This window comes from Rhamphochromis longiceps, linkage group LG7 (genome assembly GCF_057381845.1).
Source record: "Rhamphochromis longiceps isolate RC_006_pf linkage group LG7, R_longiceps_female_GT1.1, whole genome shotgun sequence".
Lineage (NCBI taxonomy): Eukaryota > Metazoa > Chordata > Actinopteri > Cichliformes > Cichlidae > Rhamphochromis > Rhamphochromis longiceps.
Window position 1 is genome coordinate 34,693,559 of NC_140563.1, and position 129,102 is coordinate 34,822,660.

The 129,102-nt window shown below is 40.8% G+C and overlaps 3 protein-coding genes across 6 annotated transcripts; 2 read left to right on the top strand and 1 right to left on the bottom strand.

Annotated features, from left to right (window-relative positions):
• Positions 1 to 5,801: 5,801 nt before the first annotated feature.
• tjp2a (tight junction protein 2a (zona occludens 2)) lies at positions 5,802 to 54,936 on the top strand. Of its 4 annotated transcripts, none has more exons than XM_085413475.1 (25): positions 5,802 to 5,985; positions 19,652 to 19,781; positions 31,388 to 31,441; positions 36,635 to 36,759; positions 36,909 to 37,011; positions 37,519 to 38,281; positions 39,577 to 39,680; positions 41,765 to 41,918; positions 43,160 to 43,271; positions 44,422 to 44,552; positions 44,655 to 44,739; positions 44,894 to 45,044; positions 45,187 to 45,295; positions 45,576 to 45,795; positions 46,054 to 46,238; positions 46,340 to 46,435; positions 46,546 to 46,625; positions 47,431 to 47,641; positions 48,154 to 48,254; positions 48,349 to 48,570; positions 48,692 to 48,781; positions 49,428 to 49,649; positions 50,141 to 50,218; positions 51,379 to 51,464; positions 51,563 to 54,935. In XM_085413475.1, exons 2-25 carry the CDS (start codon positions 19,776 to 19,778, stop codon positions 51,717 to 51,719), a joined length of 3,645 nt encoding a protein of 1,214 aa, XP_085269601.1. In that variant the 5' UTR covers positions 5,802 to 5,985; positions 19,652 to 19,775; the 3' UTR covers positions 51,720 to 54,935. The 4 variants fall into 4 exon arrangements, with proteins under 4 accessions (XP_085269601.1, XP_085269599.1, XP_085269602.1 ...); XM_085413473.1 differs by lacking the exon at positions 5,802 to 5,985 and adding an exon at positions 11,360 to 11,898 and having other exon boundaries at positions 51,563 to 54,936; XM_085413476.1 differs by lacking the exons at positions 5,802 to 5,985; positions 19,652 to 19,781 and adding an exon at positions 22,702 to 22,808 and having other exon boundaries at positions 51,563 to 54,936.
• Positions 54,937 to 62,004: 7,068 nt separating this feature from the next.
• LOC146665734 (uncharacterized) lies at positions 62,005 to 87,984 on the bottom strand. Its single transcript, XM_085413477.1, has 13 exons — positions 87,609 to 87,984; positions 79,742 to 81,668; positions 77,258 to 77,629; positions 76,292 to 76,331; positions 75,997 to 76,142; positions 68,569 to 68,601; positions 68,198 to 68,284; positions 67,714 to 67,914; positions 66,359 to 66,538; positions 64,599 to 64,811; positions 64,363 to 64,482; positions 64,084 to 64,224; positions 62,005 to 62,504 (listed from the first exon to the last, which is right to left on the bottom strand). Exons 2-13 carry the CDS (start codon positions 81,590 to 81,592, stop codon positions 62,433 to 62,435), a joined length of 3,456 nt encoding a protein of 1,151 aa, XP_085269603.1. The 5' UTR covers positions 81,593 to 81,668; positions 87,609 to 87,984; the 3' UTR covers positions 62,005 to 62,432.
• Positions 87,985 to 99,144: 11,160 nt separating this feature from the next.
• Positions 99,145 to 128,641, top strand: LOC146665735 (MAM domain-containing protein 2-like). The gene is made up of 15 exons (XM_085413479.1): positions 99,145 to 99,397; positions 99,529 to 99,639; positions 105,526 to 105,815; positions 115,653 to 115,737; positions 115,931 to 116,068; positions 117,734 to 118,008; positions 119,653 to 119,746; positions 120,092 to 120,238; positions 121,851 to 121,970; positions 122,103 to 122,245; positions 124,648 to 124,744; positions 124,891 to 125,049; positions 125,127 to 125,380; positions 128,115 to 128,199; positions 128,295 to 128,641. Exons 1-15 carry the CDS (start codon positions 99,286 to 99,288, stop codon positions 128,339 to 128,341), a joined length of 2,157 nt encoding a protein of 718 aa, XP_085269605.1. The 5' UTR covers positions 99,145 to 99,285; the 3' UTR covers positions 128,342 to 128,641.
• Positions 128,642 to 129,102: the final 461 nt, after the last annotated feature.

Below are 129,102 nucleotides of genomic sequence, written 5' to 3' on the forward strand. Positions count from 1 at the left end.
CTGATTGTCAACAGCTTGTTCATTGTTTTTCTGTTTACATAGAGACTCTATTCAGGGCAGAGGGTCTGACCAGAGCAGGTTAAACCGGTCACACGAGTTTTATATCACCACACATTCACCGCACGAGTAGTAACAATAGGAGTGTGTACCGGTGGCAGCAACAGCCTGAATCACTAACAGATTTTACATCAGTGCTCACTGTGGCTCCATACTCGGAGGAAGACGGTGAAAGGTAAAGTGAAAAGTGATCCTTGGTAGTGGTAGTATCATGGTCAGGGCCTGTTTTGCTGCATCTGAAGCAGGGCAGTTACATTTCTTTAGTGTTTGATCACCAAAAATGAAACCTCATTTAAAATGTGACAAATGTAGACAGATGTATGTGTGTTTGGCTGCTGGCTAACACGTGATTTTAGGCATGTAGACATGATCAAGACGACTTGCTAAAGTTCAATGTGAGCATCAGAATGGAGAAGAGATTCATGTTACTTTAAACATCACATGTTAGTTAATGCCAGGCAGGCTCATCTGAGTATTTCATAAAATGCAGATCTAGTGGGATTTCCCACCACAACCATCTCTGGGGTTTATAGAGAGTTATCAGAAAAAGAGAAAATACCCAGTGAGCTGCAGTTGAATGCCAAATCCATCCCTTAGCTGGTTTCTTGGACATGACGAATCATGGTATCATGTCAATATGGACGAAACTCTCTGAGGACCTATCAAATGCTTCCAGCACCTTATTGTGTCATTGTGGTGTTTTAAAATGCTGTTTGAGCAGACTGGCTTCTGGGTCCAATAAAGCATAAACAAATTAAGGTATATGCATTTGAGTATGTTAAACTGTACTAGGGAAATGTGATAGATATAGTACCGTCTCACTGTCTTTAACAGCTGCTGACAGATAAACCATTCATAACCTCTTACTTCCTTCCTTCAGTTTTCTTTCACTCCTTCTCCTAACATTTCCCTCCTTATGGTAAATGGACTGGTTCATATATAGCACTTTGCTATTCTGAGTACCCATTTACACACATTCACACAAACACTTTTTTCTATGCTGTGATTTCTATCTAACATTCACACGTATGCTAACGTGGGGTCAGTATCTTGCCTATAAGGTTATTTGGCATGCTGACTGGAGCAGACTGGGATCAAAACACCAACCTTCTGGTTAGTAGGTGACCTGCTTTACCACCTGAGCACCCCTGTGTAGGCCTGCACAGTATATTTATTTATTATCCACCCCTGTCCAGACAGTCCGAAACATGAGAAATTTTGACTGGCTCTACAAGACACTTTTCTAAAATCTGCCTTTTATTCAATGCATATGAAGGGAATGCGTTTTTATTATAGTCAGAAGGAGAAGGTTGATCATATTCACCAGGAGAAATTACCAAGAATTACAAGATTTGCAGATTTTGGTGCCTATGATAGAAACTACCACAAAGAAAGTGAAGCAACAGTGAATACATACTGTTTTTAATGTCAAAACCTGTTACCAGACATAACAGCAGCTGAAATAACAGTGAAATAAAAGAATATAGGAGTATAGAAAGACTTTCACATGTGGCCACAAGAACAAACTTATGCTTCCATTTATCCTTATTATGTTTACTTAGCAAAAGAGCAGGAAATGTGATATATTAGTCCTGTAACATGCTCAGTTTAATCTATTCTTAAATTCTAAAATGGATATGAAAATGTAACACTACCACCTGGCATTGTCCCACACAGACACACTGATGCACTGCATATTAGCAGTCAACTAGATTAAACAAATTAGCTTGCTAAACCATGGTTTCATTTCAGTTACCCAACCGATTTATTCCAATTTCGTTATAACAATCCAACTTGTTTGAAATTTTAAAAAAATGCAAACAAAAACAAACTTTTCATTCCAAGCTTGCAACAGCCCCCTCCCATCACTCCCTAGTCACTCCCGCTTTCCCTCGGTACAACACCCCTGCACGTACTCACCCTCATTCCATAACCAGACAATCAAACGGGGACTTTTTCTTTTTTTAAGTAGGGCAACACAGGATGGACCAAGAACAAAGCAATTATAGTATTTAACAAGACAAATATACTGGCATAGTAGGCACAGTGTTCAGGCTCATTTGCAGCTCTGTAAATTAACACAGATGTATAATACTCTGAGTTTAACATTTGTTTTTTTATTGAATAACTGTTTTACAAAGTGGTGAAACCAGTATTCACACTTTACTTCAGTTACATTCATAATCCTAATTACAATAAGTAATAGTCCAAACATTTTAGTGTCACATTAGACCTGAACTGGCTAAAAGTGCTCATTACGCAGAATCATTTAAATGATGTCAGCCATTATGAGACCTAAAACTGCCACGTTTAAGGCCAAACCTCTCACCACAACACGGACTGTGCACAACTCTTAGATGAACAATATTGCCTTTGCATTCTTGTGTTTTCACTGATTTACTCTTTTATTACCATAACTAGCTTGTGCTATTTCTTTTAAAGTTCTAACTGAGTGGAGGACCCAGGGTAAACCGTGGGTGTGCTGGAGAGATTACATCCATCAGATGGCCTGGGAATGGCATGATACTTCCCTGGATAAGCTGGAGGAGGTGGCAAGAGGGAGGTATGGGCTTCCCTGCTTCGGCTGCTGCCCCGTGACCTGATTTCAGATAAGCGGAAGAAAATGGCTCGTTTTCGTACTTTCCACCACTGGTCTTACACAGGCTCTCATGGTGTAATGCATGTAAAATGAGTGGCACTATTGTCCAGTGGGACTGTTGGGTGGACACTGGGGAGGCCAATCATATTTCACAGGGAGGCAGTGCCACCCCATCCTCCCTATGTGGCAACAACCCTGCTGTCAATACATGAACTCAGGATGATCAGGATGATATGGGGTAAAAGTAAAAGAAGTAACATTTGATTAACATTGACAAGCCCTATTTATTCGTATAATTAATTAAATAATTTATTGATTACATCAAAAGATAAATTATGAAACTATGAACATCTATACATGTTTTCAAGCTTTTAGTAAGCTTGTTCCAGGCCTTAATAGCCATAAATAAAAAAAAGGATTCACTCAAAAGAACTTTGAGCAGCTGCCCTTGAAGCTCTACTTACCAGCTCTGAGCAAAGTTGTCTTTTCTGCAGTGCAGATTTAGCACTGAGAATTAAAACGAGACAAACATCTGAGTGCAAGATTAGATTCAAATAACTGAATATTTCGTGTTTACTAAAGTTATCACTGAGGATCAGAATGAGGGAAAAACTACATTTGAAACGGCTTTGAACGTGGCATGGTTCTTGGTGCCAGATGGGCTGGTCAGAGTATTTTAGGAACTGCTGATCTGCTGGGATTTTCCCCACACAACCATCTCTAGGGCTTACTGAGAATGGTCCAAAAAAAGAGACAATGAGCAGCAGCTCTCTGGACAAAACCTCACTGTTGATGTCAGCTAAGAACTGGGAACTGAAGCTACTGTTTGCACAGGCTCACTGAAATTGAACAACAGAACACTGGAAATGTTTTTGGCTCGATTTCTGCTGCAACACTGAAAAGGGTAGGTTCAGAATTTGGTGTGAACAACATGAAAGCATGGATTCATCCCACCTTGTACCAGTGGTTCAGGATGCTGGCGGTGTAATGATGTGGGGGATGTTTTCTTAACATACTTTGGACCCCTTAGTACCAGATGAACGTCGTATAAACATCACATCACCTACACGATTATTTTTGCTGATCATATCTATCCCTTTATGATCACTAGTGATGTGCGGATCGATCCTGAAATATCGATTCCTCCGATACCAATCATTTATGTTCTAGAATCGATTCTCACATTAAAATATCGATATTTTAGTAATTTAGAGTAAATTTGTAGTTTATCATTAACAGGAACACAGTGGAAAGAAACTATAACATTCGGATTGCCTACATTCAAAGGAACTACTTCCTCTTCCGCCTTTCATAGTCATGTGCGAAATACGGCTGTATAAATGTCTCGCAGCCCCTTGGCGTGCGCACTCACAACAATGGCTGAGCGTAATTGTGCGGATGTATTTTACCTCCACAAACAGCTGAGCCGTGGTTTGCAATAAATGTGGCAAAAAAAGTGAGGTGTTGTGGCCATACTTGCCAACCTTGAGACCTCAGAATTAGGGAGACATTCAAAAGGGCTGTTTGGGCGGATAAATATATTTTACAGGGTTTATTTATCGGATAAAATACGTTAAATGTCACCGTTATTATTGGCCGGCCCGGAAACAGCGGGGGTGTCCAAATTCAGAGGCTGCTTCCACCTGAGGACTGGCCTTCGCGGTCTAAAGAAAGCCGGGTAGTACGTCACGAGCTCCCTCGGTGGAGTGAAACTCTGCCGTCTGCTCCTTGCTGTCTAAAATATAACCGGACACTGACGTAAACTCTTCTGTTTAATCAGTTTTCTGTTTGACGTTTATTCAGCTGTGTGAAAACCCCGGAGGAACCCTCCCGAGGGAATAATAAAGTTTAATTTAATTTAATCTAATCTAATAACTTTAATCTCAGCCAAACCGATTTACTCACGAACAAATAAAACACTGAAAAAGCCAAACAAGAACATTTTTAAGTTATCAAAGTGACTTGTACATCATGTTTAACCCGAGTGGTGAAAGACCGCGGGGGTTTGAAGACGATGTGTCGGTCGGCTCAGATATTTGAAGTTTACACAGCTACATTCTCACCTGAAAATATGTTAAAAGTTTTTTTGCGACCCAGAAAGAGAAATAAGAGTGATATTAAAACTAAGTCGCTGCCGTCATTGTTGGAAACTGGAATTGGCTGGGCCGCGCTATGAATTCTGCGATATGGTTTTTCAACTTTGTTGTCCGGGTGGAAAATCTGGAGAAAGGTGGGATTCTCCCGGAAAAATCGGGAGGGTTGGCATGTATGGTTGTGGCAACATCACTAACCTTGTCAAACACCTCAGAGTAAATCATATCACAAAATATGACGAGCGTATGTTGAGGCTAACTGAAGAGGAGGAGAGGGACAGGTGCTGCTAGGGTGAGAGTCTCTCACGGAGTCCTTTAGTCCTCCAGGCAGGCAAGGTGTTCAAATAGCACACAACTTTAGTTTTTTTATTTCTATATGATGAACTCTGCATTATTAAGTGATAAGAAGAAGGTATTCTGATGTCCTGTAATCATTATGACGCTATAATTTGAGATACAATAAATAAAATCCGTTTTGTACAAAGTATCGGTATCGGATCAGTATCGTCGATACCACCCTGAATATTACTTGGTATCGGATCGGAAAGGAAATCAGTGGTATCGCACATCACTAATGATCACGTCCCCTGGTGGCTAGCAGCGGGATAACACGTCATTTCACAAAGGTCAAATCATCTCAAACTGTTTTGTTGAACCGCTGGTGTCTGTGAGTTCCCTGTACTCAAATGGCTTCCACTGTCACCAGATCTCGATGTAATAGAGCACCTTTGGGATGTGGTGGAGGGGGGAGATTTGCATCAACCAAATGTGCAGCAACTTTGTGATGTTATCATGTCAAAACAGACCAGAATCTCCGAGGACTGTTTCCTGCAACTTGTGGAATATGCCATGAAGAATTAAAGCCACGCTCTTGCTATCACTGGGTATGCTATCGCAACCAAGTAGAAGCAATAAAGCGCCTGATAAAGTAGCTGGTGAGTGTAGTTTCGGTATAAAAGTCCCTTTTATGACACCGGAAGAGTGACTCAGAAGAATGGCACCGCCCAAAAAGGTCATGGGTGAAACTGCAGTGGAGCTGCACACACAGCACACCTGCAGTTTCTAAGCTACGCCCACATACCTGAGAGAACCAGGAAGAAGGATTTTTCGAGGCTCGCCAAAACTTTGTTCCGTCAAAATCCTCTCCTTCCTCACCCTTCCTTTGTCCAGTTCAGCTTTTGGGATTACTCTGCTGCCTGCGGTCACATAAGGACAGGACACACGAAGTTTCACCTGGTAAGTAGGTCCGGCATTGTCCGCAGTGAGTATCGATTTGCTTTCACTGTGTTTGTGGCGCGCACTGCCATTTTACCCCATCTTTATCTGGTGCCTGTGTAAATTTAAGGTGGGGCTCCGACAGCTTAAGCAACTAATAACATTTTTTAGCTTGGTTCTTGAAGGCAGCAAGGTGTCATATTTTAATTTATTTGATAGTTTCTTCTTGTCAAAACGTCAGGTATGACCTACACTGTATTCGGGCCTGCGTGTAGCTGTCTCCTCTGCGTGTGTATTCATGCGCTTACTACTAGTTTCAGCGCACTAGAGGCACGCCTCAAGCCCCTTTAGGCAACTGTTGTTGTGATGTGGCGCAATCTAAATAAAATTGTGAAATTGAACAGGGGCTCGCACTGTGAGTGTTTCCTCGTGTTTAATGATTCTTATTTTTATTATTAGTTTATATCTTAACAGTTAACAAACATTCAAAAGCATCATTTCATTACATACATATAAAGCAGTATCATCTCAAATGATATACTTATAATAAAAAAGCAAGAGGAAAAAAACCTCTCGGATAAGTTTTTATTTACTGACATGCATTTCTGATAACTGTTGAGGTTCAAAGAACGAAGGGTGGAAGCTATAAACCATTTTAAACATGGGGTTGAATCATAGACTGTCGATAAAATATTGATATACCTAGAGTCGTATCACCCAGTGCCATTAGACTAGGAATGTGAGGTTTCGGTGTTACTGTTTTTAGCCACTGCTATGTGGAACCATGATCATATTTGGATGAGTTTGGAGTCCTAGCTTTGTTAACAGGCCGTCTCTATAAACTGTGCAAGTGAAACACGGAGATGTACACATGCTACTCCAAAGGACTTAATTTGTTAAAAGTTATAGTTAGCCGTGATTTTATTGTGGTAATTCCTTCAGAAATGTTCCAAAATGTACCACCAGCCTGAGGCTTATAATGCATCGCTTGCCTAAAACTGCCTGTTTGGGACACGTGCAAATAACAGGAGCCACACCGTATACGTTAAAACTGAAATAATAATATTAATAATAATCACCACACAGCTGTTATGAAAGTGCTAACTATTCATAGAGGTTCAGGATGTAAACATGCCGTTTACCCTGTAAAACTGTTAAATTTTAACAAGTGGCCGCTAGAAAAACAGCTGTTTTTGGCACTTCCACATTGGTTTCATTTTGTAGTTCTGAAGGCTGCTTCTTACCTTAAACTAACAGTTTAAGCTCTATGGATAAATTATTTTAGAATAAAACATAAAGATCGGGAATAGGGAGAATTAAAAAAAACAAAAAAAACATTAAACACTGTGTGTAAATGGTGATACAGCATGTGCACCCATAAAACAAATGGCATAGTTGCACTTTTATCATCTAGAAATCTTTGCATTTACATGTTTGTGGCCCTTATGTTGTGTAATGTTTTCAGACATAGTTCTTTTATTTTGCTTACAATTCAGTATCTAAAAGGAAGTAGCCATTAAATGATAGTGAATACAAATTTTCCATGTGGTGGTGTTTACCTGGAATTGTACACATACCTCCTGATACGTGTGTTCAAGTATAACGTTCAACCACTAAAATTACTTGTTCAGGATTGCAAGTAAATAACTGTAATTTGGCATCTTAATCAAAAAACGATCCTGTGTTTTATTTTTATTTTTCAGGGGTTTTTTTTGTAAAATGGTAAGTCTGAAAATTTGCAAATTACAATATTTGTATTATGCTGTTAAAAATATCATTTCAGTTAAAGAGTGTGCGCTTATCGGTGGATTAACCATTACTGAAACATAAACAATATTTTTGGTAATTACCAATACTGTTAATTTAGGACAGCTGTGGCATAAGCCTTACTTTGGGTGGTGTTCTCTCTAATATCTGTAGATCTGTGGTTTACAGTACTGTGCTTACTCACATTTCAACCTGTCTGTTGTGTCACATTAATTTTGTTCAAGCTAAATGTCTGAAAACCCAAAAGACTTTGTAAAAATAAAAGACCTGGACCAGTTTAATTTCACAGCTGGTACATCCCCAAAAGAGTTGAAATCTACATGGGACGTCTACAGTGTCATTTAGTTTCTTGGATCACGGTGCTCATGTCTCACTGCTATTGAACGGAAACACATCTAGCAGGGAGACCCAGCTTTTTATAGATAAACTGAAAAATGTTGTCTTTTTTCGCTCTCGTGTTGCTTTTTGACTCTTTAATTCATCTTCATGTCACTACATGCTTGCAGCTGATCCAGATTATACCTGTGGAGGGGATGTGCATACTGATTTTTTTTTTCCCCTTTCCCTTTCTGTCTGCACACTCTCATCCCAGATTTGTGAGTGGCATGTGTCCCTCCATCTGGCACTCACATGCATTGCATACGGACATTGCATAATGGCCCGGGCCTTAGTAATGCAGCACCCCAGCACTACTCGAGCATGTGAGGAAGTGACAAGGGGCAGAGAAACAAACTGCTTATGTAAAAGCATTAAGAAGACCAAGCAGCTCCAGCCGCATTTGTTCACCCTGTGGGAAGATGAGGGGGAAAAAACAGAACTCATTCTCATTAAAAAGTAGTAAAAAAAACATGCAGTTACAGAGGAATTAGCTGGAACCATGAATTACTCTCCCACTTTTTAAAAACTAAAGGGCGTGAGCTGCGTGTGTGGTGCAGTGTGCATTCTCAGGTTAATTCAGATGCGTTATAGATTGATAATATTTGACAGATAAAGAACTTGGTTTGAATTTTACTGCTGAAAAAATACATTTTGAAATAAATTTCAGTATATATTTCCTTTGTGGATATGGATACAGTTCCAAGGGATTATTTTAACTTGAACATCCATCCATGTTCTCATCCTGGTCTGAGTTGTGTGGGCATCAGTCTAAGCATGATCAGGCATTTCTTTCCCTAACACTACCCCCTTAGTCTTCCTTGAGGGTTACTGAGGAATTCCAAAGCCAGCTGAGAGATAATCTCTCCAGCCCGCCCTAGGTCTGCCTTCAGGGCTCCTCCAAATTAGACGTGCTTGAAATATCTTTCCCAGAATGCGTTCAGAGGCATCCTGGTGAGATGTCTGAACCACCTCAGCTGGCTTCTTTCCATGTGGAGGAGGAACAGCACTCCTCTGAACCCTAACCCTAACCCCCTAACCCTAGCCCCTGGAGCAGTTATTATCCCCTGCTCCAGGTCATAGCTGAGAACAGGAACGTATATGAACCAGGAAATGGACAGCTTCATCAAGGTCACAATGAATACATCCGATTAGAGTTTTCCACGTTTTCTATACAAATGCCAAACCCTAACTGACCAAATTCCCATATGTTTCAATTCAAAGCTTACAGGCTGTATATAAATACTTAGTGGTTTCTGGACTTCATATTTTAAAGTGACAGTATTAGTGTTTTGGCTGCTGCCATTTTGTTTTGTTGGAGCCCGAAGGACCGAGAGTGTGTGGGTGTCACTTTAAGTGATCAACCAAAGGCTAGCAGGCTTGGTTATTAGCCACAAATTAAACGGTTGTCACTCACACAAAATTCATATCTGCTCATTTTTGCAACTTCATTATGCTCCAAAAGGCACCAACAGCACAAACGCGGTGTAGACGCTCAATTTGGTGGAGGTGATGCTTGGCAGACAGCAGTTGGCTGTTATCCAGGCAGATGAGTTATTTAAAAAACAAACAAACACACACACACACACACACACACACACACACAAAAAAAACTGTCTTACCTGGCTGTAAAGTTGGACATTTTAACATGGGGGGTTGACTTGCTTTAAACAGCTGCTAGAGGAACTGGACTTTTTGGCACTTCCACCTTTTATTATCAGGTTACAGTTAGCACGGAGCTCCTCAAATCATCCATCATTTGTTTATTTAAACTGTTAAACTTTGATTTCACAGGCTTTATTTCACAAACTGTTACCTGCAGTATTTTCAGCACCATTGTGCTGGTAGGTATCTGGCCAAAAAATAGTTTGCTACATAACTCGCTTTCTAACCAGTCATCATTGTCCATGTGCCAGGTGTTCACAGGTGTGATTGCTTGTTTAGTTTTTTCACGTTTGCACATGTGTTAGTCATAAGTACGCACACACATTCTTCAGTGTGGATTGGATCAGTGTTCCCCGTGAGATTACTGTAAAGTGTTGGATTATGATAAAAACGACTGTCACTCTGCTCTGTAAATTTTGCCCTCGGTCCAGCCACTGCTCTTAATCTGTGGCTCATCAGACAAAAACAGACATACAGGGTGAACTCAAAGAAACCCCTCTCCTCATTTTTTTCCCCTCCTCTCCCCGCATGTTGCCGTTATCCAGTGTTTTTAAAAATAGTCTTGCTATTTCTGTGTCTCCCCTGCTGCGCTCCTGGCATTTTTTGCTCCCCCCTCTTGGAGTGCTGAGGGATTTTTCCTGCTCAGTGAAATCTGCAGCAGCTCTCATGGCAGGACCATCCAGAGCCGTAATCCAGACATACAAGCAGCTTGAATATAAATTCTGTCAAGAGTTTGCATTGGCTGGCAGCTCATCAAGAGGTCACAAAGATTTATTTATTTATTTCAAACCTCTCAGGACATGGCAGCCTGCTGTCATCTGGTGACTCGGGGATGGCAAGATACATTTAATCTGCGTGCGTGCCGAGGGTTTATATCAAAGTGGGAGGGAGGAGAGGGATGCATGCAGGGAAGAGTTGGGGATGGATTATTGAAGTTTACTAATGGGACTGAATGGTTGCAAAACCATTGTTAAACAATTATTAATCCACAAATTCAGAATACTGAGGATGAAATCACATTTTTGAGAAGTGAGTTGCAGACTGCAAGTCAAGGCATTATCTGACTCTCAGGTCCTGTCTTGCACCTTTCGCCTTGTGAAAGTCTGTCACTTTGGTTTGTGGAAACTTGTTGTGCAGCCAGCCAATCACAAAAGAAAAATCAACTGGGTCAGATGAAGGTGTGAATTTGGGCTTGAAAGAGACACACACACACACACACACACACACACACACACACACACAGAAGCCAGATACATTTGGCTTCTCCAGTGAAACATGGGTGTGAAAACGTGCTGTGGCATCACATCTGTTCTTGTGCAAATCTTGAACTGCAGACTGACTGCAGCTTAAAGTTGTCTGGTCATTGCTTTGTCATTAATAATCTTCGTCCATTAGAGGTTAGCTCTGGTATTGAGGGGTGTGTCATCATGTGATTTGTTTTTTTCTTTTTTTTTTCAAAGTAGATGGATCTGTCTGGGTGTAAATGGTGAGAAAACTAAGCCTGGATGGGGGGATTATAGGAGAAGGGGGCGGGGAGCATGCATGATCTGTCAAGGCTTAGTACCACAATTATCCCAGCGGCTGCAGCAGCAGTCACAGCAGCGGCGGCGGCGGTGGTGGCAGAAGCTGCATTTTCATTAGTGTAATGTCCAGAGAAGCTCGAGAATTATGTAAGAGTGACGTGTTGTTATCCCCTCTCGGCCAGCCCACCTCCTGGCAGGAACGTGGCTGTTTGTTTTCCTTTCATCCTCGTTCGCTTGGAAAAGCCAAAAGGACATCTGTGGGAGTCAGCGGTTGAGGACAGGACCCTTAGTGGTCACGCCGCGGGAACCGCGCAGCACTGGACGCTCAATCTGTGGCTCAGTCTCCTGGAGAAAGTGATGCACTGAGGCGCAAGAACAGACAAGTTTGATGATGCCAAAGGAGATGAGTAGACACTCATCACTTCAGGTTGGGATCAGGGAGTGTAGCAGCAGTTAGTGATGAGGTCCATGGGATGTTCATAAAGGAGAGTTAGAAGATGAAGTTTAAGAAGTTCATCACGATCATGCAGGCAGCGATGGGGATTGTACCCTTAAACAAACGGGAGCTGCTGCCACCAGGCAGGAAACTGTGGAGACCCCCAGGGTGAGTTTGATTACTGTACCGTACCGGTACTTGTATTGGATGTTTCCTTCTAGAAGATGGATTTTTATATCCTGCTGTTGCAGTTCAGTGGGGGAATCAAAAGATTTCTGAAGAAAAAACAGTTTGGTGGTCATGCAGATAATTCTATTGTTAGTAGTTTCCCAAGCAAGAAGGAAGGGGAAGGTATTTTATTTCATTCACACAGCACAGAAACTGTGTTTCAGTTACTCACCATAATCCTTAAAGGCAGAAATCTGTGAGGCAAATATATCAACATTGTGACCATCTGGGCCACTAGCTGCCACGAGGAAGGGGGAGGAATCAGACAGGTGGATTGTAAACACAATGCATGACACATTCTTCTCACTACAGAGAGACACAGTGATGTAATGTGGAAAGTAATTTTCTTTTAAAGAAAGACCCGTGTTTGTGTTGTGTCCTGCATTTGGCAGGAAATGTTTTCTTTTTAAAACTTTGTTTAAAATCATTGTTATGTAGTCTTTTTTTTTTAATTTTTCAATAATTACTTATGTACCAATCAACAAATTGCTTCAGTTTAGTATTTGCTTTATTTACCAGCCTCAGTAATTATTGCAATACACTATTCTTCCAAGTTAAACTCACACACCTCGACTCGAGCAGCGACCCATAACAAAGGGAGTCAGGAGTAACAATTGCACATTATCGCCCAACCCTAATGTGGAACCCCGCCCAGGCTACAACTATTGTAGCAGCATTTTCAGCCTCTTTCCTTTTACACTTCAAAGAATTTCTTATCGTTTGTATCGTGACAGCCAAATTGTCACCACTGTCTCCAAACAGTTTAAAGTTGATTAAAGTTTCAAAGTAGAAAGCTCCTCATCCTCTGTCTTTGTAGCTTTTTCTCCTGCATTTGTATTGATACATTTCAGTTTGTCATGCTGAGCGACTAACTTGCTTTATTACCTCATTGAGCCATGGCTAAACAGGATTTTGCTACCCCATTGGTTTGACCATTGGTTTGAAGTAGCAATTTTATTCAATAACTTTCCCGGGGATCTTGTAATACAACGAACTGACTTGAATGGTCATTGGTTGATTGCTGTAATGAGAGTTGAAAGTTTGTTTTTCATTTTAGTCAACGTTTATGGATATAACAATGAAAGTCAGAATAAAATTATGTTAGAAGATATAACTTCAAATATTTTTGAACTTAAAGGTCGATACCCTACAGAATACATTTTAATGGGTGGTGATTGGAATATGACTCCTGATGAATGGACTGATAGATGGCCCTCAAGGACAGGTAGACCACAAAAAATAACCTAATTATAGAATTTTTGATTAATAACAACTTGACAGATATTTGGAGAGTAAGAAATCCAGAAATTAAGAGCTTTTCCTGGTTTAAACCAAATGGAGCTTGTAAATCTAGAATAGACTATTGGCTAGGAAGTGACATCATTCTTAGCCACACTGTAAAAGTTGCAATGTCAAATGCACCTCTATCTGATCATTGCTTTATTGAACTGTGCTTAGAATCGGAAATTAGACAATCAAATAAAATAACTTATTGGAAGTTCAATGCCAAACTTTTACAAAATGAAGACTACTGCAACATAGTCAAAAAAATTATAAAAGATATTATGGCTGATCATCTAATTGTAGGATATATCAATAAATGGGAATTCATTAAATTCAAAATTAGAGAATTTAGTATTCAATTCAGTAAAAACATAAGTCAAAAGCAAAGAGAATATGAATGTAAATTATTCCAAGAAATTACTTATTGCTGTAGTAAAGATGATCTAAATACCCAAGAAAGGAGTAAACTTATGGAGTTGCAAACTAAATTAGATCAGCTCTACCTAAATAAAGCAGAAGGAGCTTTTGTGCGTTCACGGGCCAAGTGGATTGAGGAGGGGGAAAGAAATTCTTCATATTTTTTTAATTTAGAAAAGAGCAGACAGAAAAGAAATTTTATATCTTCTCTGTTAATTGATGGCATTGAATGTGACGACCCTAAAATTTTGGAGAATGAAACTTATACATTCTATTCCAATTTATACTCCTCACAGTTCTCCCAAGCAGATTGTGATGTCTTTTTTGATCAAATAGATAATCTGATCCCTAAAATTGATGAATCATTTAAGGAATTATGTGAATCTGACTTCAGAATTGAAGAATTAGATGCATCTGTTAAGAAAATGGCACTTAATAAATCCCCTGGTCCAGATGGGCTGACAGTTAATTTCTTCCAATTTTTTTGGGAAGACTTACGGGAAATTTTATTCAAAGCTATACTGGCCAGTATTGAAAAGGGAGAATTGATGTCTAGCATGAAACAAGGATTAATTACATTAATTCCTAAACCAAACAAAGATAAACGACAATTGGATAACTTAAGGCCCATAACTTTATTAAATACAGATTATAAAATTTTCTCTAGCTCAGTTGCAACAAGGCTCAAACAAGGGGTTTCAAGTATAATTAGTGAGACACAATCAGGGTTTTTGAAAGACAGGAACATTCATAATAATATCAGATTGGTTTTAGACTTACTGGACTACAATGATCTGATTAGTGATGACAGTTTTATTCTTTTCTTGGACTTTTATAAAGCTTTCGATTCAGTAGAACATCCTTTTATTTTAGAAACACTAACTCGATTTGGATTTGGGGATAAATTTAGGAAGATAATAGATATACTGTATAATGATATAAATAGCTCTGTGTCATTAGGCTATGGCACTGGTAAAAGATTTGGCGTCAAAAGAGGAATTAGGCAAGGGTGTGGAAGCTCTCCGTTCTTGTTCATAATGGTTGTGGAGATGCTCGCAATTCTAATTAAAAACAGCAGCGTTGCCGGAATTGAGATTATGGACAATTCTTTAATAATTAGTCAACTTGCGGATGACACTACTCTTTTCTTAAAAAATGAACATCAGATTCCCCTGGTAAAACAAATAATCACTACATTCTCAAAAGCTTCAGGCTTAAAGTTAAATTTAAATAAATGTGAATTATTGGCATTAAAGGAGTGTAATTCACAATTACTGTACGATATAAAGGTGAAGAGGGAGGTAAAATATTTGGGCATCACAATTTCAAAAGATCACAAAGTCTTAGAAAAAGTAAATATTTTAGATAATGTTGACAAATGTAAGACAATCCTAAATAAGTGGTTACAAAGAGACATCACAATTTTTGGAAGAATATTATTAACCAAAATGGATAGTTTATCTAGATTTATATATCCAGCTTACTCTCTATCAATATCGAATAAAGTTATTAAAACAATTAATAGCTTGAATTTTAATTTTATTTGGAGGAATAAGTGCCATTATATATCTAAAGATGATTTGGTTAAACCATACATTGAAGGCGGTGGAAACGCAATTGATTTTGACATAATGAATGGTGTTTTGAAACTTAAATGGTTAAAATCCTTCCTAAATAATCCACACTCCATTTGGTTTTTTATACCAAGTAAGGTCTTTAACACACTAGGGGGTATCGACTTTCTCCTAAAGTGTGACTTTGAAATTACTAAGCTACCTGCTAAACTCTCTGAATTCCATAAACAGGTCCTTCTTTATTGGAAAATGTTATTTAAACATAATTTCACTCCACATAATAGCCCAATTTGGAACAATAGATATATACTGATGAACAGAAAATCTATTTTTATTCAAGATTGGTTATCAAAAGGTGTTTGGGCAATTGCCCATTTTGTAGATGAGGAAGGACATGTTCTAGGACATCAAGATTTTTGCCAAAAGTTTAATATCCAATGTTCTAAAAGTAAATTTAATCGGGTTATAAAATCCATTCCATTGTCACTTAAAAACATAGTTGTAAATGATATAATATATTCTGACATCTCCCCCAAGTTAAGGCAATTATATATAGATGGTATTCAGTTTTGTGATGTTAAATGCAATAATAAGTTTCTTAGATCTTCATTAGGGAGTCTTTATTCTCCAAATTTACTTAGACGTAATTACATATTAAAAGATTTCCAAAGGGAAGAAATTGAAAAAATAAGAACTGATTATATCACCTTCCCTATCCCTCCTAAAGGGAAAGAAGTCCAATTTAAAATCTTGAATAAAATTTACCCGACAAATAGACTCCTTAGTGATAGATTCAAAATAGAAACGGGTAATTGTGTATTTTGTGAAACAGAAGAGGAGGATTTGGACCATCTATTCTTTTTGTGCAATTTTATACAAATATTTTGGTTGGATTTTCATACCTGGCTTTATTCCAGTGGGATTCAAATTACCCCATTTACCTTAAATATGATAATGTTTGGAGTGTTTTTGAAAGAAAAGAAAGCTAATTATGGTGTTAATGTGTTATTAATCTTGTGTAAGTATTTTATACATAAATGTCGCTTTTTTAAGATTAAACCAACACTGGCTCACTGGAAAAACGACCTAAACCTGTTGGTTAAATCTTTGACTTTAGTTAAAAAGAAAAAGGCTGATTTTTTTGTTTCCTTTGTAGAAGATTTTGATTTAGTGAGTTAATAATCTGTTAATTTATGTGACCCCATCTTTATATTTTATTTTCACTATATATGAAAGTTGCTAATATGTAAGAAATGTTTATTCTCTGAATCTGTAATATATGGTGCATTTTGTTTGTATGTTTATATTACTAATAAAAAAAAAAAAAAAACTACCATATCCCAGAATTCATAGCGCGGCCCAGCCAAACTCCAGTTTCCAGCAATGGCGGCCGCTACTAAGTTTTAAAATTACTCATACTAATCTTTCTGGGTCACAAAATAAACTTTTAACATATTTTCAGGCGAGAAAGTAGTTGTGTAAACATCAAATATCTGCTCGGTTTATCAAGATATCCCATATTTGCAAAAGTGCTTCGACGTTTTCAGAGGCGTCTGCTACCCACCAGCTCGACAGCTAGCCGGGAGCTCGAGGGTTACTGATGCGGCCGAGAACGGCACAACTCCCGGCACATCATTTTCAGATCACCGCGGAGTTTCGCTGCTCGGGTTAAACGTAATATATAAGTCACTTAGACAACCTAAAAATGTTATTGTTGGGCTTTTTTCAGTGTTTTGTTTGTTCGTGAGTAAATCGGTTTGGCTGAGATTAAAGTTATTAGATTAGATAAAATAAAACTTTATTAATCCCCCGGGTGGGTTCCTCCTTGGTTTTCACACAGCTGACTAAACGTCAAACAGAAAACTTATTAAACAGAAGTATGAGACAGTCGAGAATTTACACCAGTGTCTGGTTATATTTTAGATAGCAAGAAGCAGACGGCCGAGTTTATTAAACTCCACCGAGACAGCGGTGACGCTAATCAGAACTAGCCTTCTGATTAGCTAATCAGAAGGCTAGACCGTCCAATTTCACGCCTTTAAATTTTAAAGGCGTGTTTGTGTGTGTGTTTATACAATTGCTATTATGTTTGCACTTTATGTGTAATGTTACTGACTGCAGAGATCAGTAAGATGTGTGTATTTTTTATTTATTAGTTTTATTTATTTAATATTATTTTTTAATTGAATGACTGTCTAGTAGTTCACAGATGTCGAAAAACTGAGTGTGGTAAAGCCACTGATTTTTTTTTTATGTATATTTCTGCAATCTGCACATTGTACTGACTTTCATTTTAATGTTTACACCAGGGTTCCTTGTCAGCACTTTATGCTCAGATGTTTGTAAGCTAAAAATAAACTATTGTGTATGTTCAAATATACTGTTGTGATTGAAGAAGTTAAATAAAAATGTCAGTCATCAATTCATGCATCACCTCATGTCATCATAACAGAGGTCTGTCTTCCAGGAAAGAACAGTTTAAAATTAATGTAATATAGTATTGGCCATACTATATGATGTATTGCTTGTCTTTGTTTAATAATACAGAAGACAAAGACCTTAAAAAATAATCGCATATCGCATCGCAATCGCAATATTGGGGCAAAAAAATCGCAATTAGATTATTTTCCATAATCGTTCAGCCCTAGTCACAAGTGCTGCTGAAGTTTGCTTTGTTTCCTTTGTGTTTCCTTTGTGTGCTACGCAATAAAAGCCATGTTAGGTTTTACTGGTTGAAATCTTTAATATTAATATGCAGCAATTACTTGGAAGCAAGCCGGCAAGCAGTAATCATTTACAGGAACGAGTCACAAAGTCCCACACAGAAGACAAACCAAAAGGAAAACAAAAAACAGAAGAGGGCGGGCGATCAACAGAACAAATGCTTCCTTTTTTATCAGTTTTTGGAGCATGTGGAAGCAACATGAAAATGCATTATAAATTTGGATCATTACAGAATGCAAGTAAATGCAAACTGTTGATTGAGCTGTAATTTGAAAAGAAAAAACAAAACAAATTGAAGAGGTGACTTTGATTCTTTTCCCCAAATGAAATCATTCATGGAGAATGGAGGAGTTGTTTTGAATGGATATAGCAAATAGGATATGTTTTTGGAGCGTGGCTCATACTAGGGATTAAAATGGTTTGGCTTTCTGTTTTACATTACCCTCTGAGTATCCTGCTTTTAGTAGTAACATAATTATAAATGCCAGGATAAATATCCATGAGCTTGTAGGAAATGAGGTACTAAAATATCTAAATGCCCTTTTAATGTAGTCGCTCATAGAGTAATGAAGTCTGCGCAGAGCGGACTTCGGTAAGAAGTCAGTGGAGACACCACCAGTGTTTTTATCCCCAGGCACGCTTCAGGTCTTCCTGGAAATACTGAGCCCCTCCTTTTGCATTCACAGAGTGTGGTTTTTTTGGGTTTCTTTGAAAGTGTAACAGTTAAGGTTTGGTCACACAGAGGAAATCTGGTTTCTTCCCTCTCTGTACGTGATATCTGACTTTATCCACTCAGATCATCTCAGTGTGTTTGACACAATGCCATGAAGCTGGGGATGGGTGTTGACCATATGTTTGGACATGCTGCTTGTGATCAATGGCAGAGATGCTTAAAATGAGACTTGAGATGAGTTTGATAATAGTCTGTTATCTGTGTCAGTCTGGTCTTCTGGTGAGTCTGGTTTAACTGTGTCATGCACCAATGAGAAACATGTGGCTAATTCTATTAAAGTATCCATCATACTATATACTCTATATCATTTTGATTTGCTTTTGATTGCCCTTAAACATTTTTTAAGATAATTTTTAATCTTGCCATATTAGGATCTGCATAAAGCCCCACCCACCTGTTCTTCAAACGAGGGGCAGCCAATCAAAAGAAGGATGGCTTAACAGGAGAAGGAGAATGAGGGAGAAGGTGGATTACGTCCAAATGTCAGAAAAATATAGATTATTTTCAACTAAAGTCATGCAAAACTACGAGTCGAGCCCAAGAAGAGTTTTTCCTCCATAATTTGTTTTAAAGTCTCTTATTTAATGTTTCCTGCAAACTGTGTAAAATGCTATAAATGAACATGTCTAGGAAATGTGTAAAGCAATTACATAACTCAGGAATGTTTAGAGAGCCTTATTCTTTTTATGCTGTATAAAAATAGATCTCTCCGCCTGGTGCAAAGCATCTCTTGACACCTCACTTGGACAACATGATTTTCTGAGTCATGCCCATTTAAATATTTCAGACTATTCAACAAATTGCTATGTTTTAAGGTCAAAGCATCCTCTAAAGAAATAAATCTACTCCTCTTGCTGCCCTTTAGACAAAGTGCTATACAGTGAAAGTTTTAAATAATCCCTTTTCATTATGGTAACACTGCTGGTTATGATGTAATATTGTGTTTCTCTTATGTGCTCAGGGATCAGCCTGGCTCTGACCAGACCAGCACTGACCTCCTCAAGTGCAGCAGAAAGTTCTGCTGGTCCAGAGAAGCCCAGTACTTGTATCTTCGCCGCCTGTCTTCACGCAGTTTCTCGGCTATTATGATGGTACGTCTTTTACATAAACGTCCACACTGTATCTGATTTGGCCTCGAGTTATGTGATATTTTTTTGTTTTCCTTTCTTCACTAACACTACCTTGTGGATTGTGCCTTGTACCTGGTACTTTTTTGGTATCGAATGCAATAGATTGAGTCTTCAGTGAGCTAAGCCAAGAAAAAAAGGCGAGGACCGTCAGTCGGCCATCACGTGTGACAATCGTGGCGTACAACATTAAAACTAACATTTTTAAATGACTTTGCTAGGACTGGTTCAGATACTCGACTGTTTGAGCCTAAACTCTACCCAGTGTCCAGTCTCTTACTGAACTGAGTACACAGTTCTGAGCTTTATTTTGCTTTAGTTTCAGTTTGGTTTATTCACAAATCAATCAAAATATACATTCCAACATGATAGTCTATATGAGATGGTTATTTGTGAAATGGTGCTTCCTAAAAGCTAACCTCAACTTATAAATAGGGGCCAAAACATCAGATAATATACAGCAAATGCGTATAGAATTACCAATGTACTGTAACTAACCTAGTCACTAAAGTATCCTAAGGTAACCTTAAAGATCCTAACATATAACTAACACTGTTACACTAACCATCCATTAATACACTAACACACCAATACCTCTAGCTAGTTTCACATAAAAATAAGTGTGAATCTCAGGTAGAAAGCCAACCAGAGTTTAAAATCTTTCCCTTCAAATCTTGGTGTTTTTGTTTTCTCGTATTATATGTGTGAGAAGGATGAAATATTGGATAAGCTCACAAAGTCTTTTGTTAAATGTAAATACTACTCTATACATAGCACAGTCATTGTGAAATATGTTATATTCTTTTAAATTTAGAGGTTTGTAACCAAGAAAAAGGGGATCAGAAGGAGCATCCAGATTGGACCATAATATTTGAAGTCTTTTATTTGAAGTGTGTGTGTTATTTGATATGGGAAGGATAAGTATTGCACCATATAACAGTAACTTAAGTGAGGCTCTAATAACGATCGGTGTAAGTAGTTCGCTAATATCAACATAGGTAATTTTTTCATTAACTCATCAATATGCCTCTTAAAATTTAGAAGTTCATCAACATGAACCCCCCAGAATTTAGTAAGTATAACCCTTTCGATCATTAACATTTTTCTGATTTTTGTTTGAGTGAAATAATTTAATATCAACCGCTGCAAGACAAACTTGTTGTTGAAGTTAAAATTTGATATAGAGGTCCTCCCAGGCTTCAGACATCCCTCCCATTCACAACTGAAATCACCACACTGTAGTTTACTGTACTTTAAACATCTAGCAGTGAATCTAGTGGCTTTTCAATTAGCCGTTGTGCCGTCAGTGAGATCTCAGCCTCAGTTCTCTCTGCACCTACTCAATGTTAGTGACAGGAAAGAGCGAACAACAGCACTGATGACTAAGCCATTTGCATATGTGCGGTGTTGTTTGATGGTTTGTTTCCCAGGTGGTGTGTGTGTGTTTGTGTGTGTGTGGAAAAAGGAGCTTTTGCACTGAAAGCTCATTTTGCATGTTAGCATAAAAGAAATCACAGTACAATCATTGTCTTTAATTTTATGGAGATTTTAAAGATAATAAATCAGACGCTAGTTATTTTCCAACCATGTTAAATTCCCCACAAAAGCATCAAAGTAAAGCTGATACTGCTGTGTTCGTGTTCATTTTTGTGGTATTAAAAGCTTTGGGGAAAACAAAGATTCAGTCATTTGTTTGCAGAGCTTTCTACAATGACCACAGTCACCACCTCTTGTTTTCTTGTGAAGGCTGTGTGGTGCCCTGTGCGAGAAGGAGGCGAACACAACAGGCGGAAACCGAGTGAGGAGTTTGTTTTGTAGGGAGGGGTTCAGATTGGAGCTGCTGCTGTTTCTCAGCTCTGAGAATAGCCAGCTGAGGTTTGAGTCTGCACTGATGCTTACTAACCTTGCTCTGTGAAGGTGCAGTGCTTGTGTTGGGCTGCACGCACTTGTGAATGGTGGAAATCCATGTGTTTGTGTATGACTAGGAAAGATTTGACTGTAAATGTTATTGAAAAGCACATTGTAATGCATTATTCTTCCCTTTTTTTTGTATTGTCAGTCGGGCAACATGGACGCAGGTTTGTGACTGCAATAACTCGAGAAGAAAGTGATTTTCAAATTCATACCATAGTTGCATCTGCTTAAAAATCCCGAACATGTATGAATCTCAGTGACCTCAACCTTTAAGGTCAAGGTCAGAGGTCAAGTTTTCCAAGACTCTTTATCATTTCTGAAATGTACTACCGCATTTTTCAATTAGCGGTGGACATGATCTTTTACTTGATAGTGACATAAAATGCATCAAGATGATGTTAGAGGTTGTTTTTTTTTTCAGCATCAGAGGACCTCCCACAGCTTCCTGCTGTATTTCCCTCTAACAGTTTGTTAGGAGATCCCTGAAAACGATGTGTTTACCTGGTATGCTTGTCTATGGTGCTAGGCCAAAGTCATGTAGATCCAGTGCAGAGCAATGGAAGGCAATCAAGCAGCCCTCGTCCCGTGGCATACTATGAAGGCCACATGTTTGTTGTGTAGATGCAGCCTGTTGCCTTTGGGTGTTCACCTCTGGACCTTAATTAAGAGACCCTCCAGGAGCCACAAGGGTGACTCATCACAGAGTGAGGAGGTATGAAATTGAGCCTGTGTCTCTCAGGTGGCTTGTTAACGCCTTGACAGATCGCTGGAAGAGCTAGAGGTGATGGCATGTCAGAGGGAGGTCTTTGCAGCTCTGCTCAGGCTGCTGCCTCTGTGATCACGACCTGGATAAGGAGCATAAGTGAATTCGTGGATATCCTCTGTTGTTCCTGTGTTTGTAGTGTGATCACGTGGATGTTTCTTCAGTTCTGTGTGACATTGCTATCAGTGAGAGTCCAGCAAACTTTGAGGAGGTAGAGGGAAAACGCCAGCTACCAAAAACAAGCCAAGCTGAGATGAGACACATGAAAGTATGATTTTTACTTGAATTGGTTCAGTGGAAATGATGTAATTCAGGTAACTACAATTTTTTTTTTTCTTAGTAATGTTTTAATTAAATTCATGGTATTTGTAGAAGTGATTTTGCTTGTTAGCTGGAGCTTATCTAAGCTAAGAAAATGTGTCAAATCCTTGCATTTTAATGATTTCCTTGTGTTGAGTGTAATGCTTTCAGGGCTTGTCTGTGCACACATGGAGCGCACTGAGTGTCCTTTTTCTTGGCTGTTTGTTTTTGTCAAGCAAGGTTTGATGGGTTTTGTGGTTAACGTCACTCGGGTGATTGTGTGAAACTCTGCTGTTGAAAATTTAATGATTTTTCAGTCTTACGAAACTCTTGCGTAATCCCATCAGTGATCTGAAAAATGCAGGCATGTCCTTTTTTTTCCTCTATTTGTGCAAAAATGATTTGTAAGCTGTGACTGAGACTGCTTCTGCTCTGACACATTGACGACTTGAAGATAAAGTTCAGTGACTCAGTCTTTCCCAGGCTGCTTCCTCCCCGTTTCCTTATTTGAATATAACTACACTGTTGTGACCCCTCCTGAATCCAGAATGATGATTAACCAGGGAGACATGTCACGTCCCAGAAGCTTCATTGTTTTAATGACTTGCTCCCACAAATTATTCAGGGCAGTGAAGCTGTTTTGCATTTGGATGGCCTATTTTAAGATCAGTTTGGCATCTCTTAGTTGGAGTGGAATGTGTTGATTTATTTGGGTTGACCTTAATTTCTCTGAAATTGTATTGTCATTATTTAATTCACTGCCCTAAAAAAAGTGTGGATAAAGTGCTGTGTTCTTCAGAAGCAGAAATTTGTAAAAATGGTGGATATTAAAGGGATGGATCAGGTTGTATAAAGGATTTTGGACATTTTCAGAGTCAGCTGGCGTGTTCTTATCTGATTCTTCTGTGATAAAATACCAGATGAGGGCGGCTTCGTACACACAGTAAATTGTGCACACAGAGATGAAAGGGGGGGGAAAAACAAGGGGTCATTGTGGGACATCTGCATGTGGTCATCTTGACCTTTTGTATAAGCTTCTCATAATAGGAGCTTTGAGTTTTTCACATAGTATTATATGGGTGACAAATAAAGGAAAACCAACATTAAGAGTCATTTTAAGGTGTTGAGCCATCCAAGTGCCACCAAAATGGCTTCAGTGCCCCTTGGATTTGATTCTCCTAGACTCTGTAACTTCACTGTTGAAGCAGAGCACCGTCATTTTGTGTTTTTGATCATGGCGATGTCTGTCATATTTATTTAAGAAAAGGTGGTTTGATTAGATTGAGATCTGGTAGGCGTGTAGGCCATTCCAAGATATGAGCCTCTTGATTGTCACCCAGGAAGACGCTGCTCTCATTGGTTAAAAATATATTTGCCTGTTAGTAGATGAGTGGAATCAAACAATGCCAATTTCCACCGGTGGAAGCGCATCCAAAGCCAACTATTTCTTGCTGCGTGCATCATTTGAGAGAGGAAAATAGTCTGATCTCTTTATTCCATGACCTAAAAAAAAAAAAAGAAGTTATATTTCAGATGCAAGGACAGATCACAACTGTAGTGGAAGATCCTTTCCTATTACAACAATAGAAGGAATCAGAAGACCACTAACAGGAAGGTCAGTAGCTCAGTCCTCAGGTCTTCCGGTCCACATATTGAAGGATCCTTGGGCAAGCTACTGAAACCCAAGTAACTCCCAACACATCCGTCTGTATATGAGTGAGTGTGCTCTAGAGTACTACTGTATGAATTTGGGCATGTCAGCTTGTATTAAAAAGCCCTTTAAGTGGTCCATTTGACTAGAAAACCTCAATATAAATGTTTGTTCAGTTGAACAGACTAGGCAAGACAAAATATGTCAAATGTCCCGTTAAAGAATAAAGTTTTTTTTTTTAAGTTAAAAAATATGTGTTTGAAAAGTTCTGGGAAACATTTTTGAAGTTGTAGAGGTTGAATGTAATGTAAAGTCAATCTGTAATGTCGCAAATACACATTTAGATGTAGAGATGTAGATATTAAGTTAGGGGAAATTTGATATTAACAGACAGCAAACACCAATGTAAGGTAATACTCAACAAATGACTGCATTCTGCCTAAATGAACAAACTATACTTTTTCCTGTCAAACCTGTTAGTAGATATTTAGGAGCTTAAATATATGTGTCGTTTGGGGGAGGGGTGTTGGATTTACTCACAAGAGTTATTATTATTTACACACCCTGAATAAACGTTGTTGTTGTTGTTTTTTTTGCATTGAAAGCAGTTGGAATAAAATATTTCAGTTATCCTAAAATGGACGCGTCGACAGTTTGGTTAATGTCTATAATATTCCTCACTTAGTTTAATTAAGGCTGTTGTTGTGCTGTCTGGCTGGAAGCCTCACAGCAGGCTGCCTAAAAATCAATGGGAATTTTGGACGCGTCCATCTCAACGATCTAAGGGTGGTCGTAAGCCACCTTTATTTCTCTATCTGCTGTGTTATCAGCGGTTTGTAATTACACATATTATTGGAATATCAGTATTAGTTTCATTAAAGTTAAGTTTCTAAACTGTTGTTCGAGTTGGTCTTTATTTATCTAAATTAGTTTGGACCTAACCCCACCCCTCCCGGGGGGTCCTACTTGGTACAATCTGAACCAAGCTAGGAGCTGTCGGCGCTAATTTTTTACTCTGGATTCACGAAGTCTGTGTGTTTTGTGAGTGAAGTGGTTCACTTAGAGTGAAACATTCGGGACTTTTACTTTTTCAAGCTTCTAATTTTTTTTAAAATTCTTCACAACTTGTGGCAGATGTGCCACCGGAAACGCCTAACTAGTCGTAGTTTGGTTTGAATCCTCGGTACCACTCTCGGACAGTTCAAAGTGCGTGATGCCAGTAAACGGAGGGGGGCTGCTCTCTCTGAGCAGATACGCTACTCAGTATTTAACAGTAAGTCCTTTTGTACGCCTACAGTCAGTACTGACGAATACAAATGTAGTGTAATGTAGCATTATTAGATAACTTTAGCCATATGGATGTGCTGTGTGTGTGTTTGCGTGTGTCTCTCTCTGTGTATGTGTGTGAATATCCTTGAGGAAAAGTCGGGAGTTTCCATGAATCCCTGCTGAAGCCTGTTGCACCTGCTGTTACTGCTACCAGCTACACGAACGGCTTAGTTAGCTAACTTTTAACTTTAAACACATCTGTTGTCTTAAGATTAGTTTTGACTTCTGATCCAATCCGCAGTTTTTGTTTAGTCGACCGATTGGTACATTTTACAGCGGATTTAACGTTTTTGGACTTATTTATCTTGTGGTTATTTGAAAATCCACTTTCTCGGGAAACGGCAGTGTTGTGGTCCCCCTGCATTACAAACTAAAGCCTTCAAACTCAATGTAGTTGTTGTTTTTCTACACTAAATTAAATATACTTATGCAGGAGTTGTTTTTCTGGCACACGATGTAATGCAGGTATACGGCCAGGAGGGGGTAGACTTGCACTGCCTTTTCTTATCAGCAGCACATAAACACAGGAAGTGGCTGGGTCATTTTGTCATTTCCTGATAATGTTCCTTTGATTTCAAGGAAAGATGGGAAGTAATTGGGACAAGAGAAGCATGTTGCTCAAATGATGTGATTATACTCTAAACAAAGCTGTAAAACCTAAATAAAACTTTGGTTGATAGGCAGAAAAGTCTTTAACTTAACTGAACATTTTCTTGTAGCATGTTTCATGTCATGTTCCTACTTTATATAATTGTATTTATTTAGTTAGTTTTGGCCTGTAGGGAAGGCAAAGCAATGTAATTCAATGTTATAATTAAAATGCATCACTTTGTACCTTAATTTACATTTAACATTCAGATTAGTCCAAAAAAAAAAAACCCCAAACAAATGAAGTTATAATGAAAATGATAATATAGGTCTACCATCTATTAAACATGTTCCAGGTTATTTTTCTTTGGACAAACGTGATTGATATAAGAATAGATGGGTACTTAAATAATTCTGCAAGAGACGTTACAGTCTTACGGTAACAGTAAAAATGGTATGTGTTTCAGCTACACATTTATTTTGTATTTTCTTTGTGATAAGTGATGAGCTGTATCTCTAAATTTGTTTTCCAAGTCACATCCTGTGTGTATAACCCAGTATGTCATTTCCCCTCATTAGTGGAAATGTGTTTTGTTATGTAATCGCTTGCACTAGGGACTGTGACTTATCCAGTGGGCCTGCCTTAGGGCTGAACGATTATGGAAAATAATCTAATTGCGATTTTTTGCCCCAATATTGCGATTGCGATGCGATTATTTTTTAAGGTCTTTGTCTTCTGTATTATTAAACAAAGACAAGCAATACATCATATAGTATGGCCTAGAGCTGGGCGATATATCGAGTTTTTAAAACATATCGATATATTTTTATACGAGATATAAGATGTGACAATATCCTTTATATCGATATAGTCTATGTTACGTTATAATTATAGTTGTGGAGCCGCAAGTTTGCCTCTCTTTCGTCCACTTTTGTCTCTACGCAACGTTACTCCGCCTCGCCTTCACTGAAGACAACTCCCCCTCCTACCCCATCGCTTCACGTGCAGGCAGCGACAAGACGGACACGGCAAATCTCCGTTAACGAGTTACTGTGCATCGCCCCATGCGTGGGGCTGGACGGCGTCAACGTGCTAACGAGCTAAACATGCTAACGAGCTAACCGCGCTAACGAGCTAACCGCGCTAACCCTAAAATCCTTTCATTCTCTCAAAAGTTGATAGCGCGCCTTATGTATGAATTCTGGTTGTGCTTGGTGGCCGCGAACCGATTTTATGTGGTACACGGCGCTCAGCAATCTGTCAAAAATGTTTGAGTACGACTTTGGTAAGCTACGGAGCTGCACCGCTTGATAGATTGTCGGCGCATTACGGCTACCGAGGAGCTTCGCGGAGTGATACGTCAACGTAATATTACCGTATTGTGTGTGTATAAGGACCATAAATGGCACCTGTAAGAGACGTGGTTATGAAGCGGATTTCAAACTCCAGGCTATCAGTCACACAGTAAAACTTGGGAACAGAGCAGCTGTAAAATCTGTCTGTCTTTGTTATTACGCTCAGCGTCTTTTAGTTTACATTTTGACTGCACAATTGTGAGCTCTTTGTTTAGCACAAAAACAACCTTGTTTTCTTTTATTTATGGAGCATTATTATTTAATGAATGCTCATAATTTAATTTTGAGTAATTTTTCATGTACATCTGTGCTGTATGTTAATAAAAGTGCCTGTGTGACATCTGGGACACAGCTTTGACTAAGAACTCTTTTTGTTCTTACTTTATGGCTTAAAAAAAATATCGAGATATATATCTTATATCGCCATCCAGCTAAAAAATATCGAGATATGAATTTTGGGTCATATCGCCCAGCCCTAGTATGGCCAATACTATATTACATTAATTTTAAACTGTTCTTTCCTGGAAGACAGACCTCTGTTATGATGACATGAGGTGATGCATGAATTGATGACTGACATTTTTATTTAACTTCTTCAATCACAACAGTATATTTGAACATACACAATAGTTTATTTTTAGCTTACAAACATCTGAGCATAAAGTGCTGACAAGGAACCCTGGTGTAAACATTAAAATGAAAGTCAGTACAATGTGCAGATTGCAGAAATATACATAAAAAAAAAATCAGTGGCTTTACCACACTCAGTTTTTCGACATCTGTGAACTACTAGACAGTCATTCAATTAAAAAATAATATTAAATAAATAAAACTAATAAATAAAAAATACACACATCTTACTGATCTCTGCAGTCAGTAACATTACACATAAAGTGCAAACATAATAGCAATTGTATAAACACACACACAAACACGCCTTTAAAATTTAAAGGCGTGAAATTGGACGGTCTAGCCTTCTGAATCAGAAGGCTAGTTCTGATTAGCGTCACCGCTGTCTCGGTGGAGTTTATTAAACTCGGCCGTCTGCTTCTTGCTATCTAAAATATAACCAGACACTGGTGTAAATTCTCGACTGTCTCATACTTCTGTTTAATAAGTTTTCTGTTTGACGTTTAGTCAGCTGTGTGAAAACCAAGGAGGAACCCACCCGGGGGATTAATAAAGTTTTATTTTATCTAATCTAATAACTTTAATCTCAGCCAAACCGATTTACTCACGAACAAACAAAACACTGAAAAAAGCCCAACAATAACATTTTTAGGTTGTCTAAGTGACTTATATATTACGTTTAACCCGAGCAGCGAAACTCCGCGGTGATCTGAAAATGATGTGCCGGGAGTTGTGCCGTTCTCGGCCGCATCAGTAATCCTCGAGCTCCCGGCTAGCTGTCGAGCTGGTGGGTAGCAGACGCCTCTGAAAACGTCGAAGCACTTTTGCAAATATGGGATATCTTGATAAACCGAGCAGATATTTGATGTTTACACAACTACTTTCTCGCCTGAAAATATGTTAAAAGTTTATTTTGTGACCCAGAAAGATTAGTATGAGTAATTTTAAAACTTAGTAGCGGCCGCCATTGCTGGAAACTGGAGTTTGGCTGGGCCGCGCTATGAATTCTGGGATATGGTAGTAATTTGGACAGCCTTCGGCGCGTCGCTGTGACGTAATCGGTCTACAAATGCGGCCTCAGGAGGATGCAGCCCATGAATTTGGACATGTCCAGAGTATAATCGCAGCCTTTGCGGTTAGAAAATTGCACTTGATCATGTCGCGATATTATCGCAAATGCGATATATCGTTCAGCCCTAGCCTGCCTGCGAGGACCCATAACGTTCAAATCGCATAGTACAAAAAGACACTCTGACTTAAATTGGTTTGGCTTTGCCTGAAGCACGCTCATATTTCTAAGTCATTCATATGTCTCCCCTCTTCACACATGGCAGTCTGTTTGGCCCTTTGTGGTGCAAATGGATGTCAAGTGATATCCCCCCCCTCCAATATAAATGTTCCCCCTTTTTATTGAGGCTGGGCTCAGTATGTTTCCAATCCATTGCTCTCTACACACACGAGCCTGGTTTGCGAAAAACTGTTTAAGATAAAGTTCCAGATGGGCATTTCAAAGGTCATTTCCAGATCTAAAAAAAAAAAAACAAAACAAAAAAAATCTACCCCTCCAAGAGTTTGTTCCCCCCCACTGTGGGATCTCTCTGCTTCTGCCACTGGTCCTAAAGTATTCCTGTGCTGGCCAGAAGATCAAAAAAGTGGGTTATGATGGGTGTGCTGCCAGCTCGAGTCATGCCCCCATTTCACTAAGCCTGAGCCTGGAATGGCAGCAGCACAGAGATTTTTCACTTTCCACGATGTAAAATCCTAACCATTGTACTAACTCAGATTTGAACTCCTCAAACGTTCACTGTGGGTTTGTCTCTGTGAAGTGAGAATCGGCTCTGAAACTTTGGGAAGTGCCCGATATATCTCGATGTGCGAGCGCGTGGCGAAGCCGGAATACGTCGAGTGATCCGCTGTCGCGTTTGTGGATGAACTCTCAGGTTGTTGGGATCGCCGCGCGCTTGCACAGGAGCTGGTGTGCCTGTGTGTTTACACTTTCTGCAGACGGTGGGATTTGTGCTGAATGTAGGCCAGCAGAATCCCTCTTACGTCAAAGGTAGGCGGGCGGGCAGATGCAGGGAGAGAGCTGCTGGTGGTTGTGCAGCTGTGGCCATGGAGGAGGCTGTGGCGCACATCAGTCTGCCAGAGCACCGCTGGCGGTGAGCAGGGAGAGACACAGAAAGGAAAGAGACTGAGCACCAATGATGAAGACGGTCCTCAGCTTGCACAGGAAATGGGCCCACGCGGTGAAGACCATACGTATCCTGCAGGGGCTCGTGAGTGCTATTCTGATTGCAGCTTAAATTTGATCAGATGTCTGGCCAGCCAGCATGACCTGAGAGTTTCTTTAATGGTTTGGGTCGTGTTTTATTTTGAAATGAGGATGTCAGAAGTGCAGAAAAGTAGCACTAACGGGTGAAAAAATTCCGGGTAGTTTACGTGAACGGATATAAAGTAGTTTGCCTTTTCTCTCTCCATGTTTGTTGTGTAAAAAAATTGATGTGTCATTCGTGTTTTTATATTTTGAAATCGCCTTTGTCGTTGTTGAAAATAAGGGCATGTTTTTGACCAACTTTGCGATTTTCTTTGGACTGAATGAGTTTTTAGTCTCCTAACAGATATAAATAAAGTGGCAGCATCTATTTAAAAAGGAAACATCTTTTAAACAATTTCACTTTATTTCAGTTTTTTCCTCACTCTGTCAGTTTGAGTCTGTCTTTTAATTAGTATTTCTTAGTGTGACCTGTTGGTGGCTTCCTCATACAGCCTGTTTCATACAGTTTTTTGTTTTGTCTTATTTAAAGAGTGCAAACTGATGCTTAAGTGTTCCAAATCCATTTCTAATCAACAAAAGCCAGAAGTTACTTTTCACAGCTTGCACTAAACAGCCCAGTGGAGGGCTGTCATTGTTCTTGTGGTTGTGTAACAACAGGAAGCATGGGCTAATGAACTAGCTTTGTTGTTACATCACAAAATACATTATTAATCTGTCCGGTGAAATAAACCCATCCGTGGTAATCTTTTCTTCTCTCTCCTCAGAACCCGGTCATGGAGGAGACCGTGTGGGAGCAATACACCGTGACCTTGCATAGGGTGAGTCCATCTGCACCTAAAGACACTCCCAACCTCATCTCATTTACAGCGTGCACATGTTTTCCATAAGCCCGAGCTGTTGACCCCGGTGGATCACAGGAAATGCATTTAATTGATTGCTTTGATATTTTGAAGTGAACCGATAGTGAAGGGAAAATGATGTCAGTGACATTCCCCTGAACTCTGAATGACCAAATTCAAGCAGAGCTGTTATGTTTTAAACCATCAAGAACAGTTATGTTTATGTTTCTGCTTATGATACTTGACTCGGGGTTAAGTAACTTAGAGTAATGGATCATGGAGCTTTTAGCAGCTAGGGGGGAGTATAATTCAAACCCGTGTGTGTGTGTGTGTGTGTGTGTGTGTGTGTGTATTGTATGTATATAGAAGATGGATTTAGCTTTTACAACCAAGTCATAAGTGTATTTAATCTGCACTCTTTTTAATAGCCAGCAGATGGCGATCTGCTGGTGACCTGTGGTTGTAGAGAAGGCTACCTGGGAAAACACAGCTTGGCTGTTTTGCTCTGCGCCCTCAAAAAACAGTTTCCTGATTAGTTTAGGGGCTCAGCTCTTAGTTTCCAGTCTTACTGAATACAACATGAAGTCCAGTCTGTAAGTTTTCATTCTAAGAATCAGAAACAAGGATTATCACGTCAGACACCAAGATAGCGATGGCAATTGCAACTCAAGGCTTCTTAAAGACTGCTTTAACTGTCCTTGTCGATTTTGAAGATGACCATAATTTACAACTAAATATTTTATTCAGTGCTACTTGAGACTGACGACATCAAGAAATTGTTTAGAAAGGTAACAAAGTAAAGGAGCTGAGTTCTGGTTTTCCACAGAACTCATATAACATATAACACAAAGTCTTACTTGAAACCAAAGTTGTTGGCTTTGTGTGGCCATTGAAAAGACTGCAGGTGTAAAGCACATCCAAGTTACTTATATCTGAAAAGTAAAACTAACGTTCATCTTTTATACTGTCTATAGTCTACCTTAAAGAGGTGGTCAAGACATGGGAATCTGTGTCCTGAGATGATTTTGTTACATGGGGTGTTATCCTGCTGAAAGTAACAACAGACGATGGGTACACTGGTTATAAAGAGATGGACAGGTTCAGCAATAATACTCAGGCTATCGTGTTTAAACAATGCTCAGCTGGTACCAAGTGGCGGACCAGTCTCCTCTGGCATCAGTAAGGCATTTTTGCCCAGAGAATTGATGCTCACTGGATGTTTTCCCTTTTGTGGGCCCATTCTCTGGAAACCGTAGAGTTAACTGTGCAGGAAAATCCCAGTAAATAACCAGTTTCTGAAATACTCAAACCAGACCATTTGGCACCAACAACCATGCTGCGTTCAAAGTCAGTTAAATCACCTATTATCCCCATTCTGATGATCGGTTTTAACTTTAGCAGGTTGTCTTGACCACATCTACATTACTCCAATGCAGCAATGTGGGATTTGCAAATTGGCTGTTGCCAAATTTATTTTTTATTTTTTTCCCCTGGTTCTGTATGATGTCACTGAGAGTGAGTCCCACCTACCAGCTGTTCAAATGTTTTGTTGATGAGGGGCAGCCAATTAGAAGAAAGTTTATTTAAAAAGAGGTTGGTCTCAAAGGGGCATCTTGAATTTAGGGTTTGAGTCCAAGAATAAAAAAAATATGAAACAGAAATTGGCGTAATGGGTTCCTTTTAAAATAGATTTCAGTGTTTAACATGTGGTCATAGTTAGATTACTTTTCAACAATGTTCTGATCATTAATAACTTAAGTTTATTAGAAATACATTTACATAAATATACCAGGTTAAAATATTTATTTATTTATTTCTCAATTGAAAAATTTAGTCCAGGAATCCTAAACTGTATGATCCAGTGACTATTAAAAAATGAAGATATACTTCAGTTCCACTTTTTGATTTTTCCCAGCTATCACATCTTTAATCGTTTATTTGTTCAACTTGTTTAACCATCATCCAGTGACCAGGGTTCTGGCTGCTGTTATGTTAGTCACGTGTGTGACTGTGTAAGCGCAGGAAGTCATTTGAGCTTAGGTAATCATCATGATGAGCTCATTGTCGCGTGCTGTGGCTCACTTAGGCCAGAAAAGCAGATTTTGTGCAAAAAGGTCCTCTGCTGTAGGCGTGAGCCCCCCCCTCACAACCCCACCACAGCCAGCTGTCACACTCTGCTTTGTGCTTATACTTTTTGGTCCCTTCCACTATTTAACCGAATTTTCTCTCTTTAAATATTCAGAGTATTTCTAATGTCATTTAAGGAGCACAGAGTCTAAATATATGATATTTATTTGATTTTTGGTCTAAGGTAGAGCCCATACTTTGCTTGTAAGGGATTAAAACGGTATTTATTACAGTATGCAACATTCAGCCACATTTCCATTTTCAGGTAGGTTGCAGCTCGTAACTTGGTCGTCCACCCTTTTCTCCAAAAAGAAATGACTTCTGGAGTCTAGATCCACAGACATGTATATACAGCACAAAGTGCAAACTGAATACACAGTGTAGTACAATATCTGCCCAGTAGTTTATATCATTTGTCAGATTATGGCATTTAAAAAGCTCCAAAAAGAACAAACACAATCCAGAGGTTCAGTTCAGCAACTGGAATTGGTGGAGGTGATCCTGATCACACAGTTAATCTTTAGTTGCTTGCGTTGTTTTCCATCTCTGTAGCATGCACTTAATAATGAAAAAGCAGGATTCGCATGTGTTTCATATGAGTGGGATGTCGTCAAACATTCCCAAACTGAATTCTGGATTTATTGCTTTGTTTTTACTCATCTGCCAGCCAGTCAATATGCATTTATCAAATCCAATTTAAATAAATATCTGTAAACGTCTTCAGACGGAGGCAAGATTTACAAGATGGCAAAGAGGAAAAAGGGGAGATTCATGGTTATAATGAAGGAGGACATGCAGTGGGTTGGTGTGACAGGAGGATGTTAGAGGTGGAGATGGAGCTACACCTAAGAGGGAGCAGCTGGAAGAAGAAGAAAAGGCAGAACAGGCCACACACCGTTTATTAACTTGGTTTTGGGTAAAGATGGGTATAATATGGTTGATCTGATGCATCAGAAAATAAAGCATGTTCTGAGTATTTAAAGAGAGACAATTCACTTAAGAATACCCCCCCAAAAAGTTGTTACCAGCTCTACTTTCATCAACCTGATGGTGAAAAATAATCAGCCCATATCACATTGTAAATATTCCTTAATAATTATAAAATTGGTTTAAGATTTCTTATTTAGATTGGCATCTGCAGGAGCAGCTGGTGACTTTTTTTTTTTTTTTTTAATCAGGCTCCACAGATCTTCCCTCTTGCTTCAACCACTGGTGGAAACGATGCAAATCAGCAACAGGCTTTCTTCTTGTTTCAGTCAGGGGATTATTCCTGGTTTCATGTTACAAACTGCACGTGTTTTTGTTTTTTGAGTAGAAGAAATTCTGTGAGTTATGAAATCTGAGGAAAAATCAGACAATGTCGAGCGTTTTCATGTCAGGATGAAGGCAACCTTGAGAGAGTTGACATTTATGTGAGATCTGAAGGGTTGGGGTTAAAATTATTACATTATCATTTTTATATATGTAATAATTGTATTACACTTTATATTTTAACCTTTTCTTTTTCTTTTTTTAAGATATATTTTAGCCATAGTTTGTTGATGCAGCCCTCTATTCTCCCCCTCCACTGCTGCTCTTACTCTTACCCTTCCTCTATCTCGACAGCCATCTGCCAGAGAGTGTGTTGTTGGTTTTTTTTTTTTTTTTTTTTTTGTTATTCATTTATTTATTTATTTCGTATTTTAAGTACAGATGGAAGGGAGGGGATAAAGAGAGACAGGGTCAGCAAATCTCTGACCTAATCTCATCAGGGCAAGCTGGAGCAGTGGCAGGTAGAATCTGAGAAACCCAGAAACATGAAGAATTAAGCAGCCTTTAAAAACAGAGTATTTAAATTAAACTTTCTGTTAGTGCTCACATGTTAGATTGGCTTAAAATCTGACACTTGTTACTTATGAAACATCAATGTAGTATTTCAGAAAGCTACATAGTATTGAAGTACAGGTGCTCAGCCGCTGGATAGTCCTACATGCTCTCAGCAGGCAGAGCTGTAATCGCAGTCAGTCAAAATCCCTTTAATCACCATGTACAATACACATACAGCCATGATAATGCAGTGTGAGCTGAAACACACCGTTGGGACCTCACACACGCACGCAAAAGCTTAAAAACACAAGGGGACAATGAAGCGAGCCCTCATGATGTACCGTTGGAGGAAAAAAGTTTATGAATTCATTACCTGGATTTTTTCTTTTTTTATTCTTGAACTAAATCGCGAATAATGCCGCATAAAATCCAACTAAACTATTAATGTACAAATGGATACTTTTGATGTATTTATTGAGCATGCTGTCACACAGAGCAGGGGTTTAGGAATTCATAGAACCTCCTTTAGCAGAAACAAACTCCATCAGACATTTCCCTCAGCTGCTTATGAGATATAAACAACATCCAGGAAAAATTGTTGACCCTGCATCCAATAGAACATTTTCATTTCATCATACCACAGCATCTCAATTGGATTAAATTGGGTCTTTCCTAGTTTAAAACAGGCCTGTGGGGGTTGACTTTGGTCTTCATTTTATTAAGGCAGTAAGTCAGCGTTGCCTAATCTGTTTTTTTTTTAAATGGTATTTTCCTGTTATTTCTGGCCATTGGATAAACAAGTATATTTTGTGCTTCAGTAAACTGATGCATGACAGTAAAAGTCCTGCCCTTCTGTAATGTTAGTGCAGTATAAACTGTGTTTTCATGTTAAATTATGTGTTTAAAAAGTAATATGTTCGAAAATGAGAACATATTAACCTCTTAAGGTTAATTGTGGTGCAAAGGCATCAGAAGCAGAGCACTACCAAACCTACTTCAGCGCTACCCCTCTGAATGTAAATAAAATAAATGGTATTAAGTATGTCTGTGCTGAGTTTGAAATTCTAGTGTCATGACAACTTTACACAAACACAGTTTATGGTCACGTGTAGATATTTCTGCAGGTGTTTTACTGTTAGCCTTGCTTAGGATTGCACGCTGTGATTTTCGCACAATGTCCAGTTGTATAGAGAGTAGCTGGAGCGTTTTTGAGTTCACAAATCTTTCCTCTCTTTTCAGGATTCGAAGATGGGCTTTGGCATTGCTGTATCAGGAGGGCGGGATAACCCAAACGAGGACACTGGCGAGACGTCCATTGTCGTATCTGATGTCCTGCAGGGAGGGCCAGCTGATGGATTGTTGTTGTATGTACCATTTGTTATTTTATGGTTTTACTCCAAAGAAACAAACTCCAAAATAAATCTACTCACAAAACAGATGTAACAGCTTGATAAAATAAATAAAAATGTAATTGACTTCAGTTGGATTAACTTGTGTGTTTACTTTTGTTTAGTGAAAATGACAGAGTAGTGCAGGTGAACGCCATCCCCATGGATGGAGCCATCCACTCGTTCGCTGTCCAGACCCTCAGGAAGTGTGGCAAAGTAGCAAAAATTGTAAGTAAAGCACTGAGCAGCTCCTTCAGTGGGAGACTGCAGCACCCACGGTGTGGGACGGAGAGATTTCACAGGTCTTTCCTCCCCACTGCTGTCAGACTCCACAACAAAGACTCCAACTGATCAAACATACACATCCACACTGGTGCAATAACACTAAGTGCAATACTTTTCTGGCATCGTTGTATTTTTACTCAGTTGTATATAGCATTTGTATTCTATTTTTATCTTATTGTATATTTTATTCTATTTTATTCTACTGTATATAGTATTTTATTCTATTCTGTACAGTTGTGTACTGTATTTATTCTTATTGTATTCTAATTTTTGCTTCATAACTTTTGCACTGTCCACTTCCTGCTGTGACAAAACAAATTTCCCACGTGTGGGACTAATAAAGGTTATCTTATCTTATCAATCTCTCTTTTAAAAAAGAATCTACTCTTCACATTAGGAATTAGGATTTTTCTTAACTGGATCTGTTTGTGCTTTTATGGAAAAATTCAGACAGTCAAGAGGCCCAGAAAGGTTCCAGTCAATGTGCTCAATCGTCAGCCATCACCTGACGACAGAGTCTTCAACAATGACTACAATGATGACTACAACTATGATCAAGACCGACGTAGCGTGTACAGCGCTAGGAGTGGCGGAGGCCGGGACCAAAGCCTGGAGAGGGAGCGAGGCGGCTACATGGACTCCGGCTACCACACACGTGATCGTGACTATGACCGGCGGGAACGTGGCAGGAGCACAGAGAGAGACCTCAGCCCGGACCGCCAGTACCGGCGAGATGGCAGCAGAGGCCGCACTTTGGATAGAGAGTACAGCCCAGATCGCCGCTATAAGAGCGAGCATGCGCTTGACCGTGACTACAGCCCAGACAGAAGGTACCGCAGCGACCGCACATTAGACCGAGATTACAGTCCTGATCGGCGTTTCCGCAGCGATCGAGCCCTCGACCACAGCCCCGACCGACGCTACCGAAGCGACCGAGCCCTGGACCGCAACGAGAGCCCCAATCTGCGCTACAGGCGTGACAGTCCAGGACGAGGCCGCGGCCGCGATCAAAGCTACGATCGAGGACTTGACCGCATCGCAAATGAGCCGCGGAAATATGACGAGCCAATAAAGCGAAGTGCAAGCAGGGACCGCCTTGAACGCACACCGTCACCTGCTGCCGTGCCCCTCCCTCTGCCACGCCCTGCCCGGGATCTGGAGCCGCTGGAGAAACCTGTGAATGTGCTACTGCTGAAAAACCATCCCAACGAAGGTGAGACGCTAAAAGGCTGTCAGATAAACAAAACATGTGAATGGTTCTCTTCACCTTAAATGAAAAGGGTTACAGTCTCTGTGGGTGGCACGGAAAGCTAACCTTTACTAAAATTCAGGTTAAATCCTATTTTTATGTTAATGAATAAATAACAAAACAATCTATGTTGGAGGGTTGTGAACTTTTTCCCAATTCTGAACTAAGACGTAAGAAGAAGTTTGAGAATCACTCAGTTAGGTTCTTATCTGACATATAGAATGGTTTATTATTCAACATAGAAAGGTTAACCGCTTTCCTACCAGGTTATCTGGTGTCTTCCTCAGCTGATACCCTTCTACACAATCATTTGGCAAATCTCACAAAGGTAGCTGCCAATAGCACTTGTGCATCTGCAAGCCTATTGGAAACCTGACTCCTGCCCCAGCTCTTCCTTTTTCTGTTTCTATTTTAATTTCATATCTGTTGCCATTTATATCTGCTCTGTTCTGTAGTAGGGGGTTCCTTCATATGCACAGGGAAGGGCATGGTGATCCCAAAACAAGGGTTTAAGTGGTCCTGACTAGAGTTTTGTTACCCATTTCTAAGTATCTTTGATATCATAAAAAAGTGAATAAAACCTGTACAGCTATTTGGGAAAGAAACCCCCTCCTGCATTTAGCACAAAATAAGTGGTGTCTGCCACAAGAAAAACAATTGGCAACAAATTTGATAAATGTTAAGCAGAGGAAAGGATGCACTTTATTTGAAGGTTTTATTAAATGGATGCAAAATGGAAATGTCCTAATTGTACGTTTAATTGTTTACTCAAGCAATTCTAGCGAGAGAGAGAGAGTTAATGGAGGCACGGCCATGTCAGCATACATCACCACCAGCTGATTTCAGCATATCAGCAGATAAAATGGCTTGTACCATTCATCAGTTTGGCGCTTGCTGTTTACTGGCTTTATTTTTAAATTGAGGTGAATTTCTTCACTTGGCACAGAAATGCATAAAACAAAATGAACAGTTGGAAAAGTGATCACAGTGCTTATAGGTAAATTCTTATTTTAAACATCAGCCTAGTATATCAGTGCATCATTTATACAGATGTGTCCAGAGGCATTTTGGTCAGTGACCGTTAATAAACCCTTCAGAGGTCGAAAAGTGACCTGATTAATTTTTCCATTTGTTCGGTCATGCCAGGTTATCTAGACTGTGAATGTCAGATATAATTAAAGTGGAGTTGGGTAAAATAAGGTAAAATATTTGTTTGATTATTTATACATAAAATATATGTGTGATTTGTGTTTTTGCAGAATATGGCCTTCGTCTGGGCAGCCAGCTCTTCATCAAAGAGATGACCAGCACAGGACTTGCCAGCAAGGATGGAAACCTGCAGGAAGGGGACATTATTCTGAAGGTAGGGTGGTGTATATTCCTTATTTGTTATTTTTTGCTCATTAACCGTCCATTTCTGACAGTTCAAATGAATCCTTATTTATATTTTACTGGGCTTTCGCTCAGCATCATGGGTCACGCTTTGGATGAAACGATCCGGTCACACAGGGTTAAAGACACTGCGTAGCAACTACAGATCGCTAGGGGAAATGAGTATTTCCTGACCAGTTGTTGGCAGTCGATGTGAAATCGATGGCTACATCGCAGTCACGCAAGACTAATGACTAGTTTGTGACCCCATGGCCCAGCTGTCGCTTTGGAAAAATGAGTATTCCTCAGCTGGTTGCTAAAGCTTGCTGGTATTTCCTCAGTAAGATTGCAAAAAGCTGTATATACCTCTGCACTGAAACTTTCCAGTTGCCTTGTTCACTAGTAGGTTGCTGACAACACAGACACTCTGTAAAAGTTGTTGGTTTCAGTGATATGGTGCGAAATTTAGTTTGAAGGTGAGTATTCTCGATTTCTGGTTTGCATTACACTTTCTTAAGTTACAGCTCCGGAAGTAATCAAGAGCAGGCTGAGAAATAAATTATTTCCCTAGTGACCAGTGGTTGCCAGGAGTAGATGGGTCTCTGACCAAAGTCAGTGCTAGTATATTGTAACCTTGGTTTCTGCCGCTTCAGTTGCTTGGTTGTATTCCGTATCCAGGCACAGCTGACAAACAGCCTCTAATTTCTTTCTTTTATGTTAAAGTGCTGCAAAACCGTGCTGTAACACAGCTGTCATCTGTTTGCTTTCAGTCTCTTTTGTTTATGTCTTCCACTGAGAGAGAGTCAGAGCTGCAACATTGGGTAGCGGAAGTGTAACATCTTTTAGCAGAAAAGTACCATTGTGTAAAATAAGAAACATGCGTTTAACAGAGTAGTATTTCGTACTAGAAAGGGCAGCAGCGATTAAACATTTAGTCGACAAGTCGCCCACATTCCTATCAGTACCTGGGAGAAGCAGCTGCCACACAGAGGCAGGGCAGAGTGGTCACTTTTACATTTGTCTCATATTAAACAAGATGAACAAGATTTCTGAAAGTTTCAAATAACAAAGGCGGCGTGTGTAAAGGTAATCTCAGTGAACCAACGCTCAGGATTCACACTGCTTTAAAAGCTCAGTTTTAAACTTTTTTTTTCCCCCCTACTGTTTGCTCTGTATGATATCAGTGAGAGGGGGGTGTCCCAAGTGTGGTCATGTTTGGCACAGAAGCACCAACAACCTGCTGTTTTTAAATGGTATTTGTGTGAATGGCAGTCGTCTTAAAATGAGGGTGGAAGAAGCTAAAAGGATGAACTTAGGGACTGCATTTCCATTTAACTTCAGCATTTAGTAAGCCACCATTGAATTTGAGCTATTTTATTCCATGGGGTATTTCTGAATTGTGTTTTAATGTTTTCAAAAAAATTTATTTTGTTTTTGCTCTTTGATTTATTTATGTTTTTTATTTTAGCTTCTGTCATTTTTTTTTTATCTTTTATGTGGACTGTTGTAAATCAGTTTGATTTCTTTACCCTATTTAATTGAGCTCTTTTTTTTTTTTTTTTTTTTTTAAAACCTTATTGCTTTGTTCTACTTTAGCTAGCCATTTTTGTTGTTGTGTTTTTGTTACTTTTTGGCTGCTTTTGTCTCCTCTGCCTCTTTTGACTTGTATCTTTACAGTGTAAAATAAATAAGGATTATTTTAAGCTTTAACAAAAATCTGGAGCTGGACATATGCCGAATAGGTTCAGTTTAAAGATCACCCATCTCAATGACATCATACAGAGTCAAGAACAGAAAAAAAGTATCTGAAACTGACTGTTTAAAGCAACCTGAAGCATGAGTGAGCTTTTGGCTCACGGAGATTAGTTATGTGCTTACCTGATTAAACCTTTGACCATGTGTAATATCAACATTTGTAGTTGTAATAGTTGATGTTTGTATATAACTTTAGGAAAAGCATAATTCCTTTTTAAGTGTACAAAATATTTAAAAACTGTAAAACATTGCATGCTTTGTTTGTGTGATTCGTGAGTGAGAAGCGTCTGCACATCTCCTAATCCCCTCTGTCTCTGTCAGATTAATGGGACTGTGACAGAAAACCTGTCTCTCAGCGATGCCGGGAAGCTGATTGAGAAGTCCCGCGGGAAGCTACAGCTGGTGGTGCAGCGAGACAGGAAGAAGATCCTGGTCCGAATCCCGCCAATGGTCGACAGCGACTCGGAGCTCGACGGTGAGAGAAACTCGAAACTGAAAAGCAGCAGGTCCTATGCCGTGTAAAGGCACACCTGGCGAGTGGCCATCATCATCTCCATGATCATCATCATCTTCATCATTTTATATATATATATATATCTAGAAATATAAACCTCATTGCATTATGAACTTCTAATGAATCAATTGTGGAAACCTTAATGCCATTAATGTTTCTGTACCTGTCAATCAAATTTGTTCTTAATTCTTAAAATAAAGGCTTTACTTACATCAACTTTTAGTTTTATTTAAATATTATTTCACATACACATATTCCACAAAGCACTACGAGCTAACCATATTCAGCACATCATCACCATCCCCTCCACCCTCTTATTGCTCACCCCTTTATACCTGTTTTTATTGTCACATGACCAGATGGCATGCTGTTATTGGTCGGGAAGGATAGAGATAAGTGGTGTGAGTGGATTGTTCACTGACCAAATGTTTGCCGGGAGGAGGGGGGGATAGCACGAAGACTTGTGACCCAGTTTGACTGGTTTGGGGTGTGTGTGTGCGCGTGTGCATGTGTGAAAGTGCTCATTCGCCTCTAGCGGCGTGATCTAATCCCCTATCATAATTCTGCTACTGGATATGACAGAATTTCATTATGTTAAGGTTCGCACCGCTGCAGCCTTCTGGTTTCTACCATCCAGCACCCTTCTTTGTAATTCTGTTTGAGGACAATAGGGACCGACTGACTGAAAAAATTAGGATTTTGAGGTCTGACAGGTACAAATCACCTTAAGTGCACATGTGTAATTTTACTTTGTAATGGTATTACTGTGCTTATTCCTCCCTGCCCTGGAGTATAACATAGAAGTGCAGTCTAGCTTCCACACCCTGAATGCTAACATTGAAACATCCTGTTGAGTTTTAGTGCTCCTCATCATCATTGTAACCCCAGAAACTGGTATTTGCATATCTAATTGGTGTGGCTACTCATCTGGGAACAGTGCTCTGACCTTCATTTGTCTGAGAGCTGTGTTGCCCCCCCCCCCCCCGCTTTCATGACCCAGGGGCCATTTGAGCCGAGCAAAGGCCATGTTATGTAATTTACAAAACAAAGAAGCACCAAGGAGAGATGCAGCATTTTACTCTTTCTGATAAAGTTTATAGACTTTACTACCTGAACACAGAGGACCCCACCCCCATAGCTGCTTGACTCTTGTGTGGTTTCACAGGAGTTGTGATATTTTTCATCATCCTTGTGTGTTTCAGATATCTCTGAGATCGAGTCGTACCGCTCCTATTCTCCACAGGATGACAGACGGGCCCACCACTCTGACCTCTCCTCCCATTCCTCCAATGAGAGACTTCGAGACAAGCCCAGGTACACTATCATTAAAGGCCAATTCTGGTATATTTCAAGCTGTAAAAGCTTTTAATGAGCTTTTCCTCTCAGCCTCAGGGCTCAGAGACTACATCTGTACGATGCTCTGAACCAGATGGCATGTAGCTGAGGTGTTTTGGGCATGTCTTATCAGGAGGGAGGAGACCCCAGAGCAGACCCGGGACATGCTGAGACTGTCTCTTTGCTTGCTTGGGAACTCCTTTGCGTCTTCCAGGCTTGGGAGAGGGAGGTCTGGGAATCTGCTTTCCTGTGAAATCAGAAAATGTGATTTCAGTTTTATTTTTATAGGGGGAAAAATAGAAAAAGAATACAACAATCAGATAATACTCTATGAACAAGCACTGGGTGATCACGGGAAGGAAATTTAACAGGAAAAGATTTCCGGCAGCATCGGCTCAGGGAGGGGCAGCCATCACCAGGAATGTGCAATTAGGAACCTAACACAAACTGTACCTATTTATTTGGCCGTTTGACCTTTTCAAGGATATTGGTGTCTATGACACCAATCCTAGTATGAATCCTAGCCCCTCCTTTATTGTTTGACCCTTTTTATTTTTCATGAAGTCGAGCACAGTGTTCATTCGGTTCACCAAGTTCCAAATCAACTGGAATTTTATATAGGTCATTTCAAATGTTTCTGAGTCTGACAAAAAGCAAACACACAAAGTTTAATCCTTGAAGAGCTGGGTCTGTATTGTTTTGGCAACTGCTTGTGACCTTGTGTCTCATTTTCATTCATAGGAAAGAATTATAATTAACATTTCCTCACAACAAAAGATTTGTCTGCCTGCTCTACAAACAAACAAACAAAAACCACAATCATCTAAAAAATGATTTTAAGTGTTGCTTTGTTTTGTGCTTTTCTTAATTCTAGATAACACAAAAGCATTGAGCTCTGCTTTGGTCAGTCATTTATTACGAATGAATTAAATACACCAGAAACAAATCAGGATAATGTAGGATTATGCTGATTTTATGCTTCATGAAGCTCAGGCAGCCCGTCACATCAAATATCGGAAAAACCACCATGTTATTAAACCAAACCGGAAAAGGAGTCATAATTATATCAACCGAATTAAATGTGTAAAATGCTTCTTTTAAACTTTCCAAAAATTTGGGATATTACTAGAGAGGAACCGCCTAGCAGGCTGGCAAAAATGGGTGCCATGCCGACCCCATTCAGAGGTGCCGACAGAGACGTTGAAGATAAGGCTGCTTTGCACGCAGAGAGGGAGGAGCCACGCTCCGAGACACCACCAGGTAAACATGATTTCGCCCTGAATATACAAGACTGTAAAAAATAAATAAGTCAAATCAGACAGTTGAATTGAATACTGACTGTAAATGATTTTGTTTCTGCAGTACCAGCTGCCAGTGTCGCCCCAAAGGTTCACGCTCCCCCTAAAGTGCCACTAAAGCCAAGTGCAGAAGACCTGGAAATATACGGGTCAGTATTAGTTAGTAGTTGTTTGTTTGTTTGTTTGTTTTAATTGAGTTGCTCAAACTCAAATTTACTCAAAAACAAGAAGCCAGCTTGGTTGTCTCCGTCATAAATAGACTCTTCCTTTGTCAACTGTTGTTTCCATGTTTCCATAATGCAGGCCGAACACGGTGATGGTGCGTTTCCAGAAAGGTGACAGTGTGGGTCTGCGGCTGGCGGGAGGAAATGATGTCGGCATCTTTATCGCCGGTGTTCAGGAGGACAGTGCAGCAGAGCAGGAGGGTCTCCGGACAGGAGATCAGATCATGAGGGTACAGCATGTTTTAGTTCCACATTTAAACCCTGCACACACAAGAGTGCTGTGTCTGAAGTTGGAGAAAAAAGACAGAAGCTTCGTCTTTGAGACATATATCAGGCCAGATTTCTCATTTTATTTCCTATTGTGTGCTTCAGGTGAACAACAGAGACTTCAGAGGCATGGTGCGTGAAGATGCTGTTCTCTACCTCCTGGAGATTCCTAAAGGAGAGGAAGTTACCATTCTTGCACAGAGCAAGCCTGAAGGTACTGGACTGGATAAAGAACAGTTGCGCAAACAGTACTAATGCCAAAACCGTCCTGTGTTAAAGTATATCACATAGACACACACGGAATATGATAAAAAGTCTTAGTAGTCTTGTATGAAGAGCCAGTGGCTTGCTTGCTTTTCTATTTCCTGTAATTTATTTATTTTTATGATAATGGATGAATGAGGAAAAACAAGAGGCCCAAATTTGAGCCATGTGGGATGCCAAATAATGGTGGGGGGGTATTTTTAGCTTCTGTTTTCTTCTATTTTTGCCAGTGTATAAAGATGTCTTAGCATCTGGCAGAGGCGACTCCTTCTTCATTAGAACCCACTTTGAATATGAGAAGGAGGCCCCGCAGAGCCTTCCTTTCTCCAGGGGGGAGATCTTCAAAGTGACGGACACACTCTATGATGGCAAACTCGGCAACTGGCTGGCAATCCGTAGTGACAAAAACAACCAGCTGTTAGAAAAGGGAATCATCCCCAACAAGAGCAGGTATGCAATGATGATCATCTTTGTGCAGACAGCCTTTCTGCCCCCTGCTGGCTATCAGAACGTGATGGCTATGTTTTTTGTTGTTGTTTTTTATTTTAAATATAAATATTTCAAGTTTTTAATTTTTTTTTTTTGTATTAAGGATTTGGCTGGATATTTGATCATTTTACATGTTCTTTCGCTGGTAAGAAATCTGCATATCATCGTGTGAGCAGTCTAACTAGACAAAGTCATATATTTTCTTGTTTTCGATATCAGAGCAGAGCAAATGGCTAACGTCCAGAATGCTGCACGGGCTGCATCGGGCAATGACAGAGGAGACTTCTGGAGGATGAGGGGCCAAAGAGCTGCAAAGAAGAAAGATTTGCGCAAGAGTCGAGACGACCAGGGCAACGTTCCGGTTACACGCTTCCCCGCCTACGAGAGAGTGGTATTACGTGAAGGTATCCAGGAAACACTTTCACCCTGCAATTTTACCTGAGGCATTTTGCAGAGGTCCTCGCTGTGCCAGGACTTCTGAATTAATTCTTTTTGTTTCATTTAGCTGGTTTCAGGAGACCGGTGGTGATATTTGGGCCCATTTCTGACGTGGTTAACGAAAAACTGGCTACTGAACTTCCTGATCAGTTTGTCATTGCTAGTAAGTATCACGACCGCCTGTAAATAAACATTAGCACTAACAGAAAAAGATTTCTGTAGGCTTTCTTTACTCTGTTCTTGTTTGTGAGTGGTTTTTATCTCCTCTTTCAGAAACTGAGCCCAAGGATGCAGGAAGTGAGAAGTCCTCGGGGGTGGTGAGATTGAACTCTATCCGGCAAATCATTGAACAGGTATGGTATAATCATTAGAAGATAATGACGCTGTATGAACACTAGTGCAGTGGCTGTTATGGGAGTGCGCAACACCCATTTTATATTGTTACAATTTATTATTTCCCCTATTTTTTATTTTTATGTCCCCTAAACACCATTAAACCAGAGTTGAATAATAGTGGCTCAAAAATATAAAGCTTCAGATATCAAGCCAAAGATCCCCAGCGTAATTTTGGGTGGATCCTTTTGGAGTTGCATCAAAACTCCAAAGGGATTTGTTGCATCAGAAGCATAAAAATCTGCCAACAGTGGAGCATCTAAGAAGAAAGAGTTAAAGAATAACTTGTGCAGCCATGTTTGTTGGAACCCATTTGAATTTTAGACTAAGTGATCTTTTTTATAAAAGATTTGACCTCATAGTTTCATCCACCTGTTTGAGGGCTAAGAATTAAAATAGGGTAGGGTTGTTAGTCTGTTCTGGTCAGCTAATCAAAATTTAATTTTAATTGAGATTTTGCTTTCCAGCTATTACCCTTTATTACCTTCCATAAAACAAGTCATCATAGAGCGCTTCTTTACATGCTTTAGTGCCGTTTTGTGCAGAATTTCAACTTCCTCTACATCAAAACAACCTTTATATCCCAAAGTCCATAGTAACCAAATAAACTGCTAAAAGAGACAATGTCATAGTTGAAATTCACCTGCAGAGTTTGAAGTGGCTCAGATGAACAGCTGTCGAGAGTGACTAACAGAGATTTCTGTGCAATTATTACTCATCATCCGACATATAACCATGTTTTTCTTTTTTATTATTCTCCTGCAGGACCGTCACGCTCTGCTGGACGTGACTCCCAAAGCTGTGGACACCCTGAATTACACTCAGTGGTACCCCATCGTCCTTTTCCTGAACCCTGACAGCAAACAAGGTCTGAAGACCATGAGAAACCGCCTCATACCCGGATCCAACCGCAGCGCACGCAAACTGTATGAGCAGGCCCTTAGGCTGAAAAAGAGCTGTTCACACCTTTTCACGGGTGAGTTTTATGTGATTTATGGCATGGTTGTCCGTAGTTAACTTGTGATTAATCAGATTTTTTTTTTAATCAACTGTAACTGCCCTTAACAGGATAGTTTTCATGTTTCTAATATTCTTACCAGCATGGGGCGGAAAATATACATACTTTATTCACATTTATGCTTATAATTATTGCAACAATCCAAATAATGACAACTACTACTGAGAAAAACCCCGGAGGTACTGCATGCTCATAAAATACACTGAATGTACGCAACAATTCGCTTCTTTCTCCATTTCTACTCACCATCCACAATGTAACTGAGGAAACCACTTCCAGACAACCCGATCTACAGGTCACAGAGCCCACATGCGTTAATCGCGTGTCAAAAAGCCAATAGAGGCGTTAAAAGGAATTTGTTTTGACGTGGTATTGTCATGTTAACTTTGACAGTACTAAGTATTATGAAATCTTTTTCTTCCTATATTTTTTTCTTTTAAGAATTTTTTGTTTTGTTTTTTGTCTGTTAGACACCATCGACTTGAACTCGGCCAATGACGCATGGTATGGCAGTGTGAAAGATTTAATTCGGGAGCAGCAAGACAAAGCTGTGTGGGTGTGCGAGGGCAAGGTGAGTGTCAGTGAACTTCTGCAGACCACTTGTTTTTGTGTGAATTTGACTGTTTCTTACACCCCTTCGCTTTGCTGTTACTTTCTCTCCTCAGGTGGATGGTTCAGAGGAGGACCTAGATCTCCAAGACGACCGCATGTCCTACCTGTCGGCAATGAGTGACTACCTCAGCATGGACAGCCGGATGACCAGCGACTACGATGACACAGCGGACGAGGGCGGGGCGTACACTGACAATGAGCTGGACGAGACACTGGATGAACCCCAGCCCGTGTCGGCCATCAGTCGATCATCAGAACCTGTACTGCCCGACGAGGTGGGCGTGTCTGCCGATAGACACTCTTCTTTTCCCCAACGTTGTTAATCCATCATCATCACTGTTAAAATATCTACTCCAACCCCTGTGACCCTTCTCTGTGTGCCGTGTGTTTGTGTAGCGGCCTCACCCTGAACCCCGTGTACGTATGAGAAGAGAGGTGAACAGAGAGCCAAGCCCTCCCCCTTCTTTCGTCCCTGAACCCCCAAAGGTGAGAACCTCTCCCTGTTTTCCTCCCGTCAGACATCACTGTCGCTACACTTTCTTGTGGTCTCTCAAGCTGCATCTCAATTTAAAGTCTTTAGACCTTTCAGTTCTTGGCAAGACTCGAAGTACCATCAGATCTGATTCAAACCAAGCTGGAAATGTCTGAGGGTAGAACTGTCTTCTTTGGACTTCATTTAGTGCCGGTGTCCATTTCAGAACTTTTTCTTGATAAATAACAAAAACTCTAATCTAGATGAATAAAGTTGCCCTTCTATACATCAGTTAAGAGTGCATCCAATAAAGGAGGATCTATTTAAATTGCTTCATTTGGTACTTCCTCTGCAAGCCGCTTTGGAACCCACCTGCACCTTGTACTCCTCCTCTAATTGATGTTTCTTTCCACATATGCACATATGTACCTGCAAATATAAGGGACTGAAGATGAGGGGGAAAAACACCTTTTGTTGCCTAAACCAGCTGTGACTGAAATAAACTTTCTCACACTAAGCTGATAAAAATGTTCAAAACTCCTGCCTGCCTTATATTTGGAAGTGGCTCTTCCTTAAAAAACAACAAACCACATCCTGTAGTTGAGCAAATGATCACAAATGGTTCTTTTTTTTGTTTGTTTGTTTGTTTGTTTGTTTCAGGTTCGTGCTCAGACTCGAACTGACTCCACACGGAGCTACGAGTCACACTCCAGCAGCACCATCAGCAGCGACGCAGTGGGCGGAAACAAGCCGCCTCCCCCTCCCGTGAAGCCTGTGAAGCCCACTATCGCCCGCCAACCAGTGAACCAGTCGTCAGAAGATCAGAGTCCGGGGAAAGACGACGAAGTGGAGGACCCCGCCAACAAATCCTTCCTGGGCAAGGTTAGACTCATTTATTGATTTAAATGAATTAATTATTTTTTATTTTATTCTTATACCAACAAGGCAGCTATCTGGGGCAAAAAGTCAGACTTTTTTATGTTTCTTTCTTCCCTTGCTTTAGAAGATTTCACTCTGGTATTATATCAAACTTATTCCCTTCTCCTCCTTTTGTTTTTTTTTTTTTTTGTTTTTTTACTTTCTCTGCATCTAATGTGAAATAGAAAATGGGTGACCAGGTAACTACAAATTTACCAACACGTGTTTCCAACCCTCCCTTCAAATCCACAACAGCTCGTCATGCATCACAAATGTTCCCATTAATAAATCTCATTATGTATTTGCGTATTTACAGACACTCTTGTCTGTAAATGTTTCATCTGACAATCACTTCCTTGTGAGTTACACCATGTGAGTGGACGTGTGGCATCTATGCTGTTTTGTTTTTGTTTTTTTAAATCAAAAATTGAAGTTTCACTTTTATTTTCTTCCAGATTAAAGCGTTTGAGAAGATGGACCATCTGGCAAGAGCTCAGAGGCTCCTGGAGTTACAGGAGGCAGAAAACGCTCGAGTCAGTAGTGCTGTCTTTCTTCATGGTACAGCTGTAAACTTCAGAGCAGGAACAGACACAGCAGGGAGCTTTCAGTTGACTTTTGGCAGTTGAATCCTGTCAGATTTATAGAAAGCTGCATTTAAAGTTCCTCTTACTTCCTCGTCTGTCCTAAAACAATCCTGACATTCCCATATCCAAGTCCAGTGTCTAAAAGCATTTTCTGATGTTCAGTCAGATCCATGAAATGTACATAAAGATGCCTGTGTCCAACATAAATTGGTTTGTGGACTCATTTTGAAGCCTTGAGCATTTTGTCTGTCACCATCTTGCTGTTTTGAAACTTTTTTTCTTTCTTTTTTTAATCCACTTAAGTCTTACCTGTGAATCATCACGTGTCTACACTTGGCAATCTTTGCAAAGAACAAGTTTTTAATTGTACCAATAGGCACTTTGTTCCTGTTTCTTGGGCTGAATTTACAAAAAATCCCAAAGATAAGAGTTTGATAGGAATCAAATAATTTTGCACCAACAAGATGATTCCTAAAAACCTGCCATTGGTCAGGATGAACCAAAAAATAAATGAGAAAACAGCATCTGTCATGTAAAGACATTTTGTTAAGAAATAGGAAAAGAATCCAGCAAAGACCTGAAACAGGACCTAAGAGATGCATCTGATCTTTCAGTTGATCAGCCTACTGTTCACTGAAGTTTCATCAATAATATTCTCAGTGGAAACAGTCACTTCCAAGCTCATCAGTATTGTACAAGCTCTGTATTTCCTTTGATGTTTGCATGTTTCAACATAATTTTTTTGTAAATTGTAATAGTCAGAATCTACCTTGCCTTGATTTACAAGGCAAGGTAGATTCTGACTATGTATTAATGTATAGATGTATTAATATTATTACAGTACCCCTCACAGTAGTTGAACTTTGGACTGCAGCGTCTGTCCTCCTACTATTTACTCTAAAAAAGCAGCACTCCAGATGGGAGGAAGAGACACCTGGTTTAATGTTCACCGGGGTTTAAGAGTGTTGTTTTAAGGTAGAACTAAAAATCCTTCAACTAAAGAAAGATACACTTGCAGCCTGTCTGGGTATAGTAGGATATTTTATTTCTGTTCTTTACTTTTTTGTATTAGATCTGACATATCTGGGTCTGTCCCTCTCTTTATGCAGTTGGAAATCGCCCAGAAGCATCCAGATCTCTACGCTGTCCCAGTGAAGCTGCCAAAACCCAACCTCAGCCGTCCTCAGCCAATAGGGTGAGAGCAGAGCCTCATCTCTGACATCATAAAAAATGTTCTATTTTTATAAAGATGCAAGTTTATGACCCGTGGTGTGTGTGTTTGTGTGTGTCCAGTTCAAGCTCCATCCCCGAGCCACAGACTCCCTCCAGGCCGCCGTACTCTGAGTCGAGAGGACACGAGGACGACGAGGACGACTACCGCCGCCAGCTGGCCGACCAGACCAAGAGAGGATATTACAACCCCCAGAAATACAAAGACACTGAGCTGTAAGGCTGGGAAAGCAGGAAGTGACATCATCACCGATCAAAACTCTTCGAACTTCTTGTCGTGTCGTCAGTTTCAGACACTTTTCGCGTCCCTTGTTGTGCAGAAAGCGTGGTGCCCCACGCACACAAACGCACACAGATATCTCTGGTCTACCTTTGCCACTCGCCGTTACAGAAACTGTGCACAGCTGATGTTTCAATGTAAATATTCTGTTGGTGTCTGTGATCTATATTTTATTTTCCCGCCTTTATTCCGGGACTCAGTTTGTGCCTACCGTGTGTCACCATCACACAGTAAAACGCCCAATGTTTGGAAGGATAAGAAGCATAAAAGAAATGTAAACACGTCACTTGAAGCCATTTCAAACAGCTGGAGACGTCACATTTTTATACTCCCTTTTTGAACAGAAGAAAAATTCATGAACTTAAAACACAGCAATGCAAATTAACTATAATGGCGCAATTGTGTCCTAAATTTAAGGTTCATGCTCTGCTGCTTAGGTCCTCTGCAGGTGGGACACAAAAGTATGAATATAGTATGAATACATGAATTGAAACTTGATGAACAGTCGAGGCCAAAAGTTTGGCAGTGGCACATTTTTTTTTCATTTAGATTATATATGTGATGCGCTTTGAATACTTTTACTGGTAAATTTATGCAAAGAGTGAGTATTTGCAGATCTGCCCATTCTTCATAACATCTGCTGTTTTCTGTGGTTTGCTGGGTATCAGCTTCTGGGCCAAATCCTGATGGATGGTGATCTGTTTCTGTTGACCTTTGAGTCTTGATGGGTTGACATCACTTTTGCCTTGTGACATGGTGAAAATGCACCATGTTATTTTCACCATGACATGGTACATACAGCAGCAATCGTCACCAAATTGCTGCTGTATGAGCTGTTTGTTGTTTGTTTGTTTTTTGTTTTTTTTAGTATGGTCAATCCTTACAAAGTGAGTTGACAAACAGGCAGAAGTCAGGATTTGGACCAGGAGTCAATGCCCAGCAACTTCAAACTTCAATAAATTCTGGAGCGGCAAAGTGTGACAAGCACAAAATTTCTGCTACTACCTAAACGTTTGACCATGACTGTAGAAAGATTGTTGTATCACAATATGAAAGTCCCCGGTTTGAGCTTGCTGGCTGGGGCCTTCAGGTGGGTGTAGACTCTCTTGGAAAGCTCCGGTTCCAGGGGTTGACTGTGTTGTCTGGCGCCACCAGTCCAGGGTATACCTGCCTGTCCTCGAGTGATGGATGGAATAGTCTCAAGAAATCATAATAAAAAAGTTTTTCAGGTTTTCATAATTAAACAATAATGTGAAGCAACAGAAATAGCTGTTGATCCCACTGAGTTGCCGAATACCATCAGTGCTGCGCGTGGAGCAGGTGCAAACCTTTTGGACACAATCAAATGTAAAATTAAAAACACTGTAAAAATACAACTAATGCCTGTTATTGATACACCGTGCAGTTTTTTTACATTGTGATGGTGAATACACGAGGCTGAAACTGAAGCGAGCAAACGCCCAAATCACTGTTACAGTTCTGTGGACTGCACCTCAGCTTTTTCACCAATTTTGTGCGTTTTTGTGAGGCGCCACATGCTTCGGGCACGCTCCTCTGGTGTTAATTGTCCTCTAATCGCACCTCCCCTGCTGAACTACACATTCCAAAGTGGACGCCTGCGTCTGCAGCACGCCGCTGTGTGAGCTGTGCAGTCTGGGAAGCAGCTTATTCCCAAGTGCCTTGCAGCTCTGATTTCAGCTCGGGAGATAAAGGCTTCTACCTAAAAAGCACTTGTTTTGTTTTAACTGCTGTTGTAAACTGAACCAAGCAGAGGTTGGAAAGTATTTTCAGTACAGTTACTGCACACAGTCGAAATACACGAGTAGATTTAAACTGGAAACATCTTTCCTTTGTTCTTTGCTTTTGCTTTAGAAGAGCATTGCAGTCACTGAAGAGATGCGAAGTCAGAAATAGGAGATTCAGATGGATTGCATGAATGCAGCATCTGTATCTCATCATTGCATAATAATTACCAAAAGATTGCGCCCCCCCCTTTCTTTTTTTTTTTTTTTTTTTTTTTTTTTTTTTTTTAAATTTAGGACTTTGGCGAATGCAGGGCTCTTGGATAAGATGGGGAAGCTGTGCAGCTGCCTGTTTAGCATTTCTGTGTTAGACCAGCGTGTAAATGACGTCACAGATTTCATTAAAAAGTGTATCACGAGCGAGGCGTTCAGACAACTTGTGATTGAGCTATGTTTCTTTATTAGCTGCTGGCAATCAGAGACAATCACATTTTTATTTTATTTTTTTATTGCTGATGCTTTTTTTTTTTTTTTGTTGAAAATTTTGAATATATATTCATACACTTGATTCAGTTCAGTGTTTGTGCACTACTGTTTGGGGAATGTGGTGACAATCATGTTGGTTTATCAGTCTCTCTTAAATGTTATTTTATGATTTGCTTGTTTTGTTTTGTCTCCTGAGTGTTACACAACAGTCTCTTGGGAAAATCTAATAAATGTTTTTTTTGTTTTGTTTTTTTACACAAAGTCATGTTCAGAGTGTCATGTTCCACCTTTGCTTTTGGGTTGCTTTTGTTTTAGAAATGCTGCTGTGTTGGGCTCATTGTCTTCAGATGTCAGATGGCCTCACATTTGACTCTGATACTTTAGTACAGAGAGGACTTCAAGGTCAGCTCGGGGACTGCAAGGTGCCCAGGCCTGTGGCTGAAAAACGAGCCAAAATCATCCCCCCTCCACCACCATGCTTGACAGTTTGTATGAGGCTATGTTTGGTAATCTGGCTGTGTGCATTATGGATCACTTTGCAAGCCTTCTGGACCAATGATAAGATCAGTTTGTTCAGATGAAGCTTTGCAAACCTGAGGTGTGCTGTCATGTTCTTTTAGAGAGAAGACTACTCTTCCTACTGGCAACCCATCTAAACAAGCCATACTTATTCAGCCTTTTTCTAACTGAACTGTCATGAACACTAAAATTTAATGTGCTAAACGAGGCCCATGGAGTCTCAGAGGAAGCTCTTGGCAGTGCAGTGAGCGCTCACTGACCTTGGGGTGAATCCACTGGCAAGATTGTGACATTGTGTTAAAACACAGCTAATATAGAGGTGGTCACACTTGCTTTTTGTCAGCAGCATGTGACTACTACCTGCCCTCTTTATTCCTATGGAAGCAAGTAAGTGTGTACTTCAGTCAAGTGAAAAAACTATTCTAAATTTATACTTGAGAAAAGGTCGACTCCACCACTGGTCCAGTTTTAACTACTTTTCTTTTTTTTTTTTTTTTTTTTTTTTCCTTTTTTTTTAAATGACATCAGAAACAGCAGTATGCGACATTACGTGATGGCAGAGCTTCAGTTCATCCTTTGTCATTTTTTTTTTTTTTTTTAATAAATAGGACAGGGGGAATGAATGAGAGAGAGAGGGGGAGAGAAAGAAAGAAAACCAAAGGGGAGAAGAGACGGTGAGAAGGGGGGGGAAGAGAGACAAAAAAAAAAAACTCCTGGGTCACCTGTATGGAGAAAAAACAAACAAACAAACAAACAGAGGAGACAGCAAACAACAAAGAGCAACATAATAATAGAGAAAACAAAGCACCATCACAATAAACTAGCTAGTCATAGATATCAGTATTTACTAAGTAATAAACAATATTGTGCAGCACGCAAGATAGACAGCGCACAGTGTGCTTTGAGGCAGCAGCCAAGAAAGCTTTAGTCCGCGTCTGTGAATACCCATGTGTGCATACCTGTGTGGATCAGCATGCTTGCATTCCAAAGGTTTCTCCATGTAATGATCTGCTAGGGAGTGTGGGGGGGCCTCAGCCCCGTCCTCCAGGGTGTGAAGCGGGTATGGAGGAGATCAAAACTCCAGACATCCAGAGGCCCCCAGAACACAAAAGACCATGGAAGACCAACAGAGGGGCAGCCGCGCCACTGTTCCAGTAAGAGCTGAGGAGAGTCCCAGATGAGGGCTCACTCAGCAGCCGCGGAGCAGAAGCCAGGGGGGGTTGCAGTGACGCGCCCGTGAGCTCCGCCGGCCCCCAGCTGCGCCTGAGTGACCGAGCCCTAGGCCGAGAGGCCGGGGGCACCCCACCTCCAAAGGGGGCCCGAGCGGGCCCCAGGCCCCAGGCCCCGACAAGCGGCCGCCAGGGAGTGAGCCGGTGTGTACCCGGACGCCCACCCCCAGACACAAAGAACCACCAACACACCGACACCTGAGGGAGTCCGCCACCGGCAGGGGAAGTGGTGGTGGGTGGAGATAGGCCTCCAAACCTTGGAGGGCCTGAGGTGTCCCCAGAGAGGTGGCGTCTGATACCCAACCTGACATATAGACACAGACATACAGGCACACACAGACACAAACATCCATTCCCACCCTCATGCTCTCATATGCACTCACTCCACACTCAACCAACGTGGAGACAGACATAAAGAGACGCTGTACACACAATCACACTCCCCAAGCGTACTCTACAATCCGGGTCTAGGTACCCTTGCCCCTGGAGGGGGGAATTGCACCCAGACCCAGGTGGTGTTACCCTTTTCCCTGCGGTGGGGAGAGGCAGACCACCCCGACTCCGCAGCAGCAGGGAGGCCCCACACTCCAGACCGCAGCCGGACGGCCAACTCCTCCTACTAGCCCTCCCGCTCCAGCAGGCCGCAGAGAATGGGGGTGGGAGAAGACTCCAAACCTCCCTCCACCCGCTCATTGTAGTGTTGATGCATATGTGTTCTAAGGTGCAATTAAAACCCAGGAGGGCATGGAGCTACCTGCCAAGGAGCAGCAGGTAAGCGCATAGTCCCTCCTGCTAACCCTCAATGACTAAGTGTATTTAAAATTGAGAGGTGGGCAACGACGTCAGGGGTGAGGTATACACCCTGATGGTGATTTGGACTCCGTGATTGTGCCCACCCCCAAGATCCTATATGTATGTGTAATGAGAGTGTGAATAATGTGAATGTCTAAGATGTGGGATAAAATTGAGGCAGAGGCAGCCAGAAGGGGACAGGGGGGGGGGGTAGCCTCCTCTGCACCCTGGTGACATACCCCCACTCCAAGGCCCTGCATGTGTGGGTGGTTGTGGAGGAGCGGGAAGAGGGAGGCAGCTGGAGATGGGGAGGGAAGGAAGGGAGGGGCAGGTAACCCCTCCCTGGGGCCAGCTCCCCCGCTGACCCCAGTAGGCACTCCCACCCTCCGCGACCCGCCAGGGAAGGGGGGCCCAGGCCCATCAGACCGGGGCCCAGTGCAGTAGCGCCCCCCGGCTCCACAGAGCCCTGGACGGTCCACCCAACCCCACCACAGAGAAAACTGCACCCACCCCACCAACCACACATCTTCCAGACTACATAAGACGGTAAACGCCCAGGCTGAGATCTTCCTCCACCTCTCCTGTATCTCCCCCTCCTGCAGAGAGTTCCTGAGAGAAGAAAGCTCCTGCCAGATGTGACCATCCCCCCCACCAGTTGAAGAGCCCCCCAGGCGGCTCGATGCACCGGCGGCACCCTGCTCCAGGGCCGGGCCCCCATGCACCCACCCGCCCACAACCCCGGCAACACACCAACCAGGACCCGAGCCCCCGAGGCCCGGCCCGGGCCCCCGCCCAGAGACGGAGCACCCCCAGAACCTCACGCCCATCCCGGACCCACCCAGGGGCAGCCAGGTTGCCAGGTCAGTAACCCACGTCCGTCAGCACAGACCCTCCCCTAGCCCCGCTGCACGCAGCCGCGAGGAAACAGTCACCTGAGAGCCAACAGAGCCCTCAACCGGACGTGACCGCTACCCCGGGTTGAGCCCCCCAAGGAAGATGCCTCCGGGGAACCCCCCGACGCCCTAAGCCTGTCCCTACCCCCTCACCAATCACAACAGTGAAGGCGGGACCAAACTATGACCCCCCACCCCCACTAGGTGATGGAGCTGATAAAAGGGGCCCAGAGCAATTGATCTGATGTGGTGGCAGAGGCTGTGTCAAGACTAATGTAATCTAATAGATAATTTCTATATTGGTTAGAATTAAGATTATTTTTATTTTTCCAGTTCATGAGGACTGTTTTCTTGGCTATGCATAGGGCAGTGAAGATCATATGGGCGATATTCTTTTCTGAAGTGATATTATCTAAGCTGCCCAACAAACACACTAAGGGGGAGGTTGGAATGTTACATTTCAGACATTTTGATAAGTCTTCACATATCTCGTGCCAAAACTTTGCACTGGTGGACAGAACCAAAGAGCGTGGATGTAATTGTCTGGTGTATTGCCTTGACAGTGTGAGCAGTTGTTGGAAGATGTAAAGCCCATCTTGAACATCCGATGACCTGTATAGTGCACTCTATGAAGTATTTTGTATTGTATTAATTGCAGACTGGGATTTTTAATTAATTTAAAAGTTTTTAAGCAAATCTGAGACCAGAAGTTTTGGTCTAGGTTGACTGATAAATCTGCTTCCCACTTTGCAGTAGGAAGGGATATTGATTCATCTAATTTAGAAAGTGTTCTGTATATTTTAGATAATAATTTGGGGGATTTAAGAGTAAGAAAATGTGCCGCACTTAGTGGTGTTTGTAATTCAACTTGACTGAGGTTAAATTTCTTTTTTACTATGGATTTAATTTGTTGATATTCTAAAAACCTTGTCTTGTTGATCCCATATTGTTCAACTAGTCTGTCAAATGGAATAAATTCTGTTCCCTCTAATATATGTTCTAAGTATTTAATTCCTTTACAACTCCATTCTGGGAAATTAATCATATTATTGTTTTGTAATATGTCAGGGTTATTCCAGATAGGTGTACGTTTGCATGGGATTAATGAAGACTCCGTTATTTTTAGAAACTCCCACCATGCTGTTAGAGAAAAGCTGATGTTGATACTTTTAAAGCATTCATGTCTTTTGATGTTTGAGCTAATAAATGGTAGGTCTGAAATCTCTAGATCCTTGCATAGTGCCTGTTCAACATCTAGCCAGGGCTCAACTAAGAAGGTATGTTTTAACCATTCTGAGATGAACTGAAGCCTGTTGGCTAAGAAGTATTGGTGAAAATTAGGCAGATCTAATCCTCCTCTATCCTTGGTTCTTTGTAGCGTTTTTAAGCTAATACGCGGGGGTTTATCTTTCCAAAGGAATTTGGAAATATATGAATCCAGAGATCTGAACCAATCTTGTGATGGTTTGTTAGGGATCATCAAAAATAAGTAATTTATTTTTGGCAAGATCATCATTTTTATAGTGGCGACCCTTCCCATGAGTGATATGGGTAAAGATTTCCATCTAGTCAGATCGCCTTCTACTTTCTTTAGAAGTGGGATGTGGTTTAGTTTAGTTAAGTCTGAAAGCTTAGGAGAGATATTAATACCTAAATATTTAATGTTTCCGGATTGCAGTGGGGCAGAGGAAGAATTATGGAAGGAGCAGTTAATGGGGAGAACTGTAGATTTTGGCCAGTTAATTGAATAATCTGAAACTCTTGAAAACCAGTTTATTAAAGTAATTACCTCAGAGAGGTTGGTTTGTGTGTTTTGCAGAAAAAGCAACACATCATCCGCATAGAGACTGATTTTATGTTCTATGTTCTTACATTTTATGCCCTTAATTGTTGTAGCCTGTCTAAATGCTGCTGCTAGAGGTTCGATAAAAATTGCAAAAAGTGAAGGGGAGAGTGGGCATCCCTGTCTGGTGCCCCTCAGGAGACAGAAGCTGGAGGATGTCTGGTCATTTGTTCTGATACGAGCCGTTGGGGAATTGTATAATATTCTTATCCAGTTTATGAAAGAGTTTCCAAAACCAAATTTGTGTAAAGTTGCGAATAAAAATTTCCAATTAACTCTGTCAAATGCTTTTTCTGCATCTAGAGATAATATTATGGCTTCGATGTTTTTATCGTATGAGTAGTCTATTAAATTAAGTAATCTACGAGTGTTTGTTGAGGAGTGCCGACCTTTTATGAAACCAGTTTGGTCAGGATGAATTAAGAGGGGGGTCATTTTCTCTAATCTCTTTGAGAGAGCTTTGCAGATTATTTTAAGGTCTACATTTAAAAGAGAAATTGGACGATAGCTTGAGGGAAATAAAGGGTCTTTGCCTGGTTTTAGCAGGAGACTAATGTTGGCAGAATTCATATTTGGTGGTAGTCTGCCCTTTTCCTCGATTTCCTGCAACATGCTGTGGAATACTGGTGCCAGAATTGTCCAGAATTCTTTGTAGAATTCTGCAGGGAAGCCGTCTGGACCTGGAGCCTTATTATTGGGCATACTTATCAGGGCTTCCTGGAGTTCACTTGGCGTCAGTGGCGAATCCAATTCCATTGCTTGACTGTCTAGTAATTTTGGAAGAGTTACGTTGTCAAGAAACAGATCAATTTCATTTTTAGATGGGTTTATTTGTGGTGAGTATAAAGTTTCATAGAAATCCCTAAAAATGTTGTTTATTCTTCCAGGATCATATATTGTGTTCCCCGATAAATCTTTAGCAGCACATATAGTTGTTTTTTCTTTATTTATTTTTAGCTGGTTAGCTAGAAATCGACCTGATTTGTTACTGTGTTCAAAATTCTGCAAGCGAAGTCTTTGTATAAGGAATTGTGTTTTTTTATTAATAGTTTCATTTAATTCTAGTTTTGTTTTGCATATTTTGTTCAATGTTTCCTGATCTTGGTGGGACGCGTAGGCTTCTTCTAGTGATTTGATGTTTTTTTCTAATTCCTGAATATTTTTGTTTTCTTCTTTCTTTTTGTGTGATGAGAAAGAAATTATTTTACCTCTCATCACAGCTTTCCCTGCTTCCCATAGAACAGAAGCAGATATTCCGGGAGTGTCATTAAAGTCTAAATATGAAGTCCATTCCTTTTTAAAGTATTTAATAAAGTCTTCATCTTTAAGTAGTGATATATTAAATCTCCAGTTTTTACTTGGCGTAGTATTATTCTTGTGCATTAGTGTTAAAGATACAGGAGCATGATCGCTGACAGCTATAGGATGAATCTCAGTGTCTGAAATGTCACACAGCAGTGAGCTGCTGACCAAAAAATAATCCAGACGAGAGTAAGAGTGATGAACATGCGAGAAAAAAGTATATTCCTTACTGGTGGGGTGAAGAGAGCGCCATGCATCGCAAAGACCAAAGTCGTTCATATACTGTTTGATTATATTTGTGGACTGCCAATTACGCTGAGTTCCTGTTGTGTTGAGCCTATCCATTTCTTCATTTAGTCCAAGGTTGAGGTCACCGCCAAGAATGAGTGTGCAATCAAGGTGTTCAGAGAGTGCACTAAAAAAACCGTGGAAGAATGAGGGTTCATCAACATTTGGACCATATATACTAACAATACATAGTTTTTTGTTCAATATTGATAGTTTAATAATTAGAAATCTACCCTCTGGATCTATAACTGTATCGAGTACTGTAAAATTAACATTTTTATGTATTAAAATTGCTACTCCCCGTTGTCTAGAATTATAACCGGCTGCAAACACGTTAGGAAACTCAGGTGTTTTAAGTTCATTTAAACCTGTGACAGGTTTGTGAGTTTCTTGTAATAAAACAACATCTGCCTGTAGTTTTTTAAGCTGGTTAAATATTTTTAACCTCTTTCCTCTGGTGCCAGCTCCATTTACATTCCATGTGACAAACCTCAGCATGCCCTTAATTGTGCGTGTATGTTTAATGATGTATGCTGGGTGTTTCGTTTAGACAGGTGGCTGAAAAACGAGCCAAAATCATCCCCCCTCCACCACCATGCTTGACAGTTTGTATGAGGCTATGTTTGGTAATCTGGCTGTGTGCATTATGGATCACTTTGCAAGCCTTCTGGACCAATGATAAGATCAGTTTGTTCAGATGAAGCTTTGCAAACCTGAGGTGTGCTGTCATGTTCTTTTAGAGAGAAGACTACTCTTCCTACTGGCAACCCATCTAAACAAGCCATACTTATTCAGCCTTTTTCTAACTGAACTGTCATGAACACTAAAATTTAATGTGCTAAACGAGGCCCATGGAGTCTCAGAGGAAGCTCTTGGCAGTGCAGTGAGCGCTCACTGACCTTGGGGTGAATCCACTGGCAAGATTGTGACATTGTGTTAAAACACAGCTAATATAGAGGTGGTCACACTTGCTTTTTGTCAGCAGCATGTGACTACTACCTGCCCTCTTTATTCCTATGGAAGCAAGTAAGTGTGTACTTCAGTCAAGTGAAAAAACTGTTCTAAATTTATACTTGAGAAAAGGTCGACTCCACCACTGGTCCAGTTTTAACTACTTTTCAAACAAAAATAAACCAAACGTCACAGACTGCTGCCTTTTCCTTTAGTTTATTCTGCAGAATTATACATGCAACCTTTACAACTTCAGCTTTAAACTCTTTTTGTGTCACCCTGACATTTTATAGGTCCAACATGATTAGAGTACATTCAGAGATTATACAGCTATTCAAACCAAAGCTAATATTGGCTCTGTTCTCCACCTAAATATACACAAGAAAATCCCAAATTTCTCTTTGGTCAAACATAAAACGTCACATTAACACTCGGCCTAGTGAGATAATCTGCCTTCTGCTGTCACACTGGAGATGTACATGTTTACATGACAGTCAACTGTACAGATTAAGGCAAGTCAAGTGATATCAAACAGGGAAGGGAGAGGAGGGATAAAAGGGATTTAAAACGGAGACAGGCGGGAGTGATGTGTCAAGCGAGACGTGTGTTCAGATGTAGACCGGTTGTTCCTGTGCTGTCAGCAGACGGTACATGGCTGCAGGCATCGTCTTCATGTGGATCTGGAGCAGAAAGGAAAAAGTGCAATGAGCAAACTAAACTCTCCTTAAATGAACCTTTTCCATGCAAGAATAACTTTTTGTAGAAAATTACAATAGCTTCTTTTTTAAAGATGTCACATCATTTGTTTGTGTTAAACTGTGACACAGTTTAGGCCAGTATCAACCAGGGATGTACTTTGTTTCAGTGAATGCAAACGTTTACCTTCTTCAGGGCCCAGAGTTGATTAATCAGTGTGAATTTTCTCCACTGGAAGGCAATAAATGGTAAATGGCCTGTATTTGTATAGCGCTTTTACTTGGTCCCTAAGGACCCCAAAGCGGTTTACACTACACTCAGTCATCCACACATTGGTGATGGCAAGCTACATTGTAGCTACAGCTGCCCTGGGGCGCACTGACAGAGGCGAGAGTGCCGGACACTGGCGCTACCGGGCCCTCTGACCACCACCAGGAGGTAACGGGTGAAGTGTCTTGTCCAAGGACACAACGACCGAGACTGTTGGAGCCGGGGCTCGAACCGGCAACCTTCTGATTACAAGATGAACTGCCAACTCTTGAGCCATGATCGCTCATTTGAAAAATATTTTATTACAGAAGGCTACCCTGTTGAATAACTACCCAATTGTGGTGTAGGGGTTTAAGTGTACTTCTGGTCTTGGCGTCTGAGAGGGTCTCCTACGGTAAACTGGTCCCTGGGGAGGGGCTAGACTAAGGAAGTCCTAATGAAACTTAAGTCTTGGCACTGCATAACCACTCGTGGAAGTGGAATCTGGGACCACCTCCTCTAGGCCTGGCCGCCAAACACTTAAAGCTCATGAATACACCACTTATGTCTTATACATGAGTGATGGGAAGGCAGAGCCTTGGTTGTGCACCTACTGCACTGGACTGTTGTGCTGAACCGAGAGCTGAGCTGTCCATCCAAGTTTTGACCCTCAGTTATAGCCACCTGTGAAGATCTGGGTAATGACTGAAAGAGTAAGGTTGAGAATTCATGGGGCTGAAATAAGTCTCACCCGTAGGATGGGCTCAGTGTTAGGGACAGGGTGAGGAAATCTGGAATGATCTCATATTCATAGTGAGGAGGCAAAACGTAGTTATTGTGCTAGATAAATCGGTTTATGCCGATAGGACCAGGTGGAATGGACTGATTGATTTTTCATGGCGTGACCCACCCATATAATATAATGGAAGGATTATTTTCAACTGTAAGTCATGCAAAGCTGCCGTAGTAAAGGCAAGACTTTAAATATGGAGCTGAAAATGACAAAGCGTCTCCTTTAAAGTGAAATGGTGCTGTGCTGCACAAAGAACCCTGGGATTACAGCTTTAAAGCCGTAAAAAGGCTTTTAATGTGAAATATTGATGCAGGAGGAAAGGCATTCACTGAAGCAAGTCTTTCAGCTGCAGCTGTTTTCCTGATGGAACTGAGGCTGATTTTGAGACAGTTTCAATAATAAATCAAGAAGGCCTATAAAACGGGAATTTACATGTTAAAGATATTTTAGGATATGTCTCAAACATGTTTTTTGCTGCTGAGGTAAATAAAAGAACATATGTGGCCATTTTGAGTATTTACCTCTCCCATGGCATTGGACAGGATCTGAACAATCTTCTCGTGAGGAGTCGCCACGACGCTCTGGCTGTTGATCTCGATGATGCGGTGACCGACGCGGACGCCACCTCTCTCAGCGATACCGCCTCTCATCAGACTGCAGATCTGCACAGGAAGGAAACAGAGGGATTTGGCTTAGTGGGGACACAGCCGATACCAAATCTAAGAATTTGACAAGAAGGACAATTCATTTAATTTGTTCCCTGCAGCTGCGAGTGAGTTTCAGTAGCTTCAGATACTCACTATGCCATTCTGGACGCTGAAGCCCAGCTGGTATCGGAGATCCGGCCTGCGAATAAGCACCATGGTGACAGGAGGGCACCTGACAATGTTCATCTTGATCCTGGACTGAGACTTGAGACCCTGGGGAAACAGCAAGCAGACATATGAGACAGATCCAGCAAACATTTAAGAACCCCTTCTGCTTGTAAGGGGTTTCAAAAAAGATGAAAGGTGGAAAAGAGAGAGCAGCAGCGTACCTTGATGATGCTCTGGCAGGTGCTGAGAGGTAAACCCACCAAGCTTGTACCATTTATGGTCATGATCTGATCTCCGATGTTGAGTCGGCCAGACTTCTCCGCTGGGCCGGCGTGCATCATGCTAGCGATGATCACTGTGGGGAGGATTGACCCCCAGCCAGACTCCACGATCACCACGCCGAGGATCTCGCCTTTTTGCTTCTCGATGTAAACCTGAACGTGAATATGACCTTAGTTTCTTTAAAGATACCAAATAATGTTCATTTACAGCTTCAAAGTTGCATTTTGGGGATTCTAGTAGAACAAATCTTGTCGGATATCTGCTATAACTCTGTGAGGAGGGGCTCAGGCTTCCGAGAGCTCTCAGCCACATAAGGTAGCGGATCTTTGTTAGTCTGACATCGTGCCAAACAAACAGCCAGATGACTTGGATAATGAATGACTACAGTGTTTTTAGGCAATTTAGCAGCTGTGGCATCAAACTCAGATATAGAACGTATATATGCATAGCTGTATGTGTTAATGAAGCCTCAAGATGGACGTCTTAGTGCTTTAAATCCAAATGTGAGGTGTGTCTGAAAAGTGAAGGAGCACACCAATTTCTCAATCACACAGTAAAACATACCGTGCTTTATCCTAATTTTTACCCTAGTGTGTGCCATAAATTACAAAATTAACATCCCGTTGTGTTCAGTAAGACCTGAATGTGCAACTGAGACCACAAAATTCTCAAGAAAGTGCTTAAAGAAAGACTTAAGACTTATCCCATAGACCTCCCTATAACTGGCCGCCCCCTGCTGGCCACTAGATATGAATGCAGGTTTATGGCACTTCAGCACTGGCTTCAGTCTGTGAGCTCAGCTAACATCCACCTGAACACTGGATTGGATAATCTCAAACAGGATGTAACATTTAATCTGCTGCTTCTGCAAGCCACTTTGCAGCCCACCTTCAATTCATGTCATCCATTTCGTACTCCTCATGCTGTTTCTGACTTAACTAATGATGCAAAACAATACAAGTTTATTTGTATAGCACATTTAAAACCAAGGGTATACCAAAGTGCTTCACAACAACACCATAAACAGATACGTCTGTTTTCACTGATGCTGGGAAATTTGCAGTTGCTCTCAACCGTTATCCTTTCCACATATGTGCATGGAGGGCGGATACAGTCAAATAAAACTTCCTGCAGGTTTTGATTAAAAGCGTCCCCTCTGTCTTTATTGTGGACTTCATATCAAACTAAGATGTGAATCGCACCAAAGAAAAAGAACTTTACAGAGACACTTTGGACACATATCAACAGTCACCTTCACCAATCCAAATCTACCACAGTCCTCCCAGTTCGGGCTTCTCGCCGCCAACCACACAACTCTGAAAAATGTGAGATGACAGCAGGCAGCGAGAGCAGGGAGGAGGCTCCGAGGTCAGAACAGGTCGAGCATCACAAATTCACCTTTATACTGAGGTTAGGAGTTTGCTCTTTTTATTAAAATGTCATCTCTCAGTACAACTGTCATGCAGCTGTGACTCCTAAACCAGATGCTCATGTAACAGCACTGCAAGGCAAACTAACAACACAATGAGCAGGAAAAACATTAATAGCCTGACCTGAATTAAAGAGATGTGTTGCTATTTTTATCTGAAAGATTCATCCATATGCAGAGTGGAATATTTTTATCTTGCGAATGCAGACGTGTCCCTGTCGATGATGATTAAAACCTCCCGACTGTGCCGCCACCTGCTGGCTGACTTACGTCTCTGCAGTTCTCCGACTTGGAGAAGTGGATGAGGTCGTCATTGTACATGTCCTGAGTGTTGAGCAGGTCACTGTACTCCCTCTGGCTCAGGTCCTCGGGGTCGATGCCGTTGGCCCTGAGGAACTCCTGGTAGGCAACGCTGAAGGACTGACCGATGGACTGAGCAATGAGCTGAGCCTGAGAGAAAGAGATCAATCACAGATAATAAGAAACAAGCTACACTACAGCTGTACCTTTAAAGACATTCCCCACCCTAAAAATAACATTTTATTCTAAAACCAAATCCTAAAAGAACGTATAGAATTTTTAAGCTCTCCCACTTTTTAGTTTTTAATTTTGTCCATAATTAATATTGGATCGGTCCTTTATGAATTACAAATATTTTCTTTCTTCTCAGGTTAAGGCTGACATCAGTTGTGCTTTTAGAAACAATGGAAGCAGATTTAAACTGCAAACTATAAATAACTCTCCCCTTTAGAGCTATTTTAGTGTTATTTATCCAATCAGATTTCTGTTTCTGTTTCTTTCTATTTCTGAGTATAGCTGTGGCTCAGGAGGTAAAGTGGGCTTTCTACCAATCGGAAGATCAGTGCTTTGGTGTTGAACCCTGGGTTTCCCTTAAATGCTCCTTCAGCTCATAAAAGGCAAGCCAGATTTGATGGGCCACTGAGAGTTTATGAAATTCTGAAGAAATAATCAGTATGGAAGTTCTTCAAGGTGTCCAAGCCTGAAGGATTTATGAGTTAGCAGTAGGTTACCTAGCTAGTAGATGTCTAAGGGTTATAATACCATATTTTGGCTAAAGTTGATTTCTTAAAAAAGAAAGTGAAAAACTCTGAAGGTAAATTGAAGAGCAACACTTGGAGGGTTAGTTGACATATAGTGATCTGCTACATGATGGTTAGCTGCAGAGCTATGGTTAGGCTAACTTAACACAAAAGCACCAGAAACACATAAGATGAGAATTAAATTGTTCTCAATAAAAGTTCATATTGGAGCTCCTAATGGAGAGACAAATACCATTGTACAGCAAGAAGACAATGCAGAAACAGACCAAATTTAAGGCAAAATGCGATGACCCATTGATATACTAAATTACAATTACATTTCAAAGACTTTTACAGCTATTTAACACTCTTTACAGCTGTTTTAGGGGAAATTTAATCTAACATGTTTTCAGACTTAAGAGGCAGATATCCTGCAGTAGATTACTTAGATAACTTTTATGGCCTGCCCTACATCAAAAGCGAAAAAGACCCTACACCCTAAAAATAAAAAGGTGATCAAGTTGAATAAAATCAGATTTTGAGGACCACTGTTTTAATCATTGACAAAAACCACTAGTAACTCACATCCTCAGACTCGAAGACGTGGCAGATCATTCTGTACAGTCTTCTGTCATCTTGGGTTATGGTGGTTTGCTCTGCTGTGCTGTCCAGGTTTTCCTGTGCGCTGCGGGACCGGACCATCTTCCCTCGGGCCATCAGGACCACCATGTTACCAATGTCAGCTATGTAGGAGATTGTCCTCAGGGGCAGGTCCATTAAACACTCCTGGTAATGACAAATACATGAGTCACTTGTAAATACAGGCCCTGCATAATAAAAATAAAATGAATAATAAATCAAATCTAGTTTAACCAAATAAATAAAAAACAAAGGACCTAAAATTGAACCTTGCGGTACACCACAGATAACGTGAGCTTTAAATGATGAATATGATGTGGTAGCTGCTAATATACTAAAGGTTTTAATAGAAGTATGGAAAGTGTTGCAAGGGAAATTTGTAATTTTGTGGTGTTGATATAAAACAAAATAATATATGTTATGTTTATACCTGAGTGTCAGCATTGAGGACCTTGATCCTTTGTGTGGACATGAATAGATCAACCTCAGCAGTGGATGGAGCCTCGTCGTCGGGGCTCTGCATAGCCGAGAAAAGAAGTGAACAGAGGAGGCAACAGGTTGATAGAGAGCAGCAAAGAGAGTAGAGCGGGCGTCACGATTGTCCAGAACCTCCAAATCTAACAGCTGCTCATGAGATTGACAAAAGCAAACAGTCACGTCTGGTCTAATCTGCACTCAACAAATGAATAAGACAGAGACACTTGAAGCGTGCATGGCCATTCTCCTCTGTCGTCATCCTTGGCCACAAATTCTGCATAATGCATTGCAATCACAGATAAGCAGAATGAAAAACAAACTCACCTTCTTCCTGTTCTTCGCCTGTTTCTGAGCTGCCTGCAGTGATCAGAAAGAACAGTGATTCAGAAATACAAATCAAGGCAGCGGTGATTTGAGGAAAAGGTGGACAAACACAAAAACTAACCGGATCATGCACTGTAGACTGCCTCTATTCCAAATGCCAAATCAAGGGACACAAGAACCTTAAAGGGGTATGTTGCGTGTGCTTGTGTGTGTGAGAGAGAGGGCAGTGGTGTTACTGTCTATCACATTTGACAACAGTGGGATGCCAGAGGTGTTTGCAGCAAACATTATCAAAAGTGTTCTCTGCATCAGTGTGACACAAACGACCCTGAAGAAAGACGAGCGACCTCATGTGTTTGCAGCAGATGCCTCATCACAACTCGAGGTTTCCAAATGCTGTCTGATTCCCTTTAGAGATCAAGGATTTAGTCTGTGAAATCAGAAGGCTCATTGTGTTTATGTGGACTCAGACTACAGTTGATTTAGCTTAAACAAAAATAAATGTGGCTCTAATATGTTATCCAGTTTGTGTAACCTTTATTTCCGTCCAATTCAATTATATAGCATCAATTTACACCAACAGTTGCCTCAGTGGGAAGGAAAAACTGTTTTAATAGGAAGAAACCTCCAGCAGAACCAGACTCAGGGAGGGGTGCCCTGCTGCCGTGAGCAGCTGGGGGTGAGTTCAGTACAAAAGACACACTGTGGGAGAGAGAGTCAGAGTTCATTGATTGCTAATGATTAAATACAATATAGAAGAAAGTAACCAAAGGAAGGTTCAGGGTCACCTGATCCAGCCCTAACAATATCCTTTATCAAAAAGGAATGTTTTTTAGGGCCGAGTACAATAACCTCAGCTTTGTCTGAATTTAGAAGTTAGAGGTCATCCAGGTGTTTATGTTTTTAAGAGATGGTTATAGTTTAACTAACTGATTTGTGTCATTTGGTTTCATGACTAATAATGCTGGGTGCAGTGAAAATGTATGCATGTTTTTCTCTTAATATTACCAAAGGGACGCATGTATAATGTAAAAATGTACTGGGCCCAGCACATAACCCTGTGGAACTCCATTATTAACTGTTGTATATGAAGAAGACTTCCCACTTACCTAAACAAATTGAAACCAATCAGACAGATATGAGTCAAACAATTGCAGTGCACTTCCTTTAATACCAATGTGTGTTCTACTCTCTGTAGTAAAATATTGTCATTAACAACGTTAAATGCTGCACTGAGTTCTAACAGGACGAGCATAGAGATGACTCCACAGTGAGAAATCATAAAATCATTTACAACCTCCAGTTGCTGCTGTTGCAGTGCTATGGTGAACTCTGAAGAACTTCACTCAACACTCAAACAGACCATTCATCTATTTAACTCTGAAAAAGATGTGAAAGTAAACATATCCACCCTAACATCAGCCATTACTTTGTGGACTCCACATTTTGCCACTGTGTTGATTATTTGTAGCCATAGGAAACCATATTTGTACAGGAGAGTGCCATGAAAAGCTGCATCTATAAACTAAAATTTCACAGTAGAAAAATGTTTGTGAATCTGAAAACTGCAGCTCATGTGTCAATTCTTGTGCCATTTCTGATCATTTTAATGGAATATCATGACTGATATCATGGCTTGTTTGTGCTCCAGAATTGGTGCACGAGCCACCGTGCTGCCAATCACAGTTACAGTCACAACAGTTGGTATGGGATATTTTCCACAAATCCCTCTGCCCACATTAAATTAGGAGACACTAAGCATGCATGTGGACGACAGCCTCACACAGAAACAACAGCAGTTTATTTCTAGAGATTACAAGTGATTGCACTGTTCAAATGTTAGAAACAAATGGATGAGAGGTTAGGTAACTGGCACTAGCGCTGTGGTTACAGCAAAAAAAAAAAGAAGATGACTGAAAATAAAATCTAGAGTCTTATGTTTCATGTGAATTAACTACATTTTAAAAAGTGTTTTTACCATTCACCACATAAAGCATCCTTGTTCAGCTTTGGTCACTAGAAGCCGAGTAGAAGCTTAACTTCACTTTCAAGGAGTATAGACAAGAACATAAAGTCTGAAGATGTTACAGCTCCAGCAACACGTGCAGCATGAAGAAGAGCTTCATTACAAAACCAGGAGTCATCCTCACCCTGATGAAATGCTGATTAAGTAATAAAGTTAAACTTCACACTACAAGCGCTGCTGCAGCTTTAACCTCTTTTTGTCTGCTGCAAACCAGCCCTCCATTAAATACGACACACACCAATATACCAATATTTAAGAATTAAAAACTCTATTTACTGATAACTATTATTCTACTATAACACACGCAATCTCGGTTTGTTTGTCTACCAGCACCTTGTACAAAACCCAACTCTGCAAATGGGTACTTCTTAGGCTTCTTGAAGGTTCCTATCAGTATCAGATATTATGACACCATTGTGTTGCCTAGTAACCACCTACCAACAGGCTAAAATTGTAATGTTTGTAATGGCACCTTAAAAAAAGCATCGTCTCATTTTGATATCATAACAAGAGGCTCTAATTTTGATCCACAGATGTTTAATGATGCACGGTACATGATGGCGCCATCACGCTGCCTGGCAACTACCAAGCAACAGGCTGAATCTACTCATTTTTAGCATTTATGCAGCCATAACAACATATGAAAGCATATGAAAGCATTTTCATGATCATTTTCATTTCATCATGAACAGCAACAGCAGCACAAAGATGCTAAACTGCTGTGGTGTGGGCATGTACTAGTAAAGTTATCCTTCAGCTATTTCATTTTTGGTAAACAGTCCCCATGTGGATTATATGCTTAACTTTTACTATAATTAAAATAAATAAATAAACAAATAAATACAATTAATAATAACAACAACAACAGGAACATACAATTTGAAAGGCTCCCTTTGAAAGAAGGTGTTTTTAAAAAAAATCAAAAAATGTTCTTGTTTTTGATAACTAATAAATATAACAATACCTAATTTAATAGACTCCTTTTTGTATAGTTAAAAACTTCAACCATATAGTTGACAAGATATTTAGTTTCTACGCCACATGGGTGATGTCAGTGAGGTTATTTCCATTTTTTAGTACACACTCTATGGATTTGATATTTTATTTTTCAAGACTTCTTTAATCAGACATTATATTATAGATTATTATGTACAGCACAAAAAAAACCTGTTATCAGCTACAGACACTGAACCTATTAAGTTGATCTAGTATCAGTTTTCATATCTGATCTGTTCATTTTCTTCAGTAACTGGAGCAGCTTAAATGCATAAAGCCACCGTAGAATCAACGCTTACTGTATTCACTTTGCATGAAATGCAATTTTATAGAAAATGTGTGTGGAAGAGCCACACACACACACACACACACACACACACACACACACACACGCACACGCACACGCACACACACACGCACACACGCGCACACACACACACACACACACACACACACACGACTGAAAACAAAGTCAGTTTTACAGAGAGCTGTACAGGTTTTAAAAAAGCCACAGCATCAGATTTAGCATCCTTACAGTCAGCTCATCCAGCTTACTAGACAGAAGCCTGTCTCTCTTTTTCTTTCCCATTCTAACAAATAAAAGGACTCATACATCCCCATCATCAGCTCACAGTCTCTGACCTTCTCCCTCTCTGTAGGCTTCTCAGACATTAACAGAGGCGACGTCCCCAAACTATCAGTCAACCATCCAGAGAGGAGCGCAGAGCCGGGCTCAGCTCCTGTCTTCCTCCTCCTGCCTCCAACTTACTTCTTCACAAAGCTCACGTCTCACTACTCATCTCTCACACTCAGATAGCTCTACGTTTGAATGCCATCTCACTCCCTCCCTCCCCGACACCACCTCCATTTAACTGACTGCATTAGAAAGAAAGGGCTGATCTGTCTTTTTTCTCATGTTTACAGTAACACCAAAAAGTCACATTTAAATTAACATCCTCTTATTCCTTATCCTTTTATTACGTCCCCATTTGCGTGATCCCCATTTGCCATCATATACTGTGACTGAAGAATAAAGTGAGGTCTCCTAGCCTCATAGCACAGTTTATATAACATCCAGCCTGTACGGCTCTGGATCAGAAGCAGTGATCTGTGGTTGATTCACTGCACACACACACACACACACACACACACACACACACAGGGACTTTTTGCTGTGTTGCCCACTGAGGGCTTCTGACTTTAAAGACCCAAATACACAGCAAAGCTCAGTTCCATCTCCAATGATGCGTCAAGGCGCATTAGAAAATGCAGCTCTGAATCAGGGCACTGTGGCTTTAATATCTGAAATCCTTGATGTCTTTTCCAGCATGTAAAACATTTTGGCGCCCAAAGACATGTTGACCTTACCTCAAAGGAAATATCACCCAGACTGTGATAAGTGGGGATTAATTTACTCAAGACACATTTTTGTTCATCAGTCACCGGATAAACACAGGAGAATGCACAGATGTCTGTTAAGTAAGATAACACACACTCCATAACTTAAAAACACTCAGTGGCCACTTTATTAGATACACTAGCCATTAACAAAAATGTCTAAGAAGCTAATCACATGGCAGCAACAAGACGGACCGCTAAAGGTCAAACTGAGCATCAGAATGGGGAGGAAAGGTGGATTAAGTGACTTTGAACGTGGCGTGGATAATTTTTCAACACGACCATCTCCAGGGTTTACAGAGAATGGTCCACAAAAGAGAAAATATCCAGTGAGTGGCAGTTCTCTGGCTGGAAATCCCTTGTTGACGTCAGAGATCAGAGGAGAATCGGTGAAGTGCTTCAAGCCAATATGAAGGCAAATGCTTAACTCAAATAGACACTGGTCACAACCAAGCAGAATAACCTTTATGAAAGCGCAAAACCTTGAAGTAGATGAGCTACAGCAGCAGAAGACCACACCGAGTGACTCTCCTGTCAGATAAGAACAGAAAACTCAGGCAACAGTTTCTAAAAACGGATGATGACAGAAGATTAGAAAAACATCTCCTGGTTTGCCGAGTTCCAATTCCGCAGTAATATTTGAATGTTCAGATTAAAATTTGATGTGAACAACATGAAAACATGGGTCTGTCCTGCCTTGTATCAGTGCTCCAGGCCTGCAACGGTGGTATAAAACTGTGGAGGATACCGGAGGATGAGTTTAAAGCCACAGGCTACCTAACCATGTCAGTACCTTCATCATCACAGGGTTCCCATCTGATGGATGCTTCCAGCAGGCTAAAGCACCATGTTACAAAGCTCTGCTCATCTCATAGAGGCTGGAGACTATCCCAGCTGTCTGAGGCAGGGCACACACTGGGCTAAAATACAGAGACATACAAATATTTCGATGGGCAATTTGCCAGTTAACCTAACCCCACGTCTTTGGAATGTGGGAGGAAGTTGGAGAGAGAACCCATACAAACACAGGGAGAACATGTAAACTCCACACTGATGGTGGAAATGAACTCAGGACCTTGTTGCTGTGAGGCAATAGTGCTAACCACCATGCTACCCCTTGTATTCATGGTAAAACAAGAAATAATTATGACCTCTAGGGAACATTTAGTTCCTATGAAGTCTTAAATTTACTCACAGTCAGTCACAAATTGATTTTTTTTGGTCTCCTCACTCTCTAAAACTGGCAAAATCAACCTCATCAATCCGCAGATGCCATGAACGTGTCACATACGCACGTTAGGTCAGCAGTTACAGATACACAAAAATTAGATATGGGCCAGGCCTGGCATAGATGGCACTGTCCATGCGATGGCATGCCATATCTGGCTCGATTATGGTTTGGTTTATTCTGGCCCAGGCCCATAGAAAACAGGTCTGGCCCGGATCTGGCATCAAGCTGGCACTTCTGACTGACTGGTGTCATGGCAGAGTGTATGTCAACCAGATCTGGGCCAGGTCTGGCAATGATGGCACTGTTTATGTTCCTATTTTAGTTAGAAGACCCAAATGCCATGTTGCAATACTATACTGCTATGGTAGCCAACATTTCAAATGCAGGTTTGTGAGTGTACACTTTATCCAAAACCTAGTGAGGGTTTACTCATCTTTGCCAGTGAGTGGCTGTAGCTCAGCAGGTAGAGCAGGTCACCTACTAATCGGAAGGTTAGTGGTTTGAGCCCTGGCTCCTCCAGGCTGCATCTCAAGAATGTGAATTTGTAGAGGAAGTGTGTGATTGGGGGAATGTGGCATGTTGGATAGAGCACTTTGAGTAATCAAGGAGAGTAGAAAAGCATTATATAAGAATCAGTCCATTCACTGTCTGAGCCTTGCCATGTTACTTTTGCATGTTCTGGCACATGTTGTTATTACATGGCTTGATTAAGGTATCATTACATTACATTACATTAGGCTGAATGGCAGAATGACAGATAGTCAGATTAACAGTATTTTGTCTCTATCTGCAGGTTTTACACGCTTACATATAAACACGCAGTTACTGTCCCTCCATTTACAAAGGCAGAGGCGTCACTGTGTGATTATTTTACATGTAGTTGTTTTTTCATGTGTAATAATATTCAACATTGCTATCAAGAAATTTTTCAAAAAATGCCTCTCTGTGCAAAATGGGTTTAAAAACATAAACAGCTGTGGGATGCTGTTTGTCTGTGATTTAGACAGGGGGAACAAATCGTGGCAGGATCAGCCTGATGTTATTTGTATCCCACTGTAACTTTACTGTATAAAGAGCTAACATCTCCAATATGTCAGGAGTAGTTAGTCATTACAACAAGTGTTTGTGAACTAAAAATCAAGAATGTAGGATACTGTTTGTCCGTGATTTAAACAGCCCAGCGCTGCTCCTGACGAAGGGAAAACCAATTCTGCAGGGAGACCTACCTCGGCACTTGTGCAGGTGAAGCCAAAGGGAAGATTTGCTTCACCATATTTTCTAGTCTTTGGCTTAGAAGGAAGTTGGTTTGGAAACATATTCACCTATGCTTCATCTCCTGCTTTGCGTTTGTGGAGGCGCCCCGTGCTAGCAGTGTCCAAATGTTGTTGGGTTTTTTTTTTTTCCCTTTTCATACCACGCCCCCCCCCCCTGCAATGGCTCTGCACCCGCTTAGGGGACGGGCCCCACACTTTGGGAAGGTCTGCCTTAGGGTCATGTCCAATTTCTATGAAGCTGGAAAAGATCTCCGTGATTGTTAGTCCAATACCAAATAAATATGTGGTTACCCACTGCACCATCTGTGAGTTTTTCACTCACATCTTGACATTTCTGGTTTTATTTTAAATATAAACCCCTCTATGAGTCTTATTTTACCCTAGATAGGCCTTAATAACAGGTATCTGTTACATAAAGAATAGTTACAAAGGGAAAGCCACATTTTTTTTCCTGTTCATATCCTTTCACTGTGATGTGAACACAGAATGAAACGTGCTCTTACTCGGACTCTGCTCATGGCCTCTTGGGCCTGCTGCATGCGGGCGCTCTTTGTGGGCGTCCTCTCTGACAGCAGGTGGGTGCAGCCCATGTAGGTTGCTGCAAAGATGATGCCATCAATAAGGTCTTCAGGGTCACACGGTCCCGGGACTGCATTTAACAAGATGCACTTGTTAGAAAAACACACATAAACGCTGCATATGTACATTAACATGCTTTCAAATAAATATCTGATATATGAGAAATACAAAATATGAGACAGAGGTTCAGCTGAGAATAAAAATATGATTATCACTCACCGTCTACAAACGTGGGAAACTGTGGAAGAGATCTGCGAATCTGAGAAGGCGCAGGAAATTAAAAAAAACAACATTTATTATTTCTCCTCACACGCTGCAGGTCTCCACCGACTCATTCACATTCAGATGAACACCTTATAAGAGATGCAGGCCTTTGCAAGATTTATCATCACCCTAGAGTCTTACTGTGTTTCTACGATGGCATTTTAGATTCATTTAAGGGGTCGCAGGAATGTTACTGGAAAGAACTAGAGATAAGAGCAATATGCTATAAATATGGTGGAAGTTTTTTTTAACCTTTTTTTCCTTATTGGTAAATTTTTATTCATAAATGTGCAAACTTTCTTATAGCAAATTTGTGTGTTTATGTCTTAAATATGTGACTTTTTAATCTATTTGATTTGTGAGGGGTTTTTTTAATTTTTTTTCTCCCTCTCTCAAATGTGTAAGTTTTTTTAGTTAATTACTTTATTTCTTGTAAATTTGTGACTTTTTAAATCTCTTAGATGTTGGAGTTTCTTTCAAGTAAATTTGTGGGATGTTTTTTTTCTCCTACATTTGTAAATTATTCTCATAAATTTGCAACATTTTTCTAGTAGATCTGTAAGTTTACTTTATGTCAATTTTATACATTTCGTTTTATACCTCATACATTGGCAAGTTTTCCCCCATAAATCTGAGATTATTTCTTGTAAATCTGCATTTTATCTGCATTACTGAGTTTCCTTTCTCATAATTCTATGACTTTAATATGACCTTTTCTCAGAATATTATCCCTCCTTTTCCACAAACAGGCACAGGCTGTAACACTTTTTCAAACACCCAAAGATCTTTCTTAGCCTTATTATGACCCACATTTATAAAACTCTCATGTGACATTTATTCCAAATATCAGTCGGTTGTTATCTACAGAAACTTAATACTGGGTAAAACAAAGAGCTGCGTTTTGGTAAGTTAAACTCTCACCTCCTGCACAGATGGCTTCTGAGGAGGTGACTGTTGCTGAGCTTGAGTCTGTGGCTGTTGAGAGGGGAGCTGCTGCTGCTGCTGCTGCTGATGTTGACACTGTTGATGCTGATTAGGCGGCATGTGTGGGTACGGCTGTGGCTGGGTGTATGTCTGCGGTGACCTAGCGGCATCCCTCTGCTGTGACTGGTGGCCTTGTTGGTGCAGGTGGTGGTGATGGTTGTGCTGGGACTGTCCAGTGTGATAACTTTGGGGATTGGGTGCTCTAGAAGAGTGATCAACCCTCAGGGGACTGACCGGATCCCGAACTGGAGCTGAGGTGTAGCAGCTTGGAGACTCAGAAGCTGACTCAGGGGGTGAGTGAGGAGAAGACTGTGGGAGGGGAAAAAGAGAAACAGGAAAAACCCCTGTGAAACTGCAACTTGATACAAGGGTCAGGATGAAGCATTAATACGTGTACCATAAAATCAAATGAGAGCTAGCAATGTAAGCTAACTGGAAAGGATAAAAAAAAAACTTTATCAGTGCAGCGCTCCACAGAAAAATCACTTGATGACATCAGTCAAGCCCTAAAGACAGTCTACTATGTTTTTTTTATTTATTTATGGAATTTGTTGTTAAAATGAGTGCAGTGCGATTGTGGCTCAGCAGATAAGAGTTTAAAAGTCCTATATACTGTAAGTACCAAATGTTCTATTTAGTGGGAGTAGATATCCCTTATATCAGGGGTGTCAAAAGTAAGGCCCAGGGGCCAATATTGGCCTGGAAAAATTTTAAACTTTTAAACTGTAACATTTTCTGAGAATTAACAAAAACTCACAGGACAGTCTGGGCAACAAACTACCAGAACTACTACTATAATTTTACACATTAATCATGTAGTTTCACTGGTCCAGCCCACTTAACATCAAAGTGTTGCTGTATGTAGCATGAATTATGTCATTTAAAAGGAGTCTGAAATCCCTGCTTTATATAGTGATCTCAGGCACAAAGCCCCACCCACGCACTATTCAAACTTTCTGTTTATCAGGGGCAGCCAATCAGAAGAAAGATGTCTATAATGACTGGACAGACAGCAGATGAACTGAAGGGCTGGACCATGAATATGGATTATTTTGCACTGTGAATCATGCAAAGCTGCTCTAGCAGAGTCCAAAAATACAGAGGTGGAACTGAGCCCAATAGATCCCCTTTAACACTGTGGAAAATAAACAGCAGTAATACATAATAATATTCTAAAATACATTTTCAAATACCTATCACTGCTTTAAAATGATCTTTATATGTTTCTCCATCTTTGTTCAGCACCAGCCTAATTCTGCTCTGCCCCCTGCCTCCTGTTGACATGCTGGGCTACACAAAACTCCTATCTCAGCTAAGTCGCGCCAAAATCATGAATTAATACTCTACTCTGTGCCATACCACCTTACCACCAGGTGCGATAATTAACACTTTGAGGCACACTCAAAAAGACGATTCTTTGCTAACGTGAACATGAAGGATTAATTTTTTTTTTGAGTAAAATGCAACTGAAATACACAAAATTAAAAGTTTATTTATTCAAATAATTAATCATTGAGGGAAAAATGCTTGGAATAACTGAATGAATACCAATCAATCGTATTTCATTTGACCAGATTCTATTAAATAACATTTTTACAATTTATTTATGTAACAAAATTACATGTAATCACATTACTTAAATTCTGAATTTTGGCATAAATAATTTGAGGGCACATGAGTAGTAGTGCATCATGGATTTGATGTGCTTTCTGGTAGGGGTATATATAAGCTTAATAGTAAAGAACTCAAAGAGACTTGGACAAAATATTTCATGATTTCAACTCTGGTGACTATGATAGATACCGGCGGCTCTATAGCAGTGTGAGATAATATTTACTGAGGCTCAAGTTTCTCAAATATTTGAATAGTAATCAAATTAATAAGAAAATAAAATTGTTTCTGCAAGTATTGCTTTTTTTATGTGCACCTGGTAGTATGTAGCTCACAGTCTATTTGAAGACTACCATATAACGACAAGAAAATGCATCAAATGTGTATAGAGCTGATAAAATATGTGTGAAACATGAAATTAGATGCTACAGATGAAACAGAAGAAGCATGAAAATAAATTAAAAAAATCGGTAGAGATGTTAAAAAGTCCTGAAAAATCACAGAAAATGAGGCAAAAACCAAGAAGCTGCAGGTCTTCTATATCTCTGCACTGTCATGTGATAGTGCGGTTGGATGGCTTCCTGTACTTAAAATGCTGATCCCTAAAAAGATTCAGCTTTCTGTTCTGTTTCTGTTTAATGACCTCTATATTTATCTGCTGCCATCACGAGAGAAACCTGCTCACTGTAGAAAAACAAAACAGCAGGAACATGAAAATAAAAAGGCTAAACTGATCTACTCCCCTGAGTCAATCAAACTGCATCTTTCAGTCTGTTGTGAAATTAATAAAGTAACTGATGGGATACTAACATGGCCAGCTGTAGTCTGCAGGGGGTACATATCCTCCGTGGGGCTGACCTCCTGTCTCATCACCCAGATCGGCTCCACAGGTTGGTCAGGTGTGTACGGGGAGCGCATCGTCTTCGTCTTCACCCCCTCAATCGCCTCTTTGATGTCTTTAATCGCTAGGCTAATGGCGTCACCTGAGCCCTTTGCACCTTCTGCATTCTGCTCATCCTGGGCCTCGCCTGAGCTGCTCAGCCCAGATGGAGGGGTCTTGGCTTGGGTTTCTGGCTGTCTGGGTGGCTGCCTGCGGTTTTTAGTGACAGGGCTTTGATCGGCACTGCCTCCCTCGCCATCAGACTGACCATCATAGTGGTGCAGCCGGCAGCCAACAGAGCGATCCAGAGGGGAGCGCTGTGAGCGCCGGTCTCTGGCCTGCCTCGGGACATGATGGGAACCCTCGATGGGGGAGGGCAGAGCTCCTTTTTGTACATTCTCCTGTCTGTGGGGGGTAAAGGGCTCTTGGCGAGACTCTTGGTGGCCCCTGTTAGCCTCGGTCCTCTGACTGGCCTGCCTGCGAGGTTCCCTGTTTGGCTCAGGGTAGGAGGTCTTAAGCGGCTCGGGAAAAGAGTTGGGATGGGGTTTTGACTCCGAGTATGACTCATAGACCGGCTCTGAGTAAGACTTTTGGTGGGACTCTGTATAAAAGTCTGCATAGGTTTTTGGATAAGATTCAGAGCAAGAAGTGGAGTGGGACAACGAGCATGACTCAGAGCAATCCTCATCCTCCTCTTCTTCTGGTGGCAGGTCATTATCGGGTAGAGGGCTCATACTGGCGTCCTCACCGAAGTGGTCCAGCTGGGGGAAAGCTGGAACATCAGGGGAGGAAGGGGGAGTTGGTGAGTGAAGTGGAGGCGGGCTGTGGAGAGGTCCATCCATACTGAGTGAGGCGGCACTCTCCGTGTCAGAGCAGAGATCTGTGATTTCACTTCCCTGAGCTGAAGGATCCTCCTCCACATTGTCCATCACTCTCTCTTCATCCTCCTCCACCCTCTCAGCATACTCCTCAGCTTTCTCATCATGCCCGCAGCCAGAGTGACCTTCTCCTGGGCGGTGGTCTCCATCCTCATCCCCTACCTTCTCCTGCTTTCGATGATCCTCTTTAAGATCTGATTCCTGCTCACACTCCATTTTACTCTCCTGGAGATCTTCTTCAGCATCATCAGGAGGAGCATTGTGAGTGTCAAGCTGTACTTCACGGGGTGCAGCACCAGATGCAAGGTGGGTGGGTGTAACAACAGCAATGGGAGTCTGGTGAGAAGATTCCCTGTCCTGTGATTGGTCCACTACAGGATCAGCTGTGGATGATTCCTGCACCTGCACCTGCCGTGGACCTTCTCTCTCTTCCACACCTGGTGAGGAGTCCTGAACCTCTCTGAATGGCTGCCGCTGTCTGTGACTTCTCAGTCTGGGGTTAGGGTCACCATGACGGCGGTAGCGAGTGACGGCAGCGCGGGGTTGCTGGACAGGACGTGGGTCAGCATCCTGACTAACCGCAGCTGGGGCAGAGACCGGACTCAGAGGCTGACTTTGCCCTTGCCCTTGCCCTGATGGAGGCCGGCGGCGGTGCCGAGGCGGTCCACGACCTCCAGGTGGGTGGTGGTGGTGATGGTGGTGGTGATGGTGAGGAGGAGGGTGATGGTGATGAAGGGGATTCAGTTCCCCATCCTGGTTGAGCATCTGACATGGTCTCCAGGACCGGCGTACAGGAGGGTCTCCAGTGGTCCCATTGGGCTGCCTGCTCCTCGGAGGCCCCGACACCTCCTTGTGTTCCTCGCTGCCTTCCCCCGTTGCCTCTCCCTGATACTTGTGGCTCATGGCTGGGGTATGATTCGAGTCCAATTTTCAGAACATGCTCCTCTTACTGCCAAGAAAAGCCAGCTCAGGGCACAACCTGGGAGAGATGGAGACATGACATAAGCAGGAAAATTATTAAAGGGTAAGGATAAAACATGAAGGCTTTGAAGCCTGAGACAAACGGGGTAAAAATTATATTAAAATAAAAACTTTTGCTAACAGATAAGTGAAAGAATAATAATCATTGTGTTGATATAAGGACTCACAGATTCCATTAACATGTTTGCCTAACATCTAAAATAAAATAATGGTGGCTTTGGTGATCACCCCTAGTTTGCACTGCAGGTCTCTGCCGCCTGGGGCTCATTCTCAGTGTCGGATGGACCCGTGTCCTCAGTCATGTCCACCTCTTTTTGAAAGCTATACTTTGCTTTATCCAATGGTGCAGCAGCAGAGGTGTGAAAATAAGTCTGCAGCTCTGTTTATTTATTACTTACACACCTACGTCCCACTCACCCCATTTGTCTGATTGTTTAAACCAGAATAAGAGCTACAGAAGGATTTATGAGCTTGAGATGAAAGCTATGACGTCTCCCGAGATCGCCAAGCACGGATAACAATCACCTCTTTTTCAGACACGGGTACACCTTGTCTGTACCAAAATACATAAGGCTGCTAGTAACTGGAGGCCAGTCACCGTGAATCTAGATTGATTTCCCACTGTGATCTGTGCCAGCTGCCGATGCGCTTCATCACAAATCAATATCTTAATTACTGGTCTTTATTTACTTTATTTACTGCCAAATATCCTTGGGCAAGATACTAACCCCATGTTTGCCTACTGGTGGTGGTCAGAGGGCCCGGTGGCGCCAGTGTCCGGCAGCCTCACCTCTGTCAGTGCGCCCCAGGGTGGCTGTGGCTACAATGTAGCTTGCCATCACCAGTGTGTGAATGTGTGTGTGAATGACTGAATGTAGTAGTGTAAAGCACTTTGGGGTCCTTAGGGACTGAGTAAAGCGCTATACAAATGCAGGCCATTTACCATTTACTACAAAAGCATTAAGTTAAAATTATTGTAGACTGCTACTTTACATTTTCCAGGTCTTTTGTTTTGAAGGTTTATATGCCATTGACTAACGAACATCTCTTTAAAAAACAGCAATATTGCATATCACACTAAGCAGGGACTATACTGCTAATAGCAAAAAAACCAAAACAAAATCCAAATCCTCTGGGATGCAGAGCACTTTAATCTGCACCCCGTTCATCCGTCCGTCCGCCAGCAGCTGGCAGATGGCACAGGGTGGAAAACACGAGAAGGAAGAGGGAGAGGAGGAGGCAGGGCAGGGGGACAAGGAGGGGCTTCTTTCTTGCTACGTGATAAGATCTGACAGAGAAGAATGGAAAAGGGAGTGATCTAAATAATAAATGCCCTCTGTGAAGGAGAAGCCCCTTTTTGATATGTATTTAATGTGACGAGGCTACCGGGGAATCACTCATTTATCTTGTATCGCAGGCTTCTGAGGTCAATAAGCTGAGAGAGGACACCCGAACGTCACCTCGCAGCATGTTTCAGAATATTAAACTGGTTCTGGACAGTCTTTATAAACTACACTGCAGTGTAGTTTATAAAGACCAGCGCAGATGCATCTTAAAAGGTTCGTATCTGATCTGCCCTCACTTATTACAAGAATCTATAAATACATTAGAGTTACATTACAACTTTTTTAGCTTCTTCTTACAGCTCTGCAGCTAATGGTCAATCAGAGAGTCCATCGGCGCGCTTGTTTGCTGACTTGGCCTCCGGGGGTTATGGACTTTTTCAGGGCTTCCAATGCTGGCCGTGCATATGTGAACCAAGACTTCCATTTTTTGCATTCATTGCTAAAGAACGCAGATAAACACCTCAAAGCCTTTTTCTTATTTATTCTGAACGTAAGCACAAAAACCTCAGGATAAAGGCTTGTGGCTTTAGCAATGCAAGGAAGAACTTAAAATAGGAGAATACGACAGTAATCTGAACCAAATGACTATTTTTTTTACTATATTTACTCAAAAATGTGAGCAAATAACATCTGAGAAACAGAGACACGGTTGTACTGAGGAGCCAAGCAGGAGGGGCTATTGCAGTACTAGAGATGATCTGCAGATACACATCATGTCCTCGATGGTTTTCATATTGTGGAAATTAGTCCCGCTTCTGCAGAACTGGCTATGTATGTGTGTATCTTCTCCACCTTGGACACCTACTAGGCGTAATCCTTGTTTCTCTTTTTCTGAACTGAGTGGTTTCTGTGATATTTTGGACCTGCTTCTAGAACAAAATAACTGGGTGTACATAAGAAGTTAGTGAGGGTGATCTCTTCCTGTACAGCTTACTACGGCTATGCTCGGAAAAACCCAGAAATTCTAACGGCTGTCAAATTGTGCTTTGACTGATAAACTGGGGTGCCAAAACACGTCATTAAGGCTACAGGGGCGGTCGTCTTTATGGAGGAAATAGTTAATGTGGGGTTGCAAACCTAAATGCAGACACGACTGCTTTCTCTGTTCACTTGTAAGCAGGATGCCTCAAAAAGTTTTGGAAGCATTTGCGGAGCCAATTAAGGACGTTAACTTGAGGAGTCTTTCCGGATCTAGATCTCGATCCAGAACTTTTTGGTTGGATTCTTTATGAATGTAACATTTAGAAAAATGGGACGTTTAGCAATGCATCTTCACAGAAAAACTGGGAGACATCATCTTGATGTCAAAGAAAGAATCACAACTTCATCTGGATCCAGGAAGTCTATTTATGCATGGTGTTTCTGGAAGCTTTCCCACAGCTCGCTAGTTAAGTATCCCACAAACATCTTTGACTTAATTTTTTCGTTTATTCCTAACAAACAGACACAGGAAGCTCTTGATCCCATTTCAGTTATCCAGTCTAACGTAACACGTCACTGCTAATAAATCTGCTGACGACGCTACAGTCAGAAAACTGTTTTGCTTCCCTCATGAATGGATGAACCGTCCTGTGTGAAAGCAAAACCTCAGTAAACGTCTTAATGTGTATTACAACAAACCAAGGCAGAAACAAAAAAAAGTATAAATGAATTTTGCAGCGTCGAGAATGCTTACTGCTATTTTTTTTTTTTTTTGTTAAGGCAATTTCAAAAGACCTACTGAGGGAAAAACTGATCTGTATACAGCTTTAGAAAACCAAGAATCTGGAGCATTCAGCTACTTACTTAACAAAGATTGGTCTGCGTATGCTTAAAGCAAAGAGTATGTGACCATACTTAATGAAAGTCTGTGGATATTCCTGTTATTTTTTATCTATTTAATAAACAGAAAAAATTATATTTATATGTTTTAATCATATTCCTGGTGATTTTTCTTTGGTGAAAGGCCAAGGTCTTTGGTGGGTGCCAACATTTTTCACATGCAGCAAAACCTCTGAAGCATCCTTATATTTTTCCCCTCTCATCTTCATGTCATTTGCATCTCTTTTGATGAATGTCAGTGGCTTTGCAGCAGTCATAATAAACTGTGAAAAGGTGGTACAAGGATTACAGCTGTCTCATAACACCACCACCTCTGTAAAGGTGTTAAGTAAATTAAAGGCACAAAAGCGAATATGTGAATATGCTGGATGGTGAGGGCAAAGGTTAATGGTGATGATGAAACATGAGGACAGAACACAACTGTCAGGAGGGGAAGCAGGAAGATCGAGGATGGACCTCCAGCATGGCTAATGTCCCACTCTGAGTGGAATTTACAACTGGATAGCAGCGGCTGGGTGAGTCCAGGGAGAAAGGGGTGACTTGGGTCACAGATGGCCCTGGCAGCACTGCTGTTAGTCAGGCAGGGCATGCAAAGCTGAGAGGCGAGCGCCACGCCTCCATCTGTCAGGCTGAAGTGAAAGCTGCCGGGTGGGGGATTTACTAACCCATTAACTCGCTGACCTTTCACTGACAATCATCCACACACACTATACATACCAGCAAAGCCCTGAATGATTAAATCTATTTAACACTCTATGCATGCATCAGGGCTAAAAGGCAGAATTAAACCAACAAATAATTGATTTCAGTATCAATGCTGCTGTCATTATGTTACATGATTAAACATTTAGTCTATGAACTATCAGGAAACTGTGACAAACACTAGCATCCCATTTCATACATCCAACTATTGGCACAAACTTGGACAATCCTGGCCACGTTTACAAACTTGAGGTGGACCGTCAGCACCTGCTTAACGCCATCAGGGAGAACGTCACATAAAAGAAATATCTGTTTCAATGTGGATCTTATGTCTGATCATGGATTTTTAGTTCTTTAAGCTAAGCAAAGCTAACCTCAGCTAATTAGTCCCACAGTGAAAATAAATTCACTCAAAATGGAAAAGATAAGTAATTAATTAAGTAATAAAAAACTAAAAAAGAAAGCAAATATCAATTTATATTATGTTATATTATATTATATTATATTATATTATATTGTATTATAATAGCAGGCATTTGGGAACCCCGCAAGGGACATTGGAGGAAAAAAAAAATGAAGATGATCTTTTGAGATCTCAAGTTTGCGAGATCTCGCAAAAGTAACTCTGTAGGAAAGTGACATTGGGAGGGAAAAACTCCCTTTTAACAGGAAGAAACCTCTGGCAAAAGCAGGCTCAGGGAGGTGGCATCTGCCATTTTTTTTGGGAGCGAGGGAAGGAAGACATGAAAGTGTTTTGTTGGTTATCAGCTAGCTAGGTAGTTCGGTTATCAGGCCAAGCTAGTATTCATAAACTGTAAGGGTGCAATGCACAGATACATATCTACTAATTAGTACAAGGTTAACAAACAATGTCATTAATCAAAACTGAAGCTTTCAAACAAACTGGCCACCCCCTAACTGCAGAATACACCTGGAAGAGTCGTCATTTATAGAAGCTAAAACCGTTTTCGTACCAGGCTTTAAAAAATGCTTTTAATGGTGTAAAGTTGAGCATTTTAACATCGGAGTCGATGGGGATGACTCACTTGGCCTCAAGTGGCCACTACAGGAATTACAGGCTTTCTTGTATTGGTTTTTAAGCCTGCACACTCAATACTGCAGTAACACTTAAAGCAACTTTAGTTATTTTTGTTCAGTTATGATTAGTTCATAGGCAGCTAACCAAAAACAAATTTGATTTGCATATTTCAAAGAAAAAATGCCCAACATAACCCAGTTCCATCGTCTCCTCATGATTAGCTGCCTTACATAACAGTAAACTGAAGTAACCTAAGCTAGTTTAGGGTTTTAATACATAATTTTAATATTTTCTCACATTATGCTTTAAGGAAATTAAAAAAAGAAAGCAATGGGCAGATGAAAACGTATGTACACCTATCCTCATCTTTCTCTATCCAAGTATGATTCATCCCCCCCCCCCCCCCCCCCCCACACACACACACACACACACACACACCACAGAAACAGACACCCACTCAGCAAGCATATGGCCCATACAGGGATGCATCAATCGTGACATTACGTGCACTGTATTACATGTAGCCTCTGGGAGACGATTAACCCATAAAGCTGCCATGAGCTTTTATTTTGAAGGCGCACTCGGTTTCTTAAATACCCTCCCATGGCCTTGATGTTAAAATACCAAAAGCCGTCTTTGCTTTTGTGATTGCTACTGTCATTATAAATGATCAGCCAGTCTTACAGCCCGCTTCTTCGAATCGTTGAAATGTTATAGTTCCCATTTCCTAAACGGTCATTGGTGGGGTTTTGTTTTTCTTTTTTTTTTTGATATTTTATAGTCGTTCACTGCATCACGATCTCTAAAACATTTCCTGACGTGCTCGTGGAAAGGAGATAAAACCGTTTAGCGAACTGTCACCTGTCTAAAAGCCTCCCTCTCTGCCCTCTCGCGCTCCACATTCATCCTCCGCAGGTGTCAGATCCGCCATCAGTGGAAACGACCCGTTCACATTCCCACTAAAACCACCAGAAATCCACGATTCCTCGTCTATCACACCAGCTCTGGGAGGTGACATTTACTCATTTACCTGCATGTCAGTGGAGGAGAGGCCCGGCTTCGGCTGCCGTAGTGTACATCGCCCCTGTGTCTGCGCGTTCTCGCCCGGATCGGCTCGGTTTGTCCCTCCAGACACAACTTGCTCGGATTACAGAGAGAGCTCAGCCCCTCCTTCTGCACCGTGACATCAGAGCGGATTAGCGATGCACAAAGCGCCTTTATGAACACTGCTGATGTCGGTGGTGCAGACACAAGCAGCTCTTTACGGCCGTGAGCTCAGTCAGCCTCATCCCACCTCCTCCATCAGCAGACAGCAGCCTGCAGCTCTGCAGCACCGTCACACTCTCACGGGCTGTCGGAGGGGTCGCTGTTATCCTTCTGTTGATCTCCCCGGTGTCATCCGTTAGAAAGAAAACACCTGTGAAACCTGCGCAGGTACACAAAGAGGTAACATATATATTTGAAGGCCAACTTCTTTTTAATAGAGCGTTTTCAGATTTTCCACGATGCATAAACCAAAATAAAGTAAAATAATAACAAAAAAGAAATAGAAAAACATCTGAATTTTGAAGACTAAAATACGAAATAAAATAAAATACAATAAAATACTTACACATTTAGCGCAACAATATGGACATTTTTTGAGAAATAAATTGGCAAATTTGCCTAAAAGAACAGCAAATTTTCTAGAAAGAAATTGCAAATTAATAAGAAAAAATGGGGAAAAAATAGCAAATTTAAGGAAAAAATCTTGGCAAATTCACGTGTTAAATAATGGAAATTTTATTAAAAAAATAATAAACTGGCAAATTTACCAGCAAGAAAACAGCATTTTTTTTTAGAAAGAAATGGGAGGTCGAGAAAGAAAAGAAAGAAAGAAAAGTATTCACAAAGCTTTAGGAAAGGAATAAAATAAAATACTGGCAAATCTAGAGCAACAGTTTAAAAAAAAATTAAAGACAAATCGGCAAATTCACACAAAAAACACAAATTTATGTGTTGAAAAACAACTCACAGATTTTAAAGAAATACATTTGAAATCAATAAGAAAAAGAGAGAAAATACTTTGAGAAAAATATCTGCAGCCTTTAAAAAAGTGAAAATATTAGGAAAAATAAACTAGCAAATGTACTAGGAAGAAATGATAAAACAATAAAAGAGAGGTGGGTGACAAAGTGTTGACTCTCCTACCCGTTCCTGGATCCTCTCTCCAGGCAAAGTTCTGTGGGCCCTATACTGTCCAAGAGAAACTGAGTAACACAGATTATGTTACAGGTACCCCAGACCATAGGACAAAGTGTTGTGTGTGCCATGTTAATCTGATGAAGCCTTATGTTGTTTGTGATGCAGGTGTAAACTCCTCTTCATCCCCCTCTTCATCCCCCGCTTCGCTGTGCTGTGTTCCTCCTGAAGGAAAAAAGAGGGAACACACGCATGTAAAGGAAGCACTCAAAACGTGCAGTTATCCTAATTGGGTGTTCTTAAAGTCAGCAGAGAGGCACAGAAAAGAAGATCAGACACCAGCGAGGGAGGATAAGAAGGACAGACGCAACAACATTGTCATCCCCTATGTAGCCGGTGTATCAGAAAAACTCAGGAGAGTTTTCTCCAAGCATGACATCCCGGTGCATTTCAGACCCAATAAGTAGCTGGCTTGCGTCGTTCACTTCAAAGAGTCGGGTCTAAGAGCCGTTTCGTTCACGACGACACATCATTACCCAGCAGTATGTAAGTAACCGATGCAGCATTTAACTGCAGCATTAAAAGTAAATACACATTAACCAGTCAATAGTTATGATTCAGTCGCGTAATACATACAGGCTTCTTCACGCTGAGTGCTTTCACTTCAGCTACTTTATTTTAACGCTAAAACATTTGTGCTATTACTTACAGAGATTTATGATTTTTTTAATGCAAACAGTCTGAATAAATGTTTCACCGCGTTGACAAACAGATATTCAACAGCAGCAGCGAGGAGAGCTTTCAGTGCAGCCAAAGCAGCAGAGGTAGTTTGTAATAAATTACAGGATGACCCCAGCTTTAATAACAGGACCATCCTCAACACCGACCAAGTGTGTCTACTCTTGCAACTGCTTCAATCCATGCAGGCCAGCTGTGGCTGAGCAGGTCACGTGCCAGTCGAAAGGTCAGTGGATCGACCCCTGGCTTTTCCATCTTGGGCAAGATGCTGAACTCTGAGTTGCCTGTGATGCATCTATGTGAGTGTGACTGTTAGATAAAAAGCTTAGGCATTGATAAAAGCACTGTACGAATGTGTATGTGTGGGTGAGTAATGCTGAGATTGAGTAGAAAACAAAGAATCAAAGCCAGCTTTCATCTGTGTCACAGTACAGGGCTCTATTAGCCTGTAAATAGTGCACAATGTTTTCTACGCTACATTTATTCCTGATTAAATATTCAAATTTGCCGTATTCTTGCCCCCTGAAACGCTCTGATTGGGTATTCTAGTACAAGTGATATATATATATATATATATATATATACATATATATATATATTTTATTATTTTTTTTTTTTCACAAGATACCCTGACACACCTCCATGTAGTTGATAATCTTTATGAATTATTTAAAAGGGGTTTGTGAAAGGTTTTCTTCATATGCGTATTAATATTATATACTAATAGTCCTTAGTTGCAGTTGCATATTTTCTGAACACCTTATCTTGAGAATGATTTACTTCCTTGATATTTTTGCAATACATGTGTCTGAAGTAAAATTAATTATTGATATTTATAAACGCTGACAAAGTGTAACCCTAACCTTTAAACACTGACATTTTTCCTCACTTTAATTGACAAAGTGCAGATTTTACATCCTTAATTTTCTTGCTGGTTTAATGTATTGCTGACTGCTACAGCATAAAATGGAATAAGCGAGAATAATTTTCAAACTTTGTCAGTTGCATGTTTTTGTAAATCACAGAAGCATATTTTCCAAGCTCTTATCATTGCTGCCATGTAGATAGGTCCAGCTTATGTCATTCAGTCACAAAAGAGATGATTCAACCACGACCCAGGTGTTATGAATGCCAAATCCCTGTCACACAATGAGGGCTACTTAAACAGAAAAAAGCCATTGTTATATTTATTTGTAAGACTTGTGCTTTTACTACCATAACATGTGAAAATGACAAAGAAGGATCACCCAGTTGCTCCCACTAAGCTTTGGGGCAGATTCCCCCTTCAATTAAGATTAAATTGACTTTGACCTAGCATATAATCCAAACTGAGACTTATCATTGTGTTCACAAAGTTTTGCACAGCGCTTTGGTCAGTTTCTGCTGTTTGGATTGTGATGCATAAACAAACTAGACTTGAAAACGTCGGCTTAAAAAGAAAACTAAGAACCCCATCCTTATCAAAGGCATAAACTCTGCCAACAAATTTTGTTTGTTCAACTGAAAAAGGCTCAATCATTGAGCAGTAGATGGACCACTATTTGTTTTAGGTGTACAGAAAGTCTTATAGACTTACAGGCTCTGTTTACACAGTTCTTAGCCTAAAAAAGTGAAGTGAGCATAGAGCCTCCATTCTTTTTAATGGCCAGCAGGGGGCGACGCCTCTGGTTGTAAAAAGGAAATCCGGTTGTACAGAAGTTTGGGAGCAAACGGCCTTTGGCTCCTTCACTCTGTGACCTCGGTAAACACTTATGGGCTCAGTGACCGTCTTCAGGCCATACTGACAAAACCCCATGATGTTAATCTTGTAAATGATTGTCTTTCTAAGCATCAGAAAGGGGGAACATTCAGATTTTGGTTATTAGCTAACATCTTGCCAAACACAAATTTATCAGCCAATGATCATGCACTTTCCCAGTTACATCCACACTTTGCTAAAAAACATCAAGATGGAAAAAAAAACACTCAGCTCGAGGCCAGTGGGTGGTGTCACAGTAGATACGCGGATCCTTTATGCTGTCTGTGATCTTAGGCGATCAGATCAAGTCAACTACTCTAAGTACAAATAAATCTCCACTAGTATCCTGTGCTACGACACAGAAGTTCACCTCAACCAGGTGACTTCAGCCCTAACTCTGGATTTTCTGTATACAAAGGTGGCTAACCATTTACTGACATAAATTATCATGATAACTAATGCTGCAAGCTTAGCCTGCTCTGGAGTAGGTTATGATCCAAATCTGAGATCAACAGATATGACATAAACCGACCAATCAGTTCTCCAGGAAATAGTGCTATCATTGCTAAAGGCTGACTTCAAAAGGGCTTAACCTAATTAATTTTGGTGCTCTTTTCCAGACTTACTGACTAAAGCACTTAAAGCGCACACTTGTAATACTACATCACTCTACAGTGCTTTCCCTCTCACACACAGTGGTGTGTTGCTTCAGTCACAGTTGCTGGTAGTATTATTTTGTCTTCCTGTGTAAAGTCTGCTGACATACACTTATAAATCATTGTGATTGGTTAGAAACAGCCAGTGCCACCCCTTTCATGTGAACTTGCAGGGGAAACCCTACATTAGCTTCGTGTGACTGTTTCACTGACTCCTGATTATCATTGTAGGGGCAAGTAAATCTAGATATTTGAAATATACCCTGAGTATGTTGAACACGTGTCCAGGAAAATGTGTAATCGCTGCAGGAACCAGTGTTCTTTCCTCTCTTACTGCATCCTTTTAAGTGGTTAATGGCTTCCAGTCTCAACAGCTGTAATCATTTTGTTTCTGACACTTGAGGTTAATATATAAGCATGTCTGTCTTTGTCTAATACATGTGTGGTTTTCCCAGATTGTGTAAAACATGACTCTAGCTTTTGGATGTGCCAGTGCAGAAGTGCTTCAAACCTGCATTTTCTTTAATGGCCAGGAGGGGGCGACTCTTCTGGTTGCAAATGACATCCAGTTGTATACAAGTGTATAAGAAAATCATCCTTCAGCTCCCCTGATACACAGCCTCAATAAACACTTTCAACATATGTTCACAATTTATACTGCTAGTGTCAAGTCTTGGACCACAACCCATCATCAGTTTAGGAAGTAATAGTTCCCATTAGAGTTAAATAGAAGAAAGCCAGGTATGTTTCACCATGTGACTAACAGATAGGCTGTGACTCTTAATGCAGCCAGATCTTCTTCTACCTTCCCTGTGTGCTCATGCAACTTGTAAAACAGAGTTTAGTTTGAAAGAAATGATTAATAAAGATGGACAAAATAAAAGGAAAAAAAGTGGAACGGAAAAGCTGTGAGTGTGAAATAGAAATAATCTAGAAACAGATGCAGCAAAAAAAAAATCAACTGATGTTAGCTGTCTGGGTTGCTACAGGAGACAATATTGCCAACAAGTAGTTACAAGTCGATGCTCTCGCTAGCACCAGCCGTGGCGAAGGGCATAATTAGGGACAGCAGTACCAAAAACAGAGTGGAGAAGAGACGGAAGAAGATGTAATTGATGTGGTAAGAAAATAGATGGAGGGACGGAATTAGCAAGAGAAAGATCCAGTGATTGAAGTACAATGATTGGCTGCTTTGACCTGTTTATCCTTTCCCCCTTTTTGTTGTATGTACTACTCATCATTACCATTACTCTGAGGAACTGCACAAATATGTGCACGTATTTAACTGGACCATCTGCACTGTTCTCACAGAACATGGCGGGCAAAAAAATCCCTGGGCTGATTTTTGCGTATTGATCCAGTTACATCCATCTTTTATATCCAGTCAAAGGCAGTTATTTAATAGGTAGGAGCTGCTTTAACAGAATCAGTTATTGCAATCAAAATTGATTCCTTATTCTTATTCTTTTTTTCAGCTACTCCGTTTAGGGGTCCATCTTCCTCAATCTGTGGAATTATTCTGATTTGATTTGGCAAAGACTTTATGTCAGATGTTCCTACTGATGCCACCCTTCCCCGGGGCCTTCTTACTTGCTATCTTTTTTCAGCTTTTTGTGGAAAATTCACACGATGTTAACTGCAGACCTTTCGTGTTGTAGGCTGACATGTATGATATAAAATCTAGTAACTTTTAAGAGGTGATGGAATAAGCTATCTTAAGCTCCTGTTTCCAATGATCCAAGATAATAAAGAGGCTGTGTCTTCATTACTAATCGAGCATTGTTACTTAAAAGTCACATGCACCTTTCTGCAACTGCACGTGTTACCTTGACAACAATACTTGATGAAGGATGGCGATGGAGTGGAGTATAGTAACCATGGTATCAAATCTGTTATTAGTATCTCAGCAGGCACACGTCTTTGGTCCCACACAAACAACCGGCACACTTTTTTATGAAATACCGGCTATGAACTGAAAAGCTCCATAATAGGGCCAACATGGAGAATCGGGTCAGTGGAGTGGGTCTGGGGTAATGTCACATAGCCTATAGTTCATGTTCTGTGTTCAGCTTGCTGCTGTTCTATTTACAGAGAAAACATTAATAATTTCTGCATCTCTCTCTGCATACATCAATGCAGCTGTACTGTACATGTTCCTTCTGTAGTTAGATGGCATGCAGTCGGCACAGGCTGAACCCATTAGTGGAATTAACTCACATCAATGTTTCATTAGGGAGTCATCTCTTATCACGCAGAAAACCAGTGGCCTCACTTTACACGCTCCGGTTTCCATTATGTTCAGGAGATGATCCATGTTTAAACTACAAGCCACAGGGCCCGTGCTTGTTTGAGCCCGGCTGCAGGTGGAGCCCTTCAGCAGGATGGAAGTGGTAATATAACAATAAAAATCGAATTATGTAGCGCTTTTCAAGAAGGGGTCACAAAATAAAGCAAACGCCGAATGGGGAAAGCACATAAAGGCCAATACTCTAGAAAGTGTTTTGGAAAGAAAAAATGGTTTAAAGGAAATTAAGACTCAAGAAACCTTGGGAAAGGATTTCCATTTAAAGCACATTTCAAGTCACTGACTCAGCTGACCTGATTTACTCAGGCAGCTCATTCCTGAGCCTCCAGGCCCCTTTAGAGTTCGCAGCAAGACACAAAAGACCTCTGCCCTTAAGGTACGCACTGCTGCATGTGATACTAAAAGGTTAGGTAAGGCCATGAAGGGCATAATCCTTAAGAGTAATCCATAAAATCAGCTGTTATCTCAGTTGTGTATGAAATGTAGCAGGGTCATGCCTCAGGTTTTCATATTCATCTGATGGAGGTTTAAATTCTCAATATGCACATAAATTGTTCAACTTTGCAATTAAATATTACATTAACCTCAGTGATATAAAGAAATTTTCCTATTATTAAATAATTTTGCTGTTTAAAGTAATTTGACAAGTGATAATCAAACACATTTCTGTACCAACTGAAGCAGATATAAAATCATGAGTCCATTCCAAGTGTTGAGCTTATATTTGGTAACCCTTTCACTGGATGCTGGAACTCTCAATATAAGATTCAAAAACACTGAGGACGCAAGCAGACCATCATTAGGCTGAAAACCCAAAATAACTATCCAGCTCAGCAACATCAAAAGGCCTGAGGGACCGCAGAAGACAACTAAAGTGCACAATGACCGAATTATTTCCACAGTTAAGAAAAACAGCTTCATGACATTTAGCTGTGAAGACTCTCGAGGAGGCAGGCGCATCACTGTCAAAGTCTACAACTAGGAGACATCTACATGAATGTAGATACAGAGAAAAGAGGGCAGATTAGAATTAGCCAGAAAACATTTAAAAAATGTTATGGCACCGCATGCATGCTGTCAGTGGAACTGGGTCACCAATGCTTATTGATGATGTGACTGGTGATAGAAGCACATGGATGGACTGTGGAGCACACAGGGCTATACTCTCTGCTCAGACTCAGCCAAATGCTGCTGAACTGATAGATGGTGCTTCACCGTGCAGATGGATAACGGATAATGACCCAAAACATACTTCCTTAAGAGCTTCTTACAGTAAAAAGATGGGATAATCCTCAATGGCCAATTCAGTTACATGAGCAGCAGCCCAACAGAGCAGCTTTTCAGTTATTAGACACACAGCCACATGCAAAAAGATCCAAAGGCACAAAGATAAGTAGCAACTGAAGCCGTCTGTTGTAAAGGGAGGAAAAACAGCATTTGGTGATGTTCATGGTTTTATCCAAGTGCTAAAAACAATCCTTATTTTTACGTCACTTTTTCCAGTTCATTTTGAGCTTCTGGGGGACATTTCTAAAAATTGCTTCATGGATTAAAAAAGAAAGCCTGCCCTTCAGTCACATCTTGCTTTAAAATCCACTGCGGCGGTGTATTGTCTGAAAACGTCTGTGCCTAACTGTATAACATGTTGTTAAAAAATCCCAACAGACTAAGTAAAAGTGGGGTTTTCTGTTTTTGCACAAAACAGATTTGTGACCAAGTTTTCCCTCGCAGACACATCACTTTGTACGCAGCAAAGATCAAACCTTTTCATTTAAACAAATGTTATAACAGCTGTTGTAGGGTCAACCACCGCCAGCAGAAGTGGTGGGCTGGGGTGTTCCCAGAAGAAGGGTGGGGGTCCAGCGACTACATTGTTTGGTGTTCTTTTTGGCAGTAAATCACACACTGAGGAGAACGTTTCATAACTGACGTTTGCATGCTCCGCACATGACTGAACCCTGACAGCACCCTTCAGTTCTTTATTGAAGCTTCACTTTGTTGTTTACAGAGACAGACCAGACCAGAAAATACACAGAAAAAAATGAACTTTTAATTATAATCTGTGAAGCTGAGGGAAAGCAGAAATCTCTGGACGCTGTTTTCAATCTTCCCTCTGTGTTCTCAAACAAAGAATCAGTATTTGTATTCCCCCCTTTTTTTTTAGCTCTGCATTTTCCTCTGCATTTTCTAGCAGGATAATATTGATGGCTTCAGTCAGGCCTTCTTGCCACGCAATTAACAGGTTTCACAAATATCCACCTCCCCATGTGCTCTATAATTGTTTCAGATTTCTTGTTAAAATTCTGGTGAACACAAGCGATAAGAGTGCAGAACTGCAGAAAATGAGGAGGGGAAAAAACAGAGGCAGAGAAAGCAAGGCTGACAGATGGACCACAAATGTGGAGGAGAGCTCTCCCGCTGAAAAGTACAGCAAAGTCTGGTCTTCCATACCCAGCATGCTCCATTTTTTTTCCCCACCATTCAAATTCATTTTCCTTCTGCAGTTGGACTCAGAGTATCTGTGCTGACATTCAGTGCTCCAACAATTTAATTTTTTACCCATTTTTCCTGAATTTAGGTTGGATTTTTCACATTTCCATGTGGCTGCTTTGTATTTAGATGAACTAGTGTGAACTGCAGGATTAGTTCAGGATTTCCTAATACAAGCTGTTCACATATTTTATATCACTGAAAAATGTTTTGACGCTCCACAAGTCTGTAAAACACAGTTCAGATCATTTGTAGACCCCAGGAAACATCATCATACCGCTTCCAGACAGGCTCTCAAATATGTCTTCTCATTAAATTCCAGCTGTTATGCTACGAATATGAACTCGATACAAAAGTGTTTGACTACCTAACATGCTTGTGTTATAGCTGAAGGTGTCATTATATAGCAGTGTCTTTTAACGTGCACTATTTTAGAGCTCTGCTGCAGAGATTTACTCCAGAGGGTGTAGAGGAAAACTTCTACGGGTCCTGGCTTTGTGCATGTGGGAAATGCTGTAATATTGAAAAGGGAAGGGAAGTATATTTTCTAAATTAAAGGAGTCATTGTGTGAAAAAAATCTCTTCTCTTGATCAGAAAAAGTTGCTCAAATGAAAAAAGAAGTATTGTCCATATATTTTTGACTACCTTATGCACTTTATTACAAAAGGAAATCTGCACTGGAGTTAAATTGGAGCATCTGGAAAAGATTTTCAGCAACACAATAAAGTCTGTGTCTCAAAAAGACCCACATGATTATTAAAAAATGATAAAAGTGTCACCACACAAACAGGTTCAGCAAGAGCAGGAGTACTCTTGGCTGGGTTTAGATGTTTTGCATCCCCATCAGGTTAGAGGTGCCCAACTGCAAGAAATCAAAGATATATGAGTGAACAGTAAATGTCCCCCAAATCTTCTTTTTTTTATGTTTTTTTTTCACTGCCAAGACGTTTTTGTAGTGTTTATATGTGTGTGTGTCATTCTGTCTGTAAACACGATAGCTTGAAAAGTTTTGAATGAACTATGTGGGGGTGTAGAGTGGGGTCATGTTAACAGTCCATTAAAATTTGTCATCTTAACAATTTATTGGTCAAAAATATACAAAAAACTCTTATAACCTATAAAACTTCTATAATTCTTACAAGGTCGAACCTTCATCAAATGTCTTTTATCTTTAAAACTATTGGCAACATTTAGGCAATTATACCAATATATGAGGATTCTGACTCTACAGAAAGAGAATGTCTAGTTAGTCAGAAATAAACTGTAAACTCAAGCTATTCATGTGCAGTTACTCACATTATCCATTACCTACTCCTACATTATGTTTGTGTAGTCAAAGTAATAATCTGCACTGCAAACTTCTTAAAGTTTGCTCAAAAAGAACACAGAAAACAAAATGAATAAATACGAAACACATTACTGTTCCCTTAAATGTAAAAACAGCCCAGAGAGAGAGAGCTGCCTTGACGGAGGAGTGCTTCTTGTTTTCCACAAGTTCATCATTTAGCTGACAAAAGCCTCTCACTTCTCTCCTTCCAGCCTGATTCATAGCTGTAACGTTTTCATAGCAGCCTGTGCACTCCAGAATTTTCATGTCATGATAAAATTAGCTCTATTATTTCCTTTTGGGGGTCCATTTACCATCTTCTACCTCCATCTGAACCTACTGATCAATGATGCCGCTTCTCGTGAGAGTCCGATGGCCAAAAATATTCAATTGCGCACATTTTTTGAATAAACGTTGCCCTTCTGTCTCAAAGGATTTCTCTATATGAAGCTGGTAAAAGCACTGACACCAGGAGTGTGTGACATAATATAATTCAATGCATTCAAAGGTTGTAACAACAGGCTCTCCTCAAAAATGTGTAGTTTTTCTACACCGCTGCAAGTTACTGCTGATCACTCAACACTAAAACACCTCCAGAGAGGAGATAACCCTTTACAAATTCATCTGAAGTTCATATCAGGACAATCTTTCATAGCGCAGTATTGTTTGACAGTTTATCACAGCACACTGATAGGGGAGGTTAGTGTACACCAAGTATACATAGGTTTACTGCACAGTCATGTTGTTCACACCATAATTAGGTTGTTTGCAAGGAAACTGCAAACTCTGGAGATTTTAAGCATTTTAAAAATGTACCAACTCTGTCGTTTTTCTCTGATAAGGACAGTTTCGCTCATTAGGCTCATGTCTGAACTGGAAGACGCGGGCCTAATGCTCAGGGTGGGGGGTGAACTGAGTAACTGAGCTGCACAGGACATTTAACCCCTAACTCTGCTTTTACTCTGAGGCCAACAGATCAGAAGAGGAGAGCTGCACAGTCGTTGCTGTTTTAAGTCAGTTTCTGATAGTGTGTGAGGTGCCCCCCCTTCCAGCCTCTTCATTTTCTCCTTCCCCCAGCTCCCTCTCTCGCCTAACATCAGCCCATCAGTCACCTTCTTTCTCCTCCTCCTCCTCTCTGTTTTTCCTCCCCACTCTCCCCACAGACAGTGTGCTGCCGGTCTGTGAGCTGGAGAGACACTCGGACGACACACAAGAGAGAAGTCTTCAAAAACAAACTTTGCAGAGCCATCTTGCCTTTTCCCCGACCGTGGATGAAAGAGGACTGCTCTTTGTTCTTTTCCTACATCCTCCAAGAGTTTTCTTTGTATATTTTCAAACAGAAAGCAGCAATGCTTAGATTCTACATTCTCCTAACTTTTGCTGGTGAGTACATCTTAACGGTTTTGGCCAGCGCTGGTGGATGAGGGCATGCTTCTATTAATGCCAGTTGCAATGATTCATACTTACCATTCCCTCTCTCTCTAACGTCTTCCTCCTCTTTGTTTCTCTCTCAGTCAACATCCAAGCCAACAGCCAGCTGTTGCCAGGCTCTTGCAACTTTGAGTCCAACACCTGCGGATACACGTCAGATGCAGACTTTATGAGCTGGACCCTGCAAAAAGATGGTACTTAAAACTACGGCACCCTGCACTTTCAGGGTTTAAAACGAATTTAACGTAGGAGCTTATAATGAGTGTAGAGTTAAAGATGTTTTAATGACAGTTTTGGTGCTGGTTTTGGCTGTGCCACTAAAGCAGTACGGTGAAAAGAAACCCATCTGGTCTGCATTGATTGCAGCATCTCTGAACATCTGGAGTCAGTGAAATAACACATTAGTTATTAGTTATTCTCGTCGGGTTGGTACCGCTGCAGCTGATATGAATGAATGCTGCACACGCCCTTACCTTAGTATCTGTGTGATATCACCGTCTGTTCATGCAAAATGATCAAAGCCAACAGATGGATGAATGAAGGTTAACGTTTGTGCACGCTTTGGTCGCCGTGGCAGAAACTACACAACTTCTTAACCATTGCTAAACAAGCATGTGTAAAATTGTACACTCTTGTGTGGTCCATGAACAAAATAGTGAGAAGTCTTGAGCTGTATTTATCCTGGTGAACCAATGACAAGGTTTCGTCACGTAAATAGTGACATGAGGTGGAGCCTGCTTTAAGCCTTTGAGGTCTAAGTGATCACCGGTAATCACATTAACCCAAATATGATCAGAAATTACTCGTTCTGATAGATTAAATCCTGTTCACATTTTTCCAGAAAAGCCAATTTTGCTTTTCTCTAAAAAAAGGATTGGGGGCAGAATTATCATCAGTAGTTTCTATGAAACTGATCCAGTCCAATAATCTTTTATTTAGTATATATAAATGTGGATCACTGGTGATAACCTTAACCTTGTATTTTGGAGAAAGGAAACAAATTTGGGAGCGTAATTTAAAAAATCCTCCAAACTCAATATTTTGATTGCCTTGACTTACGGTTAGGGGGCGCCACTGATCATGACTGAAGTGGGATGTATGCTTGTAACTGGAGAATGAAAGTACATGTCACATGATTGTGACTGGCCTGTTCATACCACCGTTTCCCCTTATGTATTTTTGGCTACATCTTCTGCCGCCATTTTTCAAATTGACTGGAAGAAAACACCCGCCGCCAGCACAAGTATAAATGCTGGCAATGGTATCGACCACTTGCATAGGCTCTACTTAGAGTCGACGCAGAAGCATAAATTATGCAGAATTCATGGTAATGTGTTTGTGTCAGAGGGTTAAGAGGATACGCCAGTAGTTTGCCTAAGTGTTTGGCTTTGCAGAGTGAAGGATTATGGGTATACAGTCTATGCAGAGGTGTTTGTGTGCAGTCCTCCAAAACCACCAGCGCATAGCTGAATAGGGAACTGTGTGGTGGTAAAATGCTGATTGGTTGAAAAGTTGACCTGAACAGGAAAGGAAAGGACCGCAGAGAAGCACAGACAGTGGACACCTTTCATTGTTTTCAAACACTCAGTGTCATTTCAGCTCTTTGCATCCTGTAATTGTGACAATTTTCGTCACGGCCAGCTGAAGGAACGGCAACAGCCAAAGCGAGACTAGCCAAAAAAATCCACATATTTTTCACACTGCTCCTGATGACAGTGAACACCACGAGCAGTAATCCAAAGAACAGAGAAGGTGAGGGGAAAAACTGGACAGATCTATATAGACAGAAACAAGAATGCCACATGGACTATACACTCAGGACTAATTTGAGGATAAGACACAACTGCATGTGATGAAGACAATCAGAGAGGAAGCAAAACTCAAACAGCCATAGAAAAATAGAAAAACAGTCATACTACAACAGGAAATGAACAAAAGCTGTTTAGTCTGTCATTCTTGTTTCACTAATTCAGGGGGAACACCAGAAAACCTAACACAACACACAAATAACAAACTCAAATTAGGAACTGAAGGTAAATACAAATCAAGAATGTAGAACTAATACTGGAACAGTAAACCATCTAGAAAGGCATTGAAAAGTCCAAGAAAACGTATCTGGAGCCATAAATACAATCAACAAACTACATTATGAGTATATTACTGTATTGAAAGGACATGACAACAGAGATCAAAAACTCAATCTACAAACAGTAAGAATCAAAACTTCAAACAGAAGAACCTGAACAGAAACCCAAACCCAAATATATTGACTGAGGATTCCCAATCCAAAAACAACCTCAAACCCAAGGACCGTGGCATTAACTCCGATTCAAGCATTTACTAACAAGCTGTGTTCACTGATATTGGGTTTTCTTGAGCCTGTGCCGTGACTTACACTGTATAACACCTGTTTTTAATTCAGAATGGAGGGCCTGACAATCAAAACCACTTTTTGGTCCTATGTGTAGATGGTAAGAGGTTAATAAATTAAGTGTTTGAGTTGAAGGCAACTAGACTTCTTATTTAAGTTCTTTAAGATGTTTAACTTGTCATTCAGAAGGTTTCTTCAGTTCTAACAGCTGATGTGGAGTCCCAGATATTTAACTGCTAGTGCGGCTTTCACCTTGGAGGTGGTCCTGAAAGTCCTTGATACCGACCTGTCCAATGAGCGGTTAGACTCACATGAGCTAACATATGAATACCTGGGACTCCTCATCAGTTTTAAGAACTGAAGAAGCCTTTTGAATGAGAAGGCAACCATGACCTGGATGACTGAGAACCCATCTATTCAAGGGTATGGTTAAGGTTAGAGGTAGGTTAACATCCTGCAAAAAAAATAAAAGAAGCTTCATTTTAGAGGCAAAATTTTCTAGTTTCTGAAAATGAGTCTATTTAGCTCGTGGTTAAATCAGTCCCTAACACTAGCCCTTACTCACCTATGATCTGGTGGGTGATGAGAGGTTAGATGATATCAGTCATAAAAACAAACAAACAAAAAAACTCTTTATCTCTAATCTTGAGCCATGTAACTGGTGAGGCAGAATTTCTATCATGGCTCTATCCTGCTGCTCCAAATCCTGCTGAAGAAAACCTCTAATTACCACTTTTTCCCCACTACGATGTTTGCTCACAGCCCACTTTGTCCAAAAATTGCTCTGCTTCTGTCTGGGATACTCTGTGTTTTCCTGTTTCCATCTTTGTTGCTAATGCCGCTGGCGTGCCAGAGAAGTCGGTGTATTTGGTGCATTAATAGTGTGCTTAGTTCCTGCTCATTTCTTTTCCTTTCCTCCACTGCTCTTTATCCCTTTCATTGCTCTGCGCAGCCAGAACAGGAGCAGTGAAGTCATGTCAAATGTATGTATAAAGCAGTTTTTATGTACCCTTTTTACTCTGCTTGAAACCAAATCAGGCATTGGGATGATCTAATCAAGACATTGCATCAGTTTGAGGTTTTAACATCTGTTGATTCAGTTTTTAAATATAAACAACTGCAGTTTACTGGGGGAAGAAAAGAAACATTGAATTTTCCAAACTGAAATCATCTCAGTCCTCTGTGTGTGAGTGTGTTCAGGAGCCCCGGGGCAGCAGGGCATTCCACAGGGACAAATAATAAATGACAGACCACTAAGAAGAGCTCGGAGGACCCTGGAGCAGAAAAGAGTTGCTGAGGTGGATTTTATGATGCTCTGACTCAAAGTGTCCTGACTTTGGCCATGAATCCTGATGCAAAATGTCACATCCCGTAAATCTGGGTTTTCTATAACTTTTTTCAGATAGAAATGTGCAGTAACACTACATCTGATTTTTAACAGGTTCTAGTCCTTAAACAGAAAGTGTAAAGAAAATGATTGATTTTTGCATATTATCTGGAGCTGGCTCAGACACATTTTATAATTCCAAGCATTTAAACACAAACTGATGCTGGGATTTAGAGCTTATTTCTGTCAGAACGTCCAAACCTGCACATCGATCAGTGAGCCTGTTAGCTGCCTCTGTGTTCATATTTAACTCAGTTAATTAGTGTGGCTGCACTGTGTGGATCAGCTAATATGATTTCAGGTCCGGCAACAACAACACCCAACTCTGTTAATTTGCTAGTGCCTTTCAGTTTGTACTCTCACAAGCTAGCAAATTAGTAGATATATAATATATAGTTAGCAAATTACTAGCTTGTTAGTAAGCCACAAACGGTATAAAAGTTACAGTATGTACCTTGATTTCTACCAGAAACTAAAATGTGTGACCTTGGGCCAAATTTACTAATGCATGTGCAGTCCTGTGAAAACACTAAGTGCACCCCATGATTTTTCTGGCTATAAAACCACCTTTTATTAGAAATAACCTAAAGTAATTGTTTTCTGTATGAATTCATCAGTTTCTCACTTTGCGGAGGAATTTCGACCCATCTTTCTGAACAATGTTGTATCAGTTCATTGAGGTTTCCAAGAATTTGATTTTGCACACAGACTTTCACTGGGATACTGAAACACCGTGACCTTCAGCCTTTCTGTTGTAGATTTGTTTGATCAGATGTTTTTTCTCATTGTACTGTCAACATTTAGCATGCTAAATGAGGTTTGTAGAATCTGAAATATAGCTCTTGGGTTTTCTCTGAGCCTTGCACAGTTTGACCTTAGTGAATTTGCTGAGATCTACTGATGATCGCTTAATTAAGTGCATTTGATTAGCAGCACCTGCCTGTGTGCCCCCTTAATTCCTATGGAAGCAGGAAGGACTGCATAGAGTCCTGTGAAAACCAAAAACTGGACTGTAAGGGTCTCTCTTGTATTACAGTGAAACATGGGTTTTCAGTACTTTAGGTTTTTAGTCACATTTCTGTACAGACTTAGGTCCACAGTGCAACCTTTTCTACATGTGTTTTCTTAACAGTGCACACCCCTTTAGTAACTTTTCTCTAGTAAGTATTGAACTGAAATTACTGCCAAAACGCAGAAATTAATTGTTGGGTCTGTGTTTCCACAAGGCCCACTGGTTTAGAGACTTATTCATCATGAAGAAAACAAGACAGTCAGCGATTGATTGATTTACTTGCAAGGGAGGCCTCGTTGGTGTCTACCATGAAATGACCCCGAATCCGGCCTCCTCTGGCTTTTATTGAGAACGTTTACAAACACCTCCCCTCGTAACCCTCCTTGGTTACAAAGACAAGGCACTGTATGCATGTGTGTGTGTGTGTGTGTGTGTGTGTGCGCACGTGTGTGACCTCCTGCTGACCAAAGGGTCGTAAACGCAGGAAGCAACATCACAAGAAAAAGACTAAAGCTGCTTTTCTGATGATCCATCTGCATTTTATTATCTATTATCATGTTGTTGTGCATCTTTTTATGCCTGGCCCTTCTCATGAAGGGTCTATATTTCCAATTAGTTTTACAGCTGACAGATACTTATAGCTGGTACTGAGTGTGCTGTTAAAAATCTGCCTCCAGAGCATTTTTATGGAGAAATGAACAATAAGAAATGTACCTCCAAAGGGCTGAAAGTTTTTAAAGTCTTATTCCAAACATTAAAACGTTTGCTTTAAAGCAAGACGTCACCAAGCTTTTCCTTACTGACATATGTGATATTAGAGTGGTGGCTGCTGATATCAAAGGCAGCCAAAGGTTAGCTTATGTAATATTAGCCACTCTGGGCCAAAAGATCAGCTTCTGACTGTCCTAAACACCCAGTTTCAGACATTTTTTCTTATGGTTTTTCTTATGCAAGTTTTCAAAAGTTGCTTTTGTCAGAGAACCAATCAGAAAGAAGCTAGCTTAAAGCAGCAGGAGCTAAAACAGTCTGTTTCAGACAGGATAAACTGAAGGCCCACTAACAGTCAAACAGTGATAATTTACACTGTGAACCATGCAAAATTTACTCAAAATTTATAAAAAAAAATATGGAGCTGGAAATGAGGAGACTACATTACTTAACTTAAGAACCTTATTTGTGGCACAAATATTAAAGATTTGTACAGCAGCAGGGGGGGGGGGGAAGATCAGGCAGCAGCTGCCATAAAAATGCTCTTGATCATGCTTTGTTTATAATGAATGAAATGCTGTATTTGTAATCCATTTGTTCAGGCCGTTTTGTCACAGTGGAAGCAGCCGTGAATGAGGATCAGGAGGACTACATAGGCAGTGGTGCTGACCCACAGCGAGAGATCATAGGGGTGCTGCTGAGTCCCCGTTTGGAGCATGGTGAGTGGAGCTGCCTGAGGCTTGTCTATCAGATCACAGAGCCAGGAAGCCTGGAGGTCCTGCAGCGCACCGAGGGGAACAGCTTTGACAGGCCGCTGTGGAGCAGCCGGTTGCCCTCCGACAGCTGGGTGGTCTCAAGCATCGACCTGCAGAACAATACAGAGCCTTACAGGGTAAAACACTTTTCAAATAGTATCTAATCTTTGTTTAAGAAAGAGATCAGATTAAAATGTACCAAAACATGGCTGAAGTTCCACCAGAAGCTCAGGGCTGTTATATCTCTTTTCAAAATATAAAAGGTACAACAGCTAAGCTATTCTTAGGTACTGAAAGGGGAATGGTTGGGTAGATTACAGCCGGAAGAAAAGGTATAAAATGGAAAATGTTCATCCTGGGACTCCGCTGATAAACACCCAGCTGTCTAGTTGTGCAAGAAAAAAAAACTTGCAATAATATAAGAATAAATGTGTGATCTTACAAGAAATCCCACTGCACTTCAGTTCAACTTTCTCAGAGATTACCAACTAATGAGAGAAAATGAGTGCAAAGAAAGGTAAAACTAAAACATACTAAATATTTACTCACACTTTCCTGTTTTTATTTTTTAAAGACTGAAGATGCAGTCAGACAGCCGATTTTCTAACCTGCACATGTGCAGAAAACCTCTCAATCTCTCATTGAAACGACACATGCAGGTTAAAGTGACACATGCAGACCTAAATTGAAGCGAGTATGAAACATGCTTGTAATTATCCAAACACTCTGGGAAAAGTACAGCACATGTTTACACTATATGCAGAGGCAGAGCTGAGTCTGACAGGGTCTGTGACCTACATCAGGCTATTCCAGACCTGTGCTATGTGCAGGCCCCTCAGTGCATAAACACATTTCAGTCCAGACCTGGGTGAAGAAAATTCATGTGCCAGAGGTTTAGATTTCACACCAACTGCTGAAGCATTGTGCTATTTACTCCCACTCAATGAAATAAATCCACCCAGCATTAACTTTTGTTATTGGAAAAAAAAGCTAGCTTGACTTAGGGATGGAGGTAGTGTTAGTTTGCTAAAGATGGGACATACTTGGCTAAGTTTAAGTGCTGTTGTATTGTTTTTAGAGGCACTGGATGAGAGAATGAAGGGTTATTAGTTAATGATGGCAAGCTGCATCTGTGGACAGTACGGGGGTTGTGCAGGGAAACAGATACCTGCGAATAACCGAATAACAAAAGCAAACCTGCTTGTTGTAAGAGATAAACTGGCTATTGAAATAAAAGCATATGATTGTACCCATCTACATCTAAAATATGCTTATTTTTTCTGTAAAGTTGGGCGTTTTAACATGGGAATCTGTGGAGGCTGCCTCACTTTTAGATCAGACTCAAGTGGCCGCTCAAGGAACTGCAGTTTTTGATGCTTCACCTTAAATTTAAAATGTTCAACTTCAAAGCTGCAGCCAAAATATTCCAATTATTTTTTAGATTGAGATGCACTGGTAGGACTGTATTTCCCACCTTTAAATATGAAGACTTTCTGCCAGTGACTTCTAATAACTAATTTTGAAGGAGTAACCCTATTTCTGGCATTTCTTGCCACCTTGCGGTGCCAGAAATATTCATGCTTCCATAAATTAAAGCAAAAAATAAATAAGACAAAAAAAACAAAACTTCTAGTATAAATAGACACCATCCAGCTGAGGCACTCTTCATCGTAATAGGCTACACTAATTTGAATACACATTGTGTCAAGAACAGATAAATTTCTTTTTTAAATGTTGATGGGTTTGTATCTTGAACCCATCCGCTGGAACGTTAAGACAATATAATTACACTGCAAGCAAGACGCAAGTAGGCAAACTTCTTCATGGTACTCGTGCACGGGAGAGAACCGGACAAACGCCGTTCCTTCGCTTGGCCCCAGTTGCTCTCGTCCGTTCTCCCGTACACTGCCCTTTTATTGAGGTTACATGAATATGCATAAGTTCACTAACATGTGACGTCTACATACACACAAAGAGTACCTTGCCTGTGTGTGTGTGTGTGTGTGTGTGTGTGTGTGTGTGTGTGTGTGTGTGTGTGTGTGTGTGTGTGTGTGTGTGTGTGTGTGTGTGTGTGTGATCTGTGTGAGGTCAAGATGTGACCCTGTGAAGACTCCCCAAGGCTAGTGCCAGGACGTCTAACTCCATCTAACAAAAGGCTCTTATACTTAAACAGATATGCGTGTGCTTGCTATACCATAAATCAACAAGAAAAGATAAACTCTCCTAGGGAGTGTGATCTATGCCAGGACACTCTGGGGAATGTATGCACTCCCTTCTACAGCTACACAAAGTTAATACAGACCTCTTTAGGATGAAGCATTCTTTCAATCCACCAATGATTATATACTTCTAAGCATATATGAGTAAATATTTCTAAGCATAAATGACAATCAACAATACAACCCTATCATTCCCCCCTTTTCGACATTTATGCTAGAAAAGTCCCCAGTTATGAATACCTCATGTCTGACAGCTTTAAGGCAAACATTGTTATATTCAGCATATGTCCAATCACCCTAAATTACTGTAAAAGTACACAGTTTAACAAATGTATTAGCAGTTATCCCATTCCTCATTAATCTCATCCAATGGCAACCTGCATCCTACAAGCAAACAAAGAAATTGTTAATTTAATAGTGAAAATAAGAAAGTAACATTTTCAAAAACATCTCAGCTTGGTGATGCTTCCTCCGGGTGTGCAAATCACATGTCTCTCTGCAGGGTGGTTTGAGTTCTGCAGGGCGTCATGAATGTCTCTTCCAGTTGTTTCCATCGTTGTCCATAGGACCAGAGTCCAAATGTATGTAGAATAAACATTCAAACATACCAGTTAGTTTTGTTGTTTGTCAACATGGGTCTCAGCTATTTCCAAAGCTGCAGACCTCATAGGAAACTGCTGTTATCACCACCATAGCTTCTGGTTCCTGTGCTTTTCACAGAATCATGATGTCATCCTTAGACTCCCTCTGCGTTGTCGATGGAGCTTGGCACGCTCCCCTCATCCTTCAGGTCCACATGTCCACAATCTCCTCTGTTGGCCTCTGGAAACCCCCCGTGGCACAGCTCTCAGTCCAACGCAGTTTCATGGTCCTTGCTGTGGCTCCAAAGTCTGATCTCATGATGGGCCCCAACCAGCTCGACCTTTGACCTCAACCACTGCCTGGGCTGTCAGCTATGCCTGGAATGGTTCTTGCTTCTCACTGGCCTCTTAAGATTTCTCAGGAGATTACTGCTGCACCTGTATTTCCTTGCTAGGAGGGAAAACTTCTATTTGGAGAGCATGTCAACAATCATCAAACAACATTCTTTAGTTCAGTGAACTTCACTTATAGGCCATCAAAGCCTCATCTGAACATGGATGCACCACTTGCATAGGTTTAATACTTGTAAATAAACGGTTAATCACACAAATCACTGCAACAATAATAGAAAACATTGTTTAATAAAAAACATTGTTAATCCTTGGACCCCTCCTCTTGACGCATGGACACACCCATGCGTCAACTCACCAAACCTGGATTCCTGTCTTAAAGAAAAAGATTAGCTAGATCATATCCCAGGCAACATCAGGGCATCTCCTCCCCAGGAGCAGCACCACCCTGGACCTATAATCCTGCAACAAAAATGCTAGTGTGTTTTGCATATTAAGTTTGCTTAACACCGGGCTCTCCCAGGAGCCTGCATACACACCATCATGGCCTGGAAAACAAGATCTGGAAGTGAAATCAAACTTCATACCTGTAAACAATTGTATCATAAGAACAATAAGCATTCAACATCAGCAAGACAAGTGTCATGTGCAGGTTTTCTCAAATCAGTAAACTACAATTATTTTCATAAGTCGCCTCAGACATGGATCATCCCATGTACTCAGGCAACATTAATGTAATCGGTGACTGCTCTTAAGCAAAGTCACTCCACTCATATATTATTTATGGGCTCAAGAGTGGCCAGCAAATGAGCCCATATTAACTATTCCATAACACCGCATCTCTTATTTGTTTGTCTCATGTCACTTGTCCGCTTCTGCTGAATCTTGTACATGCAGTCTCAAAAAACAAACATTAGCAACACACATTGATTATCCTGGTGGGCAGGCGTCGGCCAACCACATTCCAGAGGTGCCATAAAAACACCATAAAATCAACCATCCATTGCTGTGGAAAATATGTTATTCATATCATCAAAGTAACCGTCACATTTTCCCAAAAACACAATGTAACAGCATCACTACTCATAACCGGTAAACACAGTTTTCCTCACACATAAACCCAGAAATCCTGTAGTAGGAAAAAACATCAACCAGTTGTCCTGGTATAAATCGCATCATCAATTCACATGAAGAACTGGCATGCTGTAAGAAAAGAAAATGCAAATATTAGCGCTTGCGCAGGCGTATGCATACTTTGTCACAGTTATCTCTGTGAGCAACTCAAGCCTATGAATAACACACCTGATAAATGCACAGACACAGAAAATGGCATTTAAAAGGTTAAATCATCATGCAACCTCGAGTGTTGCTGTCATCTTTCTGCTCCTGTAAAAGGAAACACATGGGTTCATCTGCACCTTTGTCAGGTGGGGGTTAACTTCACACAATCATGTTCAGTCAGTCAGTTATTTTAAAATTCTTACTCATTCAGTCAGTGGTTCCTTCTTTTGCTAATTGTGGAAATTATCATCGCATTCGTTTCCACGCTCAGCAAAACGACGTTATTTCAAAAAGAAAAATAATTTAGACTGGATTTCCTCGTTGAATCCTTTTTGGGGGGGACTCTCATTTCCTAATTGTCCCAAATAAGTGGCTTTCTCCTGAACCCATTTTAAATGTGGAGAAACTCACTTGCAACAATTGTCTTGACGACGTGTAACGCTTTTAATTCCCGACTTGCAGATCTGCTCAAAGAAAAGAAATTCACAAGCAAAATCAGTGCTTGTTCAAAAATGAAAAATAAAAAATAACAGAGATTATCAAACCAAACTCTCAGTGCACTGTGAAAGTATCAAAATAAAAAGGCCTTGTTAAGTCATGACACAAACTCCTCATCATCTTCACAACAGGAGAAGAATCATCAGCTAGATTCACTCCAAACCAACCATCAACTGCACAACACACAACATAACCCTAATGTCATATTAGCTATGAGTTTAATCACCCGGTCTGTGCTCTTCACTCATTTAAGCCACAGATCTATTTTATTCAATTTTTCCTTTTTCCCTTCATCATAAAACATGTGACATGCTGTCATGCACTTCACAAAAGACGTTTGTTCTGATGTATTCAGAGTTGTGTATCTAAATACAGGATTCACTCGCACATCAAAACAGGAAACTCAGTGTTTTAGAGTCTCCACTCAACACACAACAAACTCCAACACATCTCATTCACTCGTGCTAGAATTCAGTCACCTTTCATTAATCTAAGAACGATCAACTAATTTGAATCAGCTATTAACCCACTAAGTTGACAGGACAACAGAAATGCATGTTCAAAATGTTATCACTAAAAGAGAATTTCCCTCATACAGTAAATTTAGTAGTAAACTTGTGCTGCATCAATCAAGCAGGAAGCTTCTCCCAATTTACTATATTAACAACTAAATTTATTGTCTGATCACTGGTTGGTCAAACCAGGATCTTTTTTCCCACAAAAGTTAAACTGTTGTCCTGCAACCTAGAGAGTCAATTTTTTATTGGATAAGTTCAGTATTTGATAACAAGTGTCTGCTAAATTGACACTATTTTAACACTGATGAAAGATAACAAGCATGTCTGTGGAGCTGCATCTCCAACAGAGCATGTTCTGTGCTATGAGTTCCACTGGTCTTTGCATCACACGAGGTGACTTGGACAAGATGATAAACAGACTCACGCTTAAAATGTCTAATCTTCATGAGTTATTTTGTGTTTGTATTAGTAGGGTTAAGGCATGTTCTGTGTGATTTTGTATATGTTTGTATATGTTTCAGACTCCTTCACAATTTTCCAACTTAAGCAGTCAGCTTTCTTTTTCCCCAGGTTTGCTAACCCAAATTTTGATTTCCCACATTAAATAATTCCTATGTGTTCTCACCTAGTCTTCTCACTCTGTCCTCTCACTCTTTTGTCCTCTCCCACTTCAACAGTCCCCAGCCGGCAGTTCTCCTTCAGCTTTGTCCTGTGTTCCACTGTCTCTTCTTGCCATTTTGCTCCACAGGTGGCAAATGTCAAACTCCAACAGTCTCCTCAGTTCTCCTCGAAAGTTTTCTTCACATGCATAGTGAAGTTGCAGCTTGTTGTAAACACAGTGCCATTCATCCGATCAGTCAGGATGATGGGTTTGCTCTTCTCTGATGCTGTTTGTCCACATTGCTGCTGCTTGCTGAGACTTTTTGCTCAGGACTTGATGCTGTCTCTTTATCTGCCATGTTATTGCTTTGGAGCTGCATTCTTCAGGGAGGAGTGAGCTTGCTTGTGAGTTTGTGAGGTTGAGAAACACATTGCGCTGTATATAAGTCAGCCAGAACTTGGCCTGCATGTTTCCAATGATGTTTAACTATAAATTTCTTCCGTCCGACCGCTGCATGTGGAAAATTGATACAGGTCTGCTTTTCACCTGAAAGTGACAAACTAAGACATGTTCATTATCATCATCACTGCTTAATCAACACACATCTCTCTCTCTCTCTCTCTCTCTGTGTGTTTGTGTGAACAATCCTTTCTTAAAGCAGAAAATGACATTGTAGTTGTTTTTGGCTGATCAACACAAAACCTTTTCCCTATGATTATTTTTCATCTACAATATAAATTCTCTTCTCAATCAGAGGCAATTACTTTTACACAGCGCACAGAAACACTGTGATGTCAAACACATTCACACTCACTTTTTCATCTGCATAAATAAATCACGTGGCTGGTGATATGTGCCATGGTGATCCATAAGCATGATCACACGTTTATTTAATTATTTTTAACCCAACAAAACAAATAAACAAAAACATGATGCTGATGCTACACACACGAGTCAAGGTGCAGAAAAACTGCTCATGGAAACGCTGCACACTCTCTGTTTCCCTCTCTTTGAGTAGTTCTCAGACAGCTCTTGATCTGATAATGTGTAGCTTGCTCATCAGCTCAAAAAACAAAAACAAAACTGCAACGCGACATCACACAGTAGTTGCAGCATATTAGTTGTTTTCACAGGTGTGCTGTATATCTCAACAATGGCTCATAATAAGACGACAGTCTTCCACACAGGTCAAGTGTCTCTATGCACTTCATGAGTTTAAATATTTACCTATATCACTTCTCCTCACATGTCATTGTACTGAATTTAAGCAACCACAAGCTTAATGTAGATTACTTTTAACAACTATCCACCTCAATGGTTTGGCACACAGGCTGTTGTCGAACAGGGCAAGCTAAAGAGTTAACATTTTGTGTCAGCAAGGGGTGGGGGGAAAGCCACCCACCAGAGCATAGCTCAAGTGCTGCTGATGTGGGCTGGCCTTTTCCACACACTCCTGGCTGCTTAGGAAACCCATGATAACAACAACAGCTGCTGACGTCACACACCACGCGGTCTGCTCCGCACACACTCACACACAACAACAACAACAACGACGAAAATGACAATAACACAAAATAGGCCTACTCCGGACTCACACCGGACCGCTCGGGACCCTGACCCAGCTGTGGGACGCTCACCCACTCGCGCGACAAAACCCAATGAAGGGACGCTCGGGACACACACCCAGGGCGATTTCAAAACCGGACACACACCGGACGCTTGGGACCCTTGGGCGATTTAACCAAAACTTCTTTTTCGGGACACTAACCCAGTTATCGCTCCACAAAGCAGCGAACTTCTCAACGCCTCACAAAATGGCGGAGACTGCACAACGACACGGTTATAGAGTCGGCCTCTTTAAACTTACTTGGCGTTGCTTAGCGTGTAATATCAGCCTGAATCCCGCCGATCGCCATTCATCGAGGAGAAAGACAGACAGCGAATCCACAGGAACTTCCTGGCTGACGTCAGTCTTTCAGCGTGCCCCCCCCCCTCGGTGAATGCGATCCCAGGGAGCCGGCATCGAAGGACCAATTAATGATGGGTTTGTATCTTGAACCCATCCGCTGGAACGTTAAGACAATATAATTACACTGCAAGCAAGACGCAAGTAGGCAAACTTCTTCATGGTACTCGTGCACGGGAGAGAACCGGACAAACGCCGTTCCTTCGCTTGGCCCCAGTTGCTCTCGTCCGTTCTCCCGTACACTGCCCTTTTATTGAGGTTACATGAATATGCATAAGTTCACTAACATGTGACGTCTACATACACACAAAGAGTACCTTGCCTGTGTGTGTGTGTGTGTGTGTGTGTGTGTGTGTGTGTGTGTGTGTGTGTGTGTGTGTGTGTGTGTGTGTGTGTGTGTGTGTGTGATCTGTGTGAGGTCAAGATGTGACCCTGTGAAGACTCCCCAAGGCTAGTGCCAGGACGTCTAACTCCATCTAACAAAAGGCTCTTATACTTAAACAGATATGCGTGTGCTTGCTATACCATAAATCAACAAGAAAAGATAAACTCTCCTAGGGAGTGTGATCTATGCCAGGACACTCTGGGGAATGTATGCACTCCCTTCTACAGCTACACAAAGTTAATACAGACCTCTTTAGGATGAAGCATTCTTTCAATCCACCAATGATTATATACTTCTAAGCATATATGAGTAAATATTTCTAAGCATAAATGACAATCAACAATACAACCCTATCAAATGTTGTTTTTTGATATCTCTTTTTATCACTTCACAAGTCAGAAAAACGTCATCATAGTAATAAAATAGCAGACAGATCAATCCATGAATGAAATAAACAAACTCCTTTATAACCTCTTTAAGATTATAGGCAGGAATAAAACAGATTTTTCATGTAAACTGTAATAGAGTGTATATTTCTTTCTCAGAGGTTGAGAAAATAACCAGTAAAAATTAAAATACGTTTTAATTGAAAAGGTGAAAGATGCATTGTTTTACTAATCTATATTGCCACGGCAGTTCACTAGATGAGTACGTTTTTGTATTTCTGATTATTGCTGTTTTCCTTCCTTCACCCCCAACCAGTCACGGAAGATGGCCGGCCCTCCCTGAGCCTGGGTCTGGTCTCGTTCTTCCTGTAAAACTGAGTTTTTTCCTTCACACTGTTGCCAAAGCGCTTGCTCATAGGGGTCATACTATACTGATCTGCTTGTCAAATGGACATATTCCATTTATGTCAGGATATGATGAGAGGACCCAAGTGTAGGTTACAGAGGGAAAGACAAAAGATTTCAGGAAACAAAGAATGTACTAGACAGAAAAATGAATGAATATCAGGGAACAAGTGGAAACTATCAAAAGCAGGTTCAAATAATGAGGGCAGGGCAGACGATCTCAAACGGGAGAAGACAAAGATAGGACGTAGACACAAAAACAAGATACGCGAGAAAAGAAAATCTCAGAGTAAAACAGGAAATAACTAAGATTAAGTGATGAAGGCCATCAGTAAAGGTGATGACAGAGACAGGGCAGCACAGCAGGCAGAAGAAAATAGTAGTTCACCACAGGAACATGATGATTTACTTAAAGAGGATCCTTGACATTAACGCTTTTTGAGCATGCTCCAATAAACCCACAAAGTATTATCAAGCTGTTTTCACTTTGGAGGTTTTTAGCCACTTTTAGCTTGTAGTTTTGGCTTTATTGCACACTTGCTGCAAAACAGTCTCAGCGTTTTCCCCCAAAACCACCTTAACACCTTAAAAGGCATGACATATCTTATCCATCGACCTGTGTGTCATTCCCTCATCTGCACGCCACTTTAAAGCAAATCAGAGTTAGGAAAACTAGACTAGCTATCAGCATAGTTCACGAATGAACTGTTTTTAACCTCATGTGATGCCTTTGTGATGTCAGACCTCACTTCGGGGGATTACTGACCATGTGTCGTTGATTAGGTCGTCATCGAAGGTAAACCTGGGTCGAGCAAAGGGAGCAGTGTGGCCATCTTTGAGATCCACATCAGCCCTGGATACTGCCTGGGTCGGTGACTTCACACTTATGTCACTCACACATCTTACTTTAAACTGAAAGAAAAACATGACCCACATATGTACGCCTTGATGAAGACCATCTGCACCCTGATCCTCACACATTACAAAGCTCCGACAGCATGAAAACGCTTTCACGTGCGCACCCATAACAGCGGGTCTGTTGTTCATTTGTCTGCCTCTAGAATGTGATTTTGAGGAGTCTCACCTGTGTGGATACAATAACCAGTGGAATGCCAATGTAAACTGGTATGTGGGAGGAGGCGGGGTCCAGGTTCTCCACAATGCTATGCCAAATGATCACACATACAACAACGGGTCAGGTGAGCAAGAGTGATTTGTACATATAATTACTGGGTGTACTATTAATGACTCGTGAAGGGTCAAACTGGTTTTAGTTCATAAGCTAACTACCACAAAGTTAACGAGGGCTACAATGGGTCAAAGTACAGGTACACTCATACAAATACAATAATGAACTGCCTGGGATACTTTAAAAAGTGAAATTTCATCATTATATATCAGACAGTTTAACATATGGGATGTAGTTTCTAGGTTTTTAGGTAGTGCTTCAAATCTGCATTCTTTGTAATGACCTCTAGGGATGGTATGTACGAATTATTTAACAATTCTGATTCCATTATCGATATCACTTATGATTCGATTTCTCACTGGCTCTGCTTTGGGACTAACCACCATCACTAAGCAGGATATGAAAGACATTACATTCATGCAAATGTCGTCAGTATTTCCCTTCTCTATTGTGATATATGTTGGGTAGTAATTATTACACATATTACACAGAACACTGTTCTTAATAATAAGGTAGTACGTTGCTTAATCACTAATCGCTACAGCCCCATACACCAACACCTATCCCTGGGCTAATGAGAATACACATATGATCTTTCCCTTAGTATTTAGGAATGAACACAAAACCAGCAACACGAAGCAAGGATCAAAACCAGCACAAAGAGAGTTTAAAGCGATCGCTACAGTGATTCTACTTTAGAAACATGAACAGGTAGAAACGGAGGCTGCAGCCTGACTGCTCATCAGTTTGTTATCCATTGAGGTTCAGGGTCTGGCTGCAGGGCTGGGGTCAGCTTTAACGTCACTCAGGGTTCTTGGCTTAGCTTGTCTGTGCAGATGCTTGCAAAGAGTCAAACTTGTGTTAGCAGTAGAGTAGACAATTACACTCTTGTCTTCTTGTGCAATTAAAATAAAAGTAATGTTTATATGCACTCTAAAGACCGCGCCACTATTTTCCTCCGAACTGAAGTCAGTTGAGTGCAAGTTCAAGTGGAACCCACAAGTGGGATCAATAAGCAAGGAAACTAACAACTCCAAGGAATTTAACTACTGGGAACCAGTTCTCTACAGGAACTCTAATGTCTATCCTTCCAGTCTGTTTCCACTTTGTTCATCCAATAAAAGGGAAAAACAAGAAAAGCCCCAAAACGTATTAATCCATTTTCTTAACTGCTTACCAAGTTCAGTGTCATGGTGGGTCTGGAGCCTATCCTAACAGATGGACCGACCCATAGTCCATTGCAGAGCGCCGAACTATGCCTTCAATTGCAAAGCAATTCAGTCAATTCAGACTGGATCCTTAGGAGGGTTAATTCTGGGCCCCAGGCTTCGCATTTGATACCCCTGATCCTGGTACAGACCATTTCGTTTTTCCTCAATGGTCTGTAGAACGGTCACCAGTTGGACTCAGCTCACCTTTTACAAACATAACAAAGGTCTGTAATGACTTGTCCTATGGCTCTAACTTGACAAGAGTGGTAAACATAATTCAAAATGTACCCAGAATGGTCCTATCTTTCAGACTGACAGCGTCAAAGCAACACATTACTGTAAGTTTTAAAGTTGTTAAAGCTTTAAAGACTTTGACGTAGGTGTTTAGACATCTAGAAATCACCAAATCAGTGGTTACGTGGCCTAAATAAACCCAGAGAACTCTCCCACTGAATTCCTTTCAGGTCACTTCATGTATGTCGACTCCATCTACGGCAAGACGTTTAAAGAAGTGGCCAAACTGGTGTCTCCAATGACGCAGGTGCCGATGTCCGGCTGTCTGAGTTTTCAGTACCAGCGCAGTGAGATAGGAAACCTCTTCTCTGTTTTCACCCGGGACCAGCTGGGTCAGTACCAGGAGTTGTGGAGGGCAGGGTTGGAGAATCAAAACGACTGGACAGAAATTCCTGGAGAGTGGATACCTGTGCAGGTGGACCTGAAGGCACCCTACTCGGTACAGGTCAGTTCAAGACCTCTTATGAAGTCTTATGTGATGACTTAATGAACAAAGCAAGACCGCTACTTTTAAAGGAGGCAGCTTTTTTCTTATAAAAGCAAAAATAAATTAAGTGGTAGTTAAAGATATACTTTTGCTGCTGTGAACCTAATTTTAAAGCTGGATTCTTTTAGATAAATTCCAATGATGTATTTCTTGAGCTCAAAATTATCTTATCTTATGTGCTGTGCTCCTATTTCTGTCTTGTCTTTCCCCAAACCCCAAAACAAAAGTCTCTTCCTGTTAAAAGAGACCCCACAATCACCAGATGCTCTCTCTAACAATATACGTAATATATGTGACTTACAGTATAAAGTGCCTGGAGACAACTGTTGTTGTGGGTTTTTTACAAGATAAATAAAACTGATTGAATTTTTTTTTTTTTTAAAGTTTGCTATTGAGGTATATAACAAAAACCTCTTTGAACTTTAGCAGACTGCCACGGTCACCCATACTTTGCACGGAAGAAAACAACTTGCCTGTAAACACTGAGCAGAAGAGAAATTGTGAACTTGCAAACCAAAAAACAGAGAACCTTTCCCTTCAAAGGGAAAGTTGCACATTTTAAAACGTGTTGGTTGCAGTGGTGAGGCCCAACTTTTATGCCTTGATATGGTCCATTGCAAATGCAGACAGCTGGAGACCTGGTTGAGCAGTCATTGCTCTTATACTTATTTGAAGACCCCTTGAAGTTCGCTGCCGGGAGCACATGTGTAGCTGGCGCATTGAAATGTTAATTCTCAGCAGACAAGTATATGCAGTCACAAAAAAGGCAGGCACATGGACATTCACAAAGCAAACCCTAGTGCTTTACTGACTTTACTTTGAAGGTGAAAGTCCTCCATTTGTAATTTGGATTGCACTTTTTCTATCCATCCATCCAAACAAAAATACATTGGAGAGCACATCTCTAGTGTCATTGGGGAAATATAAAAAACATTAATTGTGCTATCAATTGTGTTATTGTTTGACAAATGTTACATATCTTTTATGTATATTTCTCTGTCTCTATGGCCACATGCAAGAGATGATTGAGTTGGATTTCACTGAACGTCTCTGTTATTCACATAATAGTCAGGATTTTAACTTTTAAAATCTTTAATTGTTCCGTAGCTTTAGTCGTGTAGTATTAATTGAAAGTACAAGTTTCTGACAATGTAAAAAAAACAAAAACAAAAACCAATCAATGAGTGACTGTTTTAAACTGTGACTTGAATTTCTTTCCATGTGTACGTAATATAGTCGCCAGTGTATCTACAAAGGGAGTAATACGAGTAATCTATGTTAAGGTAGTCTTAATTGATAGATTAATTGATAAACTGCTTGCGGTCTCATAGGTATACATGATGACCTATAACACAGATGTTCTGGTAGGCAGTAAACTGGGCAGGGTTAAATGCAGTGACTCTATGTTAGGTTATCTTTAACTTCTTGTGCTTCCATCATTCGTCTGACAAATGTTTTTGTTCTTTATTTGGTTTTAAAAAGTTTTTGGGGTTTGACTTAAAACTGCTACTAAACTACTACGACTACTGTGCATTAACAGGTAAATATGAACACATCTGTGTGAACACATAACGACCTACAACTTTGTTTATGTCCCTTTAGGTGGTCTTTGAAGTGGCGTTTAACAGTCCACGTGGCGGACGTGTTGCACTTGATGATATTTCCTTTTCTTCGCAGTTCTGCACCACAGACACTGGTGAGCTGCAGATAAAGCCCCTTATTCTTTCACCGCTAATGTCACCAGTAAAATAGTCAAACTTGGTCAATCTTAAGCCTCCAAATTTTAAGAATTTAAATTAATTAATATCTTAAAGCACCAAATCCAAGTAGCAGTAAAGTCATAAAGTCTTTCATATATCAAAATTTGGGAGTTTGCATGTAGATTAAGAAGATGAAAATAACCATGATTAATATAGGATTAATCCTACAGGGTCTACAGATGTTAACATGAAATCGAATACAAATGTTTAAAGGACTGAACAGGAGCCACAAAAGTGTTTATCCTACATTAACCTGCGGTTTCTGTGCATTTATTCTACAGAGCCAACTTTTGACCCCTCTATCGCCAACTGTGATTTTGAGTCTGGTTTCTGCCTCTACACCCAGGAGCAGGCGAAGGAGTCACCGTGGAGAAGAGTCTCCGTGAAGCCCAACATATTCAGGAATGGAGACCACACCACAGGAGCAGGTGGAGAAACAACATCTGACCGTGGACTTCCACTGTTTAAAGTGGACTTATTACACTTTTCTGTATTTCCTATCATATATAAAATGTGACAATACTGTTAAAAATGGCCCAAGTTTCAAATAATAGGGTAAGCTGATGTGCACGTAATTATGCATGAATCATGAAACGCATTTAGAGTCCGAGAATAACAATACAAGCAGAATAGGTCAACTGTGAGGCTGCCTCAGAGAGAAAGTCCTGATTTTTTCCACCACCAAAGAATCCTTTTTGTTAGCAAAAACATCTAGCAGACCAGTACTCGTAAAACATCTTTTATTCTACCATATCACCCAGGTTTCCTATGGGCAACACATAATTGGCTTGACCATAGAAAACCCACATAGAGGCCCCAAAGAGCAAAACTGGTATGTGCCCTGGATGGGTACACACATGTGGAAAAATGTGGGTTTGCCTTGCCTAGTTCCACGGTTTATCCACACCTACTCGCAGTGGGCCCAGATGTGCTCTACATTTCATGCCAGTACTGTGGGTTTGCCCACAGCGGCCTCATACAGGCCCCAAGAGGGCACGTTTGCTGGGTAGTTGAGTTTTCTTGAAATTTCTTTAAGTAGTCTTTGATAATAGTTCTCCAAGCTTTGTGACATCGAGGGCATTGAGAGTTTTCCTTTGGATGTTGGCTTTTGTTTCATTATCTGCAAAGATGATCCCCCATTGCTACAATAATGCTGAGGTCCTGGGAAGGCCAATCCATGGTCTATAGTGCTCTGCTCCATTGTGTGTTTTTCATTTCCCTTTCTTAAGACTGGCACTTCCACTGAAACCATTACTCATAAGTCTTAACAGAACAGTGTAGATCAAGTGAAAGGCCAGATGAATTTCTTAGGTGCCATGTCAGGTGTTTGGGGGATTTGTTTTTTGTATTTCCTAGGACATGACTTTTAGCTGTTTATCACCTGTAGATAGTTTCCTCCACTTTTCTCCACTTTTGGTCTGAAAAATATTATTGTATGCCTGTCGAGTAACAAAGTGCCAGAAGATTAAAGAGTTTAAAACTGGCAAAGTTGTTCGTTATGTTTAGACACAGCACTGGTTCATCTCAGTGTTAAGTGGCTTAAACAAAAAAAACAAACAAAATATTCCTTTTGTCAGGTACAAAGATTGGACTAAAAACTGCGTGAAAAAGCAGCCAATGGTCAAAGAAAAACTTTGAAATACCCCCAGAAAGCTGTTCAAGACCACTTTTAAAAATACAAAAAAGTCTGGCTCCTTCATAAAGAAATGAAGGCTTTTACACAGAACTGTAGCTGGTAAACCAAGTGAACCACAGAGCATTAACAGCCTGGTATTGTTCTCATTAGACGGTGGATGTGAACAAACATCAAAGCTGTGAAATTTAGGCCAGCGTTTTGGTGGTCTGTCGGCTTTTTAGACATTTCTTTGCCTTCACGTGGCGACAGCATCCATGCATGCAAACAAAGCACAGTTTTCCACTGAAAAACAGTTGAGCAGCAGATCATTACCAGGTGTGAGCGGTGATGGGAACGATCACAGCAAGCAGATTCCGAGGAAGAGAGAGTTAGCAAGAAAATAAAATGCTGTCTTCTCCCTCCAGGATCTTTCCTGTTGGCTCACTCCCGACTGGGCCCACGCTCCGGCTACGTTAGCCGCCTCATCGGTCCAACTCTAGCCGGGAACATGAAGTACTGTCTGACATTTTACTTCTCTTTGAGGGGTGAGCTGCACCCTGAAACTCGACAGATTCATATATTTTCCCTGCATGTTGGCATTTATTTGAAATGTGTGAATCTTCTGCTGGAGCTGATCTGAATGATTCACCAACCAGAAATAACTCTGGCAAATGCAGGTTTCAATCAGACGGACCAGGCTCTGGCTGTTTATCTGCTGCATGCGAACGGCAGCCAGGAGAAAATCTGGACTCAGGCAGAGAGGTCGAGGGGAATCTGGATCGCAGCGGATGTCACCTTCCAGACGTCACAGTCTGCCAAGGTCAGCTATGAGGAAGTGGGGGGAAAGCACACATGTGTGAAAGAATAAACAAGGAGTTGGATAAATATATATCCACCTCCTTGTTTATTCTTTTATATATATATATATATATATATATATATATATATATGATAAGATAAGATAAGATAAGATAAGATAAGATAAGATAAGATAAGATAAGATAAGATAAGATAAGATAAGATAAGATAAGATAACCTTTATTAGTCCCACACGTGGGAAATTTGTTTTGTCACAGCAGGAAGTGGACAGTGCAAAAGTTATGACGCAAAAATTAGAATACAATAAGAATAAATACAGTACACAGCTGTACAGAATAGAATAAAATAATATACTATATACAGTAGAATAAAATAGAATAAAAATATACAATAAGATAAAAATAGAATACGAATGCTATATACAACTGAGTAAAAATACAACGATGCCAGAAAAGATTATTGCACTTAGTGTTATTGCACATGTGTGGATGTGTGTGTTTGATCAGTTAAAGTCTTTATTATGGAGTCTGACAGCAGTGGGGAGGAAAGACCTGCGAAATCTCTCCGTCCCACACCGTGGGTGCCGCAGTCTCCCACTGAAGGAGCTGCTCAGTGCTGTCACAGTCTGCTGCATGGGGTGGGAGATGTTGTCCAACAGGGATGACAGCTTAGCCGCCGTTCTCCTGTCACTCACCACCTCCACTGGGTCCAGAGGGCATCCTAGAACAGAGCTGGCCCTTCGGATCACCCTGTTCAGTCTCTTCCTGTCCCCAGCAGAGATGCTGCCGCCCCAGCAGACCACACCATAAAAGATAGCAGAAGCCACCACAGAGTCATAGAAGGTCTTCAGGAGTGGGCCCTCCACCCCAAACGACCTGAGTCTCCGCAGCAGGTACAACCTGCTCTGCCCTTTCCTGTAGAGGGCGTCTGAGTTATGAGTCCAGTCCAGTCTGTTGTTCAGATGAACACCAAGGTACCTGTAGCTGTCCACAGCCTCAATGTCCATACCCTGGATGTTCAGTGGTTGCAGTGGAGAATGCTTGTGCCTGCGGAAGTCTACCACCAGCTCCTTGGTTTTACTGGCGTTGATCTGGAGGTAGTTCAGCTGGCACCAGTCCACAAAGTCTTGAGTCAGTCCTCTGTACTCCTTGTCGTCCCCATCAGTGATGAGGCCGACTATTGCAGAGTCATCAGAGAACTTCTGCAGGAAGCACTGGGTGGAATTGTGGGAGAAGTCTGCAGTGTAGATGGTGAAGAGGAACGGAGCCAGAACCGTTCCCTGTGGGGCCCCCGTACTGCAGACGACCCTGTCCGACACACAGCCCTGAGTCCTCACATACTGTGGTCGGTCGGTGAGGTAGTCCAAAATCCAGGTAGTGAGGTGATGGTCCACTCCAGAGTTCTCCAGCTTGTCCTTCAGAACCGAGGGAAGAATAGTGTTGAAGGCACTGGAGAAATCAAAGAACATGATTCTCACAGTGCTTCCAGCGGTCTCCAGGTGAGCGAGGGAACGATGTAGGAGGTGAATGACGGCATCATCCGCTCCAATGCCAGGCTGGTAGGCAAACTGAAGTGGGTCCAGTATATATATATATATATATATACATATATATATATATATATACGTATATATATATATATATATATATATATATATATATATATATATATATATATATATATATATATATATATATATATATGTATGTATGTATGTATGTATGTATGTATGTCCTGGTTGACCGTTTTCCTGGAGAAAAAGAAAAAAATGGAGGGCTGAAGATTAGAAAGCAGTGAACAAGACAGGAAGGAGAGAAGAAGGAAAGAACCAATAGAAAAATGGGAAAAAGGAAAAGAAAGAAATGAAAGGAAGTGAGAATTGTAATGCACAAGCATCAGTACAAGAGGGAGAAAGAGGGAAAATGTGCAACTGACAGAACTGAAAAGAAAAAGTGGGAACAAGAAACAAGGAATTGATTCATTAATTATGATGGAAAATGGGAGTAAATACGGGGGAAGAAAGAAAAATGAACGACAGAGTAAAGACTGTGAGAAATAGATAAGAAATACACTGAGAAATGAAGACAATGCTTCAGAGAGGGAAAGATAAAAAGGAGAAATTGTTTTTTTTTTAATTTACTGCTGCTGTAGGACATCATCATCACATGTGCTGCGTGATGAAAATAAAGTCATTCAGATGGCAAGGTGCTCAAAGGATTTCTCTACACTGGCTCAGTATTTCACTCATGATTCATTCCTGTCCTAACTGACTGACTAACTGAGGCTCGCGCACACACCAGCACCAACCCAAACAAAGGGTTATGGTTAAAGTGTCTTTGGTTGGGATCGATCTTTAAATCTGTAAACACCTCGTGACTCACCGGTTTGTCCTGTGTTGTTCAGGTGGTCTTCGTGAGCACCTGCAGGAGTTTCTGGGACTGTGGCTCTGTGGCTTTGGATGACATCAGCGTGAGCCTTGGAGACTGCGAGCTGGTGGCGGGTAACAGCTACAAAAAAGCACAGAGAGAGAAAGAGATGTTTTTATTTTATAACCCTGCTTTCAAAGAAAAAACCCTACTAGCCTAAAAACAAGAAGCTGGAACCCTGCTTCTTCTCTTATTCTGCATATTGATTTTCCTCTTGTAGGCCTGCTGTCGTCATATCTCCCTGGACGCTGTGATTTTGAAGCAGGGTTGTGTGGTTACACTCAGGACAAGAAGAGCGACGCTGCTGACTGGGAGAGGAGGCGGGGGGCCACACCGACCTCATACACCGGACCCAGAGGGGACCACACGGCGGGACTTGGTGAGTCACCTCTCCTTTTGTATAAATTGATCCTTTCAGTCATTATAAGCCCCTGACCTACACTGTGTGCTCCGCAGGATACTACCTCCACCTGGAGGCGTCGCCGATGCTGCCCGGCCAGAACGCCCGGCTGATGTCCCGCACTGTGAGAGGAACCAGGGGACGGCACTGTGTTAGCTTTTTCTACCACATGTATGGGTCGGGCACAGGCCAGCTTAACGTTCGCATCAACAAATATGGAAAGGAAGAGCTGCTGTGGCAGAGGAGCGGCGAGCAGAGCATCGCGTGGCTGAAGGCCCAAGTCGAGTACCAGTGTCACAGCCAGCATCAGGCAAGAGTGGAAATAACTTTCTCCTTAATGCAGAAAAATTTATTTTAAACAGTTTAGATGAAGATGGTGGTGGATGTTGACTGGCAAACAACTCACTTGTGGAACACGTGAGGACAGAACTGTAGAGGAGGGGCGATGATCTCAGTTTCTCTAAGAAGCCGTGCTGAGAAATGAGGATCACTTTAATGTCACTGAGATGCTTTAGTGCTTTCATTTAGCCCTCAAAAATACAAGGCCAGAATTGGCCCTGCAAAGACTCCAGTGTGGCCCACTAGACTGCTTCAGAAAAAATGAAGGAGGTTATGCATTTCTAGAATTTTAACTAAAGTAGTTAAGTAATAGATAAACAATTACATGACAGAAAAGTGACCGCTTAATAAATCCAGGACAGTCTGCGCAATGAGCTACAAGAACGTTTTCTGTAATTTTACATATTTACCATGTAGAAAAACTGAAGAACCGATGCTGTTGAAACTGCTCTTCTTTCTCTTATATTGAGATATCTCAGGGATTAAATGTGTAGTTAAACATATTTACACTGATAGAAAGATCAAAGTGGGCTCAACGTGCTAACAAAACAACTTTAAGTTACCTCTTCATTATACCACTTAAATCAATAACATGTTTCATAAGCTGTTAAGCAGCATAACAAACTAATTCCTGATGTAAAAGTGAAATGATGCGTCTTTAATTTTATTCTTTAACATTATTTTCAGTATCTGACAGGCATGAAAATAACAGCTCAGTGGTTCTGCGAGAAATTTAAAAAGGCAAAAGCAGAACATATATTTTCCTTTTGATAACAAAAGGGATTTTCTTTTGGAAAGAAAATCACCCCAGTGTGGTCTTTCTGACTCCACTGTGATGAAACTCGTCTCCACAGCTCGATGTCTTTGAGATTTGGCACAGAAGAAGATGTTTTTGTTTTTTTTACATAGCTTCAGGCTTCTTTTCAGTTCGACGGCTTTCTGAAGACTGTCATTTTGAAACCACACACAACCAGTGGTACAGAGTCATTGCCCAGGAAACAAAGTAGCCTATAGGAGACTGTGTCATGGAAACATGGGCCTCGCTTTAGTCTCGGTAAGATGAACTCAGTTCGACATCCTCTCTTGAACTATTCTGCCTTCAGCATCAGCTTTGCCCCTGTCAGCCTGCAGGTTCAGTATAATTGGTCCTGTCTGGACGCATCACTGTGCAGACTGCATGCACACGTGGGTGTGCCAGAATATACTGAGTACCTAAAATCAAGAAATTACAACGTTGAGTGAAAGACTCTCGAGGTGAATGGATCTTATCTGCAAACAAACTTTAGCACATTTGATCTCATTTATCCTCTGTTCTGGGTATTTCAACATCTCGGCTGTTTTTATTTGGCTAAATGAAAGTTTCAATAATTAAAGGATCATTTTTAAATTTTGCTCCCCTTTGCTCTCTCTTCTTTCTCCCCACCCAGTCGAGGCAGATGACTGCTCCTTCATGAGCCAGCCTCTGTTGGACTTCCCTTCATCTTAAAAGGGATTTCTTCCTCCCCACATTCACCAAGCGCTTACTCGGTGTTGCAGGTCTCACTCTAATATTGTAAGGTCTTTATCTTACAATATAAACACATTGAGACGAGGAGCTAAAAAAAAAACAAAAAAATAAACTCATTCTCATAGGTTAGATATGAAAATATTCAGTGGAGTAGGAATTGTGATTAAAAATCTATAAAGAACATTAAAAATAGTAACAGTAAAATTCAATACTGCTGTTAATAAGACAAGAGATTAGTGCTGCAGAAAATTGTTAACCTGGTGATTTAGCTACTAAAGTAAGTACTGAAGCTTTAAACCGCCTGAGTCTATTTGTTTTATTAGCTGCAGTTCCACAGTGTAAAAGAGACTCAACAGCAGATCAGTATAAGTCTAATACATTCATGTGTCACCAAATTAATACATGCACATTCCCACAGTTTTGGCTTTATTCAGTGGTTTTAGTAACGTAGAGCTTAACCTAGCACATATAAAATGTATTCCCTCTGCAGATAATCTGAAACTTGCATAAACATGCTGTAAATAAAAGAATCAGTGAAAACGTGGTACTCCCAACCTGGCCATTTGTTCAACATAGGTTACCATGGTGATTTAGCAAAGTTAAAAAAGGGCCACTATCATGATTCAGAAAACTCTGACTTTAAGCTCAGCCTTGCTCGCTGAGCTGTTAATGTAGCACAGACCTGCATGATCGTCATCCGTGCAGGTCTGTGCTGCAGCGGTATTAGAGCTTATTTATAGGATAATTCAGTCTAACTTGGAGGTAAAAACAGAGCAGGTGACTTTAGTTAATTTGCAATTATTTATTATAACGACTCGTTCATGATTTGAATCAGAGTCAGAGTGCCTGTTATTGTCAGTGCATTGTAAAATACAGTGAAACTGAAGAGCTATTTCTGCAGGTGTTTCAAAATAAATAACACACAGCATAAAAAAACAAACAAAAAAAACATTAATAAATTATTAATAACACTAATGACACAAAAAGTATTTTTTCTTACAGAAAGTTTCTTGAATTTTGAAACATGGATGGATAGCTCTCTGTATTATTATTCTTGGGTCTTTACTTTACAATTTGAAGCACCTTGAGGCAGCTGTTGTTGTCATTTAGCACGGCATAAATAAAACTGAAGGGGGGGGTGTCCACTGCTGACCTGAACTTTCTTAATCTAAACACTTTATTTGTCCTTTTGTCCCAGATTGTGTTTGAAGCGATCAGGGGTTCTTCAATAAGGAGTGACATTGCCATTGATGATGTTATTTTGGAAGGTGGACCTTGCCCAGGTAAACAAACTGGAACATCCTACAAAAAAAGAAAACATGCAATAAAGGATTTCAGATTTGTCACAACTTCCTGCTTACTTAATTTTTTCCTTCAGAAATGGGGATCAGCACCACTGTGGGAACCTCCAATGAGATCGAGTAAAGTGCAAGGAGTGAAAACGGCGTATAATGCTTACCCCCCCCCCCCCCCCTTCCTGTTTTTTGCACATTACAGACAACTCAAAATGTTGTTGAGTCCTGACTCCTGCATGTCAGTCTAAACATGTGGACAAAGGAAACTTCTCATGTAGTTTCTCTCTTCTTGGAGCGACACATATCAGTCATTTCACAGTCAGCGTTTCTCTGCACTGTAGCAGCAGTGAGCATGTGTTTTTCTTCACATTTGTATTGCATTAGATTAATGCTCATTGCTCAAATAAAGCGAGGATGTTCTTTAACATGAGTTGCTTTTGGTTCTCTCTGTTGATGCCTGGAGTTGGATACAAGAAATATTGTATTTTACTGTCACCTAGTGGGAATACAGCATAGCATACAGGGTCATTTATAAAGGAACAGTGTGAGGGAATTGAGATTCCTTCTCAGGCGATTCAACCTGCAGTCACACCTTGAACCATGTCGCCTGAATAATTCTTATGGTGGGTAAATGACTCTACGGACCTCTTCCAAGGTGACAACCACACTACAGGTTAAATACCTGAGACTCCCCATTAGCTCTGAAGTTTAGCTGCCTTCAACTTAAACCCTTAAGTCTGCAGTAAGAACCAACCTCATAAATTAAAAAAAAGAAAAAAAAAAAAAGAAGTTACATCAGAGGCTCCACACTTCTGTTTTTCCTACACAACCTGTTCATTAATCACCTTAACTGACAGAGGAACAGATGAATGGTTACCACAGATATTCTTA

Excerpts from the sequence above, each read along its gene's own strand:
- LOC146665734 (XM_085413477.1), bottom strand. The coding sequence starts at position 81,592 with ATGAGCCACAAGTATCAGGGAGAGGCAACGGGGGAAGGCAGCGAGGAA. Across the intron at positions 68,602-75,996 it reads AGGCCATGAGCAGAGTCCGA|GCAGCTCAGAAACAGGCGAA; the intron begins GTAAGAGCACGT and ends TGATCACTGCAG. Across the intron at positions 66,539-67,713 it reads ACGTCTTCGAGTCTGAGGAT|GCTCAGCTCATTGCTCAGTC; the intron begins GTGAGTTACTAG and ends TCTTTCTCTCAG.
- LOC146665735 (XM_085413479.1), top strand. The coding sequence starts at position 99,286 with ATGAAAGAGGACTGCTCTTTGTTCTTTTCCTACATCCTCCAAGAGTTT. Across the intron at positions 120,239-121,850 it reads AGACCACACCACAGGAGCAG|GATCTTTCCTGTTGGCTCAC; the intron begins GTGGAGAAACAA and ends TTCTCCCTCCAG. Across the intron at positions 125,050-125,126 it reads GGACCACACGGCGGGACTTG|GATACTACCTCCACCTGGAG; the intron begins GTGAGTCACCTC and ends TGTGCTCCGCAG.
- tjp2a (XM_085413473.1), top strand. The coding sequence starts at position 11,792 with ATGAAGTTTAAGAAGTTCATCACGATCATGCAGGCAGCGATGGGGATT. Across the intron at positions 37,012-37,518 it reads GTGGCAAAGTAGCAAAAATT|ACAGTCAAGAGGCCCAGAAA; the intron begins GTAAGTAAAGCA and ends GGAAAAATTCAG. Across the intron at positions 46,239-46,339 it reads GAGAGTGGTATTACGTGAAG|CTGGTTTCAGGAGACCGGTG; the intron begins GTATCCAGGAAA and ends TGTTTCATTTAG.